Source organism: Botrytis sinoallii (genome assembly GCF_014898435.1).
Source record: "Botrytis sinoallii strain Bc 23 chromosome Unknown BSIN_021, whole genome shotgun sequence".
NCBI lineage: Eukaryota > Fungi > Ascomycota > Leotiomycetes > Helotiales > Sclerotiniaceae > Botrytis > Botrytis sinoallii.
Window position 1 is genome coordinate 514673 of NW_024066048.1, and position 136430 is coordinate 651102.

The 136430-nt window shown below is 38.7% G+C and overlaps 37 protein-coding genes across 37 annotated transcripts; 24 read left to right on the forward strand and 13 right to left on the reverse strand.

Annotated features, from left to right (window-relative positions):
- Positions 1 to 26772: 26772 nt before the first annotated feature.
- EAF02_009715 (uncharacterized protein) lies at positions 26773 to 27393 on the forward strand (the record flags this gene model as incomplete). Its single annotated transcript, XM_038905763.1, has 1 exon — positions 26773 to 27393. The coding sequence occupies one exon, from the start codon at positions 26773 to 26775 to the stop codon at positions 27391 to 27393; it is 621 nt and encodes a 206-aa protein (XP_038754503.1).
- A 1067-nt stretch (positions 27394 to 28460) lies between these two features.
- EAF02_009716 (uncharacterized protein) lies at positions 28461 to 28787 on the reverse strand (the record flags this gene model as incomplete). Its single annotated transcript, XM_038905764.1, has 1 exon — positions 28461 to 28787. One exon carries the CDS (start codon positions 28785 to 28787, stop codon positions 28461 to 28463), a length of 327 nt encoding a protein of 108 aa, XP_038754504.1.
- A 1151-nt stretch (positions 28788 to 29938) lies between these two features.
- EAF02_009717 (uncharacterized protein) lies at positions 29939 to 31950 on the forward strand (the record flags this gene model as incomplete). Its single annotated transcript, XM_038905765.1, has 3 exons — positions 29939 to 30155; positions 30225 to 31798; positions 31894 to 31950. The coding sequence occupies 3 exons, from the start codon at positions 29939 to 29941 to the stop codon at positions 31948 to 31950; spliced, it is 1848 nt and encodes a 615-aa protein (XP_038754505.1).
- A 796-nt stretch (positions 31951 to 32746) lies between these two features.
- Positions 32747 to 33622, reverse strand: EAF02_009718 (uncharacterized protein; the record flags this gene model as incomplete). The annotated part of the gene is made up of 1 exon (XM_038905766.1): positions 32747 to 33622. One exon carries the CDS (start codon positions 33620 to 33622, stop codon positions 32747 to 32749), a length of 876 nt encoding a protein of 291 aa, XP_038754506.1.
- Positions 33623 to 33917: 295 nt separating this feature from the next.
- Positions 33918 to 36825, reverse strand: EAF02_009719 (uncharacterized protein). The gene is made up of 3 exons (XM_038905767.1): positions 35717 to 36825; positions 34499 to 35643; positions 33918 to 34436 (listed from the first exon to the last, which is right to left on the reverse strand). The coding sequence occupies exons 1-3, from the start codon at positions 36510 to 36512 to the stop codon at positions 34122 to 34124; spliced, it is 2256 nt and encodes a 751-aa protein (XP_038754507.1). The 5' UTR covers positions 36513 to 36825; the 3' UTR covers positions 33918 to 34121.
- A 668-nt stretch (positions 36826 to 37493) lies between these two features.
- EAF02_009720 (uncharacterized protein) lies at positions 37494 to 38791 on the forward strand. Its single transcript, XM_038905768.1, has 2 exons — positions 37494 to 38432; positions 38493 to 38791. Exons 1-2 carry the CDS (start codon positions 37918 to 37920, stop codon positions 38545 to 38547), a joined length of 570 nt encoding a protein of 189 aa, XP_038754508.1. The 5' UTR covers positions 37494 to 37917; the 3' UTR covers positions 38548 to 38791.
- Positions 38792 to 40004: 1213 nt separating this feature from the next.
- Positions 40005 to 41817, reverse strand: EAF02_009721 (uncharacterized protein; the record flags this gene model as incomplete). The annotated part of the gene is made up of 4 exons (XM_038905769.1): positions 40005 to 40762; positions 40823 to 41307; positions 41380 to 41564; positions 41623 to 41817. 4 exons carry the CDS (start codon positions 41815 to 41817, stop codon positions 40005 to 40007), a joined length of 1623 nt encoding a protein of 540 aa, XP_038754509.1.
- A 2748-nt stretch (positions 41818 to 44565) lies between these two features.
- Positions 44566 to 46021, forward strand: EAF02_009722 (uncharacterized protein; the record flags this gene model as incomplete). The annotated part of the gene is made up of 5 exons (XM_038905770.1): positions 44566 to 44775; positions 44867 to 44971; positions 45038 to 45262; positions 45321 to 45463; positions 45517 to 46021. The coding sequence occupies 5 exons, from the start codon at positions 44566 to 44568 to the stop codon at positions 46019 to 46021; spliced, it is 1188 nt and encodes a 395-aa protein (XP_038754510.1).
- A 2347-nt stretch (positions 46022 to 48368) lies between these two features.
- Positions 48369 to 49097, forward strand: EAF02_009723 (uncharacterized protein; the record flags this gene model as incomplete). The annotated part of the gene is made up of 1 exon (XM_038905771.1): positions 48369 to 49097. The coding sequence occupies one exon, from the start codon at positions 48369 to 48371 to the stop codon at positions 49095 to 49097; it is 729 nt and encodes a 242-aa protein (XP_038754511.1).
- A 4735-nt stretch (positions 49098 to 53832) lies between these two features.
- On the reverse strand, positions 53833 to 55755 carry EAF02_009724 (uncharacterized protein). The gene is made up of 3 exons (XM_038905772.1): positions 55169 to 55755; positions 54084 to 55091; positions 53833 to 54026 (listed from the first exon to the last, which is right to left on the reverse strand). Exons 1-3 carry the CDS (start codon positions 55575 to 55577, stop codon positions 53851 to 53853), a joined length of 1593 nt encoding a protein of 530 aa, XP_038754512.1. The 5' UTR covers positions 55578 to 55755; the 3' UTR covers positions 53833 to 53850.
- A 495-nt stretch (positions 55756 to 56250) lies between these two features.
- Positions 56251 to 57615, forward strand: EAF02_009725 (uncharacterized protein; the record flags this gene model as incomplete). The annotated part of the gene is made up of 1 exon (XM_038905773.1): positions 56251 to 57615. The coding sequence occupies one exon, from the start codon at positions 56251 to 56253 to the stop codon at positions 57613 to 57615; it is 1365 nt and encodes a 454-aa protein (XP_038754513.1).
- Positions 57616 to 58980: 1365 nt separating this feature from the next.
- EAF02_009726 (uncharacterized protein) lies at positions 58981 to 59608 on the forward strand (the record flags this gene model as incomplete). Its single annotated transcript, XM_038905774.1, has 2 exons — positions 58981 to 59109; positions 59168 to 59608. 2 exons carry the CDS (start codon positions 58981 to 58983, stop codon positions 59606 to 59608), a joined length of 570 nt encoding a protein of 189 aa, XP_038754514.1.
- A 1124-nt stretch (positions 59609 to 60732) lies between these two features.
- EAF02_009727 (uncharacterized protein) lies at positions 60733 to 62463 on the reverse strand (the record flags this gene model as incomplete). The annotated part of the gene is made up of 3 exons (XM_038905775.1): positions 60733 to 61350; positions 61414 to 62055; positions 62110 to 62463. The coding sequence occupies 3 exons, from the start codon at positions 62461 to 62463 to the stop codon at positions 60733 to 60735; spliced, it is 1614 nt and encodes a 537-aa protein (XP_038754515.1).
- A 1306-nt stretch (positions 62464 to 63769) lies between these two features.
- EAF02_009728 (uncharacterized protein) lies at positions 63770 to 65017 on the forward strand (the record flags this gene model as incomplete). The annotated part of the gene is made up of 4 exons (XM_038905776.1): positions 63770 to 64165; positions 64221 to 64290; positions 64340 to 64563; positions 64611 to 65017. 4 exons carry the CDS (start codon positions 63770 to 63772, stop codon positions 64824 to 64826), a joined length of 906 nt encoding a protein of 301 aa, XP_038754516.1. The 3' UTR covers positions 64827 to 65017.
- Positions 65018 to 66039: 1022 nt separating this feature from the next.
- Positions 66040 to 67261, forward strand: EAF02_009729 (uncharacterized protein; the record flags this gene model as incomplete). Its single annotated transcript, XM_038905777.1, has 2 exons — positions 66040 to 66401; positions 66456 to 67261. The coding sequence occupies exons 1-2, from the start codon at positions 66377 to 66379 to the stop codon at positions 67259 to 67261; spliced, it is 831 nt and encodes a 276-aa protein (XP_038754517.1). The 5' UTR covers positions 66040 to 66376.
- A 381-nt stretch (positions 67262 to 67642) lies between these two features.
- On the forward strand, positions 67643 to 70402 carry EAF02_009730 (uncharacterized protein; the record flags this gene model as incomplete). Its single annotated transcript, XM_038905778.1, has 7 exons — positions 67643 to 68288; positions 68377 to 68582; positions 68659 to 68805; positions 68861 to 69189; positions 69238 to 69496; positions 69556 to 69905; positions 69952 to 70402. Exons 1-7 carry the CDS (start codon positions 67862 to 67864, stop codon positions 70400 to 70402), a joined length of 2169 nt encoding a protein of 722 aa, XP_038754518.1. The 5' UTR covers positions 67643 to 67861.
- Positions 70403 to 71125: 723 nt separating this feature from the next.
- Positions 71126 to 73891, reverse strand: EAF02_009731 (uncharacterized protein). Its single transcript, XM_038905779.1, has 3 exons — positions 73191 to 73891; positions 71906 to 73134; positions 71126 to 71848 (listed from the first exon to the last, which is right to left on the reverse strand). Exons 1-3 carry the CDS (start codon positions 73398 to 73400, stop codon positions 71215 to 71217), a joined length of 2073 nt encoding a protein of 690 aa, XP_038754519.1. The 5' UTR covers positions 73401 to 73891; the 3' UTR covers positions 71126 to 71214.
- Positions 73892 to 77625: 3734 nt separating this feature from the next.
- EAF02_009732 (uncharacterized protein) lies at positions 77626 to 79677 on the forward strand (the record flags this gene model as incomplete). The annotated part of the gene is made up of 3 exons (XM_038905780.1): positions 77626 to 77839; positions 77985 to 78445; positions 78505 to 79677. 3 exons carry the CDS (start codon positions 77626 to 77628, stop codon positions 79444 to 79446), a joined length of 1617 nt encoding a protein of 538 aa, XP_038754520.1. The 3' UTR covers positions 79447 to 79677.
- Positions 79678 to 81832: 2155 nt separating this feature from the next.
- EAF02_009733 (uncharacterized protein) lies at positions 81833 to 82877 on the forward strand (the record flags this gene model as incomplete). The annotated part of the gene is made up of 4 exons (XM_038905781.1): positions 81833 to 82092; positions 82146 to 82235; positions 82291 to 82334; positions 82357 to 82877. 4 exons carry the CDS (start codon positions 81833 to 81835, stop codon positions 82875 to 82877), a joined length of 915 nt encoding a protein of 304 aa, XP_038754521.1.
- Positions 82878 to 84176: 1299 nt separating this feature from the next.
- EAF02_009734 (uncharacterized protein) lies at positions 84177 to 84572 on the reverse strand (the record flags this gene model as incomplete). The annotated part of the gene is made up of 1 exon (XM_038905782.1): positions 84177 to 84572. One exon carries the CDS (start codon positions 84570 to 84572, stop codon positions 84177 to 84179), a length of 396 nt encoding a protein of 131 aa, XP_038754522.1.
- Positions 84573 to 85501: 929 nt separating this feature from the next.
- EAF02_009735 (uncharacterized protein) lies at positions 85502 to 85951 on the forward strand (the record flags this gene model as incomplete). Its single annotated transcript, XM_038905783.1, has 1 exon — positions 85502 to 85951. One exon carries the CDS (start codon positions 85502 to 85504, stop codon positions 85949 to 85951), a length of 450 nt encoding a protein of 149 aa, XP_038754523.1.
- Positions 85952 to 86469: 518 nt separating this feature from the next.
- EAF02_009736 (uncharacterized protein) lies at positions 86470 to 86949 on the forward strand (the record flags this gene model as incomplete). Its single annotated transcript, XM_038905784.1, has 1 exon — positions 86470 to 86949. One exon carries the CDS (start codon positions 86470 to 86472, stop codon positions 86947 to 86949), a length of 480 nt encoding a protein of 159 aa, XP_038754524.1.
- A 547-nt stretch (positions 86950 to 87496) lies between these two features.
- EAF02_009737 (uncharacterized protein) lies at positions 87497 to 88054 on the forward strand (the record flags this gene model as incomplete). Its single annotated transcript, XM_038905785.1, has 1 exon — positions 87497 to 88054. The coding sequence occupies one exon, from the start codon at positions 87497 to 87499 to the stop codon at positions 88052 to 88054; it is 558 nt and encodes a 185-aa protein (XP_038754525.1).
- A 498-nt stretch (positions 88055 to 88552) lies between these two features.
- On the forward strand, positions 88553 to 88981 carry EAF02_009738 (uncharacterized protein; the record flags this gene model as incomplete). The annotated part of the gene is made up of 1 exon (XM_038905786.1): positions 88553 to 88981. One exon carries the CDS (start codon positions 88553 to 88555, stop codon positions 88979 to 88981), a length of 429 nt encoding a protein of 142 aa, XP_038754526.1.
- A 482-nt stretch (positions 88982 to 89463) lies between these two features.
- Positions 89464 to 90928, reverse strand: EAF02_009739 (uncharacterized protein; the record flags this gene model as incomplete). The annotated part of the gene is made up of 6 exons (XM_038905787.1): positions 89464 to 89592; positions 89724 to 90071; positions 90204 to 90290; positions 90342 to 90446; positions 90504 to 90763; positions 90829 to 90928. 6 exons carry the CDS (start codon positions 90926 to 90928, stop codon positions 89464 to 89466), a joined length of 1029 nt encoding a protein of 342 aa, XP_038754527.1.
- Positions 90929 to 93280: 2352 nt separating this feature from the next.
- Positions 93281 to 93988, forward strand: EAF02_009740 (uncharacterized protein; the record flags this gene model as incomplete). Its single annotated transcript, XM_038905788.1, has 2 exons — positions 93281 to 93592; positions 93653 to 93988. 2 exons carry the CDS (start codon positions 93281 to 93283, stop codon positions 93986 to 93988), a joined length of 648 nt encoding a protein of 215 aa, XP_038754528.1.
- Positions 93989 to 95763: 1775 nt separating this feature from the next.
- EAF02_009741 (uncharacterized protein) lies at positions 95764 to 96477 on the forward strand (the record flags this gene model as incomplete). Its single annotated transcript, XM_038905789.1, has 2 exons — positions 95764 to 96124; positions 96173 to 96477. The coding sequence occupies 2 exons, from the start codon at positions 95764 to 95766 to the stop codon at positions 96475 to 96477; spliced, it is 666 nt and encodes a 221-aa protein (XP_038754529.1).
- Positions 96478 to 96932: 455 nt separating this feature from the next.
- EAF02_009742 (uncharacterized protein) lies at positions 96933 to 97358 on the forward strand (the record flags this gene model as incomplete). The annotated part of the gene is made up of 1 exon (XM_038905790.1): positions 96933 to 97358. The coding sequence occupies one exon, from the start codon at positions 96933 to 96935 to the stop codon at positions 97356 to 97358; it is 426 nt and encodes a 141-aa protein (XP_038754530.1).
- Positions 97359 to 99518: 2160 nt separating this feature from the next.
- On the forward strand, positions 99519 to 100395 carry EAF02_009743 (uncharacterized protein; the record flags this gene model as incomplete). The annotated part of the gene is made up of 2 exons (XM_038905791.1): positions 99519 to 99908; positions 99958 to 100395. The coding sequence occupies 2 exons, from the start codon at positions 99519 to 99521 to the stop codon at positions 100393 to 100395; spliced, it is 828 nt and encodes a 275-aa protein (XP_038754531.1).
- A 23-nt stretch (positions 100396 to 100418) lies between these two features.
- EAF02_009744 (uncharacterized protein) lies at positions 100419 to 101427 on the forward strand (the record flags this gene model as incomplete). Its single annotated transcript, XM_038905792.1, has 2 exons — positions 100419 to 100490; positions 100540 to 101427. The coding sequence occupies 2 exons, from the start codon at positions 100419 to 100421 to the stop codon at positions 101425 to 101427; spliced, it is 960 nt and encodes a 319-aa protein (XP_038754532.1).
- Positions 101428 to 101441: 14 nt separating this feature from the next.
- On the forward strand, positions 101442 to 101960 carry EAF02_009745 (uncharacterized protein; the record flags this gene model as incomplete). Its single annotated transcript, XM_038905793.1, has 1 exon — positions 101442 to 101960. The coding sequence occupies one exon, from the start codon at positions 101442 to 101444 to the stop codon at positions 101958 to 101960; it is 519 nt and encodes a 172-aa protein (XP_038754533.1).
- Positions 101961 to 104455: 2495 nt separating this feature from the next.
- Positions 104456 to 104846, forward strand: EAF02_009746 (uncharacterized protein; the record flags this gene model as incomplete). The annotated part of the gene is made up of 2 exons (XM_038905794.1): positions 104456 to 104563; positions 104637 to 104846. The coding sequence occupies 2 exons, from the start codon at positions 104456 to 104458 to the stop codon at positions 104844 to 104846; spliced, it is 318 nt and encodes a 105-aa protein (XP_038754534.1).
- An 805-nt stretch (positions 104847 to 105651) lies between these two features.
- On the reverse strand, positions 105652 to 106740 carry EAF02_009747 (uncharacterized protein; the record flags this gene model as incomplete). The annotated part of the gene is made up of 1 exon (XM_038905795.1): positions 105652 to 106740. One exon carries the CDS (start codon positions 106738 to 106740, stop codon positions 105652 to 105654), a length of 1089 nt encoding a protein of 362 aa, XP_038754535.1.
- A 939-nt stretch (positions 106741 to 107679) lies between these two features.
- EAF02_009748 (uncharacterized protein) lies at positions 107680 to 109320 on the forward strand. Its single transcript, XM_038905796.1, has 4 exons — positions 107680 to 107882; positions 108160 to 108351; positions 108744 to 108893; positions 108995 to 109320. The coding sequence occupies exons 1-4, from the start codon at positions 107804 to 107806 to the stop codon at positions 109081 to 109083; spliced, it is 510 nt and encodes a 169-aa protein (XP_038754536.1). The 5' UTR covers positions 107680 to 107803; the 3' UTR covers positions 109084 to 109320.
- Positions 109321 to 112065: 2745 nt separating this feature from the next.
- Positions 112066 to 113785, reverse strand: EAF02_009749 (uncharacterized protein; the record flags this gene model as incomplete). Its single annotated transcript, XM_038905797.1, has 3 exons — positions 112066 to 112841; positions 112910 to 113019; positions 113607 to 113785. The coding sequence occupies 3 exons, from the start codon at positions 113783 to 113785 to the stop codon at positions 112066 to 112068; spliced, it is 1065 nt and encodes a 354-aa protein (XP_038754537.1).
- A 1341-nt stretch (positions 113786 to 115126) lies between these two features.
- Positions 115127 to 116876, reverse strand: EAF02_009750 (uncharacterized protein; the record flags this gene model as incomplete). Its single annotated transcript, XM_038905798.1, has 3 exons — positions 115127 to 115751; positions 115804 to 116337; positions 116386 to 116876. 3 exons carry the CDS (start codon positions 116874 to 116876, stop codon positions 115127 to 115129), a joined length of 1650 nt encoding a protein of 549 aa, XP_038754538.1.
- A 26-nt stretch (positions 116877 to 116902) lies between these two features.
- Positions 116903 to 117835, reverse strand: EAF02_009751 (uncharacterized protein; the record flags this gene model as incomplete). Its single annotated transcript, XM_038905799.1, has 4 exons — positions 116903 to 116913; positions 117060 to 117113; positions 117438 to 117491; positions 117631 to 117835. 4 exons carry the CDS (start codon positions 117833 to 117835, stop codon positions 116903 to 116905), a joined length of 324 nt encoding a protein of 107 aa, XP_038754539.1.
- Positions 117836 to 136430: the final 18595 nt, after the last annotated feature.

Below are 136430 nucleotides of genomic sequence, written 5' to 3' on the forward strand. Positions count from 1 at the left end.
TATGGTATGAGCTTATGTGATATACTGATCCTATCGGAGAGGATTGAAAGGAATGCTTGCATTGGAGTGCAAGCGAGCTAGAGCCCGATCGGGCTAGCTCGCTATAAGAATTCTGTATATCTTCAACTCAGAAGATCCTATATTGTAGCTCTTTGAACTACATCTTAATCCTCAATCTGAACCTATTACCCAAATCAGTATAGCCTTGCCAGATTAGGGCAAAGTTATTAGAACCCTATCCAGCCCGCCTGCCCTGTGATACTATCACGGATTCAATATATAGCTATATGGATGCCTTAGGTATTTGTCCTTTATATAGTTGGCGCCTCTCCGTCTCCTTCTTTACTCCTTATAGAATATCATACATCTTACCTAGTACCTATCTCCTGCACCGTGATAATTCTAGTCTTTATTTGTTTTAATACTAGTAAATATATTTCTATTGAATTTATAATTATTTTATTTGATAATATTAATAGATTAATCAGAATAAATAATAATTCAGGGATATTCTTAGATCTGCTGCGAGGCCTGCGATCAGGTTCTATATTCTTGGTATTTTATAATCCGGCTGTATAGTTTCTGAGTTTGAGATTCAGATCCCTTTCTTTATAGCTTTCATCAATTGTAATACAATAAAAACAATAAGTATAATCTAATTCTAATGAATAAATCTTTATATACTTAATAATATCTTTTAATATCCCAGAAATATCCCAGAAATATCCCAACCTTTATTGTATTACAAAGTTTATTATACCTTTGTTCTATTGGGATAGTTTTGGGATTGATATAAGTATAATATCAATTTCCCTAGATCTTATATATATTGATATCTGATAATATATCTATAAATACTTTAAATAGGCTTCAATCGATTTCATTTATATCTAGATCAATACTAGTACAGTTTTCGAATATATATATCATATTTGACAGCTTTATCCCAAAACTCTAATGATAAATAAGCTTCTTTTAACATTATTTTCATATTAGTTTTTACAATGTGTATATTGCATTCAACTAGGCTATTTTGGTGAGACAATGCAATCACTATAACCTCTAATTGTATATTAATCTTTCATTCCCGAATAACTTAAAGAAGCTCTGGTGCATTATCGGTTTTGGTAGTAATTACAGCTATTCCTGTAGCAAGTTCAATCTCTTGCTTTTAGGCTTTTAGTAAGGATATTGTATCGCTTTTTTGTTTCAATAGAATAACCCAATTTACCCTTGTAGCACTATCTATAATAAGGAGAAAGTATCTGTATTTTCGAATAGTCTTTAGAAAAAGGCTAGCAATATCGAAATAGATCAATTCCAGTCTTTTAGATTTTTATATACTTAGTTAGCTTAGAATTCTATTAGTTATTTTTATAAAAGTATATATTTTATAAATATTAAGAATTGAAGAAATCTTGATTAATCTCTAGAATATAATGATTTTGTGTAGGTTCCTGATTTTATTAGGGCCAAATGATTGAAGTATTTATATCAAAAAAAGTATCTTTCTTTTTTTGTTATGGTTAATTCTTTGACTTTCTCTTTTGTTTTATTAATGATTTTTGCAAAGAGTACAAAGAATATAGAATCCTTGTATTCTGGTTTTATATACGAAATGATATATATCTTATTTTTTATTATAACTTTAATAATCTTATTATTCTTATTATTTTCTGATATAAAATATATCTTTTTGAAATTGAATATATTCTTGAGCTTTGTTTTACAAATTCTTTTAGCTGAAAGCAGATTGTCGGGATATCGATCATGTGATCTAAGAGGGCACTGTATTGCACTAGCGTATGTACTAGCGTATGCACTAGCGCTAGCACTTCTACTATATTAAATACTAGCTTCTTATAGTTAATAATGATCAAGACGAATAATATAATCAATCATATTGATAAGACTGAAGTACTTTACACTTTAATCAATACCAAGTTGATATCAATACTAATTAGTAATATCACAAATTAGGGCCTTGGATTCTATTAGAAAGCACTAGGTGTTTAGAAGTAGTATTCAGGATTAGTAGAAATTCTGAAGAGATTACAAAGAAAGATATTATTGTACTAAATACAGTACACTTTCTCTCCTTATTGTACTAAAGAATATACTCTGAATAATTGTATTAGAAAAACATATTCAAAAGAATTGACTGGTCAAATATAACAAATCGATTTTGTATTTATTACGCATTCACTTTTATACTATACATTGTACAAAGTAAACCCTTTATCTAAATATCTTTTATACACCCTCTCATACCTCTTATATCTACAATATACCTACAACCTTCGAAATACCTACAACCTACCTATTTATTTATTTATTTATTTATTTATTTATAGTGATTAGCGTCTATTATCTGACCTCCCAAGGGGTATTCTAGACGTACTAAGGAGCGGGCCTACGGGCCGCTAGCGTTCCAGCCGCTCATAGTAGTGTAATGTTAGCTAATCAGGGGCTTGTTGCCTCTGGTATTCCCCCGCTCAGTACCGCTCATGGCGATCCTGCGGCTGTTCTGTCTAAGGGTTTGTGGTCCTGTTTCAGAGGGCCTTGTTTCGTATGCCATCCGGGTGTCGGCGGATGATCAGGTCGATCGCTGTCGATCGGGAGAGCGCTCGGAGCGCTTATGGCTGTTCGGTGCGGGTCTTAGGTTGATTGGGGTGGAGAGCTCATCCTCGAGATATTGGAGCAGATTGGAATTCGCGTAGTTTCGCGTAGTTTGAGCATATCCTAGTATAGAATCTGGATCTAGCGAGAAGGTCAGTAAAGCTATATTGTGTTCGCAGGACGCGGTTGACATATGCTATCGCGTCCCATTCGGATCGAAGTCGATTTGGTGCAAGCGGCCAGTCGCTGCGCGTCCGATTATTGATTGAACATTGAAAGAAATGCAGTGTGCTTTTCTCAATCCCGCATGTACAGGTGTTCGTGCTATTTTCGTGATTGAATCTAATGTGATAGGCTGCAAAGTCACCGTGTCCGGTCCGCATCGCTATGAGTCTGTGTAGTACCCCGCGAGGGAGCTTGAGGCTTTCCGGTTCCGAGGTATCATATACCGGTTTCCATGCATTGTACGTTTCGGAGATCAGGCCCCTTTTTTCCTTCCACCATCTGCTCTCGGAGCGCCGACATTTGGCACGTAGGACAGAGCGGGAGCTGCTGACTGTGGGGAGGCAGGATGGGCCAGGGTCAAGCGGCCCAGCCGTGCCCTGATCAGCGAGGCGATCGGCTGCCTCGTTGCCCTCAATCTCAGTATGCCCAGGGGACCACTTGATTACAATATCGTAGTGTTGCATCGCTTGATGGCACTTGTGGTATGCCCATTGAGAGGAGGCAGCGGCGCTTCCTCGCATTCCCCAGATTACTGAGGTGCTATCAATACATAACCATATTCGTCCCTGGTAGGGGCGATCAATGATGCTCAGGAGGCGTTCTAGTCCCCGCCACGCGCCGATCGCTACAACCTACCTACAACCTTCGAAATACCTACAACCTTCGAAATACCTACAACCTTCGAAATACCCCTATACATATTTTATCATATCGAATAGCAACAACACCCCGATCACCTCTAAGGTTATCAGCAAGGAATTATATACAGAAAAGGAAAAGGAGCACTACAAAAAATGATTAAGCCTATTGAAGGAATAATAGATTAATAATGGAATTGTTGATTTTGACTTTAAGAAGTTTACTAAATACATTAAATTCAAGTATAAGCAATATGATTATGAGGATATTAATGATAACGAGTTAGTTGAGGTTTTTTATAATAACTTTAGTATATTCATAAATGGGCAATTCGCGAAGATCTATTAGTTGGATATACAAAAACTACGAATAGTATTATATGCCTGAGGGGTATGGATATCAAAATTAGGTATTAAAATATCTATAGCTTTATATAATCAATCATATAGGTTTATTACAAATGCATAAACAAAAAACCAAATTTAGGAAATTCTAAAAGATTGTAATCTTAAAGAATCTAAATTTAGATCCGGAATAATCAATAGATTTATTGATAACAACTTCGAATACAATGAAGATAATCGAAAAGATGATAAGAAGGGTGATGAAGGAGGAAATCCTGATAATAATGATAATGATGATAGTGATAGGAAGGATAATAGAGATTGATGTGATAGGGATAAGAAACCATCGATATATTCTAATATACAATCTCTTGTTAGTTTATCGAAATTTTATATCAATAAGGAGAAATATAATGGGGATAATAATAATTTCGATTTCAAACTCTTGATATTCTACAAAATCTCATGATATATAAAGATACCTATGGATATATAATACAAGGTATTTCTAATTATATTAAAGGACAACACATTCGAATTCTTTTATGCTAACTACAAAGCATTACTATCTATATTCAGAGAGCTTTGTATTTATATGCGGAGTAACTTTAAGGGAAAAGAGTATCAACGTAATATATTATCTAAATGGAATAGTATTACTTTCAAATCGATTAAAAAGGAGTATAAAACAAGTCACTTAGTAAATATCTTATTATTATAATCAAGTAGCTATATATATTACAGTATTGACTTAATCCCATTATATAGTAGATATTATATCTATACAATAAGCTTATATTGGTATATGAAAATATTGAGACATATAATCTAGCTTGTTTCGATCCCAAAAAGGAAGTGTTTGGTTTAATTAATCAATTGTGATAATCTATTAATATATAGGAGAGATTATATAAGGAAAAAGATATAATGTTATTTACTAACAAAAGATTCCATAATAATAATAACTGGAATAGTTCAGATAGTTCTAAAGGTTTTAAAAGTAGTAATTTCAGAAGTAACAGTTTCAAGGGCAATATTAATAGGTTTTGATAATAATCTAATTTTTTGAATCAATAAAATCGTTGCTGGATATACAAGAAAGAGGGATATCGATTAATAAAGTATTTTTAGGAGGAATAGGATAAAAACCAATATAAATATTGGAAAAAGATTAAGGATAGTAGTAATAATGTATTTAATAAGTACTACAACCAATAATTAATTAAATATGAGGGAAAAGCTATTGATGCAGAATCTGATTTAGAAACCGAAATGGGATAGTTCTTTGCAGATCTTGATATTAATAATGTTGAAGAAAAAGTATTTTTTATTAGTTCAGAATCTGTGAATAATTAAAAGATATTTAATCAGTTATTAGTCAATATGATATTGTATACATTAATTAGAGACTCTGTTGAAGCTATTCTATTGGCAGAAAGTGTGATAGATGTTTTTTATACAAGTTATACAAACAAGGAGTTCTTCGATATATATATCGATATAGCTTATGCAGGTAAATCTATAGTTGGGATTGGATAATATCATGTATGGCAACAGGTATGCCTAATGATGTATAATCCACAAATAGTGAGAGCAGCGAATATATGCTTTGGGAAGGGGACTGCGATATCAATAGATTCATTTCGTATTGATATACTATTTGAATGTATTGTTTTTTATATTGTGGATACCGATATTCCATTTTTATTAGGACTTGAGGACATAAACTGGCTTAAAGCATTCTACAACAATATTACCAATAAATTCATCAATCCAACTAATCAATATTCTGTTATTAAAAAATGTGGGCATACATTTTTAATATGGAAAGTAAATATGGATTAATTCATTCAAGAGTCTATTTACCAGAATAACTGCTATTTAACAACTACTAAGCTATAGCATTTATATTAACAATTCGATTATCCATCTGCATAACATTTTTATAGTATACTATAATGTGTAGACTATAACGAAAGTAATAATATTATAAAACATCTTACTAAATACTACAAGCATTATCAAATATATAGCAAATTACCTAAACATTTCAGATTTACTTTATTAGAGAATACTGAATTTAATTATACTATATATGTTGACATTATATATATTGTAAGCAAACCAATTCTATATATTATTGATAAGGCAATATACTATCAAATAATTCGGTTCCTTGAAAACATTTCAATTAAGTATACATTCGATACTCTTCGAAAGTACTGGATTGATGTATATATGGGATTATTAGATTACATTATTTATAATGTAGGAAAGAACTTTGTGAGTAAAAAGTTTATCTAGAATACAAAATCTATATCAATTACTATTAAAAGCATATTAGTTGAAATATACAACTTTATAGATATAGTGGAGAGATATTATTATTCTCTACGCTGTGTGTATAAGATCTTAATTAAAGAGCTTGAAGATAACAATTTGATGAAAGCAATAATTCTGTAAATAACAATGAAAACTGTAAATAATATAGCCGAACCAAATAGGCTTGTTCTTATACTACTAGTTTATGGGATATACTCTAGATTGAATAATATTAACCTATCAACCCTGATAATCATTCAACACACAAAAGCTACAAAGAAAGCTATAACAGAAGTATATCATATACAAGCTAAGAGATAGATTATAGAAGCACTCAAATTAAGGAATGGATTATTCATAATATCAGTTCTTATTCTATTACTTAATTCACAAGTTTTAATATGAAGAAAAGGAAAAAATAGCAATATATCAAATAAATGAACTGGATTACACACTCTGATTGAAACGAATAGGGAAATATATAAAGTGGAATTTACCAATAAACCGATTAAATTTCGATTTACATTTGTACAACCTTTTTATGAAAAGCCTGAAGAAATCGAATCGAATAATGATAATGATATGAATGGTAATAACAATAGTGATATTATAGTAGTTGATACATTACAAATAGAAACACTACGATTACAAACACTACCACCAGCAGTATAACCAGATATACAACTATGTCGTTGCATGAAAAGCAACTTAACTAATATAATCAATTTGACAGATATCGATATTAAGCTACTATTACTGTAACTAACTGTATTCTTGTAAGATGATATATCTATACAATATAAGAAATCACGATGTAAGGAAGTTGATAGATTAATGAAAAATGGAGTCTTTAAAATTATTTCAAAAGCTAATATACTATCTGAAATATGATTATTTAAATTATGATTTGTTAATAAAATAAAAGAAGAAGGTACTAATAAAGTATATGCAAAATCACAACTAATGATTTAGGTATACTAAGATATAGGCAACAGCGATTTATATAAGACTTCTTAAAGATCTATTGATCACTCAACGATCTAATACAAAAGAACTCGATATAAATCTAAGGAATTGATTAAAGAAACATCTTTTTTATACTTGAAAACTCTTTACTATAATACTAATCCTTATCTATCATATCTTTTGACTACAGCATTTATAAGAATCTAATTGAAGTTGATCAAGCAAGAGGACAACAACGGATACTAGCTATATTATAACAAATCATATTGAAGGAATCTTACAATACTATGATATTGTCAATATACAGTCATAAACAATCTATCGCACTGCCAAACGTGTCGGGTTGCGATTTAATTGCTTTAACAACGATGATAATGATTATATTAATAATTGAAGTAAGTAAAAATAATGATATACAATCTATTTATAAAGCAATAATCAATCAATTCTATAAGGAGAATGAAAAGCAATAAATAACCCTAAAGATTGCGAGTGTGATTGATGTGTATATTAAACTTTGAGCAAAATAAAATTGAGCTATATCAATACGTTAAGGTCTGTATGTATTGATGATATAATTAAGATTATAAGACAAGCTAGGCTTATATAGAGAATCCCTATATCAATTATAAAAACAATCTTAAAGAGAACTACTAAATCCTATATTGATATGCTTAAGACTGGAAAAGCGCCTTAGATATTGAAGAGCGCCAAGATGAGCATGCTCAAAACAACGGAGACGATATAGAAGTACGAACAATGGGAGCGAAACAGTTTGTATGATTTTTATAAAGATGAGAAATGGGCAATAGATAATCATTAATAATTCCTTTGAATTATAACTAAAGATTATAAAAACAATTTCTAGATTAAGATTTGAATTGATCCTCTTGCTTTATTATAATAGAACGGGGTAAACCTTAGAATATAAGATATTAAAGAAATATAAGAATCTTTTGTAAAACGAAAATTGTATATGGCTGATTATTGTATTTGATATAGATAATGCTCAAGCTGTAAAGATCTAATATAACTATATTATATTTTAGGTTTTTTATAATATACTAAATATATTTATAATACTTTCAGATACAATTATTCAAGAAAAGATTAAAATATAGGCAAAAGAGGAATTAATATAATATAGAGTCTCTAAATATAAAGTAAATCCTTTTACAGAAAAAGCCAATTGGATTATTAGTTTTAAGAAGATAGTAAAATCATTCCGGCTATTTAATATCAGTAAATACTTAAAGCCTCTTGATAGATTGTAATATTCTTAATCATAACAATATTCTAACAGGTGCTAGTTATATTATAATCTATATATATATTATTGCCTGACTCATTATTCTAGGTATAGCGAATTGATTACTAAATATATCAATAAAAAGATCTATAAGTAATATCAAAACAATATTCAATATACGGGATATCTAGGATCCTTTCGATCTGTGTATAGTAATTGCTTTATGGTATTACAATCAATTAATAGAAAACTAATCAGACTTATTTATTAACAAGTAAAAGAAATCAGAACTACTAGCTAAAAGGAGATTTAGGAAATATATAAGAAAAAGACATTTGCTCTAACACCAGTTAAACAATCTCAAGTGGTTATCTCTAGACCCTTTATACCAGGGGCTTGTATTATTATCTACAAAAACGAATAGCAATTGGTAAATCAATTATTCAAATAAGTTCGATTAGGGGAAAGCCCCTTCAATAGTTCGATTTACACTCCAGGCTGTAACCCTTCATACTATACTAACAAAGGATAAACTATAATATAGCAATTATAGCTGAAAAAGCCTTTTTATCTTTCAATTCTAAAATAAGTAAGAAAAGTAAGTCAAACGCCAACAAAGCCGCTATCACTCCTATATAAGTCATACAACCAATACAAACTCAACAGGGGAAAGGGGGTTTATAATCATATAAATGAATATAGGATGTGAATACTCTAATTATATTATCCTTTTACAGATCACTGGAAAAACTGATATGGATATTATCTGTATCCAAAAACCCCGATTATATAATAACTCGATAATCCAAAATCATACCGTATATAACCGATATCAGCCAATCGATATCTAAAGAGTAACTAATAGCTCTAAGTATAGGCTATAAGTAATTACCTATATACAAAAAGGAAACAATTTAAAGATCAGACAAATAAAACAAACTGGAAATAGAAACCTACTTTGGATTAATATTAACAGATACTCGATCCTTAATGCCTATCGCGTTCTGTTTGATCTACTAATAATAGAATATATATTCGGATTAAAGATCGCTTCAGGGACTAGTACGGTTATCGAAAGTGATTTCAATGCTAAATATAATCTATGGGAACCCGGAGTAGTAATTGCTAATCAAGGTGATATACTTATATAATAAGCTACCGAACAGGGAATAAAGTATATCAGGACTTCTAGTGCCCCTATATATGCAAGGGAACACATTCTAAACCTAACCTTTTCTAATCTGATTATTGTTATAATAATAATCGATAATGATTTACATAGCGATTCCGATTATGCTATTCAAATTACTATTATTTTAGATAAAGGAATCTCTGAATACAAGTAAGTATATATCCGGATATACAATTCAGATCTACTCTATCTAATAGGTATAATGACTAACTGCTTAGCGAACCTTCAGAATCCGGATCTTTGATTTATTTATGATATTGATAGATTGATCACCAGACTTACAAGTATACTAAGCATTTTTATAGTAACTATAAAGCAAAAAGGCTATAAACCCTATTGATTATCCTTGTAATGAATTGATGAATATAAGAAGGTATACTGAATATATATATAAATCAGGAGAATTGAAACTGCTAACGGAATGGCAATTGTTTAATAGAATCTATAGAGGGTTATACAAGTATCGAAACAAGCCTATTGGATTAAGTGCTTGAATAATATACAGAACAATTAGGAATTATATAAAGTCATGAATTAGTATAAGCTGACCCCAGAAGCAAGCCTCAAGGCCCCTTCTCTAGTAATCGAAGATCAGGAGATCATTAATATTAGGAAAAAAGCCGAAGCACTCTTTATAATGATATTCGATTGCTTTAAAGCATTAAACAATCTATAGTATAACCCTCTATAGGAATAGGATTATCAGATAACCTTATTATAAAAAAGAATAATTATTACAAAGGAAATGGAAAAATATATAATAAAAGTTAGGAGTATATTACCCAGAGTTGATTGAATAACTGTTCACTTCCTCAAAGCATACTGGCTTAGTACAAAGAGTGTAATATATAAGATTTTCGTAGTCTATCTTAGATTTAGCTATTACCTTAACAAATGGAAATTCACTGAAGTAATTATACTGTCTAAGATTAGTAAAAAGGATAGAATATCCTCGAGATTGTAAAGACTGATTACATTAATATTATATATTAAAAAAGAACTAGAAAGGTACATCGCTAGTCAAATTACATAGACAGCTATAAGATATAATATTATCAGCCCTTAGTATTACAAAACATTGCTGAAAAGAGTCAGTATTAATCTTATAACTATTTTTACTTATAATATTAAGCTTGCTTTAATAATTAATAAAGTGATTATACTAGTAATAATAGATATATAAGATGTTTATAATATATTCCTTAAAAGATAGCTTTTATAATATATAAAGAAATAGGATTAGTTTATAGTATTCTTGTAACTTATTAATTTATTCCTAACTGAGAGATATATGCATATAAGACTTAAGGGAATTATAATATAAGATTTCCCAATCATATACAATATCCCTCAGGGATTGCTATTCTTTTTTATTCTATATACTTTCTACCTTACTAAGCTTTTCAATCAAAATAGAGCATAGTGTTTCGGATATACTGATGATATAGCTATATATTATACATCTAAGGATCTATTTATAAATATATATATACTCTATCGAATTGTTTGATATATTCTATAATAGGAAGATCAGAATAAGATCTTTTTTGTTTTGGAAAAGTTTGAACTATTTTATATATCGAGGAAATATGAAATTGTAAATCCGGCTATAAGGATAAGTCGGGATCTAGTTATTACACCAACCCTTTTAGAGCTTACTAATAGAGTATAATCGACTTTATACTGGCTTGGCGTCTTTTTTGATTAGTGTCTAATGTTTCTATAGCATATTAAAACGTGTATTGTAAAAGCTATATGTATTGTATTCTATATCCGATTAATAGTTTATACAGTCTACAGATTATCTGTAGTCTGCTTGCGAAAAGCGATTATTATCTGTGTATTCCCTGTTGCCCTTTTCGGCTCCGAAGTATAGTTCGATAGGCTATACAAATAACATCTAAATACAAATTATATTCCGGTTAGTATTAGGATCAAGAAAACATATCGATCTAATCAGCAAAACGATTCACAATACGGTATAGGAAGTTTTATCTGTCTATAAGACAACCCTGATGATTGTATTCCTTGTAGAAACTAGTTTCCCAATTGGAATTGTTGTACTAGAATAAGCTAAACTGAGATTTGCGTTTCGGCTTTAGATAGTAGATATACAATATCTATTTGTAAACCGATTAAAATTGTATATTAGAAAGAAAGGATGAGGTACAGATACTCTAAAAGATCTTAATACAAAATTGCAAAGAATGGGACAAGCGATCCCTACTACTGAGTGCTCCAGACTTTTACAGCTTCACTTCTTTTCCGAGTGCTGCATCGATTCAACGAATAGTATGGACAAAGAGAATGCTACGAAAGCATTCAAAGAATAATAGGACTTAATCCTTCAAGAAGATTACTCTATATTTTCAAACAGATCTGAATAATATAATAAATATAATCACTATATGGAGTACGGCTTGCAATCTATTACAGCAAGCAATAGATCGATAGTGGCTATGGCTGTATACACGAATAGTTATATATTTTTGATACTAAAGCAATCAATGCATGATGGGGATTAGAATGCCTCCTGAATATTATTAATTATCCCTATTAGAGACGATATAGTTATATATTGATAGTATTTTAGTAATTTGGGAAATATGAGGAAGTATTGCTATTTTCTTTCAATGAATATACTATAAGTATTATCAAGCGATATAATATTACAATATTATAATCAAATAGTTCCCTAGGTATATTGAGATTGAGGGCAATAAGGCAGTCGATTATCTTGCTAATTAGAATATAATTGGATCACTTGATCCTAACTTATCCTGCCTTCCTATAATCAGCAACTCCCATTCTATTCTATATATTAAATATCGATATTTCAAAAGCAGATAATAGAAGAAAAAAAGGGATTTGATCTCTAAAACGTATAATACATGGAAACCAATATATAATATCTCGGAATTAGAAAGCTTTAAGCTTTCTTGTGGGGTATTATATAGACTTATAGTAATGTAGATTGGATATAATGATTTTGTAGTCTATCATATCAAATTCAATTATAAAAATAGTATAAATACCTGTATATATAGAATTGAGAAAAGCTTATTATATTTCTTTTAATATTTAATTAATAATCAGATACACAATAATTAACTGTTTATATTAAATCGATTTGATCTGAATAGAATACAATAACATATATTAATTGTATTCTATAAATATAATATAGCTTTATTAACCTTCTTACTAGATTTAAATTCTATATTAGAATATACTCAAACTACACGAAACTATACGAATTCTAATCTGTTCCAATATTTTGAGAATAAGTTTTTCACTCTAATCAATTTAAGATCTACATTGAATAGCTATAAGTGCTCCGAGCGCTTTCCTGATTGATAGTGATTGATCTGATTATTTGCCGATACCCGGATAGCATACAAAACAAGGCTTTCTGAAACAGGACTACAAACCCTTAGATAGAACAGTTGTAGAATCGCTATAAACAGTATTGAGTAAGGGAATATTAGAGGCAATAAGCTTCTGATTAGCTAATATTACACTATTATAAGCAGTTGGAATACTAGTAGCCCATAGGCTCGCTCTTTAGTATGTTTAGAATACTCCTTGGGAGGTTAGATATTAGACGTTAATCACTATAAATAAATAAAATAAATAAATAAGATATAGGCAAAACTACTGTTTTGATGTAATTATTAATTATTCAATGCGTTAACTAGTATATTATACTTATACTTACCACTATTTTGCAAGTGTCAAACAAATATATTCAAATCTATTTATAGAATATCATATTTATTTATTTATTTATTTATATTAATTAACATCTGTTTTGGACCTCCCTAAGGGTATTTAGACGTGCTAAGATAAGGAACTATTTGAGCGGCGTGATCGTCGCGACCGAATTTAGCAATTTAACTTCAATGCCAGGGGCTATTCGCTCCTCTGCGGGTGCGATCCGCTTCTGTTTTCCAGAAGGGAACGTCTGATCCGGGTTGTTGTTGAGGCAGAGCTTGGTTCCCGGGTGGATAGGCTCGTTGTGGGCTTCGATCCCTATGGTAGAGGAGAAGAAGCGAGAGTGGGTTGCTATTTGTTTAGCCGAGCAGCAGGGCTCTTGTGTTATATATTGGGTTTGCGGTTTTTAGGGTGTAGTGTATTCGAGTGATCAGTTGAGTGATGAGTTTATAAGGGATGAGCAGCAAGCTTTGTTGAAAAGATTGTTGCTTTCTAAGGGTCCTTTAGTAGTTAGGACAGATCTGAGTGTAGAACTCTGAGTCGGTGATCAGCTGAGTGAGCTTGCTAGGTGTGTGTAAGAGTTTCTTGATATATGTGATCGCCTGCTTGTTAGATTGCATTTCTACAGGGACAAGGGGCCAGTCTGAACGCTTTAGATTGTTTATAGTGCATTTAAAGAAGTGATATGGTTCCTTAGCGCTACCGCATGAGCAGTCCAGCTTGTTGTTTTGATGACCAAATCGCTGATGGTAAGCGGCGTAGTCGCCGTGGCCTGTTTTCATAGCTATCAATCGATGTAAGACTGCTCTTGGTAGAATTAGTTCCTTTGGCTCCTTTGTACTGTATCTAGGAGACCACTCCTTGTAGCCAGCGGAGAGAGAGGAGTTCATCTCTTCCCACCAGGTAGATTCTGCGTGTAGGCGCTTCTGACGGATATAGAATATCATATAGGCATATACTTAATCAATTATAACTTTAAATAGATCTATTTATATGAAAGTATTAGAAAAGGTTAGACTTGATTTTGGATATGTACTATATATTATAAAGCCCTTGTATAGTGTATCAGAAGCAGGAAATCACTAGTTTGGAATCTATCACAATTATTATAGGGATAGACTAAATATAATGTAATCTATATATAATCCTTATTTATTTTATTCTAATAACAGTATTGATATTATAGAATTACAAACCAATAATACTCTTATAATTGCAAACAAAAGATTTGTACAATTAGAACAAGAGCAATTAAAGAAAACCGGATTTATAGCTAAAAACAGAAAACAACTTATTGAAAATTATTTATTTAAGTTTAATAATGGTTTAATTATTTTTAAGGGTAATAGAATCTATTTGAATTAGGAGAAATAGTGTGATAATCTCCAAATGGTTATGCTAGAAAGTGTTAATATACGGGGAACAAGGGGAAAGATTTAATAGAATATCATTTTGAAGAATCAATATATCGCTCAATGTGTAAGAGGTGTGTATATCGTAATAGTATATCAACTAGAGGCATTATACCATCTTTCAATTGCTATTCAGGTAATAGATCTGAAGGAAGAAGATATTATTAAGCTCAATAAGGTTATCAAATAGCAGATGGATAATTTAAGAAAAGGATTAACCTTTATATTTTTCAATATAGATTCTATCAACTTAATTGTTTTTACCAACATATCCTTACTAACAATACTAATCTATTATTGCAAATCGGCTATATTATATACCTTATAGATAAGTACAGCAATGCTAATATTATCCATTGGATATCGGTTAAATATAAGAGAATCACTAGGAGTGTACTAGCTTTTGAGCTATATGTATTAGTTCTAGATTTTGATATCGGAACTGCTATTAAGGATACTATCAATGCTATTCTCAAACCTAAAAAGCGAATACTATTTATGCTTTATACAGATTCTAAGTCACTATATAATCTATTAACTAAGCTCAATATAAGTATAGAAAAACGACTCCTGATCGATATTATAGCTTTACAACAATACTACAAAAATAGAGAGATCACAGAGATTAAATGGATTAACGGGAAATCGAATCCTGTGGATGCTATGATTAAAAACGGTGTATATCAAGTTTTAAAAGATTTGATTGATATTAATAAAATAGTTATTAAAGTAACACATTGAATAGAAAGAGAATAGTGAAAAGGGAGCTAAAAGAGTAGAAATAGAATACTATATTTAAGATTAAATAATAAACTTAAGCTTAAAGCACATGATCCATTCAACTTAAAAATTGCCAGTGTCGGGATATCGATTATGTGATCTAAGAGGGCATTGTATTGCACTAGCGTATATACTAGCGTATGCACTAGCGCTAGCACTTCTACTATATTAAATACTAGCTTCCCATAGTTAATAATGATCAAAACGAATAATACAATCAATCATATTGATAAGACTGAAGTAGGGATACGATGACTCTCACCTGTACGTGATATATCCTATGAACCTTCGATTGTGTAATCGGAAAGCTAAGTAGAGTCAGCTGGAACCGGGTGATGGTTGTATACTAATTGAAGGTTGTATTGGGAGTAAAGATACACACAACTGATTACCAAAAGATAATCACAAAGATACTCGAAACAGAAGACTATTAGCAAAACAGAAATAAAAACCATTCAACAATAAAAAGAAAATAAGAGCAAGATTGATGCAAAACCATACCTTTACAAATTTGTATAAGAAACAAAACCAAAGTATATCGCAACAAAGCATCTGCAAAACGGAATTAGTTCTTGAAATAGCGGATAATGAAGTTTCTATAATATAGCTAAATCTGATTAAAACCTATATTAAAAACAGGGCTGATATTCTTAACTTGACGAATGAAAATCGATAGAACATTTCTGAAGTGCTAGCATGCAGAGTTTTCACAACCCAACAATACATACAATCTGCGGGTATACTGAATTAAATATTTACAAATAATAAAAAGAATAGTAGGAAATATACAAAGACTAGAATAGTGTCTATTGAAACCAACAGAAGCATATATAGAATAGGAGAAGAAACGTTTTTAGTACCTTATCTCCAAATACACAAAAACAACATAACAACAAAGAAGCTTCAATATAAAAAGAACACTTTTAGTAAACCACATTTAACAATACTCAATCAATATTACAGCGGTGGAGGATTTTAGATAGAGGCCAATCCTACAATATACATATACAACGCACTCCTAGCGCTCTACTTTCGACTACAAATTATACATTGAAAAAATAGATTTTATAAGTAAAGCTTTGGTTAATAGATTGGAAATACTATAGAAGGGCTGCCTAACTAGAAATCTGAAATAGTAAGTCTGTAAGATATAGTCAGCTTTGTTGTACAGGAAAGATTTGGTAAGGTAATACGAAATGGTTATTAGCTGCAAGGCATAACATATAATAACAGCAATAGTGATATTGTCTATATAACTCAAAAGAACGGATACATATATCGATTTATAATCGGATATTATAGGGTAGAAAGTATGATGGAGGTATTAGATAGGTTTAAGAAATAAACAGAAATGGAGGTGTGAAGGAATGGTTTTGATTTTGGCTGGAATTTCTGAAGGTAATCATATAATAGGTAATTTAACATAATCAGAAGATTTTATAAAAGTCTAATACTAATAACTTTATCACAAGTGAGCCGGAAAAACATCTATAGGTATAGCGAATCTACTTTATATTATAATATATTCTAGAAAGTAGTTATAATATAATTCATTTCTGCCTTGCAGAAGCTGGTCTTCCGGCTGGAATTGTTGCACTAGAGCAAGCCAGGTTGAGGTTCGCGTTTCGGCTTCAGATAGTGGATGTACGATACCTACTTGTAAACCGATTGAAGCTGTGTATTAGGAAAAGAGGATAAGGTATAGGTATACTGAAAGATCCTATTACTAGATTGCAGAGAATGGGATGAGCAATCCCTGTGACTGAGTACTCTAGACTTCTATGGCTGCATTTCTCCCCTGAGTGCTGTATTGATCTAATTAATGATATAAATAAAGAGGATATCGTGGAAATATTTAAAGATTAGTGGAATCTAATTTTCCAAGAAGATTATTCTGTATTCTCAGATGGATTCGAATAATACGATGAATGCGATTACTGTGTAGGATACAGTTTTGTGATTTATTGTGATAAGCAACAGGTCGACAGTGGCTACGGCCGCATACGCGAACAGTCACATATCTTTGATACCGAAGCGATTGGCGTATGGCAGGGATTGGAGTGTCTCCTGAATATTATCAAATGCCCTTATCAAGGCCAAATATGGCTATGTATTGATAGTACTTCAGTAATCTGGAGAATACGAGGGAGCGTTGCTGATTCCTTCCAATAGGCTTATCATAAATGCTATCAAGCAATGCAACACTATAATATCGCAATCAAGTGGTCCCCTAAGCATATTGAGATAGAGGGCAATAAGACAGCCAATCGTCTTGCCGATTAGGATACAACTGGACCACTTGATCCTGACTTATTATGCCTCCTCATTATCAGCAACTCTCGTTTTATTCTACATGCTAAATATCGGTATTCAAAGAGTAAGTAATAGAATACAAAAAGAGATCTGATTTTTGAAATATACAATATATAGAAACCGATATATAACATCTCGAAATCAGAAAGCCTTAAACTTCCTTGTAGAATACTATATAGATTTATAGCAATACGGACCGGATATAATGACTTTACAGTCTATTATATTAGATTCAATCACGAAAATAGTAAAAACATTTGTATATATAGAATCGAGAAAAGCCTATTACACTTTTTTCGATATCCAATCAATAATCAGATGCATGGCAATTGGCTGCTTATACCAAACCGATTACAATCCGAATAGGATACGATAGTATATGTCAACCGCGTCCTGCAATTATAATACAGCTTTACTGATCTTCTCACCAGATCCAGATTCTATATTAGAATATGCTCAAACCATATGTAATCATATAGATATCAATTTGCTTCAATATCCCGAGGATAAGCTTTCTACTTCAATCAATTTAAAACCCGCACTGATCAGTTATAAACGTTCTAAGCGTTCTTCTGATTGATAGCGATCGATCTGATTATTTGTTAACATTTGGATGATATACAAAACAAGGCCTTCTAGAATAGAACCATAAATCTTTAGATAGAATAGCTACAGGATTGTCATAAGCGGTATTGAGTGGGGGAATATTAGAGGCAATAAGCTTCTGATTAGCTAATATTATATTACTATAAGCGGCTGGAATACTAGCGGTCTATAGGCCCGCTTCTTAGTACGTTTAGAATACCCCTTGGGAGGTCAGATATTAGATGTTAATCACTATAAATAAAATAAATAAATAAATAAATAAGACTGAAGTACTTTACACTTTAATCAACACCAAGTTGATACCAACACAGATTAACCCCTAATTCTGGTATATATAGTATTTCAGCTAATGATATCCTTATTCCATCCTTACATATTATATTCATTGTTTTTTGTTTATCTGAATATATAGCTCCTTTATCAATCATTATCCTTTATTATAGAGTATAAATTAGACTTTTGAAGAGAGAATTTTAATTAGATATATATGAGGTGATGTCGATATCAGTATATCATTGTAATGAGGATATCTTACTAATACTTTTCTTGATAAAATAATAATACTCAGAGTCAGATTTATTATTAATAACACTTTCAGTAATATCAAAGCTTAATTCAATAATATAAGCTTTATACTCCCTATACTTTTTGTTTCTTTGTAATCGAGAAATGGATTATCTTCTCTTTTGTTTATATTTTAAATCGGATTTCAAAAGATATTTGGTGTGTTAAAGCTAAAAGCATTTTAGGATTGAGTAATTAGGTTTGTTGTAGAGTTTGTAAATAACAATAGGTATATCGGATTTTGAGCTTATGCTAGTCTTATACTAACAATAAGATGGAATATATTTCTTTTTTTTTGTAAAATGTGCTGAATCTTTAGAGTTCTGTATCTCGGCTTCTTTGACTTGTAAATGCTTGATTTTATTATTAATACTTAAAATAGAACTAATAATATGAATTATATTAATGATGATTTTATATTTATTAGGGAAAGATAAGATCAAGCTTTGAAAGAATGATTTATTTGTATATAAAGTATTAGTTGAAGTATCTATAAATAAAAGCTTTCTTTAAAGATCCTTAAGCTTATTCTATATATTTATAATAGTTATATCAAAGATATTATCGAAAAAGAAAGTCTTGATCTTAAGGAAATACTTGTCTATTACTATATTATCAATTCTGGAATATTTGATAACTAAATAATTCTAAAGTTTCTTTGCTATATCATATTCGTTTATTAAAGTCTTATTATTATTAGATAATAAGTAATAGATATAAAATAATATACTAGTATTGTTTTTAAGAAAGGTAGCCTTTTTATTGATATTAAATTGAATCTTTATCATAACATTACTATTACCACTAGAAACTTGAAGTTTTTCAAAATCCTTAATTAATCTATTAGTGTTTACAATCTATATATATTCCTGTAATGTTTTCTTATATATATAGAATCAGCCTTTTTCTTAAAATTGAATTCTTATTTGATAAATTTAGTATTTATAATTCTCTTAAATAAGGGGAAGGATGTGTTTGGAGTAATCCTTGGATTTAGTATCTTTGTTTATTTTGAGATTCTGTAAGTAGAAAACTTGTATCAATAATCTGAATGTATTTTGATAATAAAATAAAAGAGTGAAAGAGGAAGAGGAATTGTTTAGACTACGCTGTTTTAGTTTTGGATATATATTACGGGGCAGGCGGGCGGGATAGGGTTCTAATAACTTTGCCCTAATCTGATAAGGTTATATTGATTTGGATAATAGGTTCAGATTAAGGATTAAGATATAGCTCAAAGAGCTATAATACAGAATCTTTTGAATTAAAGATATACAGAATTTTCATAGCGAACTAGCCTGATTAGATTCTAGCTTGCTTATATTTCAATGTGAGTGCTTCTTTCGATTTTTTCTAATAGAATTAGTATATTATATAAACTCATATTGTGATATTACCCCCCTTTTAAGGGTCGAGTTTTATTAAAACGGTATATTATGATTTACAATTTACAAACAGATAGGGTCTAATTAAACAGGATTGGTTTTATTAGGGTATTTATAATAGAAGTTGCAGATCAGTTCTTATATGTCTTTCAGATAGCTTATAGGTTTTTCGATTGGTGTATTGTAGTCGATCTATTGAATAATATATTTTAGATAAGATTCTTTATAACCTTTTCTTTTTTAATAGAAATTTAGGATTTTGGTAATCTCAAAACACTTGAGGCCATTTATTTCTATAGGGGGTGGTGGCGGATTATATTATTTAGGAATAGGATTATTGTATATAGGATATAATAGATTAATATGGAAAACAGGGTAAATCTTTATTAAAATTGGAAGCTTCAATTTATAGGTATAAGGGTTTATTGAGTTTAGAATTTTAAAGAGTTCGAGATTTTTTTAATCGAGTTTTTTTTGTAAGCACAAAATCTTAATGTTTTTAGTATTTAGTCAGATCAGGTTATCAGGTAGATATTTACGGGCAGGGGAATAGTGGGCATCAGTATTCTTTAAGTATTAGGCTTGATTGGTAATTAGTTTGGTTGTAGGTATAAGGAGATGGCTTTTATTTTAGTAATAAATTCTTTAGTATCTTATATAACAAAATAGTTATTCTAGGACGATATGGATTCGAAGTCTAAGCAGGAGTGAAACCTGTAGTTCGAAAAAAACAGAATTATTCAAATACTTTCGAATCAGACATTATTAATAAAGAATTCAGCAAATAGAAACTACTTTGCCCAATTGTTTTACAGGTAGACTATATACGACCAGAGGTATTATTCCAATATTGCATTAGCCCTCTCGATTTGTTCATCAGTTTTAGGATGGTAAGCAATTGAAAGCTTAGCAGCTACACTCAAGCACTTACAAATATATTTCCAGAATTCAGAAACGAATTAAGCTTTATGATTAGATATAATAATCAAAGATAAATCATAGAGCTTCTAGATATTCTTCCGGAATAAGCGGGCAACCTCTTCAGAGTTACAGATACCATAGCAAAACAAGAAATATTTCATTTTCGTTAATTAGTCAACTACTACTATAATAGTATTGAAATCAATATTTTCAAATAAATATATAATGAAATCTATTGAAATATCTTACCAAGCTCTTTACAGAATCAGGAGTGAACAAAGAACTCCCTCCTGACCTTTACGATTCGAAATAATATAATAACAACTATGGCAATTATGAATCTATTGCGTAATATAATCATAGTATTCAGGCCAATAGTAGTTTCAGAATAGTAATTCAAAGATTCGGATATAATGCGGATGACCAGTGGCGGGCGATTTATGGTATAGGCAGAACAAATAGGTTTTCAGGGGATCATGGTTGGAAATGTATAGTTTCCTTTGGTAATATAGTAGATTGTTGTTTTCGATATACTCAGCAAGAGTGATTTTCGAATATTTCGGGAATCTCTTTTGTAGGGATTTCAAAATAGATTCGGGTATAGAATCAACTTGATAGCCTTTATAAAATAGGGTAAGCAAATTGGCAAAAAGGTTTAGAGGGTTTTTTAGATTCTTTAGTTATATTGCAGGGTTGGGTATAGATATAGCATGTGGGATTGCAGATTCTATAACTTTATTATTTTTTAGTAAAGTTATAGTATTATCGGAATCTAAGTAATTGGTAATATTAGTAAAATCGGAGTTTCTCTAGTTATAGATGGTTATAACGAAGTGTACTTTTTTGATAATTTTGGATTTGATTAGGGTAATAATAATAGAAAACAGATCGGATCTAGATTCTCTTATTTTAGGATAGTATAGCTTTAGTACAAAAAATATTTATTCTTCTTTTTAGAAAGATCTTCTAATTTCCTAGTCAGCATATTGGATTTGGCATTTAGTTTTTTAAAATAATAAATGATTTAAAAATTAAATCGAAATAGAAATTTGAATTAATAGACTTGATGATAATTCAATAACTTTATTATAATAAAGTATTCCAGATTCTTATAATCAGTGATTATTTGAATTGATAATACGGCACTTTTCAATTCGGAATATTATTCTTCAAAGTAATAAATAATAGTTAGCAGTTCTTTATCATAAATCTTATAATTATATTCAATTGTTAAGTGTTTTTTAGAGAAGAATATAATAGGTCTAAGTATTTTATTATTGTTATATTGGGAGAGTACTCCGGCAGATATATAATTAGAGATATTGGTTTCTATAATCACTTCCTTTTTCTAATTGAAGAAAGCTAGGATAGGTACTTCGGTAAACGCTCACTTCAATTGATTAAACGCTTCTTGACAGACAGGGCTTCACAGGAATGAAATATTCTTTCTGGTTAGATTTACCATCGGGTTAATGATCTTCGAAAAATCTCTAATAAATTATCAATAAAAGTTTGAAAATCTAATAAATATTTAAATATTGGTTATGCTAATAGATGTGAAGGACTGTCATAAAAGGATTCAATTCTACCTTAGAATCTAAAACTAAAGAAGGAAGAAAAGAATAAGAAGAGAACTGTAAGGGCTCCGGACTATATATACCAATGAGTCACGTGCTAGGCTAAGGTCCTAGAAGCTAAGTGACTGAGAAAGGAACCTGAAAGGGACTGAATCGTCACAATAGACGGTTTCCAATCCATAATTGTTCGGATTTTCTCTAGATTCATTCAAATATCATTGCTTCCTATAATAAGGCCTAAAACTTGATTTCAGATTTCAGAAATTCATACTTTTCGAATTTAGTAAACAAGCCAACTTCCCTTAGTGCTTATAGAACCTTCTGGATATAGCGGATATATTCCTCTTGAGTTTGGTTGTATATCAGAATATCGTTTAGGTAAGTAATGCAAAATACATTCAGATATTTTTGTAAAGAATTATTAATAAATTTTTGGAAAGTTATGGGAGCCTCTATTAGTCTGAATGGTATAATTAAGGATTCGAATAGTCCAAATCGGATACGGAATATAGTCAGGTATTTCTACCCTTTTTTTATTTTTATATTATTAAAGACAAAGATAATATTGATTTTATTAAAATATTTTATTTCTTTTAAATTATTTAGAGATTCTTTTATTAATAATAAAGGATATTGATTTTTAACCAATAAATTATTCAAAGCCACAATAATCTATACAAAACCAAAGGTTTTCATTAATCTTCTTGATAAATAAGATAAAGGAAATAATAAAAAAGAGTTTGATCAATGAATCCTTTTCTAAGATTCTCTTTTAACTATTCTTTCAGGATTTTTAATTCGGGATGGGATATAGAGTACAAGGTATCAAAAAAAGAAATAGCTTTTTCTTTGAAATAGATCTTATAGTTATACGGTTGATAAGAAAGTAGCTTCTCTATATTCTTTAGGAAAAAGATATTTTTCTAATTTTGGAATTTGGATAATAGATTTTTGAAATTAAATATTTTCTTTTTTTTATTTAGAATATTATTGATTTGTTTGATCGATATTTAGAATATTTCGTATTTCCAGTGGGTATAAGTCAAACAGGTTCTCAGAGAGATTGTGGCTATATTCTTATTCTTTAATTCTTCAGGGCAAGCAGACAAATATACAGATCAGGCTTTTGGAGGAATATTTGGCAAAGCTTTTATGCAGAACAGGTGGGATGAAGTATTACAAAATTTATAGTAAAACAAGCTATCAAACTAAAACAAGTTTGTTACGAAATTGATATGGGGGTTGTGTTTCTTAAGCTAAACTATCCCCAGTACAATAGAATAGTGGGCTAGCTTGGTTACAAACAAAACAATCTTCTTTTCAATATAATCATTGATTCTGAATTCTATTCGGATATAAAAGGTAATTTGATTATCAGACAGAGTATTTCCATTAAATCCTATAATTTCGAATGCCATAGACAATTAGTGTATTGATATTTTTTAAAAAAACATTTAACTTTGATTTATGAAGGCAATTCCTTTGTATTCACTATCGATCATAGCGTATATCAGGAAAGTGTCTTTTTCTAAAAACAAATGATGGATAAAATCATTAGATCTGTATGATTGTTTAATTCATCTTCCAAAAAAGACCATAAATAGCAGTAGTAGATAAACAAAGGGTATACAGAGGATTATTCTAATCGCGATTTAGATTAGGTGTATCCCATTTCCCAAACTGATTAAGCTGGTCGGCAAGCAGAAAGGAAAGCAAAATAGGGAATAGATAGGGACTTGGCCTTTTGGAGGATTGTTCGGTACAAGGCTGATTCTCGTAAAGCTGATTGTAGTAATGATAACTCGAAGTTGAACAGAACGAATATCGGGGTGCGGATAGTCTCATATCAGGTGGCTGGCAGAGCCACAACAATAGTATTCGCCGCATTCCTGCTGCAAGCCCAGGTTCCTAACAGTATATTCCTTTTTCCTAAGCTCAGATCTATTGGATCTCCAGGAGTAAACTTCGGGCTAGCAAGTTATAAAGGCAGAACAGCAATTATTCTTTGGGATAAAGTTTTGGAAGCGATAGGACAAATACGATGAACTTGTTGTTAGTATTAACGGAATCGGTTATTGAATTGTTATAAATAATTAGCATATTAACGAAATTCATAGGTCAAAGCAAAGTTATACAACAATATATCTTGTAATTTACAAGAGATTTCTTGAAATAGGAACAGGGTTAAAGCATCATCAGGCATCTCTCCTTCTAAAACAAGTCTTTAGAATTCCGCAAAAAAGATACTAAAATCGAGATGTTTTACTTCAATACATATAGTTTATTCTGTATATTTTATATTCGATTAAAATCCTTAAAAACATTTTCGAGATATTCGAGGAGTATAGTATAATTGGTGAACTAAGAAATCCCATAGAAGATCTTAAGTAATATAAGTTTGTATACCTTTCCAATAAGTTTTCCAATAGTATAAGTTAAATAAACAAAAATTGTTAGGAATCTATTATTATTCATATTCAATTTTCCATATATCTGTTAAATAAATCTGCATAAATCAGAGCGAATACTATCAAACTCTTTCGGATCAAGGATATACTTATTCAATTAAATAGTTGGAATAGATATAATAAGTTTGGGGATAGAGTTAGCAAAAGTTTTAAGGAATATGGTTTTCAAACGAGTAGATATAATAGATATAGATTCGGTAAGACAATCAAGTAGATAAGCATTTTGAATAGCAACCTGCTTGTACAGAACGGCTTGAATACATTTGCAAACTAGGAATTCGGAAATTTTGTATTTAAGCAATCTATTAATCTCCTTCAGCTCAGTATAATATACAAATACCGATTGGAGATATTGATATCAAACCTAAGGGTTCTTTGATACAAAAACACTAAATTCCGAGGAGTCCCCAGACCAGCCAGGTGGGTGCAGAGTAGTTATTGTAAAAGCAATATTTTAATAGATAAAAGCTACATAGTATTACAGGGCAGGCAGGCAAAATAGGGTTCTAATAACTTTGCCCTAATCTGGTAAGGTTATACTAATTCGAATAATAGGTTCAGATTGAGGATTAAGACATAGCTTAAAGAGCTACAATATAGGATCTTCTAAATTAAAGATATACGGAATTTTCATAGCGAACTAGCCCGATCGGGTCCTAGCTCGCTTGTGCTCCAATGCGAGCGCTCCTTTCGGTCCTCTCCGATAGGACCAGCATATCACGTGAGCTCACACCGTGACATGCTTTCCTGTTTAAATAATAATGCTTTTTCTGGAATATAGTTTCTTTTATATCAATATTCTATATTTCTAGTTATCGAAAATATAATACTAACAGTTCCACTTGGGTTATTATAGATTCCTAATCAAGGATTCTCTAGATGCAGAATCTTGTTTCGATAAGTCGATTCGAAAATATGAGGATGACTACCGGATGCCGGATACCGGGAATTCATCGGTCATGTACCCCACAAAGTCCAGAAGTCTTGATGTCAGTTGTAGGGCTAGTTCTGGCTAGTTACCTGGTAGTCAACTTTAAGTAGTAGGATGATTTTTCCTCTTTTCATCTCTTCCCTTTTCCTTTTCTTTTTCTTCTTTCCATCACTCAATCATCATTCCAACCAACTGTCTCAATTCTCATTTCATTTGTCCATTTATTCCATCTCCATCTTACATCTCATCCACTCCAGGGATCTCTGGTGCATAACAAGAGCATAGAAGCCATCATGTTTTCAAAACTACGATCCAAATTATCTCGTGTCTTAAGTCCGGATAAACAAGAAGGCACGATTTATCAAAAGGTCAACGATACCGAGAAGGAAGCCCAATCCAATCGCAATGACGAAACGAAGACAACACATACCAGTCTCCAAGAGAACGCAATAGATCCATCGACAGTCTAGAGAGACAACGTTGTCTCCTCAATCTAATGAGGCATAATGTCAACGATGCCGAGAAGGAAGCCCAACCCAATCGCAATGACGAAACGAAGACAAATACACAACAGTCTCCAAAAAAAACGCGACACATACGTCAACAGCCCAGAGAGAACACGTTGTCTCCTCAATCTACTGAGGCATGATCCGAGGAATGATAATCTTCCACCCTACTCCTCCACTCAATCATCACGTCCGAGTTTGGGACTTCCTAGTCAACAAAAACCATCCATCAAGGGAAAAGAAATTAAGAATGACAGGCCTCCTCCTTACGGATTACCCGAGAACATGAGTTCGGCATCCCGTTGCCAGTATGTCAGGGGTTTAATTGATAGAAGAAAAGCCGAAATCCAAACCTTGGAACAACAATTAGAGGAAGAAACTGGAAGAGCAAGACCTTCACCTACGGGTACAACTTTGCGGGTCGGAGAATCTTCGTCTATACATGTTACTTTGCAGAGAGAAGCGGCACAGGAAGAAACAGGGGAGGAAGGAATTCCGAGTACAGATTTATCTTCTCAGACAAAAGGAACAATGCAAGATATGGAATATTATATTCAATATTATATTCCAGACTGCAAGTACCGGGATGCACTTGCAAGAATTGAAAAACGAGACAAATTTGGCAAAAAAGGAACGCGAAAGATCGACTCTTCAACATGACTTGAGTGTAGGAGGAGATACCTTGATCTACTGGTGTGGCCAGCGAAAATAGATACTTGAAACTCGAAGTACATGAGAAATTATCTCTCTATTGTTCACACCCACCCGGTTTCGTCCATTTTCTATCAAGCAACTTGTTTCGGAGTATTGGCAGAAAGACCAAATTTCCAATCCCTTGGCCAATATTCTCGCCAAAAGACGGTGGTCAGTCAAACCTTACACCTGTATGACAATGTATGGACAATGGCGGGTTTGAAATTCGCTAGGAGATTGGAATGTTGAGTCACTACCTACCTCTTTGGACTTACTATCGAATGATGTCTCATTCCACTGTCAATACGCCTTGGCAATAGTTCTCCTAGATGGTTCTAGATCTTCACGATGTTCGTTAGATGCTCTTGCTTCCTTTGTCATTATTGTTTAGATGGTAGAGATGGCTCTCTAGGATATAGTTCCATGCGCTGGAGTTGCGTTATCTGCCATGATGATGTAGATGATAGAGGTTGCTCCTTTGTATGGAGTCAATGCAGCTCTACCCTATAGGATTTTTAAATTCATGGTGGAAGGGACTAGCAAGGAGAAAGCGCGGGTATCAGCGGCGGAGGAGGGTTTTTTGATGTTGTCGTGGAAGCCAGTGCGGTGGTGGGAGCGCAGCGGTATAGTGGGAGAGTTTGAAAGCTTTGGAACGGAATCAGAAGATTCATGAATTCGTCATACGTTTGGAAAGGAGAATGTACTAAACATTGAAGTGACATTTTTACACCGTCTCTAAGATCGGTGTAGATTAAATCGAAGGGGTTTAAAAAGAGTGACAACTCATATGTGATTTGATGCGAGAATTTGCTTTGCCGTGTAAAAATCAAAACATGGAAGCTGAATCTTCACATTTGACAATTGAATCAACGACATGGCGATTATTTTTGACCCTAAATTTTGAATTCATTTAGAACAATCTTTGAAAGATCTAGAATGTCCAATCGATTCGAAACAATCAAACCATTTGGACATTCCAAAAGATTGAATGAACAATCCCAATCCGTGAAGCAACTCAACACCTTATATCATCCTCAATACCCCAACACCAGCAAAACCCCCACAACCGCATGTACAGGCGCATACCCCCAATGATCGCCCTGTCCCCCTCCAGCCCTCCAACACACCCACCCATCCACAAACGCAACACCACTCCCCGCAACCACGATCCAGCCTAGTGTTTTGTAATTGCGATGGTAGGATGCGGCGTACATGGCGAGGCCCATGAAGATGTCGCGTGCGCCGTAGATGGTTAGGAGGGATTCGAGGAGGATGGTGTTGGAGGGGGTTTGTGGGAGGGAGGGGGATAGGGAGTGGTGGAGGGAGGGGTAGAATGTGAGGGCGTGGAGGGGGCGGAGCATGGCGTTGAGGCCGAAGAGGATGAAGATTGTTCCGAAGAGGGTGGGGAGGAGGTGGAGGAGGGGGTGAGGGTGAGGGAGAAGGTCATGGTGGGTGGTTGGGGAGAGGTGGTGGTTTGGGAGGTGGTGGTTTGAGAGGTGGTGGTTTGAGAGGTGGTGGTTTGAGAGGAGTTGAATTGGCTGTTCGGAGGTGTGGAAGTTCTGGATGGTATTTAGTTATCTGCGATGTTAATTCTGATCATGTTTAAACAATAAAGTTCAAACAATGAAGTTGTGCAGCAATATACAAAGCTTTCAATCGGGCGTAAGCGCCAAGATGCCGCATGAGACAAAGACATTTTCAACATTGAGCTGTGTTGTAGTCTGATTGGCAGCTCGAGAGATATCCTATACCTTTGACGGATATGAAGATATATTATCCTCAAGACGACGATTAGATTGTCGTTTGAACTTGCTAGGTAGATAGTACATCGTAGGTATTGTTGATTGATGGTGGTTGGTTCCAAGCCGGCCGAGCAATTCCATCACCCATGCAAAGCTTCTTTCTTATCTACTGGAGCGGAGATGACCCGAATGGATTAACCATCAGCGACACCACATTGATTATACAAACCACTCCCGAGGTCTCCGTTGTAATTTCATTCACCAATTCAATCCTTGGTCGTGGAAATGTATGGAAATGTATGATATATGACATATGGAAACTGAAGCTCTTAATACTTTGCTATCCTTCATCCAAGTATCGTAATGTCGTAGCTTACACCGCACCATCAATTGTCGACCTTCCATATCAAGATTGGAAAAGATGGAGAAATGTATCGCCACTCCATTTATCCATGGTACCTTACCTTCACACGATACTACAAAAGGAAGGTTGATCGTTGCCAAAACCTCGCTACACGAGCCGATATGCATTTTCAATTGATAAGGTGTGGGAGGACATGGGGACATGGGGTGAATGTTACTCGTTTTGCCTGTTCTGGATATGAGCTACTACCCTTGAGCTACTCTGGTGAATACAAAGCTAAAAGCTACCTAGGTAGATGGAGTATTCGATTGGGAATAAATATATGTATACCCCTCGTTCCCACCTCCTCTTCGAAAGTAGTTGGCTTTTTCTCTTCACCTCCATCAACTGCAATCAATTAGCAATCATGGTCACTTCAATTGCTACCTTCGCGGCATTTCTGGCTGTCGGATTGGTATCGAGCTCTCCCATCAAAGCTCGTACTCCATATGCGGTGAAGGAAACTCATTATCCACCACCTCAATGGCAAAGAGTGGGACCTGCTCGTTCAAACCACATGATCAATCTTCAAATTGGTTTGAAGCAAGGTCAATTCGATGAATTGGAACGTCATCTTTATGAAGGTATGAATCCTTTTTCGAAAGCCAAGGGAGTAAGCAATTGAGATTGAAAATTAACTAATAAATTCATAGTCTCTGATCCCGATCACCACCGTTATGGTCAACATCTTAGTGCTGATGAGGTGAATGATCTTGTTAAGCCTTCTGATGAAACTCACAATCTCGTTCATGAATGGCTTCAAGACAACAACATTGAACCGGCCTCTCTCGAATACAGTCCAGCGAAAGACTGGATTAAAGTGACCATCTCCATTGAGGATATTGAAACTCTCCTCGACACGGAATATTCAACATATCAACATGAAGATGGAGAATACATCGTTCGCACTCCGGAATGGTCTTTACCTCTTCATCTCCACGATCACATCGAGACAATTCAACCCACCAATTCTTTCTTCAAACCACACCCTGTAGCAAAGACCATGAAGAAAATCAGTGAAGCCGCAGAATATCAAGCATTAGCACCATCAAACTACAAACCTCCTACCGTTGGACAAACTGCGGCAGATGTATGCAACGTCTCCTCCGTAACCCCACTTTGTCTTCGAACTCTTTACGGTACCGTGGACTACAAGGTTCAAGCAGCTGGCAAAAACAAGATGGCTCTTACAAACTACCTCGGTGAATCTAACAATCGATCTGATACCAAACTCTTCCTTGAACAATACAGACCCGAAGCAGCATCAGCAGCGTACAGTTTTGATGTTCAAGTCATTAATGGGGGTAATAACGATCAAGGACAAGAAAATGCCACAGAACTCAAAGCTGGCAAAGATCTTGAGGGCAATTTGGATTCGGAAACTATGTTGGGAATTGGTTATCCAACTCCATTGATTGCTTACACAACCGGAGGTTCCCCTCCTTTTACCCCAGATGAGCAAACACCTACTGATACTAATGAACCTTACCTTGTGTGGTTACAATATGTGCTCAGTCAAAAGAATCTTCCAGGAGTTGTCAGCAACTCATATCAAGATACTGAACAAAGTGTTCCCTACTCTTACGCCGTTTCCGTCTGCAAAGGCTTTGCCCAATTGGGAGCTAGAGGTGTTTCCGTTCTTTTCGGATCTGGAGATAACGGTGTCGGAGCAGATGGTACATGTATTTCGAATGTGGACAACAGCACTACTTTCCTCGCTATGTTTCCTTCTACTTGTCCTTACGTTACATCAGTCGGTGGAACCAAATTCATCAACCCAGAAGTCGTAGCTACCGATGCCCGCAATGGATATGTCTCCGGCGGTGGATTTTCCCGCTACTTCCCTCGTCCTTCTTGGCAAGATGCGGCTGTAAAACCATATCTCGCCTCTCTGCCTAAGAATATCACAAGCTTCTTCAACGCGACCGGTCGTGCCTTCCCAGATATCGCTGCCCAAGGATACGCTTACATCACGGTTTGGAACGGTACTACTGTTCATCTCGATGGAACTTCGGCTGCTACTCCTACTGCTTCGGCAATTCTCGCTTTAATCAACGATGCGTTGATTGCAGCGGGAAAACCAACACTGGGATGGTTGAACCCATGGTTGTATAAAAAGGGATATAAAGCATTCACAGATGTCACAATTGGATCTGCAAGTGGATGCGGTACTAATGGATTCCCTGCAACAACTGGCTGGGACGCGGCGACCGGTTTCGGTACTCCTGTAAGTTTATGTCTTTTTTAATTTTCCTCTCCTTTTTCTCTTCCGTCGATTTGTTGTTAGAAATGTGAAATTATACTAATACAATACCATAATAGTATTTCCCCAAAATCAAAAAGCTCATCTTGGGCTCCGGCGCTCATGGATATAACTGACGCCGAGGTTTATGGCCGTATCGCGGGCTGAGTGCGGTTACTTGGGGACTTATGATTTATGTTGGGATTTGATTTGATTTGATAATATCGTATATATACTAGGTAGTATACGGATATAGCATTTATGATAATGAAAAATTGAAAATATCTGTAGGCTTGTGTGTGATTATGCTTGGGTAGATGTTGTATTTAGTCTAGATACCTGTTCAAACTTCAGGGAATAAGAAACTTCTACAAGTTAAATATAACGTGCGATTTTTATCTTTCAGCTTAGATTATTTGGGATATGGAGTTGGCATTTGAGATGGAGGTGGAAATTGGTTCGTGGGTTGATATATACGGGATCGAATGGAAGTGGGTAAGTAAGGATAGGTGTGATTGGATTGGTTGTGTTTATTGATCTTGTGTTTCGTTCTTGGATCCTGTTCTCGTGATATTTACCTACACACAGCTTCAAAACCTTCTCCTCCCCCTTTCTACTCTCCCCTTTCTACTCTCCCCCCCTCTCTCTCCCCCCTCCATCCCCCCCACAACAACATCCACCCACTCCCCCTCCCACCCCACCAAGCCCCTCCAATCCTCCGCCCCCAACTCCTCAAACCTCCTCGTGCGCACCCTCTCCCCCCCCGTCTCCACCCCCTCCACAAAAACCACCGGACTCCCCCTTCCCCACGGCCACCCCCACACGCCTCTCATCACCGGCGTATCAACCTCCACCCTTACCTCCCCATCAACCCCCCTCCCTCTCTACAAACCACCACCCCCACATCCACCCGATCCGGAATCCCGCCCTTCGTCAGCTTATTCTCGCGCAAATCCCAGTACGCTGCATCCCACGTGGAAGAACGAGGACGCGACCAGAGATTTCCCACGAGCGCGTAGCGATGCGTAAGCGCGAAAGAGGATTCGTGGGAGAGGGAGGTGGAGGGACCGAGGGATGTTGCGCCGAGGGGAACATGGAGGGAGATTTCCCCTGTGAGTTTGCGTGTTTGGTGGGTGGTGCTGGGGAGGCCGTAGATTTTGCGGGGGGCGAGCGCACGGATGGAGGGGGTCTGGGTGGGTGTTTGGGGGGGGAGGAGGAGGGGGGAGAGTAAGAGGAGAAATTAATCTTTACACTTGCGTTTTTGAAGCGGAATCCATGGTCGCCTGAGCGGAAGATAAATGTAAAGAGGATGAGGGTAGCGGGTTGGGAGTGGAATGTTCCGTGGCAGACGGTGGATACGGAACCGCGGACTCCGGCGTCGGAGAGGAATCCGATGTCTTTCTGGGTGATGATTGTGGAGCGGGGGGAGGGGAGTTCGTAGCGGATGGAGTAGGGAGTGTGGGATTTGGGTGAGGAGGCGGGCGCGTTGAGTCGGATTTTGTGGGGTGAGTTTGGTTCCTCGGTTGGGGCTTCTTCTAGGGGTGCGGAGTAGGATATTGATGATGCTTCTGGGATGTTGATTGGGATGATTGAGATTTCTTCTTCCGGCTCAATTATTTCCTCCTCTAATTCCAAAGGCGCGGAATACATTTCTCCAGATAAATCTGGGACATCGATCGGAATGAGCAATGCATCGTTTTCCCGCTCGCCAATCTCCTCTTCTGATAGTACGGAGAAAGGTACTTCAGCGGGTTGATAACTTTTCAAGAGATCTTGTGGAGAGAGATAGGTGGCATGTGACTTCTCCATATTTTTCAGCTGGGGAAAATGGTGAGTGGGGTGGGTGGGTTTATTGGGACGACTTGTCTTTGGGAATGAATCTTGAACTTTGAAGGGTGGAATGGATGGAATGATATATTGAGTCCTCGATAGATACTAAGTACCTATGTATGTATCATATATGATTCTGGTTACGAGAAGCTGATATGAAGGCTGGATGGCTGAAAAAGGGTTTGGAAGCAAATTATAGAAAGATTGACGTCATGGGACATAACGCTAATGCATGAATTAATTAATACAATAGGTATTATGAATTGAAGCTATTCCCACGTACACAAATTCCATCGCACGCAATAAAGACGACGTGTAATTGTTAAGTTTCATTTATTAATCGAGGTTTCTTATATTCATATAGAACCCCTTGAAAACAATGTACTACAAAGAGAGCGTAAGAAATATAAACAGCGAGCCGATTTTGTACACACCTCAACTGTTTTGCAAAAATTGGATCGAATTCAACGTCAGAATCTTAATCCTTGGATGCCCAATGTCCATGATCAAACGTTCCAAAATCCCAGAGGGGCGATCCTTCTGGATCCCTTGCTTTGAGCACCGGTGTCGATACTCCTACTGGAAATAGACAGGCCCCATAATGTGATGTATACTTCCCCTCTTCATCTCTCTCCGCCCACATGACCTCTGGAGAATTCTCTTTCTCTCTCACAAATGCAACGATTCCATGGGAAACTCGAAAGGAATGGAACCAATCATTATGCCAGTTGTGATATTCGATAAAGCCACCTCCCATATGATACATTTTCAGGCCGTAGAATCCGGCGACGACCTACGGGATAGTTAGTATCCGATGAAAAATATAAAGACAAAACAGGTTCTAAGATGACTCACACTATTAACCATTTTGATGGTTTCTGGGTCTCGTGTTCGTTTTAAAACGTACATCAGCCATTCAAGTGAACCGCGGTATCCCCAACATGGACTTATTAATGCGCATTGTACATGTACCTCAAAACTCTCAGTGTTTTCTGGAGTCCATGTTGGAAGTTCATCTACACAATCAAGATAGTTTTCCGAATCAAGAATAGCAGTTCTCTCAGCACCTGCGACATAATCAACTGGAGGATGGATTGGACGTGATGGTCCCATCCATGCATCCCACTCTGCATAAAAAAGGGCGTAAACTCGTTGACTAGCGTTCATCTCGCGATATGGCATAATAGCCAACGCGGTGGGTGTGTTTATTGGTAAGAAGCTCTTGATAGTGTGTTTTGTATCGAGCATAATCCTTAATAAGCCAACTGCTCGAGTGTTCTTAGGGTCCACCTTCACTCTTCCATTCTTTCGAAAATGTTCGATTTCACACTTCTCTACGATTTTTGCAGAGCCACAGCATGCACAGCTAATGTTTCCGAGCTTATGCGAGCCAAAACAATAATCCAGGATCCTATCGAGGAACCTCTTCCCAGGCACTTCGTCATAATCTAACGTTTCAAGTTGTGTGGTATCTTCAGGACGAACACCAAAAAATTTGATCAAGCAGGCTTCCACCGCGATTTCTAGCAATGGTGCCGGCCAATAGTTTGGTTTGTCGAGATCGACCCAGATCTGACGAGGACTTAATGTAGGTTGACTAAGCCGTAGCTCTTTGATATCTTGAACAACCTTTCTAAGGTTCAGCTTGTTGTTGATTAGCACTATAGACTCCATTCCTTCACCTAATTTCGAGGCTAGAAAAGTGCTATCTTGGGTATCATATCGTAGAATTTCGGTTTCCTTCCACCACCGGTTTTCTTCATTCTTCAACTGGATAGTGTTTGCCAAAGAATACCCATTTGCTACCAAACAAGCCTCCACAACTATTTCTTTCAATGGCATCAGTCCATTTGGGGTTTTATTCAGCTCTCCCCAGATCCAACGAGAGCTTGAATCAGGGTTTTGAGACCACAGGTCATGGATCTCTCTAAGAACTCCTCTATCTAAATCCTCGACTCTTTTTTTAAAGTTAGGATTGGACATGAGATACTCGTACCACACTGTAATCCCGGTTAGCAAGTCAAAATGTGCATCTTGAAGATCAGACCGTGTCTTCCATGAATGATGGCTTACTTTTAATAAATGCAGAAGCAGCTAGTTCCTTTTCCACTCGATCTCTTTCGCTCTGCCGCACCTGGCTCTCATGAGCCTTCATTTGAACTGTTTTCTCTAAAGGATAATCAAACCCCACTACCATCCAAGCCTCTACAACGACTTCTTCCAATGAATTCTGACTATCCAGCTCCTCGTTAAGACGTCGCCAAATTTGACGAGGGGTCAATTTAGGATTCCCTGAGCGTAGCCCGGCAATGCGTCGAAACAATAATTTGTGGTTTAAAGTCTCATATGTTCGTCCAGGATTCATATCTTTAAGTAGTTGGAGAACCATATTTCCGCGTGTTGTAACAAACCGTTCGATCTCCAACGGTGTAGGTCTGGAACCCAATTCTGTATCTTCAGCACCGGGTTGTATCTCTTTAGATTCAGACTGTATATCTTCTGATTCAGACTGTGTATCGTTGGAGTCAGACTGTATATCTTCGGACTCAGACTGTGTATTTTTTGTAACCGGCAGTATAGGTTTGGTGCTAGTGGATTTAGTCTTAAGTAATTCCATGAGAACTTTATTCTCGCCCTCTAGATATTCAGATTTGGCTTTCCTGGCCTTTATTTTGACAGTCTCTTCCTCAGGGTAATCGAAATACGCTACCAGACAAGTTTCCACCGTAATTTCTTCCAGTGGTTTCTGCCTGTCCAAATTTTTGGCTAGATGTTCCCAGATTTCGTGGGAATTTAATGAAGGTTGCTGGGAGCGTAGTTGTTCGATCTCTTTTCGGAGATCTTCGAGAGTTTCTACATTGATAGCCATGTTTCCGTTATAAGATGAATATTCGATCGGTCAATGTAACTAGGTGAATCAATAGTGAAGGTTGATTGCTTGTAGACGTGTTTTCGATGTGAAGATGTTGAATGAGAAGAGAGGTTTAAACACGAATTGAAGGTATCTATGAGTATGAAGACCATGAATGTGAAGGAAGGTCGATATGGGAAGGTCTCAACATGGTAGCCATAGTGATGTAATACGATTGCGTATCAGAGGAAAGTGCGATGAGACTTTGAAATTTCGGTACTTACTATTAAACTAGAATGGCCTGAAAAACAATCTGGGCTGCAAATCTGCTTGGATGAAACACATCTGTAGCCATATCTTGTACGCAGCACCTAGTATATTTCAAAAGCTCTCGAGATGACAGCCCGTTTAGATATGAGAGCGATCAGGTCTTGCATCCCATTGAAGTATTGGTACTTGGTCGAATGAAAGATTCGTGGGCGACTTCTCTATCAGGAGTGCGGATTTGCAAGAAAGGGAGGACCAGTCGACCAGGTCAAAAGTGATCAAGATAGGCCTCTGCCTTCAAGCTTCAACTATAATCATACCTCATGAGGAGCCCAACTCTACCATAAACTATATGCCATCCTCAGCTGAATTTTAAAATCATGAAGCAGCACAAGAGAATGGGAGACCTCAGAGGGATAAAGTATATATTTTATCACACTTGTGACGAGATGATATGATAAGTTGCTATTATTGCAAGAAAGACCTCACAGAAAGAATGAGCAGGTGTTAGCAAACAAAATCGAGAATTCTCAACTCAATAATAGTCGTTTGTGGTTGGATATACCTAGTATTCTTGAATGTTTGTGGTTGGGAGAAGGAACGGTTGCTTTGAATCCAAGACATGTGTGGCTGGCGGCTTGCAGAGCTAGCGGCCGTTGCAGAATCTTGGCCTCCGAGCTTCAATGAACATCAATTGTTTACCTTCGACCCTACAACAATCAACCTCAAGTCTGGCAACGACTTCATCAAGTCCGATGTATTTCCCTATCGAAAGAATAGGTACATATCCAAACTCACCTCCTCTGACCTTTCGCGCATTCATAAGATGGATGCATACCTCGGCATCGGCAGAATGGGTAAACAGATAAAACTGGTTACTTGTCTCACCACAAATCAGACCACCTGTTGCAGGTAAGTAGAGACGCAAAGAAACAGGTGAGGACTATAGAAGGTAGGAATTGGGAGGCAGATCTTTGTGCTCAAGATATAAGAACAAAGCTATATCATTTTCAAGAATGCTAAACCATAGTCAAATCTTCTTCCTGCATCTATCAAACCACAATTGAAGCATCAGCGACAACGACTATCATCACTGCAGTCAATCCAAACATCGAAAAGCCACATACCATCCTACAAACTACGAAGAAAGTATAAAATGATATTATTTGAAACAGATACCTCAGTTTTTGAACTGCTATGGGATCTCGCCCTGGCATTCTTTATTGTCCGCATCGCATTCATATATTTTATCCTCACATATCTATCGTCTCTCTTCTCATCGTTCATTTTTCTGAATCGAGTCATGCCATATAACCATCTCACGGCTCCAGCCAGAGAACTTATCGCCTTTCCAATATATATCCTTACAGTGGCGTTGTGGGCGAGGACTGTGATTGTATATTATGAAATACCGCGCGTGCCAGGATTTAGGATCGCGATTGGTCTGGTCGCTGGATTCTTTATGGTGATAGCGGAATTAGTGGGGGGTTTCGTGTTATGGGAAGAGGGATACAAAGAATGGATTTGGGAGACGAATTTACTTGGCGCGGGGCTAGGGATGTTATCATTGATACTATTCGAGGGGATGCCATGGGTATTGATGCTGCTTGAAAGGAGTGAGATGAACGAGACCACTCATGGGCATGAAGAAAAGCCAATTATAAGTGCTGTGTAAGTGACCTTTCTTCAACCTTTGGAACGAGTCCGTGGATATTGGCTAACCATCAATAGCCCAACGATTGGAAAGACGGAGAAAGTGAATATTGAAGATAAAAAGACGAATTGAGGTTGAGAGATATGGCTATACGCTGGAACGTCCTCATGGGAGCAAGATATCTCGAATTGGTTTACACTTAGTGAAGATAATCCCAAGTTGGGCCTGGATTACGTCTACGCAATCATTTACAGCATGCTTCAAAGCAAAACTGCTTATCGTCTTTGTGCGAGATAAAAAGTCCTAATTTCGGAGTCATGTACGAATGATATGGTGGATGATGTGGTGGATGATGTGGTGGATGATGTGGTGGAAGTATCCCATCAAATGTCAGCATTATTACGTCCCTGCTTCTTTGGGCGACGAAGTTTCCCCTATCAGGATCATCACTGTTGTCATGTCTGGTCACAAATCCGTCGTCAAATGACTCGGACATGATTGTATCGTTGCATGGGTTTATTCATTACGCCGCCTCGGAGAGTAAGAATCCCTTGAGGCTTGAGCTACCTCGGTTTCTGACTTGGGCCCCTGAGACGTCGATCTCACTTCTAATCGATCCTCCATTTCTCGTGTAATAGCAAACTGTGTCTGTTATCTACGTTGTGGATTATGCAGTATACGTTTTTTGCAGGACACAGTAAGGAGAAGATCTTCTATATAATGTCTCAGCTTTACGTGATGTCGGTGTGGCCGGAAAAGAGGGGCACCCCCACCAACATCATAGAATCTTCCACAACACCTGCTTTTCGATGCTATATTACGATATCAATTTGGTACATGATCTGATAAGATTGGAATTCTCGGTTAAGTCTCAACTTGCATATATTTCCATCCAAATTTCAAAGGAGGATATTAATTTGTTGATTAATTGTTTAATTATTTTTAAAAAAAAAAAAAAACAATTTTGTTTTGATTTTGGTGTCCCATATATTTCGTCCACATCGTCCACATCGTCCACACCGAGGTGATGTGCTTGCGAGAGGATGCTAAGTGTAGTGTCCATTGCTTCAAAATCCCTGCAACATCTCTTTCGATTTAAACATGACGGTCCACGGGTGTCGATGATCTTCAATTGAAAACTTAAGTTTGTTCGGCTCGAGTTCGGTCCCATAAGTTATGCTTCGAAATGATGATGATCATAATTCATTGAAGTGGATATCCCCGCATTGCACATCGATAATTTTTGTGTGCATTCTTGACGCGATAGGTTGTTCCTTGGAGCTTGATCATGGCTTCATTGATATCGGATATGTGAGTAGTATGTTAAAGACCGTATACTTCTTACTAAATACAGTGAATAATAGAGTCCTTCAATTGGATACTAACATAGATAGCATATCCCAGGTGCAATTTCCAATCTTTCAACACCAAATACCTGGGATTGGCCGAGAACACGCATATTTACTGTTTGAATTGTTTTAAACGTCTGAATGAAGATTTGTATATTTTTCTTTGCATCAAATGGATGCTTCTAATAAACTGGTGAACCTTTTAGTCCAATAACGCCGGATGAGTTTCATATGCATCATTTATTCCCGTCTCTTCATCGCAAGCACAGGTGCGGTATATACGTGCCTTGCCTTAAAATAATAATAAATCAACGCTACAGATAACGTGGCTACGAACATCACACTCGACCAATTCATATTTTGGGCGGTGACGGGTGTTTGGAGAGGCCAAAACGAGAAGAACGTAATGGGTGCTAAGAAACACAAAGAAGCAATGTTGATAGCCATGCCGTATTTGCCGAGAGACCATCGATGTGGAGGAAGGGGACCTTGTAAACGGCGCCAGACCAAACAGCTGATTGTGATGAAGTAAGAACATAAAATTGAAACACCGCCAAGAGAATTTATTGCGTTGAGGGCAACGGATGATCCAAGGTTGATGAGTGAGAGTAGGGATGAGACGGCGATTGAAACGCAGACACTGCGAAGTGGAATGTTCCAACCGGGCGACACTTGGGACAACCAAAGCGAACCTGGCAATCCTCCGTCTCGAGCAAATGACCAAATCTGGCGTGAGGCGGCAGCCACTTCACTAATACAGCAAGATAATAGGAGGATAACTACGACCATACACATAACGTTTGTGGCGGCGTAGCTCTGCGTTGCATTGAAAAATACTTGCATGAAAGGCTGGCCAGTCACAGTTTCAAGAACGGCGTCGAGATCCCCGAGGGTGAAGATTAAAGTCACTGCCATAAGGAATCCCATAGTAGCGTTGGGTCCTACTGACCACATGATGGCTCTCGGAACTACCCAGGATGCGTCTTGAATCTCTTCGGCTACACACATAGTATGTTAGTATTCTATCCAGACGATGTCTCTCAATGGTGAAAACTTACATAAATGCACAGAGCAGTCATAACCAATCAACACACTCATTGGACTGACCAGTCCGATCATGGCTGCCAATCCCTTGGAAGACCATCCGCCATCGTTGGTAAAGTTCAAAAGAACAGTATTTGGATCGCCACGAGGTCCCATGACCCATAACGGAATGATAATAACGAAGAAACCGATCAAGTGAAGAATCAAGACGATACCCTCAATCAATGGTAGACGTTCGGCTAAGGAAGTGTTGAACACAACGGAAAACGATACAACTCCGATGGCGAGCAAAGTCGCGTGGAATCGCTCGTAGACATAGTCGGCTTTATTGAGGGCAATGAGACCTTGAAGAATCCCACCGATCATAAAGCAGACACCCGCAAGATATACTTGCCATCCAATAGCAGAAAGCCAGCCCACGATGTAACTGAGTAGCCTCTGTATCCTGGGAGGAGCAAATTCTGAGACCCAATGGTATTGTCCACCTGCCGTTGGCGATCTATATTCTCGACACGTTAGTTACCAGAACGAGAATGAGCTGAATTCAGAGTTTAGGTATGATGGCACGCACATAGAAGCCATTTCAGCAATACTAGCATATACCAAAGACATGCCACAAGCAGCAACAATGAAACCCCAAAACAGATCGGCCGTCCCTCCATCAACCAAGACGAATGTGAAGAGGGGAAGTAAAAGTTCCCAAGACGCCATAGCTGTACTAGCAAATCCCAGCATCGTTATAAATTTAAAGTTTCGCTATATGGAATCCAGTCAGCCATTACTCATTCTACCCATTGATAATGGCGGAGCCTACACGTAGAACCTGCTTCTTTCCTAACACCGCCATGTCCTGTTGATCGGCTCTCGTTCCACGCCATTTCTTTGCGACCTGACCTGGAATCTCATCTTCGAAATCCTCCTTCTCAACATCTTGACTGTTCGAAGCAGCGCCACCTGATTCTCGACTTGCAAATATCACTTCTCCGTCCTTCTGAATCTCTGGGGTCATGATGACTAACAAGGAAAATTCAAGGGCGACTATGTTGACAATGAGATGGAAAGCTGGAACCCGCGCAGCTCAATTTCACGAGTCGAGAATACGCATGGAATGAAGGAATTGAAGTCGCAAAGATATGGTTCTAAGACAAGAGAACGAACTTTTGCACAATGGATATCAAGATAAGATCAATGCATGATGCAAGGTAGATGCAAACTACGATCAATCCAGCATTGCATTACCCACTCTATTTGTGCCCTGAAATTATTCCCAATTCAGTTCTTGCTAACGAGCCGTACCTGTGTATTATTACTTCATATAAAAACCAAGTCCAGACCTATAAAGCTATCGTTTCAAACTCTCCCCATGTTCTTTTCTCATCTTCATCCGAAATACGGATGTAGTCGAAAACTTAAATATATGAAGTCAGCGGACGATTTACAACCTTAACCCAATAACAACCAACCATCTAACGATATCTATCCAATAAATCATGCAAGTTCAACAGCCCATATTGATTTCTTCAAAGCATTTGTATCAGCTAATTCAAGGATTGGTGAATCCTTCTGTTTTCACACCAATTGGATGATACAGGTAACGCCACACCGTTCTGGGGCGGGCCATCCCACCGATTTAGAGGGATGTCCGTGTTTATTTGGGAAGGTGGGGATCCAGGGATATGAGGTTCCCACTGCCGCATGGAAGAAAGATTGACGGGCCCGTATGAGTGGAGAAGTGTAGGCGATTACCGTTTTTTGATACTCGTATGATTTAGGCGATACGGGCAGGAAATCTCGCATCTCAGGCTTCCTCTTTTGCTGTCTACAGTGTGAAGGAAGTTCTGTTTTCGATTAATCTTCGATACATTAAGCATGCGTGCAGCAAAAGTTTCGGTGGATGTCCTATTTTCAGAATTAGACCACCCAAGGTGTTGGAGATGGGGAAAGCCCTGGCACAATAACATAGCGATCTGCGCATTACACCTCGCTTAATTGTAAAGAACAATTGTCAGGATGAATGCGCAAATCTTATTCACTCATGAATTTTACCGGGAAGCTTCTGGTCAGTGGCCACCATAGGGAACGAAGCAAAAACGTTTATTTGAGCCTTTCAGGGGACTATTGCTTAGCAAAGCACTCTCATGGTTCTCCATATCGATCCATGCGCGATCGATATTCGAGAATTAGCTAACTACGAAGGTTGTCTGTTTTTATGCTTTAAGTGATTCGAATAGATATTGAGCTGTTCCTCTCCAAAATTCAATCTTTGAAGCTTTTACTTGCTTTTTATTAATTCTAATAGTTTTTTTAGTATTTAAGGTATTTGAAGTTTCTGATAGGCTTTAAATAGATTCTAGATAGAATTTCGAATCAAAATTCAATAAGAAATTAGTGATTTTAGATAAATTGTAAATAAAATGTGACTTTTATAATACTTTTATTATCTGGAGTTCATTATATAATTTATCAACCAGCGATGTGATTCTATTGGTCCAAGAACCAAAAATGGGGACATATTCAGGTGCATTTTATATTACTTATCCTTCCAACCTTTGTATTACGTGTATTCACACAAGATTTTGAATTGGTGTTTTCATACCGACCGAGGCAAAAAATAAACGATAACTTCTTCACACTCCGTGCGTATTTCTAATAAATGTCTCAATATTTTTTGGCCTTCATTTCAAAATATCGAATCGCAAGCGAAAGAATTAGGGTTACGGGATTACGGGATTGCGGAGTTACGGGATTCGCTTGTTTTAGGAATAATTCAATATTTCTATATGGTTACATCGCGTAAGTGGTATAAAACGTTATATCAAAACTATACATACCTATATGTTTTGAATTAAAAGACTCATCTAAAGGTAAATAAGTAGGTCGATTTTGTTTTAATAAAAGAAGACCCGAAAATTGTTGTTGATTTTTAACTCAGTAATATACTTCAATTGGAAGATTATGTAATCTTCATATCAGTTTGCTTCTCAATTTGAAATCCAAGGAAGTTTCTGAAGCCCTTTTAAGGGTGCTCAAAGTTATTCTGCATTCATGTAAAACTTGTACGACACCAAATTCTGCAACCCTACAAAGGATCGACCTCTACATCCACATCCACCATATACCCCAGCAAATACCGAATGACCCTAGTCCAGACAGAAAATCAGGCTCTGTCGCCCCACTCTTCAGGTGAAAATCCACAACGCCCACTTCCAAATTAGCAAATCATTCAGATTTGCGTCACGAAGACACCTTGCGACATGCGAGATTTGCGAGGATGGCCCTTCCAGAACCAATTTACTGGAATTTCGGAATGGGTTCCCCAAAAGCTTGACCATCACTCCCGACGCTGATTTCAGCTCATTCCTTCCGTGCCTTTCAAGCGAGCCGAGACTTCTCGTGCAGGTTTTCGACGGACTATTCTGGCTCTCTGGATGCCACCTTTCCGCTCCCGGAGGAGCCCACAAGGGGCGGTTCGTTGTCACCTGTTGTAGGGCGTGGCACGGAGGCACCATGTAACAATACTTTTACTTTCTTCCCGTGCTCAAGGTACAGTTTATGTCTATTCTACTGAATATAGTTACTTGAGAAATCCCAGGATAATGTTTCTTTCGCTGTATCCTTTGTGAACCATCGGCATCCGGCACTTTGATCTACAATGCTCGAGTCTGAATGTTTGAACCCCTCCACTTTGACATAATTATAACGTGGCGGATGTCCGGTATCTGATTCTGTTTGGACTAACGATACGAGAACCTGTGCTATGTCAATGCCGACGACTGGCTTGGTGGTGCCACCGGGTCAATCACCACCATTCGCTGTTGTGACGAGTACTGATCATTCGGCGTGGATCATCATCGCAACCGCATTGGGGCTTTCTTGCCTCTTGGTATTCAGTGGGATCAAGTCTTTCGCTAGGACTTCGATGGGAAAAGGCGTTAGTTATGATGAGATATGTCTTTTGGCTTCAACGGTTAGTTGCTTGAACTATCACTCACGATGGTCACTTCGCGCAGTTGATGACATCCTGAAAGCATCATGAATTTAGCTGACAAACAACGTAGCTGCTGGCAGCTATTCAATCATCGGTAGTGTTGGGAGCCTGCGCCAAAGGCTTAGGCAAATCCATCGAACTTGTATCAGTCAAGAATCAAGCCCAGATAGAGCAAGTAAGTTCAAGGCATCTACGCAGCGCGCATTGAATCCCGCAAAAGGCTAACTTTTTCACCTTTCAGATGTGGTATACGAGCTTGCTGTTGTTTGTCATATCCCTCGGATTATCCAAAACTTCAGTAGTCGTCTTATTGGGCAGTTTGACCCCAGATCAGAAACACAAGAAAATCTTCCGCAGTGTGATTGGCTTGACGGCTGCTTGGACAGTTGCGAGTCTGTTTGCGGTGGCTTTACAGTGCAATTTGGCTCATCCGTGGAAAACCATCGGACAGCGCTGTGATAACGTGGTAAGCATTATCTTGGAATCAAATTTGGCTCAAAGCATGATCTAATCCGAGATTGTAGTCTTTAAGATGGCAGGTCATATCTGCTTTTGATATCGTTTTCGAGCTCGCATATGTTGCATTATCATTTTACCTAGTATGGAGTCTTCGGACAAGCAAATCAAATAAAACTATTGTCGTTGTGGCATTTGGGTTTCGTCTTCCGTGCGTTTTTTGGGACTTCTTCAATACAGGAGCGCATGCTAACATCTTTTCAGTGTGATCATCGCCATTGCCTACCGACTAGCCAGATTTGATGTAAATGGATTGACCACGAACCCAATGTTTCTCGAGGATGAGTTTATTATATGGACACAGAGTGAAATGAACTATTCCGTCATTGCCGCCATTATACCAAGTCTTCGACCATTTGTCAAAAATCTTTCTACATATTACGGCCAGGAGCTGGGAGGAAGATCGGGATATACATTGGAGGATTCAGAGAACTATCAACTTTCCAACCTAGGCTCCGCCATGCGAAATGAAAGCCACCACAGAGAGAGCAGAATTCGAGCAGATGTGGATCCAGACGATTATAAATTTCGAGTTTGGGCAAACGAGCCAGAACTAGGTGCGAGGAAAGGCAAGAATCCGGGAGAGGGAGGCTCGAAATTATGGAATAAGGCCGGGGAAGAAGGAACAGATGGATTGAGTGTGGGGAGCAGTGATTCTCAGCGGATGATCATCAAGAAGGATACTACATGGACGGTACAGATGGATTGATCAATGATAGACATGGCCATGGATAAGGGTAATGGGAGGCCATCTGTATTGCAATGATATGGCGTCGTCAATGGAGTCAGGGATAGAAGCGTCGAATTCTAGACATTCTCGGGTGGTTGTTTGTATTACATCTTTTTGATGTATGGCTTTTGCCAGATATCTAGTTACGGTGATTTAAAATATCATTAGAAACCCATACATGGGTGACTTCCTGCTTTATTCTGAGCTTCATCTGTCTTTCAAGGGATACCTGATACCTGAATGTCCAAATTCGCCATTCTCGGTCATAGTTTAGAGGGGACATGGAGCAAATAGTCTTGGAGCCTTGATTTCCTGTACACCTGCTTCATAACATTATCTACAGTGTGACTACATATATGCTTTGTGGTAGAATAGTCCGCATTCTCAACCTTGATGGTTTCGATAGATGGATGAATAGACAAAGGTATGAAATTTCCAATCCGTGCTAAAAACAGAAGACTACTTAATGTTTCAGCATTTCCTGTTCCTGCATAAGATATGATCATGGCAAGTAAGGGTCGGGGAATTCCGTCATTCAGTATTGATGATCACATCCAATGGAATTATCTTGATTCTGGACCAGACAATTTCAGACATCTAATCCTAATAACATTTGATGCACAATTTAAAAAGAATTGGCTCTGACGGAGACACGAGATATTTCTGCTAATGACACATATTGGTCTCGAGCGTAGGGCACGGCTAAAGACATTTTCACATGTTTATATCACCCATTCCCACAAGGACAGACGCAAAACAATCCAGGAAAAAATTCCTCTCCACTATTAGATTTTCTCTGCCCCCCACTTTCATCCTTGTTAACGCGGCTCCTCAGAAACTTTATCCTCGCTAAGTCGGGTACCCTACTTTCGGGCTATCCCTGTTTTGGGCCACCCTTTCACACCAAAAATCACTTTTTAGATCTATTAATATCTTTATCAATATATAATATAATTTAATAAAAATTTATATATATATAACTTAGATTGTTTCAAGCTTATTCTAAAGTTTTTAGATTTTTAGGATTTTTTTATATTAAGATCTAGAATTTCAAAATATCGATTTTTAAATTTATATGAGAATTATATACAAATTTAAAACTTTTATAAAATCTTGAATAACTTTTTAATGAAAATTGCTAAAAATAAACTATAAGATCTTATTATAAATTTATAGTATATTTAATTTAATAGATTTAGAAAAAATAGAAAATTTCTTATAAATAAATATTTAAAAAGATATCTTCAAAATGATAGGGATTATTTATATTATTCTAAATTTGTTATATATTATATCTTTATATTTATTAACTTTTTTGAATTTTCTTTTTGAATTTCTATATAGATTTAATTTTAAAATTTTCAAAAAGATATATAGTTTTTTTTAATGATTATTGTTAAAAAGTTATTAAAGATTTTATAAAAGTTTTACATTTGTATATGATTTTTATACAAATTTAAAAATCGATATTTTGAAATTTTAGATTTCAATACAAAAAAGTCCTAAAAATCTAAATTATTTAAAATAAGCTTAAATCGATTTAAATTATATATATATAAATTTTCATTAATCTCTATTTATAAATAAAAAAGTTAAAAATTCCATTTTTGATATAAAAAGTGATTGAAAAGTGGTCCAAAAGGGAAGTGGTCAGAAAGTGGGATATCCGACTTAATTCGGACTCGGATCCTGGAAGAGATTAATCTTAAATCCCCTGGCCCGAGGATATATTAACTTTGATTGAAGAACCGAGTATCCACGGAGGACTTTCCCTAAGCGCGATGAAGACTTCTCCGATGTTTTCTATAGGACTTTAGGATTCGAAGACATTATATGGGATATCCCGTGATTATGTACGTTTTAACTCCTTTTCATCTATTTCCCCGCCACCAAGGAGTAATCAAATTGATTCAATTTCGAATCACATGGAAATGGGGGTTCTTCGCGTTGGAGCTGCTAGCAGCTGCAACCGATTCTTCTAGATGACATGCAACGGGATACTAATTCCTTCCCTGACACCCAATCTTCCAACAAATTGTTTTGTGGTTTCATCCAGAACTTGCGGAACTGGTTTTGTACCACTTGAGATGAGACACTTTAGCTAAACTCAAGCTTAGATCCTGTCATTTTTAACGCCTGATTTCGAGTTCTGTAGCACATTGAACTAGATCCTTATCGAAATTTACATCAAACCCTTGATTTTCTGCACGTCTTGCTAGAACGGTCCAGCCTTTGAACCCTGAGATTCTGAGAACAAGCACGCCACTCAGTACTATCCTTCACATATCGAAACGGCTACAATAACACCTTGACAAAATCTTAAACCATGGCAACTGTAGCGGCAGCGTCTCAAGCCGGCCATGACACCTTCGATGCACTCAACATCGAGTACGAAAAAGCTTATCGCGACAACCCCTTCAAGATTGCCGCCATTAAGAAAGCAATAACTTTATTAGATCCCGGATCGAAGGTTCTCGACGTGGGGTGCGGTACTGGGGTACCAGTATCAGAACTATTGGCTGGAGCTGGACTGGAAGTGGTTGGTTTCGATATCGCACCCAAGATGGTTGAATTTGCTCAAACGAGAGTCAAGGGTACCTTTTCCGTGTCGGATATGGTGCAATTTCGGGTTGAAGATACGTTTTCGGGAGTCTTTATGATATTTGCTCATCTGCAACTCTCGTATGCAGCCGTTCATGCGGCGGTGTACAAATACGTTAGTGCACTGAAGCCAGGGGGAATATTTGTTCTCGGCCAGATGCCGAGTGATTCGTACGTTAAGGACGAAGGTAACGCAGCATATGATGAAACGAGAACGTATGTGGAGGATTACGATGCGCCGTTTATGGGAGAACCACTTCCAACTTTCATGATGAGCGAGCAAGGACAAAGGAACTTTTTGACAAGTATGGGACTGGAGATCGTGAGTGAGACGATTGATCAATTTCAGCCGGATAATGAGAAATGCGAGCCGGAAATGCAGCAATATATCATTGCGAGAAGACCTGTGGATGGGGAGATTATGGAGCCACAGCCGCTTCCAAAGAAGAATTAGCCACTTTTTGCGACGTATAATTAAAATTTGTATACCAAACAAAAAGTGGATGTTGGAGACCAGAGATATTACAACCGTATGATCTAGGTGAACTTTTCGTCGGCAACCAATGAAACCTTTGAAGCAACACGTCAATCTAATCCACATAGCATGTTGTTTGGACGAGGGGATCTCCTGAATCCTGGAAACTTTTTTATGTATACTAAACTCTGTCTCTAGAAAGATGATGGTTTGAATTCAAGTTCATTTATCTCCAATCGGAGTCAGCTTGTAGGGAAATGTATAGTTTTGTGAACCATCTATAGTTTTTAAAAAGGACCTGTCTGCCACATACGACCATAGACTGAAGAGAATTGGGCATCCCGTCCGCTCTGCCATACACAAGCTTCAGATCGGTAGATTAGTAGTTGGGTGGGTGACCACCAGCGAATCCCTACTGTTGTATGTTTTTTGAATTCTCTTAAAACTTTCTGTTTTTGTCAGTCTTGCTTCTTGTCTTACAATTCGTTTTTGATGGAATGACTGCTCATCATCGAAAGAAATACTACTAACCCTTCTCTGATATAGTTCAGATGAAAATACCCCGGTGGTCATGTCGATTGAATTTCAAAGATTCTCTTGGGACCATCTTTTATGCCACATGTGTGTAATGGTACCCAGCCCCCGAGCGTCGAGCTTTTGCATGCAGGCCATGTGTATCCTAGCTGAAAAGTGGCAGTCTTGAAAGGCTCCTAGATCCACTGTTCGATCATAATCCTTAGTATCCTACCAATCTATCGATACCCTCGCAGGGCAACGAACAAATGAAAAAAACGAAGGGGAAAGCATGGGACAAATTGTGTGGTATTTGAATAGTACGACTGTTGCATGCGAGATATACTTTGGAAGACCATATGCTTCACTTGAGCTTTACGTCACTTGCTCCCTTTTGTCGGAACCCCAAGTTCAAGAGCCATACCCCAATATTTTCCCCTCTAATCTTTTCTACTGTGGGATCAGCATCAACCACTTCCCAGACTAGCCATTCCGCTCGTAGCCATTCAGTATCTCACGCCAATCTTGAAAACGTCCTCCAATTCCCTCCCATGCTTGGTCGATTCCTCTTGTTCTCTAGTTCTTCTTCCTTTGTCCCTCTTCACAAGATTTCGGCGACTTGATCAATCGCGTAATTCTCCCCTTAATGTCTTAATCTGTGCCTGTAGCTTCTGCAAACACGCCCTCATCATACCACTTCTTTTCCTGATCCGCTTCCATTTTGTGCGAGCCTTCTCGCAAGATTCCGACTTGAAACCTTCCGGCTAGTTATTTTCCACGTGAAGACGAGCATATCAATAGCTTTCGTATGTTCCACTTGGACGGCCATATGGTATCTATTCAAATAAGTTGAATTTGTTCATGCACTCGCGGAGGACGGCGGTTGCATGTCGATAAGGATATCGGTTCAATCAGTCCTGGTTGTCACCGTCTTCGCGCAATTCGGTGTGTTGGGTTGAAGGATCGCGATTGTTCGTGCATAAAGCAGTTCATATCCCGCCTCTGAAATCATTTCCGGGGAGTCTACTGACGAGCTCATCGACTGATTCATCCAGAAATTGCCGAAGGGAGTTGTTACATCGTAATGTGTTTGCATGTGTCTGCTAAGCCATATCAAAAATATCCGCAGGAACCTCCGTGGTAGATGTTCCTATGTACTGAGCAGTTATGTAACAGATGAAGACGCATGGATGTTAATAGAGCCCACTTCCTTTCCACTCACGCGTTGTCCCGAGGGCGGGGTTTCAAAGGGATTCTGCTCTTTAGAATCTTACATTGCATCATGAAGATGTTGACCGGCCCCAGGATTCACTAATGCCGCATAAATCCTAGGGATAATCGAAATGTGCTATGAGAAATTTTCTGGCGATCCATGGATATCGAAGATATCAAAATAGCTGGGCGGTCGTCGTTTCGAGCTTCACTTGTTGCGCCACATAGACTTGCACTAGCCACACTTCCAACCCCGCACAAAAAATTCGGGTTCTCTGTACAAACGCATTCATAGACAGTTTGTCGTGGTATTCTTATTACATGTTGACAATCCTGAATGTTTCAAAGTTTTAATATTGAGATGATTGTGGCAGTCAAGGGTCGCTCAATGTTTTGAGGCGCTGTAGACAGAACTTGAGTGGCAATCACGCAGGAAGAAGTCTTCCTCTCCATTCTGGAAAGAATCATCCGTATCTAGATAATGAGCTTTTCATTGAAAAGTAGCATAAATGTCAGATCTCCTGATATAGTTTTCCAGAAAGGTGTTGATACACTTACATGTCAAAGGACCAGCGACTTTGATACGAGTTTTCTAATAATTGAAGCCTAGTGGCGTACAAAATGAAGAGGCGGCGAAGAGATGATTAGAGGAATGATGGCTAATTGATTTTTCTGACTGGTTTCACTTGATGTTTGTTGATTTGATAGCGAGGGAACGATACGGTTAGGGTTTGAGTTTTAGATTCTTTGAACTCTTTTCAACCGTGGCAGAAGATTCTTGCAAGATCGATTGTGCTGAAATTAAGAATATCATTCTTTGTACAGATTCTTTACACGGTTCCTGATGAACTAGGTCAAGGTTTGAAAGCAAGCATTCAGAATTTCCCTGAACTGGAAAAGGATCAAGTCAAAAATCTCCCAATCTTCGGAAGTATCCGGAATGTTGAGAATGAACTTGGAAGCGTGGGATATGAACAAGCCGTTAATCACACTCATCAGTTGAATTGTGGTGGCATCAAATCTTGGACCAGGCATTCACCAGCAGAATTCTATTGCAATTCACATCTCATTGGATTCAGATGTGCAATGATCAGCTAAGATTGAGCTTTCTTGCAAAGCCAAAGGTGGCGAAGAATCTTGATAATGCGAACTTCAAAAGCACATCAGGACTGAAGGACTGAGATGGATTTAATGGCCACTGGTCAATCCATACTTAATTGTAGTTGATTGATTGGTCAGATCTCTGATATTCACCCCATTTTCGTTTTGAACCTGGTTTCATGCGGATATTGAAATGCTTCAAGTCAAGCGTGGTACGAATAACAACATCACAATATATCTACACTGGAAGTTGTGGGTATTGAAAAATTGCTACATGACTCATCTCTTTCAGCGTACACTTTTCAGGATTATATGAATTGGTTTCTGAAAGTTTTCTAATCACTTGTATCCTTTTCACGTTTGGTCGAAAGTCATTGCCTGAACATATAATTTTTTTGTGAAAATGAAAGATCAATCATTGTCACCGCCTTGAAGATATTTTACTGGCAACTGCGGCCAAGTGCTACGATAATAGTTCTGGAGCGCCATAAAGTTAAATTGAACAAGAAGAGGAAGAAGCCTCAAGATGTATTTTTAAATTCCTCCGAATAGTTCATGGAAACTTATCGAACTAATTTGGTAGTTGATGAACCGATGAACTCTTCATAGGTCAACAGCGGAGATGCAGTATTGGGGGGCAAAGTTCAAAGTTGCTATGAAGATGCCTCCCACCCATTGACATTCAAAGGCCACTAGTCTACAAGACTCTGCTCGCCATATTACCAAGATTTTCATGGGCCTATGCATGCCACGCAAATATTTGTGCATTTTTGACCCTCAATTAATTCAGTAAGTCGCGTAAATTATTATAAGATTTTATTTGTTTCGAATTCAGCTGCATTACTTGGACAAGATGCCTGCACAGATCATGATTTGTACCATCTCTTTGGTTTAAGTGTAACCTCTATTGGACCTCTACAAACAGTTATGTATGGGGTCTTCATTGTTTAGGGAACCTTTTAAAACTACATGACTTTAACTCAAACAACTCAGGATGAAATACTGGCTTGATAAATTGTTACTTCCTATTATTCTCGATCATTGCTTGCAGTTCCTTAGTCTCGACAATCCTCCCTCAAGTGCCTGGTGGGAGCCACACATAAATACAAGCAGCAATACTAGAAAATTTGGAAGAATGCATTAGCAGAGAAGATTGGTGGTGAAAGGATTATATATCTCAAACCTGAAAATTAGAAGCACAGATGCTATCAATAGAATTGTTATCTTAACATGTGTGTGGTTTAATGAGTGACCAGTGTCCTTTCCCCAGATTCTTTTTGTCAAAATACGGCACGTCAGAAATTCCCTTCATTGAAGCAATGGATTCCTTGGTGGGTAGCAGCCCAATGAAACATCAAATCCATTAAGCTTGGCTCAGTTGGAAAACAAGAATCGCGAGTTCATATATGAAGTGATAGCCTACATTCGATGGCTTTCCCGGCTGGAGTATGCCAGTCAGAAATTGTCAAACTTTGAAGTCAATAGAAACAATCTGAGGATTTGCAATACTGGTTTCATCTCGAAGTTCGACTTTTTTTTTGATATTAATAGCTTGCTCAAATCTTTGTCTGGCAACCTAGCTTTGAGTCGTGGATTAGCATGAGTAGATCTAGAGCGACTTCGTAAATTCCATTGCGATGCTTAATAGTACGCAAGTTTGTAGAGGTGTAAGATCGCATTTTTTTATGCATTCATGGATAACATAATGATTACCAGATTCGATTCAAACTTTGATTGCCATGGTCACGAAGTTCAGTGGTGTAGTTTGTTGGTAATATGGCAACGGCACAAGTGTCCTTGGCTCTTGGACACTGTGCTCATAGCAATAGTATAGAAGATTAATTAAAAATAATAAAACAATGGAACAATGGTATACACCCCGAACGTCCCAATTAAACCCCATAAATCAAACAATACTCAAAGGATCTGCCTTATGCAATCTAACCTGTACCCCGTTCATACTTCGATTTGTGACAGTATGGTGATATAGTACTGGGCCTGGTTTCTCTAAATTCTCAATTTGATCATACTTTTGAAGAAATCTTATAATAATATATGAGGTCTCAGTCAACGAAAATTGTTCTGCCGATACAAATTAGCTATCTATAGATTTGGCATCTCAAAGACGGGGAAACTTACGACCGATACATTTCCTTGGACCTCCGCCGAAGGGAATAAATTCCCATCCGGCCCTTCTCCCTTCCCATCTCTCAGGCCTGAACTTGTCAGCATCCTCACCCCAGATATCTTTCCTATATTGCATCGCGTATGTTGATACCAATACTCTTGACCCAGCTGGTAGAAACATAGGCTGTGTACCGTCAGGGCCTCCTCCGCGTGGTAAAATGGTATCTTGATTACAAGTGCGATCATTCAATGGAACGGGTGCACCAACCCTTAGCGACTCATCAATTACATATTGTAGATATTTACAAGATCGCAAAGATTGAAATGAGATTTCTGAACCGGATGGTCCAAAGTCAGAGAGAATGATGCTTCGGAGTTTGGAGTAGACATCTGGATTACGTGCAAGGAAATAAAATATCCAGCCGAGCAATGAGCCAGTTGTATCGCGTCCAGCGTTAAGTACCTGCAGCGTTTCGTGGCGAAGCTGGACTGGGTCCTGATTTACCTTCGCCAATTCATCCAACAGCGAAAATGGCTTTTTCTCCGAATCGGGTTCTGGCCTTTTCTTGTCTTGGGTTTGACGGAGGCATCCTTCCACAAATTTGTCGACCATTCGATGCACCTCGTCGCGGTGATAATCAAAGTTGCGGCCTTTGACAAATCCATTCCACCGACCAGCAATACCTTTCATGAACAATGTTTCTTTTCCTGCATCAAGATGACGTCCGAAAGTACGAAAATCCGTGTCTTCTGTGCTCTGTATGGGGTTTGGACTGGCTGTATTGCCCGCTTCTTGAGAATGTACAGATTTTCCATAGAGGAACTCAGTTGAGACGTCCAAAGTCAAATTGTAGAACAGAGGGGCTAGATCAACTTTTCCGGTCCAGCCATCTTGAGTGCTTTGAAGTTCATGCCGAGCAAATAGTGCCTGGACGTGTCGTTCTTCGAGATCGAGATCCGATACTCTATCTCTCGAAAATTGTGGTCGTACAAGTTGTCTGGAGTGTTTCCATGCATCGCCTGTGTTCCTGAAATTAGCGTTCGTGATACGTAAGAACTAACTGCATGTTCATGATCATCAAGTGAGAGCAACATACCCTGAGCAGTGAAGATAGCATCGCCAAGAAGGGGACTCCAAATCTCCCTCCTTTGTGGTCCAATATCCCATTTGTTTGCCTCAGTCTGTAGAATGAACTGCACCAAGCTTGGATCTCTTGTAATAATAATCTCAGTGTCCAAAACCATTCCCCTCACCGTCAAAGTATTCGGTGATATCTTATCCATAAGTTCCATGAACCAAATCGGGCTTCTCCCTTCGCGATTCGCTCTCGCCGCTGCAATCACACTCATGATTCCCAAGGGATCAGATCCAGACACTGTTGGAGGGGGCGCGCAGCCATGCCGTTCGGACTCTTGTAGACGTCTTCGCTGGGTGAGGAAGATGGAAATGCATTTCGAAAGAACGGCAAAAACGCCAATGTACAAAGAAAGAGAAAAGATATACATGAATTAATGAATTGATGATATTTTGATGATCTCAGGTGTTCGAGAATCTTATCAATTCAAATGGTACTTGTCAATGGAGCATAATAGAATGGTAAGTAAAGTCTTGTTGAGAGGAACTTCGATTGGAACAGGGATCAAAGGAAGAGTGAGTAGCTACATACATCAACTGGACATTGCGAAGATCTTCAAAAAACAAAATAGAGCGGGCTAATTGTGATATACCTTAGACTTTGCATAATACATGAGCGTTGCTATAACGCCTTTACAGTGGCATTATTGACAAATATAATATTTCGGAACTTGGATAAGCTTCATCGAAAGGCCTAGTCAGGGTACCGCTAGTGCGTGTAGATCATATCCTCGGTACAGCGGTCCACAATACTATAACCTGGTTTATTACTAGTACATCAATTATTGAAAAGAGGGTTGTGCTGAGCTAAGTAGGAACTATCAAGGAATATGGTTATACGTGTTTCTACAAGTGAGATGCTCGATGAATAGGTGTGCGTTGTCAATATTCGTTGTGCCAGTTCATCGTCGAATGCCCCGATTGTAGTTGTAATAAACCCAAGAATCACCCAGAGAATTCATGTTCAATTGAAATAAATTACATGTCATCTTATTGATCAAAAACTTGCTTCCACAATTTATATCTGTACTCTACATCGAAATCATGAACAAAGAACCATACCCACTCTCCCCACTCGACCACCTATCACCACACGTTCACGTCCCTAAGCTCCTCTATTTCTCCTCCAATTCAAAGTCCCAAGACATCATTCAAACTCTCAAAGATGGCCTTTCAAAAACTATATCAGCATTCCCTATTCTTGCCGCATCAGTTGGGCCATCCCGAGAACTGAATTGTCAAAAAGGCTCACTTGCCGTGCAAGCTCCTTATTTCAGCGTCAATGATATTCTTTCGGTGAAGGATCTCAGTTCCAAATATGACTTTGAAAGTATTCAAGCCAACAAATTTCCTACCGATGCAGTTGACGCAGATGTGTTACCAGATTTGGTAAGAAATAACGCTCAAGTATTTCTTGCACAAGCAAACATTATACGGGGTGGCATTATTTTGGTCTGCGCCGTGCATCATTGTGTTATGGATGAGGCGGGAATGTTTAACGTTTTGAAATTGTGGTCTACATTCTGTCATGGGGGAAATGGCCATGAATTGGTGACTGGGGAATGGATTGATAACTCTGCTCTGTTGCAAGGACAGGGGGCGGGTAGATTGGAGGATTATCCAGAATACAAATTGTTGCCAGAGGATTTATCTTCCACGCCATACGTTTCGGTTTCTTCAGATGTAGTGGGAACGGGTGTATTTTTCTTCTCAGACGATTCTTTGCGACGTCTGAAAGAGCTGGCTAATGAGGGCTCGAACGATTTATCTTGGGTTTCTACAAACGATGCTTTGGTTGCACTCATTTGGTCTAGGATAACTTCGGCACGTTCAGCTACTTCAAACTCCGTCGAACCATCTACTCCTTCACTGCTCGTCATGACGGTCAACGGACGCAACCGCATTCAACCTGCCATGTCTCCTACTTTCACTGGAAATGTTGTATTGATTGCCAAATCCAATAGCACTTTCTCTGATCTGATATCAATGTCCTCAAATACTACAGATATTGGAGCCATCGCACGCCTCATTCGCCAATCAGTGCGTGACGTTGATGAGGCGAGGGTTAAAGACGTAATCAAAGCAATCCAGAAAGTGTCGGATCTTAACCGACTAGAGCCAAGCGGCTTTGAATCTCACCAACGTAATGCTGGGTGCTCATCTTGGTCGGGACAACCATATTACGCCTTAGATTGGGGGAACAACCTCGGTGGTAAATGCAAAAGGTTTAGGTGGAGAAGTTTGAAGACTGATGGAGTCTTTGTCATTTTCCCGAGAATTCCCGAGGGGGAAGGAGAGAATGCTGGAGAGGGAGGTTTGGAGATTTGCATGGGCTTACGGAGAGAATGTTTGCTGGCATTGAGAGAGGACAAGGTTTTTGGCCAATTTGCAGAGTGGAGGTGCTCTTGAGGGTCAGGCTTTGGGCATATCATCGTCATTCTTTTTTTTATCAGGTTGTGATGTTCAGTAATCTAATTTGAAATGATGTACATCTTGAAATTATTGATTATAGAGTTGATGCTGGCGACTTCTACGAAGTACAGAATCCACCAACACGATAACTTACTTCGCGAAATGCACATTCACATCCCGTTGAAGTGGATATAAAATTATTCTCCCAACACAATATAACTTTCTAAAAACTTTTTCCTGGACTTAGACGAGCTACGGATAGTGTATCGCCTAATTGCGTTTATGATGTCCTATGGGGGCAATTCAGATGCAGATTGACAATCGACAGTAAGGATCCTTCGATGAGTTAGCTGACGATCACTTGGGTCCACTCAACTATCCAAAAATATGATATAAACTTTTTTAGCGGGGAAAAGAATCGAGAGATCCTCAATATCAGTCACTGTACCAGTATCATTGTCGTCTAAGAAAGGAAATTCAACATGCGGACGAGATGGTGGCGTTTAAAGTTCATCGACACCTCGGATTCCGACTTTCCGCAAGATAGTTCAGACAGGACGATTCTATCTAGACAACAACTGTTCTATAACGTGAACTACAGAGTATAGTAATCAAATTTGACTCAAGCAGAGTCACCAAGATTGCGATTTGCAGAATCTCTCTCGTTCTGGTACAGTATGTCTTATGTGTGGTCCTTTGCTATTGCATAGAACTTTCCGAATTGGTGGGTCTTTAGCGGTGACGACGAATCTCTGTCAGTGCTTTGGTGGGGCAGCTGAGGGAGCGCTAGCTTCGCTGTCCCTGACTTGACCAGATTTCGCTTGGCCTTATATCGCCAAGCTTAAAATGTCCGAATGAGATAGTCTCACGTGACCGCATTGAGATCATTACACTAAAGTAACTTTTGTGGCGTTCGAAGCGGTCGACAAGGAGTTCATTAATGTTAGTTTGGAAAGGTTCTTAAATGAAGGTGAGCTTAATGTTTGCTCCGTTATATCCACAATTGCTTGATCCTGATCTGCCGATCTCCCTTTCGCATCTAAGATCCGGCGGTAGGGAAAACCTTACTCGCTCAGCGGCCTTCTTGGGAATACCAGATCCCCTTTCGGGGTCTCTTGCTGTCTCAGAAATGGTAGATCGGCATGATCAGCAGATCTCGGGAATCCTGGTCGAATAATCGGTCAGTCGCCAGGATTGTGGTATATATCTTCATTCTCATTGCATTGGAAATCGAATAATCCATCAAACACTTCACATTCATTCATCAATCACACTCATTTAGCAAACTATCCACTCCTTCATTCAACCTACCACAATCAATCATCAAACCAATTTGTTTACTCAAAACCCCAAACCGAAAACATGCAATTCTCACGTATCTCTGCCCTTGCTCTCGTCGTTGTCCTTGCGGACTTCAGCATTGCTCTCCCCGTCGGCAAGGACTCATCGATTGTCGCTTTAGGCCAATTAGTCCCAGCGGATACCGCCAAAGTGAGTAAAATTTCAAATCGAATTATTGAGAAATTGTTTCTAACAGATTGATCGACAGATGATCCCTCGCCATGCAGGAAACCCCGGATACGAGGCTGCTCAAGCAGGAGAGGGTCCATTGGCCCCAGCCCACCCAACTGAGATCCAGCCAGCTCCAGTCCAACCAGTTGTGATTCACCCAACTCCAGTTCACCCAGCTGCAGTCCACCCAGCTCCAGTCCACCCAGGTACTGTTCAGCCCGGTGATGCCCAACCCGCCGATGTCCAAACCGCCGATGTCCAACCCGCCGATGTCCAAACCGCTGATGTCGACCCTGCCAACATTCAACAAACCGGATTTCACCCTACCATCAACCACGCGGAGCAAGTGCAAAACAACCATGGAAATTCTTTGATCGATGTCGACCCCCAGGTTCTTATTCCTATTGATCTCGACTGCGTAGGAATCGCTGTCTGCAACCCGGTTACAGTTAACAGAGAGGGAAGCACCAGTGCATAAGCTGGCACGGCTATACATTGATCGTGCTTCATTGGGGCGGGGGAGGATGATGCAAAGATCCTTGGAAATATGTAGCAGGAAATTGAGCGTGCATGTCTTTTGAGATGATAGTTGAAATTTGGGGAGAAAACTTTTTGGCGAGATGATTTTTGTGGAGATTTTTAATTCTAATATATATACTTTTTACCCTTCTAAATTTGCTTCTATCCATTGCCCTGAATTTTTGATTTGAAGAATTTCCAATGAGTTCAAGCATGTGAATTGCTTGTATTGCAAAGTGAAAAAATTCGAAGTCTTCGAATTTGCAGAAATAGGAACATTTTTCAAAATAGGCAGAATGTGCTAGGCACTCGACTTTGTCTTCTATTATTGAAGATGGGAAGAACCGTGCTCTCAATCCTTCAACAAAGCGTAGCTGTCGGACTGGTGGATCTATAACCCACTTTTCCCGCTCTCGTGCTTAGATGACGTGTGATGGCGTCCCACATAACGTGGAATGGAGGTACTATATTTAATATTCCCTGCTCATACGAAGAGGGCAGGCAGAATGGATGCAGCCCCTCTTTGACTCCTGCCCCTCTATAACTTCTGTCCGGCTTTGACTTCTATGTATGATTCATGTGTGCACACCCTCTAAAGTCTGTTCGACAGTATCGAGACTACTGTAAAAGTTGTTGTGTCTTCGCTGAGAGTGTGATGAGTTATGAGCACAAGACCCTCCATCTCTCCAATCTTTAATCTTCCCAACATATCAATATTAGATTGTTGACAGATGATACGCAGAATCATATTTGCTCATTAGATTTAGTACAATCAATCCGAGGTCAAGACAAGATATTTGCGTCGTTTTCAAAATTGAGATCAGAGACACTTCTACATATCTAAATTTCAGTTGAATCGGTTTAATTCTTGAGCGGGCATTCAGCACTTCAATTTATATAAGAAAATAAGTATTTGTAAGAATTATATTACAGAAAGGATACGGTACGTAAAATATGACCAGAACTCTTACATGCAAGAGTCTTTGTGAAAAAATCTATGTAAAAATTAAAATGATTCTGTACCATCTCCTAATTTTCCTTCATGCCGACTGACATTGACATCGTATCAGTTATAAAACAACTTTAGATGGCAGTAACCTTGACTTGAAGACCGTCTCTTGGTCTCAAAACCAATCTCCACATCTTCAAGTCTTCGGGATTCTCCACGCTCTCATCACGCTCAAACTTGTACATGCTCAATAAACAACATATCAAAACCTTCATCTCAGTCTCTGCAAATTTGCGTCCAATACAACCTCTGGGGCCTTGCAAGAAAGTCATGAAAGCATTGGCCGTGAAAGTAGAAGGCAATTTGTCCCAACGATCAGGATCAAAAACATTGGCTGTGGGACCCCAGTACATAGGAAGATGGTTAACAGTGTTTGCGAGAATATAGATGACCGTACCACCTGGAACTGTGTATGGGCCCAATTTATCGTCTTTGAGAGATTGTCGGACTGTCATTGGAATGGGTGGAATGAAGCGGAGAGATTCACGGCAGACATTGTCGAGGTATGGTAGAAGATCCGCATCAGTCTTTTCAACACTTCCTTCATAACGGGCTTTTTGATCGAATAGGAAAGGCATGTGCTCGCGGATCTCGGCTCTGAGTTTCTCTTGAATTTCCGAATGAGTTGAGAGAAGATGAATTGTCCATGCCAAACCTGTTGCTGTTGTGTCGTGGCCTGCTCCAAGGAAAGTCTGTGGACAATGTATATTAGTCTTCCGCAATACTACGAGGAGCTATTTGAGGTTTCAGCTTACCATGATTTGATCACGCATAGTCTCGAAAGATAAACCTTCTTCACCAGCTTCCTTCATCTTCAAGTTGTCCTTGGCAATCAATGCGATAATGTCCTTATGGTTAGTTCTCTGAGCAGCTTGTTCTTGCTTCTCGTCAATGATATCTGTTGCAGTCTTGAGAATGATCTTTCGCGAACTCTCCATATCACGGTTCATCTTGGCGGGAATGTACTTGGTAGATGGAATAAAGGCTTGAAGACCGTGCAAGATACGGGAGCCAATGTCGAAAGCAAAGACAAGTCGGTAGGCCTCACGAATTGGAGCTTCGGGATTTTCGAGCGAGTTGATATCAACACCAAAGCCAGCGGCACCAATGATGTCAAGAGTAGTGCGGTTCAACCATTCCAAAACCTCAAAAGGCTTACTTTTTACCGAGTCAGCGTCCATTTCTTCCTTCCACAGCTTGGTGAGAAGCAATGACTTCTGCCAGAATACTGGGTAGAGCGCTCGAATCGATTGGATAGAGAAACCGGGTGCTAAGGACTTTCGTTGATGGATGTGCTCATCTCCCTCAGCAAGTAGTACACCTTCCCCAAGAATTCTGACCATCCACAACTTCGCGCGCACTGGCTTTGGATAGTTGTATGGATTTCTGGTTGTCATCTACGAGTTCATGTTAAAGATTGTACGAAGTAAAGTTATACTGATCTATCATACCTGCTTGATTGCATCGTCATCTACGACTGATAGACGTTCAGCTCCAAAGGGAAAGAAGTATCTGATGATTGGGCCGTGGGTTTGATGCCATTCACGCTGTCGAACACCAATCTCAGTGCTGATAATGTCAAAGAATTGACCCCAGAGAGGGAAACCAGGGACGGTAGGAACATGTCGCAGCTCGGAAATATAGAATGGGAAAATGTAACTGAGGTAAAAGACATATGATGGTATGAAGACTCCAAAGACAATTTGAAGTGAGTATATAGTGCTCCACGAGGAGTTCTTTGATATCAGGAGTGCAATCAATGTCGCTGCCCCAGAAAGGGAGGCGAAAGATACTTCGATAGCCATATCGTTGCTCAAAGCAAAGTGTTACTGAGTTGAGAAGGAAACGACAAGACAAAGACCGGAATTATGACACTGATGAATGAATTGGAAATGCTAATGAAATTATTCACCGTCCATACTTGTGGATCGTAATCTTAACAACACTTGGTGTTTTTTTAGCCAGAATGCTCGAAAATGTTGATCTCATTGATCGTCATCACACATTTACGATCGAATCTATCTAAAATTCTCCACACATCTTGCAGAAGTGCATTCCCAAGAATGTATCAACTACTAATAACTTTCAATAGACGGTAAACGAAATATCCGGCTAACAGGTCGAACAATGCCAGCACGGTATGTAAACATCCTTGCTTGACACGCCAAAATTGCTGTCTTAACTAATTACTCGGCGTGATCGAATCTCGCAGAGTGTGGATCAGAGACTTCTCTGTGGAGATATGCAAGAAGCATTCTATTAATATGAGTTTATCGAAATGATTCTAATTGACTCAAAAAATAAACTTAAAATTTTCGAGAAAAGAATAACGTGAAACAGCCGTCCCGCTTGTGAGAAATGGATTAGTATCATCCCCACTGTTGTTGCTGATCTACAAGCACTAGTAGGCATTTTAACGTGAGCGGGAAGCAGACAACCAGAAGGGGTAATTGCGCGATCATCAAGATTCGAGATCGGTGAAAGGTACCCGCAAAAAGCTTATCTTTACTTAGACGTCCCCAACAAAGCTCCCTACGACACATCATTTATGGATCCTTACTAATAACCAATGCGGAGCTAGTCCGTGTACTTCGGAGAAATTCATCCATTCGATCATTTCTATGCACGCCAAGTGGTTGCAATAATTCGATGCTTGAAACGTCCGGAAGCTTAATTTGTTTCCCCAAATCTGTCGTTACACTTGCCGTCGCCCCTGATAGCGGTCATTCATCATAGTGACAAAGCTCCACTTCATGGCGAAAGTTAGCCAGGAAGTAGACTTTGCAGACCCATGGAACTGAAAGTAGTTTTCAAACTCTCAATCACTCAGCTCGAGTTTTTGGCTCAGATCATCAGTACTACAAATTCTAGCCTTGATTGTGATCGTCGTCACTAGTCCATAGAAGTTTTCAAAGTTTTCGATGTATGAGAAACGGCATTTCAACTAGGATTAGCACCTTCCTCCCTATCCTTCGAAAGAAGCAAAATTCTTTAAGATATAATCGTTAACCCCTAAAATAACAAAATTCTTTTTGACATCAGAATCCCATCTTGAATCTCATTCTTATCTCACACATTCTTTTTTCACGAGTTGCGACAGCATCAGCCAATATGTCAAGCAGTACACTTCTTTTGCCGCTGGATGGGGCCATCAAGTTCTCCCCATGGGAAGCCTTCGATAAACTCTGGACGTCGGTCGCAGGATATCCTGCTGAAGACTTTGAGTTCATTCCAGGAAAGACGCCAATGGCTACGTTGAAAGGAACTCTTGTTACAATAGCTCTTTACTACGTAATCATCTTCGGTGGCCAAGCATGGATGAAGAACCGTCCAGCATATAAACTGAATGGTTTGTTCATGGCACATAACTTGATGTTGACAGTCGTAAGCGGTTCGTTGCTTGTTCTGTTTGCGCAGCAGCTCATTCCAAGTCTGTGGAAAAATGGCTTGTTTGATGGTATCTGCGGTGGAACTGGATGGACCAAGCCATTGGTTACTCTCTACTACGTATGTTCATATTCCCAAGACTTGAAAAAAAGATCATACTAATGAAGACATACAGTTGAACTACATCACCAAATATGTGGAGTTGCTTGATACCGTTTTCTTGTTCCTCAAGAAGAAGCCTTTGAGTAAGTCATAACTCAACCTGAAACTTTTGCAGTGCTCATTATTTACTAGCGTTTCTTCACTGCTATCACCACCCCGCAACAGCTCTCTTGTGCTATACTCAACTTGTTGGACACACTCCAGTATCCTGGGTCCCAATCACTTTGAATCTTTCCGTTCACGTTGTGATGTATTGGTACTACTTCCAGAGTGCACGTGGAATCCGCATCACCTGGAAGGAATGGATCACCCGCATGCAAATCACCCAATTTGTCATTGATCTTTTCGCAGTTTACGTAAGTCTCAAAATCAGGAAACAAAATTCTTACTGACTTTTCTCCAGTTTGCCACATATAATTACTACGCTAGCGCCTACTACAAGCATCTCCCCCACGTCGGAACATGTGCTGGTGAGCCATTTGCTGCTTTCGCTGGATGTACCATTTTGAGCTCCTACCTCTTTCTCTTTATCTCTTTCTATCTTGCTACATACAAGAAGACTACAGTGAAGAGAACCGCCATCAAGGCCCAGGACATTAAGACTGTAGTAAAGTCATAAATACTGAAGTTTTGAACCACAAAGCCATCGACTGAGGAGCTTTTCTTCTTGGGCTTTTGGGGATCTTTTCAGAAGGCACGTTTCAGGAGGGGTTTAGGGGAATAAAGTCGAGAAGCAGCTCTAATGGGGATTAGACGGTGAAGTTTGTATTTGATAAGTTTTATTTTGTAGCATAATGTATATTCTCCCTGTGAGAGCTTCGAATGTAAGAATAGAAACAATTTTAATCTCTGGAATTTTGCATCATAGTCACATGTGAAATACAATCTTTTCTGTAATCCGATTAGATAATGCGGTAATATCATTGTCCAAGTTGACAATAACTAGTTCTTAGGCTAGCTTTAACACCCTCTACCTGGTTCCGGGAATATATATCCACATGCTCGAGCGGTTGATACAGGTCTTGGCAACAATCATTTGCACTGACTCTAAAGAACCGCCAGCTTTCGCAATCTTGTCAGCCCTAAATCAAAGCAACCATGCCGGTGGATCTCAGAGGAACGCCCTAGCCCAGAAAGGGTATATGAATCAAATAAAATGTCTTTTGATCCCCAAAGAGGTATGGCGGCCCAATGTCGGTTACACCGTAGTCAATTTAGTCTTTTTTATACCCGCTATCGAGCCAGTAATCGATTCAGACCTTTGATAGATTAACTTTTTCGGCAACGTCCAGGTTTTCTATGTAGATCTTTATACTATTAAAAACATAGTGGTTTCACGCGGGATCCCAAATGGGAAACGGAGGAGATCAGCACTAGTGCATTGGAGTTTAAGCTAATGCAAGAGCCGCAGGAAACTGGAATGATGCATCCTCACCCAGCCGTCTTCGATTAACTAGTGTGTATTGAGATCAACCTGGCAAGGTAGATCTTTGATTTTGGTAATAGACATTGCGAAGAAGATCTCTGCATGGAAGGCCATGGTGCCCAATTTTCACGAAGTTTTGGTGAACTTTAAAGATCACAAATCTCACAAATATTGGGTCTATCTGAGCGCCATCTACGACATGTATAAATAGAAGTTCAGGCTAGCTTCTTGCCATTTGCAGCCATGGCGGTGAAATCGAGCATTTCAGTAACAGAAAAACAGAAATGATTTCTTCTTTCTCTTTTCTATGATCTCATTTTCTTTACACATGTCAAATATTCTAGAATAATATTCTGCATCGCAGACATCTTCATCGTCAGCACCTCTTTCACTATCAGACTTCAAAATGAACAACTTTACAGTCAGTGGTACGCATACCACGCACCTGTACACCGGGTTTACAACTCAACCTTTCTTCCCAAGCAAAACTCTTCTCTGGACCATCGTTACGTACTCTTTACAAATTCTTCTGAGATGTTTAGATTATGTTTATACATCAATGACAGTTTGGAAGCTCGCCGTCATCTTACTAGCGATTGGAATTTCAAGACTCTGCCATTAATTTGGCATTTACGTATCGTCAACGCCTTTCGATTCTGTCTTCGCTCACAGCGACCAAAAGTAAAAATGTGGACCACATTCAAATTTTCCAGCCCTTGATCACTGAGTCACATGCTCCCTTGATGGAGATTGACTTGAATCTCCACAGTAAGTTGTGGATTCTATTGTTTTTCCATGTGCATAGTCACTGACTCCCCTTAGAAAGTAACAGTTCCTACTTTTCAGATGCCGATGTAGCTCGAACACACTTGTTTTGTACGCTATTCTCCGAAGCTATCGAACAGATGAGAGGTGGAACAGAGGCAGTCACAGGATCGAAGGGACCTGTTTTCGGCATTGCTTTGGGAGCAGTAAATTGCAATTTTAAGAAGGAACTCAAGCCTTACGAATCATATGAGATGTGGACAAGAATTCTATCGTGGGACGAAAAATGGATATGGACTGTCACACATTTTGTTCGAAAGGATGCATCAAAACCAAAGTCATATACCCTTTATCCACAACAGAAATCGGATGAAGAAGATGAAAAACGCAAGGAATTGGATCCAAGAGCTGGTGTCGTAGCATCCTCGCTTGGCAAATGTGTTTTCAAGCAAGGTCGCAAAACAATCAGTCCTGAATTTATGATGAAGGCTTCTGGACTACTTCCGGATGATCTTCAGAATAATGAAATGGATGCGCAATTGAATGAAGAAATCAAATCAGGCAACTTTGGAAAATGGACACATGCAAAGATCGAGGAAGAGAGATTGCGGGGAAAGAAAATTGCAGACACTTTGTCTGTAGAGAGCCAACAGGAGTTGGAGGCATCATTCACTGGTGAATCTGAGGCATTAGGAAGACATACTGATGGTACTGGCTTAGTTGGTGTTTTATCTACTCTTGCTCAATTGGCGGGGCTGAAGAAAAAACCAAATCTTATGAGCTACCAGCGCTCATGTGTTCTGGATATAAGGTTTTCATTGCTGTCTGTACATATTATAATTTTTAATCTGCCGCGTACATAAGACAACAATTGCAGCGCATTTGTCACATGGTGTTGAAATGACTTCATCTTCACACGTTGAATGAATTTTTGCCTATTGGAGCTCAGTCCATACGTACAAAAGAAGCTTTTGTCACAGCGTCGGCCCATCGAAGATTCGGGTCATGATTCAAATAACCTAGAATGTTTAGCTGGCTGAGATGTCACAGACCAATTTCTCCGGTAAAGATCTACATCGAAAAACCCAGTTCTCCTCCCGAATGGTGCCGGATATCTGTACTAGTTCGTAGCCCGCATATCTACAATAGTATATATTGTTGATCGGCAATCCCGTATCTGCAACTAATGGTTCACCTACGTAATCAACTATACCCAATATCTCACATCGTAATTTGGATTGTAGTGAACAAAGGAGTTGAAACAACTTTACATCGACATTAATATCAAAAAATACCACGAAGGCATCCCCTGGAGATGCAAATATGGTTCAGACGGTGAAGCGAGCTCTCCAATTGAAAATGCAGCACCAAATAAAGATTTAGTGGAAGAACTTGACTTTTCGCGTCAAATTTTCCATGTACAACCGTCATCTGAAACTACTCCGGATGACAGAGGAGACCAAATGGTTCTAAATGAGGCCAATGGACTCCCTCATCATTCAGATACTGATAAAAATCAACAAGCAGTAGATACAGGATCTGGTAGACAAGAAGGTTCTAAAGATAATGTGGAAGCGAACAAAGATGGAACTAACCTCAGCCCGCAGAAGGTACGTTTGAAGAAGCAGAATCACAGTTGGGGTCGCAACAAGGAAATACCGACAGAGAGGTTGAATTCTCAACGAAGTCCTCAACAGCCAGAAGAACATAAGCCAAGGGTCTCCCACGATTCATTTAAAAGCCTCAAAGAAAAGTCCGGCAATGCTTCGCGTCCCTCTACCATGGAGAGTACGAAAGCAGGCTCTGATTATGCAGGATTTGAATCTATCATGGAGTTGGAAAAACCGTCACTCGAGGAAAATACTCGGATATTACAACCCACCACATCTCGTGGGACACGAAAAATCTTCGGACATTGATCCGAACAAAGCACCCCGAAATAATGCCGCCCTCAATGAACTGTTCACAGATATCATAGCATCTGCAGCTCCATCACTTCGACATCTAGCATCTCAAAGCACGCTTGGTGAATCCGTGTCTAGCGCCAAGAGAAGTAGGACCTATGAGCGACCACATCGATTATCCACTCCTGTGGAAGAGCAGAGACACCCCGGAAAACCAGGATTGTGGAGTGATCAATTCATGAAGAACATAGATGAGATGGTGGATTGGGAAACCAAAGAGGTAAACGCAATATCGTTAGCCTCCACCAATAATCTGGATGCTTTCGGGACTCGCGCAAAAAAACGAAAAACACGAGAAAAACGAGGAAGCTGTTGCGCCACCAGAGCCACAGGAACTGGATGCAGAAATTGAGTATCCTGGAACTCTTGCTCTAACGATTCTCACGATCGGGCTTTGCTTGTCGGTGCTTTTGATTTCTTTGGATAGAACAATTATTACAACTGTATGCCTGACATTCCCATTTCCGCCGTTGCATGCATTACTAACATTACTTCTAGGCGATTCCCTATATTAGTGGAGAATTTCATTCATACGCGGACGTGGGGTGGTATGGAAGTGCATACCTACTTACGGCATGCGCGTTCCAACCGATGTATGGAAGGATCTTTACTATTTTCAGTATCAAATGGTCATATCTAGGCGCAAATGCGCTATTTGAGATAGGATCATTGATTTGTGGTGTAGCTCCGAATTCTCTCACATTGATTATAGGGCGCGCAATCGCTGGAGTTGGAAGTGCGGGTATTTTGACTGGTTCTTTTGTTGTGGTGGCTCATAGTGTTCCGATACAAAGACGTCCCGTCTTCACCGCGGCTGTGGGTTTGATGTGAGTATTGCAACTTGGCTACTCGTCCCTAGACTAATTCAATTGCAGGTTCGGATTAGGAGCTACAGTGGGACCATTAATGGGAGGGGTGTTCACAGACAAAGTATCATGGAGATGGTGTTTCTATTTCAATCTTCCGGTCGGCGGTGTAACCATCTTGGCCATGATCTTGTTCTTCAATCCGAAGATTAACACGGTCACAAAACGATCGTTCGGCTCACGAGTCCTGGATCTCGACATCCTCGGAAACATTCTTTTGCTCGGTGCATGCGTTATGCTTTTTATAGCTTTCCAACATACTGAAGAGGTAAGTTCCATTTTTGTGGTTTGGCGGTCTACAACTACTAGGTATTGACTATTCATTAGGGCAGTTCTTGGTCCAGCGCAATGGTTATTGGCCTTCTCGTCGGCTTCGGAGTGACCATGATTTTGTTAGGACTGTGGTTCTGGTACAGAGGCGACAAAGCTTTGGTCCCACTTGAAATACTCCAGCAACGAACCGTACTAGCAAGCTGCCTTTTCTCGTTCTTCCTCTATTCAGCCTTGATCATTCACGGCTATTATCTCCCTCAATGGTTTCAAGCGATCAAGAATACATCTGCCATTGCATCTGGTGTCGACATGATTCCATATATCCTCTGCAATGCTTTCTTCTCACTCGTAGCCGGTGTTCTCGTCTCCAAATCCGGATATTTCACACCACCCCGCTATCATCGGTACAGCAATCGCTACGATAGGCTGTGGATTCATCGGCACATTCAGAACTGATACCACATCGGCTGAGTGGATCGGCTACGAAATTCTCAGTGCGACGGGTTTCGGAATTGCAATCCAACAAGGATTTACCGCTGTCCAAACTGTCTTGCCATTGGAGAAAATCCCTATCGGCACCGCTGCGGTGGTTGCATCGCAGTCTTTTGGTGGCGCAGTTTTTGTTTCTGTTGGAAATACAATTCTTCAGAACCAATTGAAATCCTCATATGACAGTGGACAGCTACCAGGAATCGATATCCAGGCAGTTTTAGATGCTGGTGCCACTGGCTTCAGATCTGTAGTTGATGCGGATCAATTGCCTGCACTATTGGAAGTATACAATGGTGCTTTGCAGAAAGTTTTTATCGCAGCGATTCCTGTTACTGGATTGGCGTTTATTTCTTCTCTATTTCTGGAATGGAAGAGTGTTAAAACTCAGGAGTCCACTGAACAGGTTTAAATCTTTTGACTTTGCGATTGTGCGTTTGTTTGAGGTCAATGCGGTAATATAAATATCATCTATGTACATATACTTCCAGTCTAAATTGAATTATAATATCTTGGAGGGTACGATTAGATCATAGCAAATAATATAATTGATTATAACAGTAAGAGTGGGAGACTTTTAGTTGTTCTGGTGAGAAATAAATGGAATATATGATTGTTAAAGTAGGTATTGAAGTCAGAATAGTGTATGCCAACCGAATTAGACTCATCTGCTTCGTTTTTTTTTTCGTCTTTGAAAGAAGATCCATATCTACCTCGGTACCCCAACCTAGGTAGGTATATTTATTTCGAGGTCTTGTAGTCTCATACTTATGAATAAGACTAATTTGAATCATTACTTATAAAAACATTTCATAGAACAAGAGGGAATAATTTCAATCAGACTCTGTGAATATAAATGTAACGTATCATATACTTCCATTCCATTTCACTTAAATCACTTCAATGAGATAGATCATTTAACTTCTATACAATGACATAGTTTCATCTTATGAAATCATGTTTCAAACATATTATACAGTTGTGATATCACTTATTCACTTGAAGTTAGTGAGTGATTTAGTATATTATACTTATAATAGAGTTCAAGAATAAAGTTAGACTGAGATATGCTTTAAATCAGTCCAGATACATCTGAGAAGACCAAGCATTTTTATGGCCAAATTGTGAAGATGCTGTTTTTGCTATTATACCAAGATACTTCATAAGTTACAAGCTAGTTATTAAAAGCTCTGCGTCATACCAAAATCTCCCACCGTCCGGTTTTCAGCACTTGAAAACCGCACCTATCAGTCTTTCCCATTTGTTCCATACATCTCGTCCGCCTCTAAAGACATCATCCAACTCTCTATCCATCATATAGTCCTCAGTGTTCATCTCCATGGACAATTCCATCCATTTAGTTCCTGCATGTCCACTTGCGGAATTCTCACTGGAAACAATGTTGCTATTTGCGTCTCGCGAGACCAAGCCTTCAAGCTGGGGTAAAACCCCGATATTGGGAGAAGCAGAGCAAGACACGGCTGTGAATTTTGGTGTGTTCCGGCCAAGTTTAGCTTGTACTTTTCTATAGAGTAGGATGAGGACATCTTGACGAGGGTAACCATATGACTTGCGCGAGATCCGAGAAGTAGGGCTAGAGTGTATGAATTTGGGCGATCTAGAAGCGGTACAACTGGCACCAAGTCTGGGGCTAGATATTTCGGCATTAAAGACTTTGTCCACAAGAATTTTCAGTGATTGAGCATTTGAATCCAAAAAAGTGCACAAACTAAGGTGCATGAGGAGGATAAAGACAGCGTGGTGAGGCTGTATGAGACCAGGAAGAATGCACTTCAATGGTGTTATGGAGGTCGTATCGGATAGAGAAAGGTAGTTTTGCAGGAACGAACTTGCAGCCCTGTATTGGACATATTAGTGATAAAGAGTAGGACTGTCGAATTTGGTGATAACAAACCGGACAATATCACTTCGCCACCCAATGTCCTGCAACTGTTTTGCTTGACAGAAGTTCAAGCCGAGAAGGCAATATGCACTATCAATCAATAACTTCAGGTACGCCTGCGGTCCCAAGTTTTCTGCTTTTGCTCCCGGTAATAATTCCAGTAGATTTTCGATGCTTTCGACGAGATGAACCGCATCTCCCTGCGTTGGCATCTTCATGACCCATTCGCGCATACAACGCACCCACTGGCACTGGCCGTAAAAGGCGATCATCATCGGTGAAGCTGAATCTTGACTAGAGGCATGATTCAACACCATGGGTAACGAAACATCGTTTGTGTATCCATTTCTAGTTATCAGCGAAGGTGCGCCAGTCGTGATAGTCGACTGGAGATCTAAAAACAACAAATGCCACCAGATTCTCTTCTCAACTTCAGCTTGGACACCATTACTTTGATATGGTTTGTCGTATTGGAGTTGTAATGATTGAGCGAGTCTAATTGCGTGGGGTAAAAATCCATACCGGAATTGTGAGGACGATGTGCTAGCTTGAAATGTGTTTACAAGAAGGTAAGCCTGCAGAAGCTGGATCGCAGATGACCCTCGGCGTGTGCAATGATATGTTGGAAGATTAACTATATCTAATAGCTGTTCGTATAGATCGTGTAATGTTGTTGATTGTGAAATATTTATGGTAGAATTGGCAGCCCCACAATATAGGACAGCTAAGATGAGTAAGGTAGATTCAACCGAGGTCTTAGGAGAAAGGTTGGCCCAGAAACTTGTATACTCATCTATAAGAGTATCAATATGACATATTGGCACTGCAGATTGTAGTCCTATGAAGTTGTTCAAGAAATGATCACAAACTTCTCGCGCTGGAACTTTCGTCCGAAAACAGGAAACGAAATCTTCGCCGAGTGCCCCAAGGGGAATCGCTGTATTTTTGATGGGTTGATGGAATTGAGTATCGATATTATTCGCCAGCGTCTTTGGGGGAAATCGAGATGATGGTATTTGGGACGCTTTAGCCACCGATCGACTACTTGCTTTTGACTTGATACCGGATTTCCTTTCGGTGATTGGATTTGACATAACTGGCGATGGCGATTTCCTAGCCGGACTCCTTGATACATTCACCTCAATAAACTCAAATTCGGGTATTTCGCTGTTCAAGTATTTACAAAGTCGTCCCCCCTTCTTACATTGGTTGCAGGATGGCCTGTCGCGGCTACATTTTACCTAGAGTTGTCGAATCAGTACATTGTATAAGTATGGACCGAGAAGTAAAAACCAACTCTTCTGTCGCGGCATGTTGTACAAGCCGTAGTCCTGCGATATCGTCTAATACCACCAGACTCCACACTACTTGGACTTCCAGGAGGGCTTAGCGACATCTTTGGTGTATATGATCTGGGTTGAAAGTGGACAATAGAATTTGATGATTGGGTCCAGTGGGAAGTTCGAGGCAGTTCCATTTCAAGTAGTGTTGTTCCGAAGTTTATCATGTTTGAAGAAGTGTGGTTGGAATAGTCACAAACTTTAAATCGAGCAAGGTAATTAAGTTAAGACAGGCCAGAACTATAGAGACGTGAAAAAGCAATCTCCACTAAAGGCGAGTTGGGTAATAAACGTTTTGAATGTGGTTGTCTCCCTTCAAAAAGATTCAACCTGGTCGACGGTACAAGACCAGGTAGACCCGTATCAAAATCCTGCCGATGCCCATCTTTGCTTGAGCCTCCATAATTAATCTTGGATAATAAAACTCCTAGAACATGGTAGTCGACGCGGACGAACCCCAGAAATTGTATAGCCCCACTTAAGTCATGATAGTGGGAATATACTTACAATGATTGTATCAGACGGGCTCCAAATGAGTTTGAGGTAAGCTTATTAGCACCAATTTTAAGCTTAAGCTCAAGCTCACACTCAAAAGCATAGTAATATCTTGGCATCTTGGGCCTCTGCCCTTGCGTGTGAAGTAGGAATGGATCCTGTGCTTTTCATAAGCCTCAATAGATCGTGCCTCATAACTTCTCACACCTTCTGATCATCATATTGAAAATTAACCCCCACCTATTCAACATACAGAAATATTCCAGGCATGTTCCAGATAACACATGGCAGCATGGTAATGTGGCTATTGCGGAACAAGATTGGCAGGGGACTCAGGGAACACCTGATGGTCTGTGTTGGAACTTTCCATTCTTTTCTTTAAAGGATCCGGACATGATTTCGCATATTGCTGGCGCTTAAGACGACGGATACAAATGGCTGCGAACAAGGCAGATTGTATCTTGCGTTTATTTTGTGTTCATCCAACTACCCAGTGGGAAACTTGCACACTCAAAGATGTTACTTCGACCCTTTGAACGCATGGAAAAGGTCTATCTGGATGGGGGATCGCGCGTTCTGTTGGAATTAGGACGCCGAAGCGCTTCAATTTTGTGTAATATTTGCGGGTGATGATCTCTACAACCGCGCCATTGCTTATACAAAGTCGACAGTACTCAAATACTGCGACTACATTGCGATCGTGGTCTTCATAGGATCTACGGATTCATGCGTGCGCGATATGGTGCGTTAGAGAATATTTCGTGCGTTCAGGTTCCCTTTGGTAGCTCGGTATGTAGTTGAATGTCTGAAATTATGACATTCGGTAGAACTTCGGTTGTTAGGAATAGTCTTTCAGCTTCAAGGTATGGCGCGTCATACCAAGGTAGGAGGTAATGAAAGACACGTCGATTGTACCTTCCAAAAATGGTCAAAATCATCATCTTAGGAATTTACGTGAAGTTGTCATTCCTCACAGCCTTGCACAAGAGAAATGAGCTCTTTGTTTTTCGGGTGCCCAATCAATTTTTCAATATATCTTGATTTTATGCGGACATTGTCACATGATTAGGCACTTTGGCGGAGTGGTTAACGCGATGCCCTGCTACTGAGTGATCCAGAGTCAGGCATTTCCTTCGGGAGCGAGTGTTCGAATCACTCAGGTGTCGTTTTGGAGATTTATTCTACTGTATCCTTTTTTTTTTCTTTTCTTTTTTTCACATTTCTCTCCCACACTCTTTCCTCTCTTAACAAAATCTAAAATCTCGAATGTTACTATATTTTGGGCTATACTCCTTTTATCTGAGGCAACAAATCATGATAAGTGGGATATCCAAATAAAGTGCTTCCGATCTGCACATGGATCAAAAGGACCTGAGTTTGCGAATTGGAAATGAACAGCAGGATGGCATGTCAGCACTAGACACTTTTGCTACGGGTAACTTCCCCGGTGAAATACTCCATATGCGGAATTCTATTTTCACTTCCATTCCACATGGCCTTACAAGATGTTTTTAAAACCATCATCTCTAGAAGAGTGGGATATGTACCGAAAGATCTCAAGCAATTCTCAACGAATAAAAGCTTACAGATAAAGACAAGTCATACACTACGTCCGTATAGCTGCTCACCATGTATGCCACAGACGGTGTGGCCATGGCATCCTGCAAACGGTTCTCAACTCAACCTCTTTCAGGCGGGCCTTGCGAAATGATGAGATACACGCGTCGACCTTTCTTGGAGATCAGACGCGTGATCTATCTTTTTTCTTATCTTCATTCCGCGGATCAAATCCAACATTTCTTCAACCACATCCACTTTGAAAATGCTACGCGAGTTCCTTTGGGACTGCTCGTGCGAGATCTTGTGCATTGGCGCATGGGGCTTTAAGAGTATGATCATCACTTTCTCAAGCCTGGCGCCTATTTTCCACTCTTCATATTAATTTATGCAGCTCCTTCGGGCTCCATACAAGGCAGACAACATTTCTTTCTTTCTTTTCTTTCAATGCTTTCTACATGCTAGTAATTTAAGTTCGAGGCTGCAAGCGACGCAAGACATTTGATCCCCGACTAAGTTTGCAATGTTGCATTCATATGGTAAGATTATATTTAAATCCAGTTTGCAACCAAGTTTATTGAATACTTTTAATCTCATCTAAAGCGTGGGGGTCTACTAAATAACATAGAACCAAAAGAAATTCGTCTAGAAACTGCAATCTGCACTGGCAGGAAATCCGGCGTCTTCTCTCCTGTATCTCATCAAGGGGTCGCCCAAAAGGATTGCGTTAAGACTTCGACGTCTTGATCGACATGTTTCCAAGGCGATGTACATGTTCATCGTGGCAGGACAGCTCCCAACACGATTTCGCATTCGACAAATACGCGACTTTGATATGTGGAGTACTGCAATTCGATCCTGAATTCTCGCCCCCACTCCAAGAAAGAAACCCCAGATCGGTCTAGAATGGATAAAGATGTCTTATCTTCCAGGGTGAAGCGCTTCAAATTGCAATTCATCCTTACTCTTGCATTCTTGTGTCTTGTGGAGGGATCAGCCATGGAGTCAAGTGACCGGTGATCATTTCACCTTTTTTTCCCTAGTGGACGCAGCAAAAGCATTACGGCTAAAAAACAGTTGTTGATAGCATTACTGTAACTCCGAAATCCCTAGATGAGACTAGCAGGAGAGCATAAGTCTACAGAAGATCAATTCAACATGACACATACATCTTAATGAAATGATCCATATGTTCTTGGGTATGAACTGGATAGATCGTATCTGTTTTTTCAAATAGGGGTATCTGTTCAATGTGTGAGGTGCCTGAAATCGCATCCTCTGCAGTCTGCTAGCTTTTAGTGAAGGAAGATGCATTCATTAATAACACCCGAGAAGCATATTAGCTCTGGGTCATCCACTGGAGTGGCAAATATTCCGGTCTGATATGGCCACATTAGGCTTTCATCTCGTTGACAAGTTATCTGATTAGGTTTATGCGATTGAAGAGTTAGTCAGTGTGAATAATACTATGAATAGTAATACTGGGCGCGATAATGCTTTATCATCTTCAAGGATAAGATACAGTAGACATGGAGCCAGATGGAAGGTGATGGTCGATTATGTGCATCGCTTACAGCATGGAGTCGGCAGATGGCTAATGGCTTTTATAGGTTGGGATTGGGGTTTTTTTTTATAAAGCTGCTCAAGCGTAAATTACGTGCCGCAAGAGAATTACTTCGAGATTGTTGTGTATGTATCATACTCTTTCTTTTGGTTTTGTTCCTGCCAGGGTGCAAAAGAATACTTGGTACCAGTCATTGCTCAGCATTACACATTCGAATATTCCAATAACTTTCCTTTCTCTGAGAGTCATAGGATTATTGACGCCGTTATAAGATGAATAATGTACTATGTATGGACGGATGATGTTGAGATGTTACTCAATCACGAGTTTGAATCCTTGTCTGAAGTCACTTGTCCTTTTGATTTGCGGCGTGTCCAATTTGTCATACAATGTAACTATAAAATTCGCGATAATCCAATAATATGGGGGACCGTTGAGAGTTTTGTGTAGCATTTCGACGCATGTGACAAAATGTAACCACACCTTCCATTTCTGAAGATTTTCGCAAGAAGGACAAGTGCGGGGTAATCAATTTGACCTCGCTCTCACTTTTTCAACATTCAACTTCATTCCATCTATTCAATCGACATAACTTTCCGAATCTAGTTGGTTTCATCAAGCTGTCTGACTATTCGAAAGACAGTTATATAACGGAGAGTAGTAAACTGCCGGGGATTCATGTGGATCGTAAAACACAGAAATTGCATAGAATATTCTTGCTCGGACCGACGACATGTGTAGTGGGTTATAAGATCTTGAGGGGTCTCTCAATACTCATGAAAGAGGCTAATCTTAACGGGTTTGGACCACACGCTTCGTTGTGGTTGTTATTGCTGGTGCTCCATTGGTTCGTCCTCTATCGCCTGTATTTTCATCCTTTGGCGGCATATCCTGGTCCGACTTTGGCTTCCATTACCGACTGGTACAATGTTCATCATTGTCTTAAGGGCGACCGTCATTTGAATGAATATCGTCTCCATCAAATCTATGGTAAGCAATATACTACTTTCAATAATACGGACCGGGCTACAATAAGATTATTGCCTGAATCATTTTCAGATCTTGAAAACTCGCATCTAGTCCGCTAATCCGTACTGCTGGACACTCTGAAACTAACCATTAACGATATTCCCAGGACCGATTGTACGAATTGGACCGAATCGATTATCTTTCAATAGCACAAGCGCTCTTCAAGATATATATAGCTCTGTCTCCAACACGCAGAAGTCTGACTTTTATACAATATATCACTATTTTTTCAAAGTTCCATCTATCCTCACCACTATCGACAAGAAGATTCACGCACTAAAGAGACGTATTCTGGTTAAAGCTCTGAATCCGCAGGCGGTGCAAGAGCTACAGAATTTGATCTATCAAAACACTCAACGCTTCTCCGAATATCTTCGAGAAGGCAAAGATGGGCTGGTGTCAGTGGGCGAATGGACACACGCTCACGATATTTCAAAAGCTTTGACATACCTACAAGCAGACATTATGGGTGATGTAACTTTCAGTCGTAATTGGGGTATGTTAAATGATGAGGAAAATCATCATATGGTTGGTCTCATGTCTGATTCGGCTCTTGCAATGAACACGGTAAAATGACCCTTCGGCTACCGAAACCAGACAGATACTAATAATTTGGCGAACAACAGCTAGGGCATATGCGTACAATTGAGAAGCTCGGTTTATTCAAATTGATCCCACCATCTTTCATGCACGGTGCCAAGAAGCTTTTCGCTCTCAGCAAATCTCAGACAGATTGGCGGATAAATCACAGAGATGATTTAGCTAACAAAGATATCTTCTCTGCCATTCTTGCTACACAGGATCAAGAGGGTGGACAGACCTACACTCAAGAACAATTGATTTCTGAAGCCGGTATCTTGATAATAGCCGGTATGGATACCACTGCAACAGGGCTAACGGCAACCATCTTTTATCTTCTTCACTACCCACTCGTCTATGAACGATTGAAAAGGGAAATTAGAGAGAGATGGGCTAAGGTAAGTGAAATCAAAGTTGGGGGAAAACTGAACGACTACAAATATCTTACGGCGTGTATTGACGAGGCCATGCGACTTTCACCCGGTGTTGGGGCCAATATACCAAGGGAGGTAATGAAAGGCGGAGCTGTCATCGATGGTTGCGCCATTCCAGCTGGAGTTACAGTTGGGGTCTCCGCCTACAGTATTCATCACGAGGAAAGGTATTTCGAAGATCCGTTCGTTTATAGGCCTGAGCGTTGGCTTGATGGAGAGGGTGAAAATGAGTCATCAAAAGGAAATACCCGAGACTCCAAAGTCTTTGAACCGAAAGCATTCACCCCATTTGGCACCGGGAGAACAAGCTGCATAGGTAAATATCTAGCGTATCAGGAGATGGGAGTGGTATTGGCACGATTGATCTGGGAATTTGATATGAGATTGAGTGTTCAGGAGGGAGTAGGACTTGGGGAGGGTAAGAAGGGAATGGGTTGGGGCAGGGAGAGGAAGCAAGAGTTCCAGACTTGGGACAGATTTGTGAGTTGGCATGAAGGTCCAATGGTGGAGTTTAGATTGAGAAGCGGGGATGAGAGTAACAGGGATGGTCTGTGAAGTGTTAGGCCCATCAGATAGTCTTGATTGAGAATGGTGTAATCATCTCAACTGTTGGGACGGCGGAGTACTAGGGAAGCGGCCGAGTGATTTTATTGTCTCTTTTTTTTCGCGTTAAATTCGTATATGCAGGTCAAACCTTCAGAGTAGATCAAACTTAAACTTCTCGCCAGGCTTTACTACGTAGGAATTCTACGATATAGCACGAACACTTCTTCAGCTCCGTATTGACATCAATATTTAAATTTCCTAGTGTACTGGCCAATCCCAATATTCTGCAAGTAGATCATACAGTTTAAATGATTCTAGACTTTGGAAATGGGCCTGAGGAGAAGTGCTTGGATACCCATAATTATTCGAATGAAGATCTGTTGTCTGATCAGGGATTATTGCACCCATGTGATATAGTTGATAAATTGATGATCTTCCACGTGACGCGCTCTTACAGCGTTGCTCTTTCTTTATTTTATCTTATACGTCAAATCATCAACTTTGAAGAAATATTCCTAAAGAGCACATTGATTGGCGATTAATAGTACAATATAAAAGAAGCCTCTGTTTTGTTCTGATCACGAGACTCGCTGAATAGATGGAACAACGCGTTGTCAAAGCGGCACCTGAATTGATCAACACGCGCATCAAACTTTTAATACTAGACATGCTTGAAAAACCACAACTTTCCGAAAAGCCAGACGGATATTCAATAACTCTTAAGCCGAATCATACCTTTTTTTATTATCTATCATATCGTACTGGATCGAGTCAAGGGGCAATCTCATCTGAGGTCTCGAATGATGGACCGGAAACCCATTGTGAAATTTGGGGAGGCTAAATTATATGGCGATTTTGGTCATATTAGAGTACACAGCACAGCTCACGTATGACAAGCCCCGCCACTTGTCGTACGTATACTACTTAATTCCCAAAGGCCGTCTGAATATTTCGTATGTTCAATTGCCATTCTTATCATGAAGACGTGGTACAACCGTCTGAATTAACGGAGGCGGCAGCTTGTCGTTCCTATCTTACAAGTAGGAATAGTGTACTGGATCTACGCCATAAGTAGGCTGTTCAGCCCAAGTTTCGTCCCCCTCATGTGAATATTCGGAGTGGCGTGCGATATTTCCTAGTCTAAACTACATATCAAAATTGTCAGATTGCCGCTGTCAGCTCGTGGGAAGTGCCCAACTCCGAGCCCCGGTACAAATTGTATTGATGATTGTGTGCTTTCGGAAATTCTGTGGCATCGAATGAACTCCTCAGAATGATAAAAAGGAGAAATTCGAACCTTGATGCGAGCAAGAAAGAAACTGGATGTGAAAACGCTCCATGCTACATTACTCGATATTTTTAGTAAAATATTGGGAAGTTTGGCCAATGACAAGACTTGCGGACACATGAAAACTGAAGACAGCATTTCTCTGGAAACAATGATAAGAACTCTCGTGAGCTATTTCTTCGGCAAGAACACGAGCCTTGAGGAAACATTGAGGAACTTTGTATCGATCTCTGTCACCTTGATGATCCAATTTCCGACATAAATGATATGTGGTATCAGTCAATATTATTCCCTGCAGCGTGTATCCTGATTCGCTTTCCTTGAGAACAAATGGTCAATCGCCTACTTTCCCGGGTGACTCAAAAGCTAGGTTAAGGTCCGAGTTTTTCCCCGGACTTTAAACTTATCGTATCAAAGGCATAAGTTTATTTGTTCCCCAAACGTGCTTAAACTTGACTGGAAAGCAAATCGTACCACGTTTCAATCTACCATATCAACAAAAGTGAGACGATTCGCACATGCCATACTTTCCTTTGTAAAACGAAATTTTTAAGAGGCAGCACAACTCTCACGACTATCTCGTTATTTTGTTAATCACTAAAGGAAAATGAAAAGCCCACAGTTAACACAGCCGGACTAGGTGGCAATCAGATGTTTGATACAATCCAGAGGAATATGTCCTTCTTCGGATGTGTGGTAGAAGCAAGTTGCTGTACTAATATGGATCTCAGCGCTTGTACGTTGGATGTTCCCATACTAGCTATATTCTAGCTCAAAACATCTATTCTAGACTTGCCTCCCACTCAACAAACCCAAGGGCTTTGGTGTTCACTCACTAAGCCAGACCTAGATAGCTTATCCAAAAGTCCGTAAGAGCTCTATAGTTTGAGCTCTTCTTGTGCGCTGATCTTCAAAGTCTGGGGAACCAAGGGCAAAATCCTCAAAGATTGCGGGAAAACTTGGTACTTGTCAGAATATGTACATAATGCCCGACTTCCCACGTTCGCGAATTGTTTCTATATCGTCTCATTGTCTTTCCTACATCAATGAACAGTCATTAGCTTCTACTTTATCAGTTATTGTCTGTGATTTTGAACTACATGCAAAATGGCGACGGAGAAAGCCCAGGCAAACTCAAGTGGTGTCCCACAGGAAAAGGATTTCTCGCATAATAACAATCATCACGGAGATAGCAGCAATTCATATGAGATGAATGACATGTCAATTGGCTCGGAAGATGCATTAAAAAGAATCAAGACTGCTGGTAGCATCAGTATCAGCCCGGAATTGTTTGAAAAGATATATCTCTCTCCTCAAAACGCCGTGAAAGGTGACCTGAGAAAAACTTTTGGAAACCCTACTCCGGTGTAGGTTCATGCCTTACAGTCTTGAGATCTCTCCATGCTAACTGAGCATGTAGAGCGATAGTTGGGTTTCTAATTACCTTATCACCATTATCGTGTGATCTTATGGGCTGGCGTGGGGCGGGTAACAACGGTGCGGCAGGAATGTACGTGTTTCAATTCTCATTCAATGTGTCTCAATATTCACTAACAAGTCTTTAGTGGTTCCTATTTCTTCTTTGGTGGACTCCTCATGATTGTCGGCGGTTTTTCTCGAATTCGTTATAGGTAACACTTTCCCATTTGTGGTATTCATCTCTTTCGGTGCTTTCTGGCTTACGTTCGCCTCCACACTTCAACCTTTCTACTACGCATATGGGCTCTACGCTCCTCCCGGCGGTACTCCTGTCGATGGCCTGAAAACAGTTGGATTCAACGCCTCTTTCGGATTCTTTCTTGTTTTTATGGCGGTCCTGTGTCTCATATACCTGGTGTGTTCTCTGCGCACAAATGTCGTCTTTGTTATTATATTTTTTACATTGGTTGTTGCTTTCTCACTTTTGACTTCTGTATATTGGCACACGGCAAACAGTATTGGCAACAACGATGCGACTCAAATGGCGTTGGCAAATCGATTGCAGATTGCGGCTGGTGCGACTCTTTTCGTAACATCACTGGCGGGTTGGTGGATCTTTTTTGCTATCATGCTGGCGGCTCTAGACTTTCCGTTCCAAATCCCAGTGGGCGATCTGAGCACTTTGATCACGGGAGCCAGTGAGCGAGAAAAGTCAAAGGAACAAATGGCATAGAATAGTCTCAATACCATGTCTACACACATCAATGAGACCTGCCATGCAAAGGGAACAACGATAGCTGATGATAAGCTTGGGGAGAAGAAAGGCTATATGGAGTTTTGTGACTCTGTTAACTGATGTCGATACCAGGATCATGTTCTCAACACATTCACGATCCAAGTTTTTTTGTTATTGATAGGCAATAGAAAGTTTATATGTAAGCTAAGGACTAGGCCATGTATACTTAATTTTTATATGTTTTTTGCTTCAAGTTCTGTATGTGTTATCTAGCAGCTTAAGGAATTTTCCACGAATAAATGTAACACAGTACACAATACAACCTACAAGACGTATTTTGGAAATACGTATATAAATATTCTGTGTGCATGCAAACCTCCCCCCCCCCCCCCCCCCCCCCCCCCCCCCCCGGTTTTCTCTCCTAACGAAATGAAAGATTCGGGGATCAACACACCCACATTGCATCCCGCATTTTCCAAGTGACAGCGGTATTTGATAGTACCAATCCCAATTTCCGACGCACGACTTCGCTTATGCATAAAACGACCTATTCGCTCGGCCTTCTTCACTCTTATCTATTCTCAAACCACAAGCATCGGAAATTTTCAAACAAGTGGCGACGTGAAAATTCTCCTATCGGCGGGATTTTGGTGTAATGTAAGATCTTACTACAGCCGTAGCTGTGTACGCTTGAGACACGTGATATTTCAGTCGTATCTAGGTTTCAGTTCTGGGAAATTATGTGCGAGGGGGTGGCTGATGGGACTTTGGGATGCGGATTTTTTGTGATGGATTTGGAGGGGTTATGGTGCGTTTAATGTAGCTTGGGTTGGATTGACTGTTGATGTACAGGGGTGGGATTAGTATGGTGCTATGGTAGGAGTTGTGTAGGAGTTGTGCTTTTTTGGTATGGTGAAAGGAGCATTTTCTTTCAGCTTATTACATACGTCTACCACAAGCTGAGGGAGTATAATGATGTTTAGTTATCAATTTTTTGTGTCAGGCAGACATGAAAAGATTGCAAGTAAGTTTCTCTTCAATCAGGCACCGCATCACCTCTTCGAGTGAAGATTCTGGAGATTAGTTTCGCAAGTCAAGCATTGTTTTCTCTCTTTTTTTTAAAAAGTCTCGCATTTGCCATTCCATCATTTCAGCAGATCAGTGCTAGCATTCATCATGAACTAGAAATTGTCCCCTCTCCCATTTCGCTACAGAAACCGCCCAACCCAGTTATTCACTCTTCTCCTTGTCGAATGATCGACAGGATCAGTCCAACAGGTCACTTTAATCCACCCCCTAACATGGAAAGTGACAGATCCACATGTCCGTGCCTTGTCCGCAATGATTCTCCCCACCTTCTTTATTCTTGCCATATGTGAAGAGAGGCATGAGAAAAACAGCAGTCTGCCCAGTAAGAGTTATGGTTTCGGGTAAAGAAGATTTGATTTCGATTGGGCCTTTCGCTTCGGCTTGTGTCATTTTTGATTCAATGACGTTACAATCTTTTCCGGAGAGTATGAGATCTTTGGGCATTGCCATAGTGCCGGATTTGAGGCCGGGTGAGCCTGCCGACCATTTCATGTATAAGGTACATTTATTGCCACCGAGGCATTTATCGTTTCCTTTAATGCCATTGACAATGGATATGAGGATGGTGAGGATGGCGAAAAAGGTTGTGGTGAAGAGTTGCATGATTGTCGTATTAAAAATGAGGTTTTGAGGGAAGTAATCTAAGTAGCTAGTTAATAACTCCACCTTCTTTATTGTAGGTCTTACTTACCGAAGGTTGTATTGTTCAATGATATGTGCAGTAATACTCGAAATTCAGCTTGTAGAATTGTTGAAGATTCGAGATGTATGAGTTTTGTGGTTGCAAGATTTTGAATTGGTCGAGTTGGATATCAATCAGGTTTTGTTCAAGAGGCGGATCAAGTATGACTAGATAATTGCAACGAGTATGACGAATTTCCTTATTCGAAATGCAGTGATTCTCCGAAGTGTGAGTCCGAATGATTGACTGGATGCGATCCCTTGTCCTGACTCAATGGCAGTTCCATCGGCACCGCTCCAGAGTTGAGGGTCAAAACTAGCTCTATTGAATCGTAAAGGCACAGGATAATATAATCATTGGCTGTCAATTTCCAGTCTTGTTCTTATTACATATATCATATCTGATCTGGAACAAAATATCTTAAGAAACTGTTGCAACAGTTCTCAAGTCATCGCCCATCGATAATGATAATTCAAAGCCCAGTATGAGTATTTCTGGTTAACACCGATGACTGTACTTAATTGTAAGGAGTAACTGCTATAGTTTACTCATAATAATTGTCATACAATGAAATCTACACTCAAAGACCCTTGCCAATAACTGTTCGCTTAGAGTGGGACATCAATAACAAAAAGGGTTCCAAATCCCCAGCTTGACCATTTCAAAACGCAGAATAAACACAAAACATTTCATACATTCCAACATCTTAAAGAAAATCACAACCAACTTTCGAAACATCTTCACAGGAACAAGGCTTGGTAAGTAAAGCCTGTTAAACAATAAAGTGTAGTTACTAAAGACATACAGACTCCCCCAAAAGAAACAAACCTCTACATCAAATACTGAAATCATGCATTTCCTCGCGACTACACTTCTTACCGTCTCCCTCCTCGCCTCTCTCGTAGCAAGCGGACCCGTCAATCAACTTGATCCACGAGCTAAAGCTGAAAACTGCACGGCTCCAGTGAATTGCTGGAGCTTATACATGCGCTGGGATGTGGATCCTAAAGCCGACATGACGGATTTCGCGAAGACCCTTATGAGGCAACCCAAGGATCTCGAGATTGTCGACAAAGACTGCAATATTGTTAAAACTTCTATGGAACAACCCGACCCCAACGGAGCAATCACTGTTAAAATGGAGGGAAAAAATCCTAGTGATTTGATCATTACTGGGAGTGATAACTATTTTAGACCCGAATTCACGTATAATAATGGAGAATATGGTAGGGAGCATTGCGGATGGAAAACTGGACCTGATTGGTCTTCATACAATTGTTTATTTCTCTTTGACGACTGACCGGGGATGGACTTTTCTCAGTGTTTCAACATCCCCAAGAGATACTGAGAGAGCTGGATTTGATTGGTGGTAATATGGAATGGTTATAGATATGATGGGCATTGTATCTGCTGGACAGATAGAATAACAAATACGTGACTTTGAAAAACATCAAATATTGCGGATCAGAAATGGTGACTGTCTCCCATGTAGTGACTGATCATTGCTCAAGGGGAGTGATTTAGATAGATGAGCATGAATGAGAAATGACTCCCCTCTCTACCAATAGAGTCATTTAGTGAATCATGACTGTAGTGAGGTTCTAAAAGCAGTCATAATGATGACTCGAGCCCTTTGATACACTATGTCTGGCACTTAGCTTGACCATTTCAATATGGGGCTGAGCTCACTACTCTCGAGACCTTTCCTCGAAAAACATCAACACTATTGTACCACAAAGTTTTCGACAGATCACGGAACTCTACGTATCGTAGCGTATGAAATCGCAACACAAAGACAACTCCCAGATTCACATCATCATGCATTTCCCCATCATCACACTTTTCGCAATCATCCTCTTCTTTTGCCAAGCCAAAGGCGTACGTCCTCCAGATATAAGTCCCCTCTGCAACAGTAACGGATGCACCTGCAGTCTAGTAATGATGTGGCAAAACGCCTCGAAAGGACTCCCATATCCACCGGTCCGCGCCAGAGTATTCAACAAAAATTGCACCTTCATTTCAAAACCCAACATCACACAACACAGCATGGGGAAGTATCCCATTAATCTCACATCGCCAAAGCTACTTTCCAATTTCTCGATATTCGGAGAAGATGCAAACAAGCATCCGGAGTTCACATATGGAGTGAATACTGAGGGTGGTGAGCATTGCGGGTTTCAAACTATGAAATACGACGGAGTTTATTACAATGTACATAGTTGTACCTTTGCGTGCGAGGGACCGAAAGCGAAATGGTGGATTGCTCCATCTGACGCAAACCGCACTAAGGCTACATGATCGGAGTGACAGCAATATGAAATGTTAGATATTGATGGAGAGCTTTGTGGTGGATGCGTTGGACGGTACCAGAGAGAAGAATTGCCTGGAAATATATGAACTGTAAACATAACAATAACTTGAAATCTAGCGAATTGTTTACCCCGTCGAGTAGAAAGATTAAAACCGTGAAGTCGGAGTTTGTGAGTGCAATCATACTGAATCAAAAACAATTTCGAAATTACTCAACAAGACTCATGGAATTTTACAGGAACAGTCATAAACGCCTCCTATGACTGGCAGTCACTGACATGACTCAAACTTCTTGCAATACTTGCGTCCACGAATCATTTCAATCAAGTGAATCACTATTAAGGATAATTAACAGAGACTGATAATATCATTTAATAACCTCATCATAAATATCTTCGATACTTCCTTGTATCAACTACTTCGCAGAAACCTTTTCCAAAATTCAACAATCACCTGAATTCGAACAACATAATTTTCACACGCAGTTCCACACTTCTCAACACTGACTACCAATACAACATTCAAATCAACAAATATGAAGTATCTCGCTGTCGCATTTATCGTAGCCATCTCAGCATTAGTCTCTTATGCCGACCCACTCCCCGATCTTCTGAGAATAGTCGGTTCTCACTCGGGTCACAAGCCAGCACCAACAAGTACACCAACACCACAACTCTGCGCCCAAAAACAACTAGCTTTCGGCGACAAGACCTGCACTTACGTCTATCAGTTTAGCAGTGACGATAACGGTGACAATGCCAGTGCCAGATCCTTCATCATCGACACCAATTGTGTTATACTGCAATCGGGCGAAGCTCCAATTCAAGCGTCCACTTCAAATTGGAGTTATCAGTTTAGAACATGCAATATTGTCAAACTGAATGAAGTCATCAAGCAGAAGTGGGAACCTACAAATGCAGAGTATCTCATGCCTCTCTATCAGAGTGATGGGCAGATATCAAAAGGCCGCCAGCGTGGTCCATCAGAGAATGGCCACGGCGATAAGAGAGAGGCATGTACTTTGAAGTATAACGATCTCCCCGATAAAGGAGCAAGGTATGCATGGATTTGTCCATTTGAATGCCCCTGTTGAAGCGGAACGGGGATGGGTTAAGGGGAGGTCGGATGGAGTTATTGGGAGAACATATTTGTCAGATCTAGGGCTTGTGCAAAGCATGCAAGAGATATAATGGAAATTCAGATCGTTGCCTTACAATAACGTGCCACCTGTGCTAGCTAACCTGGATTCTTTAGAATAGAATTCACAAAGAACTTTTTTGGGTAAGATTGAGCACAACTAATTGTTCTACCTTGCAGTTTCCGTTTCTTTGATCTGTGTGACGGCCCTTGAGGCATTCCTGATTTCTTTTTGTAATGACTGGGCTAAAAATAGTCGTTAAGATTTCTTCATCAACCACTTCCTTTATGATGGAAGTCTTTGTGTAGTAAGAACATCAGTAAGAAGTTTTCATATAAGAATTAGTATGGTCTGCGTGCATAAGTTTGGATTCCTTTCTTCATACAAAACAAAAGAACAATTCTCAAACAATCAAATCAAGACCCAAAGAAGAAAACAAATCAAACAAAAGCTATGAAGCTTTCAACATACCTCCCAATTTTAGCAGGAACACTTGCCGTCGCCCTTCCAACAGAGGCTCTCACGAAGCGCGACAACAAATTTTGTGTTACTCAAGGCCCGGGTACGTGTACCTTCGGGTGGCAAGAATATACAAATTTCAATGGAGACTTTTCCTCTGAGGCCAGAATCTACGATCACAAATGCATTCAAAAAGGAGGTCTTATAAGCCCTAATATTGACCAATTTGTGACAGTTACATCTGCCAACCCTCCCATGACCGTTTCGATAAACGGCTGGGCTCAACCTCCGCAATTATTTACCCAAGCAATTCCAAAGTTCAATTATAAAGGTAAGACCTGGGGTGGAAAAGACGGATGTGCCTGCGGGACAGGAGAAGGAACCAGTTTCTGGGGATGTAGATGTGCGTTCGATTGCCCTTAGATTGGCATCAGGTGAAGAAGTATTGCATACAGATGCAACTTGGCTATCTGATGTTCAAAGAGAGGAGGAAATATAATTAATAATAAAAAATCTGTTCCGTGAACAAAATTAAAACAAAATGAATATTCTTATCTGTCACAGAAACCCCCGCATCACGTGTAACACATGTAAGCTATTGATATATTCGTAGAATCAAACAAGACCGAATTTTACTTCATGTTATAGAATTGTACATCTATACAATATATTATTTGAAGATTTGCAGATTCATAAATCTCCTCTGCTTGGTTATAAGTAATACGCTGGCTCCGCGAAGGGTTGAAGGCGCTGCCAGAAACATCGGATGATAGATACGATGGAATATAAGGACCTTATAAGATAGACATAACAAGATTGGATCAAAAGGGAGATAGGGGGATATTATATTACGTATATCCGCATCGCCCTTAGTACGAGGTGTACCTTCCCGTTTGGTCTCACGATCAAGACTTATCCAAACTCGAGTATACAAACTCCTCAAACTCAGCCAGGATATCGATAGCCTTTTCATCTCCGGTAGGTAAAAGTTGAGAAAGGTATAGATCGGCGACATCATTGTTAAGGTCGATCCACTATAACGAAACAGTGAGCCGGAGTTCACATTCACCAGGAAAAGGACCTACGCAGTAGCAATTCGCATGACCCGACCAGGTAAGCGAATCTACTCCACGTCGTTTAGGCACTGCATCTGTATTTATCAAACTCCAATCCTAAAGTTAAGAGGGACGTCATCTGGGACGGTATTCCAGATAGCATTGCGGGTGGACGACGAGTACTCCTCTGGTTTATCGAGGCCCCCGATATTCTCCAGATGAGGCTGGAACATCTCCTTAGCAGTCTCGGGTCGTAGTAGCTTCGCTATCAGGACGCTCTGGTAGATCTTGAGCAGATCCTCCACAGTTGCAAATGAGCCGCCTCCTCCAAAATCGTGCAAGGTATTCTCCGCATAAACAGGCTTCGGCTGCTCTTTCAGGCTTTGGCTGTCTCGCTCCCAGTTTCTGGCCTTTCGAGCTTGCAGATCTTCTCGCAGTTCGGGATGGAAGATGGCATCCTCAACATAAACGAGGTCAAAGATATAGCGTTACATAAACCCGCCAAGCTTCATGGAGGTGGCTCGCTCGATCTTTACAGTTCGCGATGCGAATTAGTTAAAGCCTGACATATTAGAAATTTCCAAACTTACAGCGAGGCCAGCCCAGTAAAGGCCAGGGGAGTAAACCCATCGCTCACCGGGTTCGAACACAAGAAATCGGTGGGGAAACTTCTGTGCCTATAACTTTCGGTAAGCTGTTATCTCAACGATTGGAAGGAGTCAGCTCACGATAGATCGATTGGCTAAAGTTGGTGTTTCTTCAACTCTTGGTAGCGAATCAGAAGCGGATTCATGAACACATAAGCAATGCCGCTGGAGTGAGTCAATAGGTGCCTAATTACCATCTTATGCCAGTAAAATTTGCCAGCCTTAGTTAAACAGGAGCATCACTTGCCGAAGGGTAACAGGCTTTGTGGAGGGCTTGAAGATAGCTTCATTCTTTTCATTAAAGCCCGTCAAGATCTGCGGATCTTTGAACTCTGGTAACACTTTTGCTATATCACCATCTAAGTCTAACTGTCCCTTCTCGACGCACTGCATTACAGCAATGGTAGTGATGAACTTGATGACAGAGGCGAGCCAATGCACAGAATTGGTGCCGTGAGGTTTGTCAACTTCATCTCCAAAAGCCTTAGCATAATGGAAGGAGCCTAGGTCACGTAGGATTAGCAAGAGCATACACAGAAATAAAAAAAGGATATTGCTGTAAACACACCATCCCTGTTGATGGCCCCGAGTGTAAACTTTGGAAGGGGCTGGCTATCTTTCTCAGACCGCTGCCGAAGAGAGTGGACGCGTTTATCGAAAAAGGCCATTGTGGCAAGACTGATTCTCGGCTTTATGAAGAACTGGATTATTTTGTGCTGTGCCATCAATATGTTCTATAGATTGTTGTCCCACGTTTTGTATGTCGTGGAACGACTTCTTCCGCAAGTTCTCAGTCTCGTTAGATGAAATGTACCTCGATGATGGAAACACTTATGAGTCATCGAAGCCCTTGAGAGTGGCTTCAAATAGTTCAAGGTTCGGCAGAAAGACGGTGAAACAAAGTTTGGCTCTGTAGATACACTACGAAGGACGCCTCTGTTGATATCGCTTTGTCAAGATGCTATCGGTAAGATTACCCTCTTCTTTAACAAGCTCATTAAGAAATCTGAGGGCAAAAAGATGTAAGGCTATCTTCGTGTTATCCTTTCTTGTCTTGCCGCAATGTGAACTATTTTCGTTTGAACTAACTTTAGGGGTAGCTAGTTTAATGTCAGCATGACCCTAATCCGGGAAGAGAAAGCTTGTGATCAAGAAAAACACGAGAAGTTCGCGGTATCATGTGCCAGACTACATACTTTCAGGGTTATATCTGGACTTTGTCAAGACGGTTAAGTATTCAGCTCTTCCATTCCCCATAATTCCCCTTTATGCCAAGTCGCCAAATTGCCGGCGCATGTTTCAAAGCAATATCTAGTAAGTCGGTTCAACACGAAGTTCATAGTGTCTGAGGGGCAAACCAAGGAACGACCCGCGAGTTCATGTGACAGAGATTATATCGGTCTTTATCTCGCACCACACACATATTCTTGTCGACAGGAGGAGAGAACCAAATAAAAACCAGTAGGCAGCCTCACAGAGAGACTATACAGTAAAAATAGGCCTTCTCCAGGAGCGATATCAGCTGACATAGACAGTTACGAATGGGAAACGAATCTTTCTGATGTGACGTCAGTAGGCTTTGTTTGCGATCCTCGGTCTTCATCAACAAGTCGGCATTCCCAGCATTGATACAGACTCAATGCTACCCACTTCCGCCCGTTCCTGATCGACTAGTCTTACATGTGAGTGGTCTTTGGGGAGGGGGAAAGGGGGGAGAAGGGGGCACTGAAGTAAAGTCTCTCTATAAGGATATGCTATAACTCTTATAATTTCTGGTCCCAAAATCAGGTGTATCCTTATTGGACCAGTGAGATTTTCAGGACTCGGCTATCACATCATAGATTTATTGGCATTCGAGTTAACCTTAAAGTAGAAAATATTGTAACTAATTGAATGATCACCGCCGAGTAAATATGACTGCTAGTCGCATAACTATGGAGTGACAGAGGTGATAAGTTCTTAGTGACTAGGTAGTCTCTAAGATACTCATTAATATTGGGGTTTAAAGACGCCTGCTTGTTTTGCTGACATAAGATGAACGGCATGTTGGGAAGATGGAAGATTTTGCCCAATTACGCCCCGTGATCACGTGTCTTTGTACTTGACATCGTTTTGTTGCGCATCTAAAAAAGATTTTTTAGATTTTCTGAAAAGCAAAAGAGTTGGGGTCACGTGAATAGAGATACGTGCATTGCTTACGTTTGCTGGACGTATACGTACCTACCGACGCCAATTGTATTCTTCACCTGCTGTCACTTCATTGAAGCCCAAGACTCTGTTCGGCTCTCAACTTCTTTCTCGTAGGTAATCCGCGTCAGGTATTCCTCACTTCACGCGATGTAATTTCTGTGGGGCGGAGTTCATTGAGCACACTGATAATGTCCTCGTAGATACGCGTGAAGATCTCCACAGGGGAAAAGATGTACCTGCTTCGAAAGGCAAGTGCCTCTTCACACCTCTTTCCTTCTTTGGTCGTTCCAATATGCAGTGCATAATCATTGAGTGTGTGGCATGTGGTATGGATTCGCATCCGTCTCCACTGATACTGGCCATGAAAGTGGAGGGGCTGATTGGGTTTTCAAGACGCTAAACACAATGTCATGCTCGCTGTAATGGCATGGAAAGAAAGTGATACCGTGCCGACTGATATTATCGCTACAAAATACGTGAATGACACGAACCCCGATGGTGTTGTATTGCGACAAAGGCCTCTGTGTGCGTATCCAAGTAAGGCTGTATATGGTGGCACAGGTGATGTCAATGCGCCAGAAAACTGGAGTTGTAAGGCTGCATGATCCAGGGGATGGTACTTTCCTCGAGATGATTGATCGCAAGCTTGCAACTCGTGCACCGATGCGGAAAGAAATACTGACAATACTCGGTTTCTCATCGAACATTTTGTTCTCACCCATTGTTTTTTCTTTTTGTCAATTGGATCATTCCTCTGGATTATTCAAAAACAGGCTTATCATACGTCACATATCAATCTATTCCTAGTTCTATAGTTAAACATTACTACCATGCCTTATTGTCCGCTAAACGTTTCGGAACTCCCACTCAAAACTTTAGAGCCATCGCCTCATGTTGTTGACGTCAAGAAGTATGTGGGAAGTCGGCCAGACGTATATTTATCTCGAAAGACCATGGCGCCACTCGATGCGGTCGTCACTTTTCTTTGGTTAAAAGACCCTCGATATCTGCAACAATTTCTCAATCGCCGATGCTCATTATTTGTATGCCAAATTAAGAGGAATCATCCCGATGACGAGAAAGCCGCGTGGGAAATATCGATTGTGCGACAAAAGATGTCGGATTCCTTGCACACGGTAGAAGTAAGTTGGGCGAGACGACTTCATTGAGACATTAGTCATTTTGATAATTTGTGATTTCAGTTAAGAGCCGTCATATCCATAAGGATGGAGGATGAAGAATTGTTAGTTAGAACCGTCGAACTACACTACATCACAGACGGACATATCCTACGGTTCGAACATCACGATGAAAACTCATCCAGTTTATGGCAATTTCCCGGCATGTATGCTACTAGGCGGACTATCACAGCTACTCCAGCAAACTTGAGCCAATTAGAAACAGCGCTACTATTTTTCACGATGGTCCTCATAGAATTAGAGTGCGAAGTATTAGTCGATCCCCATATAGGTCTAAAAGATAAAGCCCCAGAGTATCATTTCGTTTCGATGGGAAATGGAAAAACCCCAAGGATTTGATCATTTGTCCACGATTACGTAGTAGGAGATGTCCTACTCTGATAGAGTATTATCAGTGGGAATATAATAGAAGTATAGAGGCGACGAAGAAAACTCTCAAAATCTTCGATGTATAATTGCTACCTCTATGGCGTCGTTGCATTTGCCAAGCGCCGGCTACTAGAGTTGCTATAGATTTGATGGAGACCGACATTGTGAAAATGAAGATGAAAGACTCCTCCCTGCATGGTTTAACAAGTTTGAGGTGATTATCAGGGAAAAAATTGGAGAATTTGTCGTTGTGGTTGCTCGTCTGCTTCGGATTGCGAAGAAAGGGGGTACAGGACATGCTGTCAAGCCCATCCTTGTGTGCACATTTCGTATGTTAGATACTCTTCTGGATACAGACTTCATAAACTTGGAATGCCGAATTTTGAGTTACGATTAGACCTTCGAAATGTTATCAGCGGGGTAAATAATATTATTTCTGCTTATGCTTCTCTTCAAACTGGGGAGGTTCTACAAATAAATCCAAAAATGAGTAGATACCGAGAATAAATTTGGGATGATTATTGCGACTCATAAATTTACTTTACACAAGTGTTAGATATTTCAAATTTCAATGCTCTTCAATCATCATAACCGCTCTGCTCTCACCTTCTCTACCAAACATTATTACCTTGAGATCCCTGATCAGCACTTCCAGGTATTCATGAGCACACAAATTCTATCAACATAGATTAACACATACAAAGCTACCGCAACTAGCTTAGTGAGCCTCAACTCACGCCTTCATAATCATTGGCACTCTCAACCCGTTATCTCATCCTCATGATCAGCGATATTGAATCATTTTATTGTCAAATTTTTCGAAAGTCATTTTACTCAAATTTTAATAATTATGGAGCTAAGACTCCCAAGTTAAATGTAAAGTGTATAGATAAAGATCTAAAATTTATCAGGTCGGAAAAAAAATGATCCAGCCATGAAGAGGGGACGCAATTTGGTATGTGTTTATCAGAAACTAGCCACTAGTTGTGGTACGATCTCAAGCAAGCGATATCTTTATTCGTGGATTTATGTTATTCTGAGAAATCAGTCTACTAGTGGAATTTTCCTTGGGGAACTGGAAGATATTCTTCAGATTTCAAGCAAGATGGGGTATTTGGTTGCCGTCTATCTTTACTCCATCTGTTCTGAATTTTTCTTCATCTATCTCTAACATAAACACTAATCTTGCCCTAACTTTCATCACCATTTCAAATCTTATGAATGTCGCTTTTTGATACTTGCCATGGAATTGGATATTAAGTCATCATTCTCCGAGCTCACTTGAGCATTGAGTTGTGTTTCTTCCAAATATTTATGAGGAGCCAATTACCACTGTGCCAAACGAGTTGAGCAGCCGAAGGATGATTGTTCCTTTCTCAAGTGATTATTTCACAATAAGTTCTGTCTACCCTGTATCAGCTCTCTCTACTTTCTCAAGCATGCATGAATTATCAGTGAATATCCAGACAACCTCGAATCCAAGGCCTCTGTGTCAACATGCGAGTCAGATATTTGGAGTCATGTTTTCGAATCATTGCTAGATCCATGGATCATGATTCATTCCAAATTTTGCGTCGGAATAGTCAAAAATGTTGTTTTTGGAACACTCAAATGATAATGCCGACAATTTTAACACAGTCATGGATGCTGGGAAATTTTCACTCAAGGGTTCAGAATGCCCAACTCTTGGTATGATGCTTTTTTCTTCTGTCAACATCAATCTTCACTGTCAACCTTAATATAACATGTCATCAAAGCCAAATCAAATAAGGAAGAAACCAGTCTTGAAACATTCACTTCTTGTTCCTGAGAAAAAGACTGACAATCGATACGAGCCTATGCAAATCAAAGGGTTGCAAGATGTTGAGGATTACAACGCTTTCAAAGAACGTCGATATCAAGAGTACAGAAGAACAGGTGGAACTGCAAGCAAGGAACAATTTGAACGCAGTAGAAAGCAACGTTCTCGTGTTAAACCGCCTGTTCCTTTATTTGGGCAACCTCCCCCTCAGGAGCCGAAGATAAACAAGCAAACTTCCGCTTATGGGTCATCGATGAATTCGCCAGCCGGAGCACAAACCTCACAGAAGACGTTTATCACAGGCAGTATGTACTTCCCAATTTCTCTCATTTATTCGTACTGATATCAACTAGTATCCCCTCATCCCGCTTTTACTCAGCCCGGATCATTCCACTCTGGTTCTCAAGATAATACCTGGGGAAAAGCGGAGAGTGACTTGCTGATTTCGCAAATTGCTTCGTGGGATGACAATGGAGAGCCCTGGAAATTTTCAGAGGAGGAAGATCATAACTCAATTGAAGGCGCTGATATAATAGATGGTCATGAAAAATGGCAAAGAGACATAGAGAAAAACGGCTCTAGTGTCAAACCGGGCACGAAAAATGTAGAATGGAGTTATTCTTCAAGAGGATGGGAAGAGACTAGGAATAGAAGATAACCGAAAGCTGTTAAATTAGAAAAAGTCAAGCCAAATGAAGGAAATGAGGATATGGCTTCCAGGCTACTAGTAATTGCTCCTGATTACTTAGTCTTTGGTCGATATACGATGTGCTTGGTAGATTCGAGAACTAGTCAAATGGAACGCGTGACTTTGTAAGATAATGTGTCATTGTATGAATAATCGTGAATGTCATATCTACAAAAAATATATTCATATGACAATACCCAGAATTTTAATGCAGTCATGGGTGCTGGGAAAGTTTTACTTAAGCGTTCCAAATCCCCCAGCTCTTGCATTTTATTCTTCTTCCTTTCATTATCAACATCCACAAATCAATACCATAACTTTCTAAGAACATCAAAACAATACACTATGTCAAACCAAAATAACAGCAACGATGAGAACAAAGCTCAGGACGAAAATTTTCTACCATTCGTCTCCCAGGTGAAGATATGCAACAATCCTTTAGAAGGATTGCAGGCGAAGCTCGGGAGTTGGGGCAACATCCTGATAGATGTCTTGCACATGCACCACGTAACGTTTGGGGAAAATCAGCAAAGCACTTTCATGTGCCCAGTGATCCTCAAGCAGATGGTAGCACGAGTGGCTTTGATCTTACCTTCAATCCACGATATGGAAATGGCACAAGTGGTATTTCACTCACATTTATCTCATGGAACATTACTGATATCAAGTTAGTTGGTGGTCAGAACACCTCTTCCGCTCGGCAAGCATCTAGTGGCTCTGGTGCTGGAACATCCAGTGGTAATGCATCACGTCAGTCAAACCCAGGAGCTCAACGTGATAATTCTAGCTGGAACAACGCCAGTACGCATGGCCAGAACACCCGAACAGGTACATGGAATGGTCGTAATTAACCCGGCGGAGTAAATTTCTCGAGGAATGGTACGGGTGGGTGTCATTATGGCGAGAGATTGGGACTGGTTTTGGCGGAAATGGAGATGGAGATGGAGCAAAGGAACTGGAAGGATGGAAATAAAAATATGGTATCGTATCCGGGGGGTGGTAATCGGTTTGGCCACATACAACTTGTTGATATGTGATGGATTTAGTAGATTCGACAATTAGTTGAATTGAATGCGTGACTTTACAAAATAGTGTGTTGTTATATGATTAATTGTGCACTTCATATCTACAAATGACTCCTCTATTAATTTGAGAAGGTCTGAGTCTCTCGCTTCAACTTACCACGCCACAAAATCTCAACTCCAGCAGCCCTCCTCCCACCCTCTTTACTTCTTGGCACTCTAGCTTCGCCCCCCTACTCCCTCACCCCCTCCCTTGACTTATCTCCCCCATCTAGCATCATTACCAAGCTGTGTGTTCCTCAAGCAAATCCCATAGCCCCCGCTAATAACACCAAAGTTCCCAACTCCACAAAAACAACCTTCACCCATTCACCCATTCACCCCCAAAACTCCAAAATACACCCGCTGCCGCCAATCGCGAAACAATTCCGAACTTATATACCGCCGAATTATCTTTAAAAGCAGCTATAAGCTCGTAGAGATTTATTAAGATGAGGAGAAAGGCTGTTGATGTTAGGGAGGATTGTTTGAAAAGGGGCGGAGGGCGGGGTATGAAATTGAAAACCAAGAGACAAGGAATAAGTGAAGAAATCTTAAAAATTAATCGTACAGCCTCAGGACTATTGATACTGAACTCTTTCATAGTGTTTGAGGGATCGATCATATCAATAATACGAGTGGCGATTGTGACGGTGGTTATGATGGTTAAGACCCATCCCGTGGTGAAAGTTTCATTTTGAGAGGAGATGAGTGAGTGATTGACAAGAAGGCACTGGGTTTTCTTTGCGGTACTTTCAAAGAAAGGAGCGAAAGAAAAATGTTGTGGGTGACAGATGAGATTTATCTATTACCTCGCCAAAGGTGCAGAAAAAACCGTTGAGTGAGATATCGGGGATGTTAGTATTGATTTGTGCAATATATTAGGTAGACACTTGTATTGGTTGAACTGGGAGATCATTATAGAAATCACTTGTTTGATTCAGTATTTCCTTGTTATATCGTGAGATGCGTAACCATTTCTTTGTACATGTAGTCACGGAACATGCAGCCACGGAACATATAGTCACGGAACATGTAGTCACGGAACATGTAGTCACGGAACCTACGAAGAACGCGAAACAACCTCACCTATCTAGGATACCAACTGATATCGATTGTTCAAAGTTGATATCAAAAACAGCACTAACCTCAAAATGGAAATTGGAATAACCAAAGCTACTCAAGATCCCCATTGCTCAATCACCCTTAGACTATAGAATCCATAAGTTTCAAGCGGAAACATCGGAGTTGGACATGTGTGCTGAGTGTTAGGGGATGTTGATGGCATACAATTACACCATGATCATGATATTGTCTGTCTTGGGCCTGATCTTAACCAGATCTTCGGAAGCTCTAACCGCGTCAAATTCAAACCACATCAAGTTAGCAATCCATCCTCGATACCTCACGGGATGTGATGACTAATCAACTCTATTTGCATTACAGCCAAGAAATTTCGCATTCCTTTCCTCTGACAGGTTATCAACAGAAATACCTAAGTGAAGACAAGATTGTGAGTCTAACTTTCAGATCATATATACTCGATCTGTCAATCTTTGAGGCAATCATATAGTGTTGTTTGATATAATAAATTAACTATATTGACGTTCAATAATTTTTGGAGTTAAGCTCTTCATGATGCCTATCTGCTCTTCTTTCTTCTCTCTTTCTTTACAAGTTCTTTTGTCTTGTGTCTTTCAGTTGATTTCCTTTGTCAAAAGTTTTGAGCAATTTGTTCCTTTGACAGAACTGTGCAAAGACTCAATCATCCACATGAAACACAGGATGGATACACTCAATATCCGGTCACTTATCAAAATACTAGATAGCACTTCTCGATATCGAACTTGCTCAAAGTCATGTCAAACCGACGTGGTGGGAAATCATCTTCCTCTTCTCGTAGACCTGTAGCTTCTAAACGGGAGCCTGACACGGTACTCAAAGAGAAATATGGCCCTTTCCCGGGACAGCCAAACGATAGGACACAGCGGATTAACGCCAATCGTGCCGCACATTACAAGAGACGGAGTTGGGAAAGTCGATGCGAGTACATTACGAAGAGAACAGCAACAGAGGAATGCGTCTTATAACTTCACAGCAAAGCAATTGCTTGATTTGGATGCGAATATAACATCGACAAGATCTTTGAAAGCAAGCGATTTGAACATTCCATTACTCCCCTGCTTTGTAAGAGACCGATGGAAAACAAATGACGAGCCGCATGCTCTTGGTCAATTAGGACCCGGGAAGTGGTTTGCCAAAAATGATGTTGTGTGGGAATTATTACAACCAACTCTTCAACTTGCCTCAATGTTGTTAATAAACATTCAGAATGACTTGGTAAATTTACTTAAACCCGATTTCGAATTATCTAATAAATGATATATAGTATGATACTTTATTGTGTGGCACACGAATCCCAATCGATCCTGAAAGAATTCCTGAAAATCTACCAGAGCACGCCACACCAAAATTCGTAAAGGCGCTTTTTTCTACCAAGCCGAGAGGATTAAATCCAGATAATCCAGCTCTCCAGAAGAGCAAGAAGATGCTCTTACATGCACTGTCAAGTTTTGTTTTCTTTAAATTCATAGACGTTTCCGAGACGATTTCTTTCAATGGCTGTACCAAGTGTGGATTGCAGAGAATTCCAGATGGTCCACCACTTCTTCACTGTCATATTATTTTAAATCACACCAACCTCGAGCCTTTACTACGACCTGACATCACAGCTTCTGAAAAGCTGGCATATCAATGGAGAGTGGCCGTCACACTCACTCATGAATGGCAAGCGATACCTCCTCTATACTTTGATTACATATTCTAATGCCCGTCTTTAGTTTTCATGCAATGTTCAATATAAGCGACTTTATTCGGGCAAGAAAACATAAAACTCTGTCAACTTGGAACTTGGGCTCGGAGGTAAGTCACTGGGACATCTCAAGGATTCCCTCATTGCTAATTAGCCAAGCCATATTATGAGAATCACTCGATTCAAGAGTGCGGCTTTTTGATGGAGCAGGTTGCTCTCGGTGGTGTTACTCGTGGGGAGCGGAATCCAAAGGGCTCTTTGTACCCTACAATCGCTCTTTTCTGGACCGAGTGGCCAACGGTTTATTGGGCGAGCTATACGTCTAACTTTATGTTAAAAACACCCGCTCTCAATCCTCGATACAATTTTTACCCGATACCAGTAACTCATTTTGAAGACGTTCACCAGATGACTTTCTGGCTTCATACTGTCAGGGCATTTGGCACTAAGATGCTTGGCCTTAGATCCAATAAGGTGAGGATGCAGGTTACTCAACTTCCGCATTTCCCTGAAACCTATGTACTATGTGCGGATGATGGCGAAGTTGAACACTTTGAGTGGAAAGCTAGGCATTTAACTTTAAAATCAAAGCAGGATATGAGTCCAGATGAAAGACGAGCTTGCAAAGCTGGGGATGATTTAATTAAAAGAGCAGAATTGAATGAAGAGTTTTTCATCGAAAGCTCAGAACAATCCAAACAAGTGAAGGCTATTGTCGATTTCAATAAAAGTCTGAAGGACAGACTTAAAGCTATTACTTCGGAAAACTATTCTATTCCAGAACAGGAAATAAGACAGCTAGATCCGTTGGAGATCATCAAGACATCCATGCAGACTCAATATAATATGCTTATGGGTGCTACAATGGCTCATCGTGCAGCGGTTAACACTTATTTTCAAATGGCGATTTCTGGAGATGCTCCCATCGAGATTAAAGATCATTTATTGCTGTTCAACCAAGGATTTAGAGGATTTGCCAGACAGATCGCTCACGAATACTGGACGGATGAGTTATCTCAAGATTATGAAGATATAGATGAAAGCTAGAATTTTTGCGACAAATGTTATATTCGCCTGCCGATGCAAGAAACGAAAAATATGCAATGGAATATGAGGAATTTGGAGAGATTACAATCATCATGAACGCCTACGACCAATTCCATACTGAACCTGAGTTTATGAAACAGGTGATTTCTCAAGGGGTGGAAGTCTTGGAAACTCGATGGAAAAGTTCCCGGTATTGCAGGACTTGCGCGAATATTATAAAGTTGGCTACAAGTATATTAACTGGAGAGACTGCAGACGCATTCGATACGATTAATAAGATCGAAGCTAAGATACAAACACTGATATTTCTGTTGAATGGGGAAGACAACAAGCGTTGCGAATCGTGGACATCGACACTGGATGATATGATTAAGAGGATGAGAAAGATTTCATCAGACTTGTTTGGTAAGGTTATGGCCACAAAGGATATTGAGGTGGATGAATATGATCCTATGGATGAGGATGATATATCAACGGATAATGATATGGACGATACTGATGAAGTGGATCTCATTCCCGGTCAGCCTGCTTGATATTATGTCATCTACAGAGAGATCAAAGGATTCTGTACATGAGATGCTTTCTAGACTCCAAATATCTCATAAAATTTTCGACAGCTCGATATGTAGATAATTGAAAATTAGCGGTGATATATCTCAGGATGCAGAGTTATATCATGCTCAAGGTGCACTCTTAGTAATTCAGATATTAAAGTGAATAACTACCTCAATCATGTAACGCTGCGGCTAACGAACACGTCAATGATACCTAGGAGATGTGATAGATTGAATTTTAAAGTCAATCTAATCCATATCTATTTCCGAATTTTAAGTTGACTTGACTGGGATAATGACAACTCTTTTCTATTCCTCAGCTCAATGATAATCAGAATGCTCAAGATACAAACCAAAACACCTTTGCTTTCTCCTTTGTCATTTTTTAATTATCTCATAATAACTGAATCATACGCCCATGATGACTGCCGTCTCAATAATTCTGATGCGAGCACTCAACGCCGGGAAAAATCAATTTGGGGGGGTTTTTTCAACTCACAATCTAGCTACAAGTATCTCCCTGGATAAATCATAGGACAATCGGATCAACACCCATCATACTTCACAAATTATCATATTCACTTGTAGATAAATCCCAAATCCCCAATAACCATGTCACCATCTCACTCTATTTTTTCCATCCATTCGACATAAATCTTAAAGTGATGATATCACATTAACACTTTACCGACCCACCTCGGTAATTTTACCAAATTGGTTTAGCTTAGACGGAGCGAGTGATTTATAAGTTAGTCTGAAGTTGGATGATGGATGTTTTGTTTACATGTCAGAGAGTGTTTTTATACAGAGGTGTGTTAAATACGATATGTTGTGGATTGAGTGTATAATCGTTTTTCTTTGTGGTTTGTGATGGTTTATTTATTTATTCGTCTATTTATTTATACATAGTGTACGGCTGTGATATCTGAGGTATGAGTATGGATTGACTAAGCTGTTTGGAATTGTAGAGTTTTTGTGAGTTGGTTATGAGCAGGATGGTTCGAGGATGGGTGTTTGGATAATGATACAGTTAGGTAAATAGGTTATGGGGGTGCGGGAATATATGTTGGTATGGTGCTCTGGGATGGAATAAAAGGTTCTTTTTTAAGAAAGATGAGTTGGGGAATATGAGAAAGGGGTAGATGGAGGATGAGAGAGGTTATTGGCGGCCTGTGAGATTGTGAGAGTATGGAAAGCCATGGAAGGGATACTGGTAAAAAGTTTCAAATGACATGATATTTGCGAGAGTCAAGAAGCCGTCGTGGTGGGGAGGGGGTAATTTGGTAGATGTTAATGGGGGAGTTCAAAAGGAGGTTTCAAAGATAAAGAAGATCTATTGAGGATGAAGGTAATCTTACAATGACAGGACGGGGTAATTTTTAACGGTAAAAGATATTTTCCCAACAAGGAAGTTGTAGTAATAATGAAGCTGGCAAGTTGAATTTCAAAGGAACTCAAAATAGGTATCTAGAGAAAAATAAACGAAAATCCTATCCATAAAGAGACAACAAGTTGAATACAAATGAAATCCAACCATCACACAGACTATCCCCACGAGAATCCATCCTCGCAGTATCAATATCATCATGGGATATTCCCGATCTCCATAATCAAAAAGCGGTAATCACCAAGTCGAGTAGAAAACCAGCTGGACAGACCATTCTCCTCCACATACACATACACATCAAGAACGAGAAATGAAAGATCGAGAAACCCCGATCCAGACCCTCCCCAAAATACAAAAAAGAACAAATGACATCCCAAATCTCCTGATCCCTTCCATATTTCCCCACATGTCTCAAAAATTCCACACCGATCAATCAATCAATCAATCAATCCAGAAAAAGCGATATGATCAACTTACCCGAGCCGTTGGTACCCTTTATTTTCCCCATACATTTGAAATGTAAATGCAACCCCTCTCCCAAAATCAAGGATATCGAATCTTTCATATTCTAGAATCCCATCATGCACATTTCTGCGCGCTCAATTTTCATATAGATCGTGTCCACATTCCGTAGCATTCCTCGCCTGCGCGAAATAGAAACACTTCCTCATCTGACCCGAAAGAAAAATATCACTCTCGGTTTTCGCCGCGGAATGTGGGACAAACATGTGTTGTATCTGCGTCTGGCTGGGTCGGTCTGGGTCTGGTGTTTTTGGGAGATGCAATGCGAAAGTTGGGTGGTTGTGTCGATGGGATGGTAGGAGTGGAATGTGTAGGATTTTGGGGCAAGGGAGAATGAACCGATGAGAAGAGTTTTGATGAGAAAGAAGGAAAAGGACAGAAAAGAAGATACATATATATATATATATATGTATCCCTCCTTCCTTCGCATCATTTAAACAAAAATCACATCATTCAGATAGAATTAGATTAATTCTCATACAAGATCATATATACTATTCAATAGTATCCAACTCCCCAACTCCCCAAACCAAAGTTCCAATCCCAAAAAAGAATATCAATAAAAATGCACTTCTCAACCCAAGCCCTCCTCACCACCACCCTCCTCAGCACCCTCGTTCTCTCCATCCCCCAAGGACCACCTATGAACGGCGGCGGCGGCGTCCAAGGAAATGTAAGATCTTACTTATCCCCCTCTCCTCCTTCCTTTCCACCCCCTCCTCTCTCCCTCCTTCTAACCCCCCCAGTGCAACTTCTTCTGCTGCGAACGCAACCTCGGCACCGGCGGCACCCTCTGCAAAAACAACACCGCAATCCCGCATCCATATTCCGACGATTGCTCCACGATGCCGATTGGAAATAAGCCGAATGGTGATGGGAAGGCGACGCCGGTCTGCTGTGCGAATCCTAATTGTGTGGGGCAGCCCGGGTGGTGGACGCCCATTACGAATGTTTAGGTTTGGGAGGGGGGTGGAGGTAAGGGGGGGAGAGGGGGGGAATTGAGATTGAGATGGAGATTTATATTGGAGGTGGGAAAGCAAGGCCAGGGAAAGAAACAGTAGCGATGTTCTTCTGGAATCCAATCACAATGTCGCATGTAATGAATACACGAAGTGTGCGAGGGAATTACGAGATCATCAACCCTCCACATCTTACCATGCCATCGTATCACAGGGCATACCACCGGGCCGGGATAACACAAACAATTCAACGATTTATCTCAAGGGATGTTCAAACATTTTTATTCTATCGTTTGTTTATTTATTTTTTGTTTTTTGTTTCGATTTGAAAGTCTCATTATCAATGTTGTTGTGTTGATGTTATTTTATTCAAGCGAAAGTTTCGTTATTTTGACTTGTTGTAGCGAATTAGTTGGTTAGTTCGTTAGTTAGTTAGTTTAGGAAATATAGTATAGTATACAGAGTGATACAATACAATAAAATACAATTAGTACAATCATTCATGCTATTTGGGATTACTAGGGGAAAAGGGACGTATGATGTGATGGGATGTGTGTTTATGTAAATTTTTGAATGTGGATGATCCAGAGGCCAGAGATTTTGAAGAGATGATACATCAGACTTATACTGTAAATATTCCAGAACTAGAAGTAGTGATATTTCACAGAACACATACTATTCCTCCTCTCATATGTGATTCCAATCGCTCAATCAATAACTCATAAACAAAGTACTGCAACAGTTCCCGAAACCAAAGTCTTCCAAATAATCGCAAAAGCCCACGCTTGATCAACCACCTCCCTCAAAGTTTACCCTTTCTCCCATCCTCTGATAACTTCAAAATATACTTCATATTCTCCTTCTGCACACTCTCCCACAACCCAGTCTTTCCTCCTGATTCCTTTCTCAAATTTTCCTCCTGTCTCCTAAAGAAATCCTCCGCGCTTCTCATTCTTCCCGGGTGAATCTCATCCAACAACTTATAATCTCTCTCCAACACTTCATCTCTAAACTGCATCCACCAACCCGTGAAATTTCTTCTAAAACTCATTGTTGCCTTATCCTTTGGATCCGCATTAAATCCCGCTGGCGTGTCAGCCAGTGCTCCCCATCTTTGAAAATACGCATCGAATTCGGTATCGATATATTGCGCCGGATGACCCGTGACCTTCTCAAACGCCGTGGCCATCTCAGAGTATGGGATATTGGCAATGGCGACAAGGAGATCCATACCATTACTACGCTCTGGATGATCGAATAACCATCGAACATAGGGTCCGCAATCTTCCAAACTCACGTGAGGTACTGCGCCATCTCCCAATGGAACTCTCCATGTTACAATACCATTCTCTACACTAGGTGTCATGACTGTAAGTTCCGAAATGGCCATTTCGATATACGGACCCGTGGTAAACAATGCGGCTCCCATTCCGTTGGGGTTACTTTGATTTTGCCACAAGATCCATTCACCGATTCTTCCTTTCCCATCATAATGACCAACATGATATTTTTCCTGCCATCCACCTTTCTTCAAGCCATAGTCAAGATTTCCATAGACGAAGAATTTAATGCCCTCCTGAATAGCAATTTCATAAGAACGAATGGCCCAAAACATTTCGGTTTTTTCTCCCGTGTTGAATCCATCAATGTTAACAAATGCTCCATCGCAACCTTTGTAACCGGCACGCAGAATCTCTTCATCGGCAAAGGTACCTTCGAAGAGTTCTACATTTCCAAAAGCGAGAAGTTGTTGAGCTCGAGTGGATGTGGTGTCGCGGGTAAGAACTCGCACTTGATACTTTTTATCGGCAACGAGAGATTTGATGACAGGAATGCCTTGAGCACCTGTACCACCAATGATGAAGATTTTTGAAGTTTGATGAGATGACATTGTGTTTGAGGATTGAGTTGTGTAGAAGGTTTGCTTGAGGGGAGAGCAGAAGAGAAGTGTGATATTTTTGAGTATTGATTTTGATATATTCAGTGCCAGCTGTGACTTTATAGATAAGTCCAGATAACCTTACTGTTGTATTGAAATATAACTAACTAGGTATTGATCTGATTGATGCTTTCCATGAAGTCAAAAAATGTTTACTAAACATCTTGGTCAACATGATTACTCATTTTGCATATGGTTGGTTCAGTAATCATTAATTGAGGTTATTCAAAGACGGAGGATAATGACGCCAAATAAAAAGAATAGTAATCAAATAACTCATTATCAAAATGATTGAATATCAACTTAGACATATATAACTGATTGACCAGAACCACAGTATTTCTCAAGAAAACCCTCCGTACAGTATCGCTCGAAAAACCCTCCGTACAATAAACATAAAACATAGATGTCACTGAAAGATTGTAAGAGCTCTAGGCTCCGAGCCATGTCCACTCCATTCAGAGGTTTCCTCGTCTTATCGCTACGTCGAATTTTGCGACGGTTAGACTAAGAGTGTGTCCGCTCCATCTTTCGCGCATGATGCCAGAGTAGAGGAATATCGAGAGAATGGCGGGGCAATACCTCATATAAGATCTGTATGATTGAAATACAAATGGAATGAAATCTGTATGTAACATATATGAAATCTGTATGAAAGGGGACGGATCCATTGACTATTAGAATTGACATTCAATCGAAATCATTCACTCATCTCTGGTGAAATGGAAGAAAAGAAGTTTCACACAAATCTCACCAAAATCCAATCTTTCACCGAATGACCCTCATTTCCACTACTAATCAAATCACGTGATTATACCGCACCCCGCGTGATGATTTCCCCAATAATTCTCGAGCTGTTAAAACACTCAACGAGATCGAATATCAAATTGATAATTCTCAATCCTTCAAACTTCCAAAAGAACAACACATTGGATTCTAGACTCTTTTTGAAGAAAAGCTACATACTTACACATTTGCACTTCTATTCTATCAACAACTCTACACGCAACTCAAAATGGCATCTTCAATTGTCGACCGCAAATTGGATCTTCTCTATTTGATCTATTTCTGCTTGCACATCCCGGTTTTGTTCTGTAAGTTATGATTCTTCTTTTCTGGAAAGTACGAGGTAGTTTTGAAGGATTGTACCTTGGAGATATCTTTTCATCTACTATTTCTTCCCCAATCCTTCAATTCTTAAACTAGTATTCGAATATAGAAGAGTCTTCTCATCATCTTCCTCCTCTGCTCTTCTTTCCTCCTCTCCTCTCTTTCCCTTTTCCCCCTTCAATCTACCACCTCCCCTCTACCACCTCCCCTCAGGTCTCCCATTCTCAAACCTACAAACTAACCTCTCCTCTTGCCCTCTAGTAATGGATCTCCAATCTCTCTACCCCGCCTCCCTCACCCCAGCATTCTTGACCGCCATCAAAAACTCCCACATCGCCAATTACAACGATTTATTCTTCGTTTCACCACCCATCTATTTCAATCTATTTGTTTGGTTGGAATGTTTGATTCATTTACCAGTTAGTTTTTGGGCTATTGGAGGATTGTTGAGAGGTATGTTTTTTGTTTTCTATTTTTGTGTGTGCTTTGCATTGGGTGGTTGTGATGGCTGGGTTTGGTGAGATAGTAGGAAAAGAGAAATTTGGGATGCTCAAGACAAACCTGCTACTATGTGGTATTGCTGTCTATTTACATAAGTGTGTAACAAAGATATTTGTGCGTCATCAGAGTAATTAGGCCAATTTTTCTTCTGCTGTTTTAAATGTTCAAAATTTGGACATTCGAATGTCTAGTTTCTTTCCTCTTATCTTCTATCCACAACCGACATACCAACATTGTCTTCCCTTCCTTTTCTCCTCTCTTTTTCCTTTCCATTTTCCTACGTCTACTCTCCTCTTCTTCCCCGCTCCGAACCCGCTCTCACAACACTAACCCTCTCCCTCTAGATTCTCCCCGCATCCCTCTAATCCTTCTTCCATACGCCCTCGAAACTTTCCTCACCACCCTCGTCTGCATGCATGAATACGCTTACTGGCCCATTCCACGCTATCAAAAGGTTGATTTGACTAAACTTTATGGTCCTTATATTCTGTTGTGTAAGTATCCTCTTCTTCTATAAACATGGAATAGATGAGATCCGACCCCCCCCCCCCTCCCTTCAACAAATAATAATAGAATAAAAATTAACTCTATACAGCAATCGTAATGGCCATCGATATGTTCGTCCGTCTTTGGCGTATCGTTTCCGCTTCCACCGCCGCAAAGAAAGGAAAGAAGAACATCTAAACATCTTTTCTTCTCGGGGTCTCAACCATCAATCTTGCAGCCAACCAACCTTCCAGCAATTCAACAAAAGTAACTTCATTTCCCATTTCACCGAAAACAGCGCATGATACCCCAAAAGAACAGTTTTTCAAAGCGAATTGGTTATGAAGATTTTTAGTCTAGGATCAACTACCCTCAACCAGGTTAGGTTGAATCAGTTTATTTCAGATCAGATTACATAGTATTCTAGAATTCTGAATATAAGAATATACATACATACACAGACGTGCATCAGATCAAATTGTATGATCATAACATATTGATCGTCATCGATAGATTGATTTTGTGAGCTCAATACACATGTGAAGTTCATTATGAGTAATCGAATCAACCCATTCATTCTATCCCATCATCCTTCCAAATCCCGAATCCCATTCAACCTCATCCCAAATGATCCAGTCCAATTCAACCTGCAGTTGCCCTTCATTCCTATTTAGCTGTTTACCTCCTCCCCCGCGCTCATTCTAACTTTCTAATTTCAACCCCTCGGATCTCTATACATATAGACCCGTGGGCTCCTCAAACCTTCCGATTTCCTCTTCTTGACCCCTCATTTCTCCCATCTAATCTTCATTTACATCTCTACATCACCTCTCAACATCATATCTCCAAAACACCCCTCCACCAGATCCTCCTCTCCACTAAACCCCTAATATCAAAAATCACAACATCACCACGTTTACATCACTCAATCACTCAATACTTAGGTAACCCAAACAAAGCTAAAGCCCATCCTCACTCATAAATCCTCATCTTAAATACTTCAAGTCCACTAAATCCCTCAAGTCCCTCAAATCCCATTAAATCCTTTCCCTCCACCCCCCCACCCCCCTCTCCCTTTCAAAAAGACCCTCTCATTATTAAATTTTCTTTCTACTCTCTTTCTACTCTACCACTCAAACTAATATCCACCTAGAACATAAAACAGAGGATCTTATTGCTCGTATCACTAGTGTTATATGGATATATATATAGTAGTAAGCTATCAGGAAACAATCCCTGATACTGTGCCTTTTGGACAGATTGCGTGTGTGGCGTAGTGGTAAAGCTTACAACTCCTATTGTGTCCGCTTACGTAACAACTAGTGTATCTCTGGATCTGAGTTTATTTTATAGATTTCTTTTAGATGCGATTATAATCTCCCTTCTTACTCCCTTCGTTTCTTTTCAATAACAGATTAGATAAATAATAACAATCATAGAATTACAAAATAATTTTCATTTTAAGATCAAATTGTAAAATTACGCTCCAAGACTCATTACTAGAACGAATACAATATTAGGACTAACTTTACAGATTATCTACTTCTCAAAACCGATTACTGATTTATTTTATTTTAATATGATTTTTATTTATATTATTCTGCTTAAGATTAGTATATATTATAAATATGTATATATAGAACTTAAACTATCATCTACTATATTATATTTTATTATTATACTTATATTTCAATCTTGTTTCATCTAAATTCTTTTTAATTATACTCATTTATACTCTATATCACCTATTATTTATATTGCATCTCATATATTATTCATATCACATTCTACTCATATTCATTCCGCTCTCAGCCCTCTATCCTATTCTATATAACTCAAATCCCACCCAAATCCTATCTATCTCCCATCTATCACTCACTATATTCATACTCCCTCTCCTTCTTTTTTACCAGATCAACTCTTCCTAATCCCAATTCAAATACTATTCAATCTCTCAATTCGAATAATACCTATATTATAATTTTATCTTATATCTTATATATTATACTATATATTTCATTATATATCTTATTTATAGTTATATCTATATCTATACCTATACCTATACCTATACCTATCCTCATATTCACATCCCCCTTCCCCCTTATATCAAATTAGCTCTTTTAATACCAACTAAAATATCAATCCAAATACCAACTCAGAACCCCAGCCCTCCTCTCATTGCTAAAGTCCAATTCTCAAACCCCTATCCTATCCTATCCCACCCAACCACTCTCACCCCCTCTCACCACCAAATCACCCAGACCCCCTCTCACCACCCCAATAAACCAAAAAAAAAACTCAACAACCAATCCATCATCTATTCTATTTCCCTCCATACTCCACTCTACTCCATAACCTTCTCATTTTATAACTTCTAATCCAATTTATTCCATTATCATATACACACTCTCCCCCTCTCTCTTTCTCAACACTCTATTCCACTCTACTCCATCTTCTAAACCCAACCCCTCGAGCACAGCGAGCCACAATGGTTTGGGGGCTTGCCCCCATCAACGATCGCATATTATAACTCTGTATAAAAAAGTAAGATCTGTTGATATCTATCTAGATATTTAAATCTAATATTTAGGAATAGAGATAAAGATAAAGATAAAAAATAAAAAATAAAAATAAAAATAAAAATAAAATAAAATAAAAATAAAAATAAAATAAAATAAAAAATAAAAATAAAAATAAAAATAAAAATAAAAATAAAAATAAAAATAAAAATAAAATAAAAATAAAAATAAAATAAAAATAAAAATAAAATAAAAATAAAAATAAAATAAAATAAAACTAAAAATAAAAGTAGAAAAAGGTTTAGAGTTAGAATTAGATTTATAGTTAAAATAGATTAAGATATATAGAAAGATAATAGTAGAATATTACAGAATAATAGTATTATAGTATACTAATCAAACAAACACTCTTATTCCTAATTAAAAAAGGAAAAGAAATAATTTATTAATTTCCCTTCCTTTTTCTTCCCTTCCCTTTCCTTTCCAATCCCCATTAAAACTCTTCTCTCATTCGGACTCCTACTTCCTCATACATACATCAACAATCAAGTCTATAACCCACAACTTCTATTCTCAGATAAATCACAACATAGTGTGAAACAAATAAACTCCACCCAATCCATCCCATCAAGCGCTCTCTCCATCCCTTCCCTTCCCCCTAACCCCCCTCCCCAAACCCCAAATTCCTAATCTCTCTTCCCATCCCCCCTCCCACTCCCACCCCCACAAACCCCCATCCATTCCCCACCGCTCCACCACCACCTCCTCCAAACCCACCCCCCTTAACCCCATACCCCAACGGCGTCGCACCTCCCAAACCCTTACTATTCGCGCCTCCCAACCCCCCCACCCTCGCCAACCTTCCACTCCACCCCCTCATCCTCCTCGGAACCTCCCACCCTACCATCCAAGCCCCCATCACCGTAGCTCCTGCTCCAAACGCTACAATGACATATCCGATCGTCATCCAATTCACATGACCCCCTAGCCCATTCCATTCTACCTTTCCATTTTCTCTCGGGAGTAATGGGGTTGGAAACCAACGAATACTTAATTTGAGAGGTAACTCATCTCCAATGATAAGTTTTTTAGTAAGAGCGGCTGGACCCGTGATGTGACTTAAAGGACTCGTACTATATGCTACTCCACTATCGACTACACCCGAATCATGTTTTTGAAGATGATGTTTTGGGACGCTATGAAGAAGTACATTTAGGTGAGTGGAGATATGAAGGTGGGAGAGTTGTAATGTTCCTGAGAGAGCGAAGGTGAGAGGAATATATTCTTGTTTATAATTTGGATAGCTGTTCATGTGATGAACAGTGGGTGCGGGTCGAGAAGGAATTCGACAGGAGAGAGGTGCATCGGAATGAATATAAAATTCGAGAAGATGAAAGAAAGGATCTGTTATCAAAGGAATTGTACAATTGAGTTCTGTATTTGAGGAATTAGTCAGTATGTGATCCATGTTCTAATAAAACGAAATGAGAATTAAAATATACCTTCTTCAACTCCATATTTTAGTTCCAATGGTCTTCCCGTTTCATTACATATCGGAAATGGTATGTATTTCAAAGAATTATCTTCTAGTTGAACATGTTCTCCTGTATCGCTAATTGAGAAGTTAGCTTTTATTTCTTAAATTCTCATCCTCAATCTTTTGCTTTCTCTTCATGCAAAATTCCTCAAAAAGCTCTTGAGATCCATATATTTGAATCTACTCATAATCCATTCGGTATTTCGACCGTAGTCTTCGGCACACACATAATTCGTATTCGCGCACATTTCGGAGCCGCATCCTCACCCTCGCATATCCATCAATACCTTCCTCTCCTCTCTCCACTCTCTAAATCTCTCATCTGCTCTTCCTATTTTCTCATATCCTCTGCTTCTCTTCATGGGGGCAAGCCCCCAAACCCCCAAGCTCGCTGCGCTCGAATGTCGATCATATATCCTACTTTCCTTCTCTTTTTCTCCTTTCCCCTTTCCATCTCTCCAATACCCATTCTAATATAACATTCTGCAAATCGCGTGCGTTCGTATCGCTGCAACTGTATGTGTGCCGAAGACTTCCCTCCTCTTCCCTTTTCTTTACCACTCAAATTTCCAATCCTCCTCGCACAAACCCTCCACCTTCCCCTTCTTTCCTCCCTCTCCCCAAGAACCCAAATCATACAAAAGAAGAAAAACAAAACTTACACATCCCTCTCCATACACTCGACCTCAATCCCCGCCCCAAAATGATAACTCGGCAAAGGCAACCTCTCCTCATCCTTCTCCACCCCTTCCAATCCTTTATCTCCCCTCTCCGTCTCCAGCGCAAAACACACCCCCTCCCAAATCCCCATCCCAATCGCCAACCAATTAACCACGCGCATATTTATTATTCTTTCTCGTTATTTCCTTTCCTCCTCTCGTTTCGTCTTTCTTTCTTTCTTTCTTTCGTTCGTTTTTTCGATGTTTCTTCCCTCTTCCCTTTTCCTTATCTCTCCCTTTATAAAAACTTTGCAATCCCGCAATCTCGCAATCCAGTAACCTCGTCGCCTCAACTAATCCCGTATCTCAACCCGTATTCTTTGCTCTTTGCTCTTTGCTCTTTGCGCTTTGCGTTTCCCTTCCAATTCCAATCTCAAGTCCACTCTCAAGTCCACTCTCAATCCCAATCCCTTCAATCTCAACTCCCCCCGTTCAATATTAAATCGAATTCCTTACTCGTCGCCCGTTCTTATTCTCGTCGCCCGTTCTTATTCTTGTCGCCCGTTCTTATTCTCGTCGCCCGTTCTTATTCTCGTAGCTCGTTCTTATTCTTATTCTCGTTCTCGTTCTTATCCTTATTCTCGTTCTCGTACCCGTCGCGATCCCAATCCCAATCGCAATCCCTTCCTTTCCCTCAATTCCCTTCCCTCAAATCCCAAATCCCTTCAAATACCCTCTCACGTCCTCAGAATTCCCTATCCTTTCCTTCCCTCCTCTTCCCAATCAAATCAAATCAACTCAAAGTCAACCCAAATTCAACCCAACCCAAATCAAATTCAACCCAACCCAACTCAAACCCCACAAATACAAACACAAACACAAAAACAATTCCTCTTCAACCACTCAACCAATCAACCAATCAATCACTATCGCACCAGAAAGTCCCAATCGCTATTATCATAAAAATTGATTAATTCCCTCGAAATCACAACCGGCCGCAATGACGATGACAATGACAATGGCGATGATCTAATCTGATCTGAACCAAATTGAACGAAATGATCAGAACTGAACACTTTGCATCATCAAAAAAGTTAAGCTCTCCAATTAATCCGCATCCTCCATTACTGATTAGGCATGGGTTGTCATGCAGGAGGTAAAATAAAGTTTACGCTAGCGGCCGCTGTCATCTTTGAGATTCAACTCAACCCACCTTTTTCCAGGATGGGATGAGAAGAATGTTCATTCATTTATTACCAAAGTCACCGGGAAATTTAATACTTCAAAAATGATTGATATTCATATTCATTCATTTCATAACCGTATCATATCTTTAACTAATCAACCATCATTCATTCATTCATATTCATTCAAATATCCAGATGCAAATTCATCTCCTCATCCTATTTTTTATTTCCCCCCATTTTACTATATCGAGAAAATCCTTTGCCTTTCCATCTTTATTTCACGATTACCACATCATGATTATCCCATAGCCTTTCCCCATCACTTCCGGTTCTCATTTAGATGTTAGACTTCTTCTTGAAAGCAGCAATCAATCCTCCAGTACTGCTATCATGCTCTCCAACGTTACCACTAACATCCAACTCGGCTTGAATCTTCTTAGCCAAGCTCTTACCCAACTCAACACCCCATTGATCGAAACTGTTGATGTTCCAGACAGCTCCCTCAGTGAATGTAAGATGTTCGTAGTAAACAATCAAAGCACCAAGAGTACCTGGGGTAATCTTTTGGGCGAGGATTGATGTGGTTGGTCTGTTACCCAAGAATGTCTTGTGCTTGTATAATTCAGCTGGGGTGTTCTCAGCCTTGAGTTCATCTTCTCCTTTTCCAATCATGAGAGCTTCAGCTTGAGCGAAGAAGTTTGATGCCAACATCTTTTGGTGCTTGTTGTTATCGATTGGGTTATGTGATTCAGCGGCCATGATGAAGTCGGTTGGGATCAACTTAGTACCTTGGTGTACAAGTTGGAAGAAAGAGTGTTGAGCGTTTGTAGCTGGTTCACCAAAGAGAATTGGACCAGTTGTGTACTTGACAATCTTTCCATCACGAGAGACAGCCTTACCGTTAGATTCCATAGAAAGTTGTTGAAGGTAAGCTGGGAATCTGTGGAGGTATTGATCGAAACTGTGTTTCAATTAGCCATATGCAAGAGGAGCTTAGATGGATAAAAACTTACGGAGAAACCAAATGAGTTTGAGCACCAAAGAAATCAGAATACCAAACACTCAAGAGACCAGCAATAACCGGAATGTTCTCCTCGAGTGGAGTGTTCTTGAAGTGCATATCCATAGCATGTGCTCCAGATAACAACTCGTGGAAATTCTTGAATCCAATGTGAATAGCAACACTCAAACCAATTGCACTCCAAACACTGTATCTACCTCCGACCCAACTTTCGAAACCAAACATGTTCTTAGCATCAATACCAAACTTGGTAACTTCGGCTTCGTTGGTAGAGAGAGCAACAAAGTGTTTAGCAATGTCACCCTTTCCATCAGTCTTCTTCAAGAACCATTCCTTTGCGGAGTTGGCATTGGTGACAGTCTCTGCAGTAGTAAAAGTCTTGGAAGCAACCAAGAAAAGAGTAGTTTCTGGATCAGAATCTCTCAATGCCTCAGCCATGTGTGTACCATCAATGTTAGAAACGAAGTGAAGGGTTTGTTCTCTAGCACCATAGTACTTGAGAGCTTCAGTAACCATAACTGGACCACTATAATCGAATTAGCTATGGACGCACTGGGTATGCCACCAAACTTACAGATCAGAACCACCAATACCAATGTTGATAATGGTAGTCAAAGGCTTTCCAGTGTAACCCTTCCACTCTCCACTTCTAATTTGTTCCGAGAATTCTTCCATGTGCTTCAATTCCTTGTTGACACCTGGCATAACATCCTTTCCATCCACGTTGATTGGATCACTGGTCACATTTCTCAATGCAACGTGAAGAACAGCACGATCTTCAGTGAAGTTGATCTTCTCACCCGCAAACATCTCATCGCGCAATTTCTCCAATCCAGCTTCTTTTGCAACAGCCACCAATGCCTTGATTGTATCTTCATTGATCAAATTCTTGGAGAAATCAAAGAGAATCTCCGAGTTGTCGGCAGTGTTCTTGAAGGTTTTGGAAAATTTCTCGAATCGTTGAGGGTCGTTTTTGAATTCATCCTTGAGGACAAAGTTACGGCCGACATTGTCATGATGAGATTGGAGAGCACTCCATGCTTTGAGTTCGGTTGCTTGAGGCATTTTATTTGAGTTGTTGATTATCAGGTTTAGGGGGGAACTATGGAGAATAAAGTTAGAATGGAGGTAAGAATTTTAGATGATGATGAATGATGAGTGATGGGTATTGACAATCTTCAAAAAGTTCTTGTAGATATATCTCCAAATGACGAGTTCAACAGCAAGAGAGAAAAGAGAAACGCATACCTTTATATTCCCTCTTTAGCAATAAATTCTCCGAAAGGTCTGCAAATAGAATGGCTTTGATATCTTGTCAGTTGAGAGCTTCTTAAGATAGATTGGATAATCCAGAAGAAATGGAGATGGAGATGGAAGAATATGTATTTAGTTTAGAATAGGAGTAGACGGAAGGAATAATATCAACGGAATCTCTCTCTCTCTCTGTCTTTCGACTCTGGAAACTTCGGGTCGGTCGAATGTTGTGTAGGTGGGGTGAGGTGGGTGAGGTGGGTGAGGTGGGTGGGGTGGGTGGGGTGGGGTTAAAGCAGTGACACAACACCATTCAATCATTCATCCAGATTGAATGAATTCTTGGGAGGTTGAGAGGAGAGAATATCAACATACCTCTCTTCACTTGATAGAGATTCAATGTGTACAGTACAGATATTAGATATGTGTCTGTTTGTATATATGTTTGTATATAAGTGAGTATGTACTCGTAAGTATATAAATATGAGATCCCAAAAAAGAGGGAAAAAAGGAGGGTTCATGCAAGCTCTTCTTCTATACGGACTCGGAACAACAAGCAGCAACAAACAAATCAAATCCAATAAATGGCTTATGACGTCCATGTCCATGTCATGTGCATACCAATCCACCCTAGGAAATCCATATCCATAATCCATAATCATTCCCCCCAACCACTCAATTACGACCAATAGCCAAGTCGAGACACTCACGCTAATGGTTGGATAAATAAGAAGTGAGAAGGAGATGCAGCGGAGTGAGAGACCTGAGTACATTTTGATTGATTGATTGATTGATTGATTGATCTGTTTCATCCATTTACTCCTCAGGGCAATCTATCATCTAACTTTTACAATCAATCTACTCTGTATAAAATCAGATAGCTACTCATCCCATCACATCCCCTCCCCTCCCCTCCCCTCCCCTCCCTCCCTTCATCCTCTCTTTTCCTCCCTCCTCTCCTCTCTCTCCCCATCCCCAAACAACCTCACAACCAACCTCCAGTAAAACCAATCCCTCCTAAATCCTTCGCTTCGTACCCTTCGTACCCTTCACACCCATTAAACAAAATCCCAACTCCTGTCCACTCCAGTTCACTCCAGTCTAGACCTCTCTCTCTCGGTGAATCCCAAAAAAAGCATAGAACATCAATCCCAAACCCAAAAAATAAAATCCGAAAGAGATCGGATACCGAGGCCGATTTGAATCATTTGGCCAAAACCCCAAAAATAGAGTTCTGCCTGAGCTAAAAACGTATTTAAAATTTAGTAGTGTATATCTATATATATATAAAAATATTCAATTCAATACACAACCCTAAAGGAATTTATGAAATAAAAAGAAAAGTAATTAAATTATTAATTAGAATCCAAGAAATCGATTGATATATTTCTTTTTGAATTATCTCAAAAATTGAAATTTATTAGAAGATTGGGTGGAAGAGGCCTCTAGATTGACTATTTAGTTGTGCATGTAAGCATATTGATCTCCACATAGTATTATATGAGGGGATCAATATGCCTGTCTATGGTTCATCTAATCTAGCCCGTTTAGGGAGCCGTATTACTAATCACTACACATGCTTAGCACCGGTAACTTCTATTCCTTTTAACACTCCCCCATAAGAATTACCACCTTTGATCTCCCTAATCTTCCATACCTCTATTATCTCAATCCTAGCATGTTTTTGAACCTTTCGAATACTACTCTTGCTAAGGGTTTAATCATCCTATCTGCTATTATATCCAATATATTGATGTAACTAATTACTACCTTTTCTTTTTCAATAAGATCCCTAATGAAGTGATAGCATATATCGATATGCTTTGATTGTTCATATAAATACGGGTTTTTGGTTAAAGCAATTGCTCCTTGGTTATTATTTAACAATTGAATAGTATCTCCATATGCAGATACATATTCAGCCTTTCCAAAATCTTTAAACACTTGAGCTAATTATCTTCCTTGCTTGATGAATATTGCTATTAATATATATTCGAACTCAATACTTAATATCACTACTGAATTCTGCTTCTTATTAGCTTACAATATTGATTCGCTATAGAATATAGCAACTCCCCCAGAAATATTTTTCCGATTATACTGATCATTTGCCCAATCTACATCAGTGAAGATTTTTATAGTATCTACTAATAGATTGTATTCCTTTACAATTTGATATTATACTCCCTCGGGCCGTATTTGAGTTCTAAGTAATCATAGCTTTCAGATATCGCATTAGGTTCTTTACTCCTATTCCATAGCATTTCGCTAGCTTTGCCATATACTGTAACAATCGGCCTAACACAAAGGAGATATCTGGTCTTGTATACACCATTGGATAAATAAGACTACCTATGACTTATTGATATTCAATAACATCAATCAGTTTGTTGTCTTCTGTAGCAGGTCGTAGGTATGAATAATCAATAGCAGGTATCTTCTTAGTATAGTATTAAATATATAAGATTCCGAATTTTGTGAGCATAGCTTTCAGATATTCTTCTTAATCCAATATGAGAGATCTGTTTGCTTGATCTCTTATAACCCTAATGCCTAGAATCTTGCTAATCTCCCCCAGATTCTTGATATTGAAGTGTAATGAGAATATTATAGAAAATTAATTGAATTAATCTTTTGAGATCGAGAAAGCAATTATATCATCAATATACACTAGCAAATTAAGTTAACAAGTAGTGTATATATAGAAACACAGATTAGCAAGATTTTGAGTAAAGCCTCAATTGATTAATTGAGATTTTAAAAGTTAACTCCAATCTTGTCCAGCTTGTTTAAAGCTATACAAGCTTCTCAATATATATAAGACACATCCATCTGATACCTTGAGTCTCTAAGGTAATACAAGGTATATCTCTTTTTGAAATGGGATTTTGTAAAAGTATTCTTTATATCGAAATACTAGCATTCCGAATTCTCTTTCGCAATGATTACTAAGAATAAGCAAAGTGTATCGAGTTGTACTGTAGGAGCAAAGGTTTTGTTGTAGTCTTTTCCGAGAATTTGACTAAAACCTCTTGCTACTAATCGTGCCTTGAACCTCTCAATCTCATTGTCCTTCATCTTTATTGTAAATACCCATTTTGTTGAAACAAGATTCTCTCCTTTCGATAGAATATACTCTTCCCAAATACTATTTGCAATCAATGAATTAATTTCTTCTTTAATAGCTTATTTTCATTTTTCTTTATATTTGGAGTCCGAGACTGCTTAATGATATATAATAGAAATAGGGATTTCTAGAATCTGTTCTGCAGAAAAGGCTATATTCTCATCTGTAAGGTTTCCTAAGATTACTTGCAGGTTTTCGAATAGTTTTGTCTTAATACTCGTATCGATCCTTAGTGTAAACGATATAAAGATCATAGCATATTCGATAGCATTTCTATCTGGGTCTGCTATAAGCATTGCTATCATTGCTCTGATTAGTTTCTGAATATACTTATCTAATCCATTATCATCTCGCTTGCGTTTTCGAAAAGAGTATCTTTTAGAAATATTTATATTTATAAATGTAATCGGGGTTTCGATTGAGGATTGAGTTGTAGATACAATATCTGATATCTCTATCTCCATTATTCCTGAAGGTAGTATTGAGTCCTCAAATAAATTGATCTTGATGATATTCCCTTTACTATCTTTATTGAATTCCTGGATATTGTCTATCTTAAATACACTAAGGATTATTATCTTTAGAGTCTCGGAGATAGCAGTATCTTATAATGAATCAAATGGATATTCTGGTTTCTTTTACACTTTGTAAGATTTACCTCTAGATCTCCTATCAGGAACAATATTCTCTATACCTTAAAAACCTGATACTGAGTTTTTTATTCTCAAGTCTAGATCTCCTCCCTTTTTGAATTTGTTTATAATCACTCGGTTTGCTTGTACAGTATAGTCTAGTTCTAGTAAGTATATTCTAACATGTTTATTGGTTGTAACCGAGTATTTCACAAAGATATCTTCTCGAGCTGTATCTCATAACTTGTTATATCATTAATCCTTTAGGATTATCTTTGGATTGATATATGTATAGTACTTGCTTTCCCATATTCTATAATAACTGATATCCGGGGTTGATCCTGTGAACACTTTGATTAGACTGATCACACTGTTGTTGATGATTGGTTCAATATTTATTTTATTCTTACAGTATATATCATATTTAATAGCTTTATCCCAGAATTCCAGTGGTAATCCGGACTCCTTTAGTATAGCTCTTATATCGGCTTCAGTAATACTAATATTTCTCTCGGTAACTCCATTCTGATAAGATAATGCTATAATTGTTAATTCTGATCGGATCCCAGAATTCCATTTTTTAACAGCTTAGATTAGCTCTGATGCATTATCAGTCCGAGCAATTATTATCTTGTCACCAATACTGAATTTCAATTCGGTTTTTTATTTCTTCAATCTTGGTATGGCTTTATCTTTTGTTTTTAGAATCAAAATCTAATTTACTTTTGTCCAGCTATCTATAATCAATAGGAAATAGTGATTTCCTTGTAATAATCTTGGGAATAGGCTAATGATATCAAAATGAATGAGCTCTAGTCTTTTTGTTTTGTAGAAACTGAGTTGTTTTGGAATTAGATTCTTCATCTTGATGAGCATACAAACTTTGTATACAGGGATTTTGGATAGGACTTTGATCGGCTTTCCTAATATAATAACTTTATGAAGATTCCATATTTTCTTTAAACCAAGATAATTAAATTGTTTATATTATAATAAATAAATTTCTAGATCCTTTTTAATCTTATCTGAGGAAGTATCTAGAGTAATCTTATTTGGCTTAATATTACTAATAATCTCTATATTCGATAGAGTGATATCTTCGTATCCTTTTGCAATATCCGAGATCATATAAATTCCTTTATCCATTTTTGCTTTGATAATATTTATTCCATTTTTTCGAAAGTATATACAATCTGAATTAAACCTGTTCTTGAATCCAGCTTCACAGATCTTCTTGCCAAAAAGGAGATTAATTCCTAATCCCGATATATACAACATTTTTGAGAATAAAACCATACCCCCATTTTCCAGCTCTATTACAGTAGTACCTATCCGATCACAGTATATAACTCCCCCACTGACTTTTATTGTCTTTCTCTTTATTTTCTTAATATTTCTAAAAAGAGAAAGTTAATCAGATATGTATAAGGAAATACTAGTATCTGTATATCAATAAGAAGGGGTGATCTTACAGACAAGCTCTTTAAATACACAACACTCTTCGTTATCAGATTCTTCTTCGCTTTCTGATAAATCGAGATCAATTAGAAGGCTCTCGCTATCTGCAAAGTAAGCTTGGTTATTTTTTTTAGAGAATAACACTTTGGTTGTCTTTTTAAATGTTACTCTCCATTGTTGGGTTTTGTAGTATTTGTGGATCAGAGTTTGTGTGAATGAAAGATCTTTATAATCACATAAAAAGTATCCTTCTTGTTTATACAAATAACAAGCAGAAGATTTTATATCATCATTTTATTTTTGCTTTCCAAATAAGCTTGATTCTTTATATTCTCTTTATTAATCCGGAATTATATACTTTTTATTAGTGATGTAAGCTTGTTCTGTCTCTTTGATATTGAGTTCTTTAATTATAAAATACTTGATCTTATTTCTGACTACTAGTATACTTTGAACATTTATAGCATCAATTGTTATTTGATAATCAATTGATAGACTTCTTGTAAAACTAAAAAAAAGCTTGATCTTTATATAAATCTTTGAATACAGGATTAGCTGCATCAAGTTTATATCGATATTCCTTAAGCTTATCCTAGGCTTCAATAATAATCATCTTTAATTGATTTAAGGATTTAAAGATAAATATCTGGATTATCATTAGGTACGAGTTTATTATAATATTATTTATTCTTGAGTATTGGATTTCAGGTAATTTCATAATGTATATACTGTATTGTATTTATTGACTAATGCTTTATCATTATCGCTAAGCGATTTGCATATATATAAAAGTGTACTAGCTTCATCCTTTAAATATACAGTTTTCTTCTCAATATTGAGTCTGATATGTATTATTATAATACCTTCAGTGATCGAGCAGACCTCAATACCATCGATCTCCATTCTAAGTTCTCTGATTCTGTATAATCTTGAAGTGTGAATTCAATTATATAAAACTAATCCTTTCCTTTCAATTATATTTTCATTTGCTGGAATCATTTCTCGTAAATCTCTTGGATAAAAGTTGAGATATACTTAGCTTGCTTCTTGATATTGTTTATTTTGATATTTGTGCAGAGAATTTGTAAAGTTTTTCCTTTTCCTTCCCTTTTTCTGTATAGACAATGCTATATAGATTTATAATTGTAAATATATAAGTATAGATAGCATCGCATACTCTTCAACTCTACAAGTTAGTAATAATAATCGATCGTAATACCGCGTACTAATCATAAAGTAATGCCGTGCATTTTTTCAACTCCGTAAGCTGGATATAAGGTAGTGCCGCGCACTTCTTCAACTCCGCGAACTGAATATAATATTGATCATATCAATTCTATCCAGAGGCCATGCTAACCGGGTCTCATAACCTATTAGAAGATTGGATGGAAGAGGCCTCTAGATTGACTATTTAGTTGTGCGTATAAGCATATTGATCTCCACATAGTATTATATGAGGGGATCAATATGCCTGTCTATGGTTCGTCTAATCTAGCCCGTTAGGTAGCCGTATTACTAATCACTACACGTGCTTAGCACCGGTAACTTCTATTCCTTTTAACAAAATTTATATTTAATATAATAGTATTCGAAGAATAAAAGATTTGATATTGAAATTTTATTACTACTAAAATATATTAAAATATTATTATATTGAATATAAATTTCAATTTTTGAAATAAATCAAAAAAAATGTATCAATCGATTTCTAGAATTCTAATTAATATTTGTTGTCACGGTGTGAGATCACGTGACATATTGGTCCCCTCGGAGGGGACCGAATTGAGCGCTCGCGCCGGAGCGCAAGTGAGCTAGGGCCCGATCGGGCTAGCTCGCTTAGCAAAATCCTGTATATCTTCAACTTGGAAGATCCTGTATCATAGCTCTTTGAGCTACGTCTTAATCCTCAATCTGAACCTATCACCCGAATCAGTATAACCTTGCCAGATTAGGGCAAAGTTATTAGAACCCTATCCTGCCCGCCTGCCCCGTGATACTATGTAGCTCCTACCCATTAAAATATCGCTTTCGCGATGACTGCTCCGCATCCGCCTGGTCGGCCTGGGGACTCCTCAGAATTTGGCGCTTCCGTATCGAAGGACCCCCAGGTTTGATACCAATACCTCCAATCGGCATTTGCGTATTATGCCGAGCTGGAGGAGACCAACAGATCGCTCGAATGCGAAATTTCCGAATCCCTAGTTCGCGAACGTATTCAAGCTGCTCTGCACGAGCAGGTTGTTATTCAAAACGCCTGTTTACTCGATCGCCTTACCGAATCCACGCCTACTATACCTGCTCGTTTGGAAATCGTATCCCTTGAAACTCCCGTTGACTCTATCCCCGAACCCATTGTACCTGCTCCGACCACTCGATTGAGTGAGCGCATCCCCGATCCAAAAGAGTTTGATAGCATTCCGCTTCGATCTGTACAGATTGTTTAATAGATATACAGAAAATTGAATGCGAATAATGATAGATTCCCGACAACTTCTGTCTGTTTGATTTATTACTGCTGGAAGACTTACTGAAACAGTATACGAGCTTATATTATTTAAGATCTCCCATGGGATTCCTCAGTTCACTGATTATACCACACTCCTCGAATATCTCGAAACTGTCTTTGGGGATTTTGATCGAATACAAAACGTATAGAATAAACTATATATACTGAAACAAAAACACCTCGATTTTAGCACCTTCTTTGCAGAATTCCAGAGACTTGCTCTAAAAGAAGAAATACCTGATAACACTCTAACCCCACTCCTATTTCAAGGAATCTCTCACGAACTACAAGACATACTGTTGTATAACCCACTCCGACCCGTGAATTTCGTCAATACACTAACCACCTACAACAATTCGATAACCGATTCCGTCAACACCAACAACAAGTCTATTGTATTCATTCTATTGCTTCCGAAACTTCACCCCAAAGAATAATCGCTGTTCCACCTCTACAACTCGTTAGCCCGAAGTCTACTCCTGGAGATCCAATGAACCTAAGCTTAGAAAAAAAGGAATACACTACTAGGAACCTGGGTTCGCAACAGGAACGCGGCGAATACTATCACACAGCCTCTGCCAGTCATTTGATACGAGACTGCCCACACCCCGATACCCGTCCTGTTCAATTCCGAATTACCACTACTACAACCAGCCCTACAAAAACTAGCCCTATACCGAATAGTCCTCCAAGGGGCCGAATCCCTATCCGTTCCCCACCTCGCTCTTCTTCTCGTTTGCCAACCAGCTCAATCAATTTGGAAAACAGGATATGCCTGACCTAAACCGTAATCAGAACAATCCTCCGCATACCCTCCACTTATCTGCTACTACTACTCATGGCCTTCCTTTGAAAAATGAATTAAACAATCGTGCGGATCTGATGATTCTACCCATCACCCTACTCTTGAAAAAAGATATTCTCCCGATATACACTATAATCAATAGCGGATGCGAAGGAATTGCCTTTGTAATCGAAATTGGATATCTTTCCAGAAAATACCAATTATACCAACTATCTACAGTGTTCGAAGTCATAAGATTCGACGGAAACACCCTGCCCGACAATCGAGTTATCTCTTATATTCGAGTAGGACTCAGAATCAACAATTATATCGAAAAGAAGATCGTTTTATATATAACCGAGCTAGCTCACTATCCTATTATACTAGAAATAGCTTGGCTTAAAAAACACAATCACCCATATCAACTTTGCGATAAACTCGTTCCAGTTTGATAGTTTGTTTTGCTATGAATTTTGTAACATTCCGTTCTATCTGTTCTGTATAAAAGCTTTACCAGATATTCCTCCAAAAGCCCAACTTGTACACCTACCTGCCTGCCCGAAGAATTAAAGAATAAAAATATAACCACAATCTCCCTAAAAGCCTGTTCGGCTTACACCCACCAGAAATATAAAATGTTTCAGATATCAATCAAACAAATCGATAATATTCTAAATAAAAAGAAAAAGGTATTCGATCTTAAAGACCTATTATCCGAGTTCCGAAATTGAAAAGATATCTTCTCCCCAAAGAATACAGAGAAGCTACCCCCCTTATCAACCATACAATCATGAGATTCGTTTCAAAGAAAAGCTGTTTCTCCTTTCGATTACCTTATACTTCATATCCAACCCCCGAATTAGAAGCCCTGAAAGAATGGCTGGAAGAGAATCTTAGAAAAGGGTTTATCCGGCCAAGCTTTTCCCCCACTGCTTTTCCTATCTTGTTTGTCAAGAAGACCGATAGAGACCTCCGGTTTTGTGTAGATTACCACACTTTGAACAATTTGTTGGTCAAGAAATCAATACCCTTTACTATTAACAAAAGAATCTCTAAACAATCTAAAAGGAATGAAATATTTCAATAAAATCAATATCATTTTTACCTTCAATAATATAAAAATAAAAGAAGGGCAGGAATACCTAATTACATTCCGTATCCGATTCGGACTGTTCGAATCCTTAGTTATACCGTTTGGGCTGATAAAAACTCCCACAACCTTCCAAAAGTTTATCAATAATTCCCTATAAGAATACCTAAATATATTTTGCATTGCTTACCTAGACGATATTCTGATATATAGTTGAACTCGAGAGGAATATGTCTGTTATATCCAGAAGGTTCTGTAAGTATTAAAGGAAACCGGCTTGTTTGCTAATTCGAAAAGTGTGAATTCCTGAAATCCGAAATCAAGTTTCTAGGCCTTATTGTAGGAAACAATAGTATCCGAATGGACCCAGAGAAAATCCGAACAATTGTGGATTGGAAACCGTCTGTTAGTGTAATCGATGTCCAAGCATTCATTAGATTTTCGAACTTTTATTGATGGTTTATTAAAGATTTTTCGAAGATTATTAACCCGATAATAAACCTGACCAGAAAGAATGTTCCGTTTCTGTAAAGCCCTGTCTGTCAAGAAGCATTCGATCGATTGAAGCGAGTGTTTATCGAAGTACTTGTTTCTGGTTTCCTTTGATTAGGAAAAGGAAGTAATCGTAGAAACCAATATCTTCGATTACGTATTCGCTGGAATACTCTTCTAATACAACGATGATGGAGTATTTAGACTTGTTGTATTTTTTCTAAAAACACTTGGTAGCTAAATACAATTATGAGATTTACAATAAAGAACTGCTAGTTATTATTTGTTGTTTTGAAGAATGGCATTCTGAATTGGAAGACGCCGTATTACTAATTCAAGTAATCACCAATCATAGAAATCTGGAATACTTCATTACAACAAAACTATTGAACCGCCGTCAAACCCACTGGTCCGAATTTCTGTCTCGATTTAATTTCCGAATCACTTATTGCTCTGGAAAGCTAGGTGCTAAATCCGATGCGCTGATCAGGAGGTCAAAAGATCTTCCTAAGGAGGGGGATGAATGCTTTTTACACCAAAGCTGTATTATCCTGAAACGAGAAAACCTGGATCCCGACCTGTTTTTCGTTACTATTACCCTAATCGAACCCAAGATTGTCAAGAAAGTATACTTCGCTATAACCATCTATAGCCAGAAAAACCCGACCCTACCAACACTACCGATCACTTGGATTTCGATGATACCGTAACTTTGCCAGAAAATGGTAAAGTTATAAAGCCTGCAATCCCACATACCATATCTATACCCAATCCTGTGATACGATTAGAGGATCCAGAAAACCCTTTAAACCTTTCTGTCGATCTACTTACCCTGTTTCACAAAGGCTACCAAGCCGACCCTGTACCCGAATCTGTTCTGAAATCTCTATGAAAGGGATTCCCGAAATACCTGAAAATCACTCTTACCGAGTATACCAAAAACAACAACCTGCTATACTACCGAAAAAAACTATACGTTCCCGACCACGACCTCCTGAAAACCTATCTGCTTTGCTTGTACCACAAATCGCTCGCTGTTGGTTACTTGTATTGTACCCGAACCTTCGAATTACTATCCCGAAACTATTACTGGTCTGGATATTACAATTATATTACGCAGTGGGTTCGTAATTGTTATAGTTGTTATCGCGCTGCTCCGAATCGTAGAGGCCAAAAGGGAGTTCTCCGCCTGCTCCCAATCCTGTAAAGAGCTTGGTAAGATATCTCAATAGATTTCATTACGCATCTACTCGAAAGTATCGGTTTCGATACTATTATGGTAGTAGTTGACCGATTAACGAAAATGAAATATTTCTTGCCCTACTATAGTACCTGCAACTCCGAAGAGGTCGCCCACCTGTTCCAGAAAAATATCTGAAAGCTCCATAGCTTATCTCTGACCATTATATCTAATCGTGGAGCTTAATTCGTTTCTGAATTCTGGAAATATATTTGTAAGCGCTTGGGTGTAGCCGCCAAGCTTTCAATTGCTTACCATCCTGAAACTGATAGACAAATCGAGAGGGTTAATGCAATACTGGAATAATACCTCCGGTTGTATATAGCCTACCTGCAAGACGACTGGGTAGAGTAGCTTCCACTTACCGAATTTTCTATCAACAATGCTTGGTCCGAAAGCACCCAAATGATCCCGTTCTTCTCGAACTACAGGTTTCACCCCTGTCTAGACTTCGAGCCTGTATTATCCTAGAATAACTGTTCTGTTGTATGAGATGCCGAAGAATTTGTTACTAAAATGGAAGCTATCTTCTTATATCTATAAACCGAACTAATTGTTAGTCAAGCTTGATATTCGAAGAATACCGATGCCCGCTGTTCTCCTACCTGTAAATACCTGTTCGGTGATCTGGTCTGGCTGAATGTCAGAAACATCAAGACCCTGTACCTACAGAAGAAGCTCGATTAGAAGAACCTCGGGTCCTTCAAAATCCTGAACCCGATAGGCCCTTATGCCTATAAACTGGAGCTTCCGGCCTCGATGAAGATTCACCCTGTTTTCCATGTCAATCTGCTATATCCTGCACACGATGATCCTGTTCCTGGGCAGCGTAATCCGCCATCACCCCCTGTAGAAGTAGACAGCCTCGAGCGTTTTGAGGTTGCCGAAATCCTGAACTCCTGTTGGGAAAGAAGAGGTTGTGGAGGACCTCGCCTGAAATATACTGTCCGTTGGGTCGGCTACGATACGCTGACCGAGGAACCTGCGAGTTATCTGGAAGATGTACAAGAACTGATTTGCAATTTCTATCGAAGATATCTTGATAAATCAGGACCCGTTTGATCGAATACTGCTCGTCTCCGGAAAATCGAATCATGATATCTTCGCCTCAATGGAGCTCGGCTTTTAGGAGGGGGGTAATGTTATGGTGTGAGATTACGTGACATATTGGTTCTCTCGGAGGGGACCGAATTGAGTGCTCGCGCTGGAGCGCAAGTGAGCTAGGGCCCGATCGGGCTAGCTCGCTTAGCAAAATCCTGTATATCTTCAACTTGGAAGATCCTGTATCATAGCTCTTTGAGCTACGTCTTAATCCTCAATCTGAACCTATCACCCGAATCAGTATAACCTTGCCAGATTAGGGCAAAGTTATTAGAACCCTATCCCGCCCGCCTGCCCCGTGATATTTGTTTACTTTTCTTTTTATTTTATCAATTCCTTTAGAATTATATACTAAATCGATTTTTTTTATTTTAAATTATAGAATTTAACTAAATGTTACGGAGGTACCCGCATCGCAACATAAATTATAAGATTAACCTAAGGCCTTAGTATTGGATTCTACGAAAACAATACTATAGGAATAGTAAAATTAAAGAATAATTAAAAATAGTAATAACCAAATAAGTAATTAGTGATTAAAAGATAGATATCTATCTTTTGTTAATATCTATTCTATAATAAGTATAATATAAACAACGATTACAGATTGTCTAATAAGTGTGACGACAACAGGTTCACGACATGATAGTAAATGAATCAATTATCGATACTAGAGAATAACAAACTACTGTACAAAGGGTGAACCTGTAAGAGGCTTTTATAGGTCCGGAGGGGACCAGGAGGGGACCAAGAGGGGACCAAAAGCGAAGCGAGATTTGACCTGCTAGGTAGGGCAAATGAATGACTAATTTAAGCCTAAGGCCAGATTGTTATATCATTTCCTTTTTGAGAAACAGTTTGCCCTCAAATCTGTTTTTATCCTTTTTTTTGCTTTTTTATTTTTGAAGATCTAGGCTTTTTTTTCATTATCATTATTTCCTTTGTTTTCCTTATTGCCTTTTGTTTCCTTGAAGGTGTAGTCAGCAGCTCATTCTCCTCTTCCTTGTTGTTGTCGTTCTTCTCGTTATCAGAGATATTGATTAGAGTGTTGTATACTTGTTGCAGGGGGTTTATTATAGTTATACAAATCATTTGATTATGGTGCGGGATATTGTTTATTATCTTTAAGGTATACTATCTATTTTCCCTTTTTTCTTTTTTATTGAATTAGAAGTTAGTTATTTAATATAGTTTGTTGTTTTGTTATTTGTTATAAATACCCTTAGGCAGTATATATATACTATATTTTCGTAATAAGGAAAGTTTACAAAAAGAATGGAGAGAGGTATAATAAGGAACTTTTTTCAAAAGGGCTTGTATTCTTTTAATATTGATAGTGATAGATTTTGGGAAGCGAATATTATTTTGCTAGTGATTTTCGATTTTTCCAAATCGTTTGATAATTATTATATTTAATATATAGCAAGTAGTAAGACCATTTGAAATGGCTTTTAGGAATCGGGCAAAGATTGTAGTTCTGATTATATTATCCTTTTATCTAGTATTACTTTGAACAAGCTAATCTAAGTGTTTGTTTTTTTGTTTATAAGGTTATTTAATTGCTTGGTGGTAAGCTTAATATCTTTCTATAAACATTTGCTGTAAGTGGTTATAGCTGTGAAAACTGTATATTTGGTTTATAAGTTCTCCTTTGTTATATTCAGATATTTATAAAGTTCTTTCTTTAACTTATAGATCTATAATCTAGTAATAAAGCTATCTAAACTGATATCAAGCTTTGCAATTTGTGTTTTGCTGAATTCGATTATTTTGGTTTACTGAAGCTTTGGGAGGTTTGGATATAAGTTGATATACATAAAAATGTCAATGAAATAAATAGAGTTATTAGAGGTAAGAGTAAGGATAGATGAGTTTGCAGATAGTGAAATAGATATTGTAGCTTGTAACTACCGGTCTAGCAGATTTTGTTCTTTGTAATCTAATATTAAATGTGAACTAGAGGGTGAAGAGAATTGTAATAGTATTGCCTAAGCTCGCTGCTCGAGGGAATGTGTTAGAAAGCTAAAGATGTTTTGCAGAGCTTGAAATATTGCTAATATTTTTATTTCCGAATTGAATCAAAGAATTGATTTGATTTAAATAAAATTGATTTACAGAAATAAAATGAAAAGCAAAATAAAAATATAGAAAATTCAATAAAAAGTAAATATAAAGTAAACAAATTCTCGTGGTGATGGAAAAAGGCCTATATATTAGGTTATTCTTCTCGAGATAAACTGGCTAGGTAAGACTGTTTCTTATCTATATCTATAGAGTTTCTATTTGACAGGTTATTGTAGTTGTTAATGCTATTTTCCTAGTTCTTTATTTACTTTAATAAGTTCTTAGGAAGATCTGTGGCATGCGGGTATTGTGTATGGGATCTTCTAACTTTGTGGGTGTATATATTACATCTCTGTAGTAATACTATACAGGATCATTATTATAGCCTATCCACCTTACCTTGTAACAAACCTCTTTTCGAACAATCTTTAAGGCTAATATATCTTGAACCTCGAATTCAGTGTTTGTAGCAATTACAATTGGGGGTGGCGGGTCGACTTTTTGACTAGGTATAGAATTATCTAATGCTTTTCGAAATTTATTTGAAGAGAAGACTTTATGTACTTTTATGCTGTCTGACAGGTTAAGATGATAAGAGTGATTCTTTTTGGAAAGAATAGTATAAGGATTAGTTATTTACAGGTCGAGTTTTTAGCTAGGTTTTTTAGTGGTAAAGTTTTTTATAGTGATGAAGACTTTATTGCTAATCTCGAAATTGACAATCTATCTATACTTATCGGTATCTTTTCTTTTCTTATTCTAAAATCTGAGGATAATTTCTTTAGTAACTTCCTAGGCTTTATATATTCTGAAGGCAAAGTTCTACACTTCCTTTTGAGAAAGTTTCTCTTGGATAATAAAAGTAATAGGGGACTTATTCTAATTGAAAGAGATGATAGGTCTGTATCCGTTTTGAAGCTCAAATAGGAATATTCTTAGACTTTTATATAGAAGAATGAATTGTGTATAATCTATAATATATAAGAGCTCAAATCAGTTATCCTGGTAGTAATTGATATAAGGATATAGGCATTAATCTAAATATTAGTTTATAATCTTTATTTAACCATTTGTTTGAGGATGGTATACTATAAAGAGTTTCAACTTTACTCCTAAGATTCGAATGAATTCCTTTCAAAAGAGAGATATAAATTGGGAGCCTCTATCAGAGATTATAATCTTTGAGACACCTTTTTATCAATAGATATTGTTTAGATATATCATTGCCATATCTCTGGCGTTGATAATCTTATAGCATGATATAGAGATGGACTGTTTCGATAATCTATCTATTACCACAAAGATATTGTTGTAACCAAACTTATTAATAAGGAATATTTTGAAATCCATAAATATGTCTATCCAGGGTCTTGAGGATATAGACAATAGCTATAGGAATCCTGATATCTTATCTCTAGGAGTATAGAAGTTGTGACAAGTGGTATAATTATCGATATACTGGTTAATGAATTTCGATATATCTTTCCAGAAATATCTTTTCTGTAAGATTAGCTTAGTCTTAGTTTTTTCAGGGTATACTGAAGAGATTTGAATGTGAATTTCTTTTATAAGGCTGATATATAAATAGTCTACATCAGGAACAACAAAACAGTCTTTATATAAAACGAGATTGTTTTTTATAAAATATCCTTTCTTCAAGTATATTATCAAATTATATTCTATCTATAAAGAAGAATGGTTTCGGTTAACTATCAGAATTCTATCTATCAAATCCATATCCTTGGCATTGAGAGCTAATAATTCTATTACCTCCTCCCTCTTTGTATTGAGTTTGTCGATAATCCTTTTATCGAGAACTATATCTAGTAGGAGAGTTTGAATGCATTGTTCCGAATATTTAAGCTCTTGATTTGCAGTATCCTGTTCTCTATAATTTAAGATATCTATAGTAATATTACTAATTCCTGATTGATATACAATTTCAAATCAGAAATTCAATAGGGTTTCAGTCTATCCAGTTTGTTTTTGATTCAAGATTCTTTTTGTTATAAAATACTCTAATGCCTTATGATTGATATAGATTTTGATATAATAAAGCAAAGCGATATATTCAGTATGTTATATCTTAAATGTTTTTATAATAACAAGTATTTCTTTATCAAAGATAATATAGTTCATTTCTACTAAAAACATAGTTTTGGTGAAGAAAGCTATTGGATACCATTAATTATCTTCTTGAAACTGGGAGAGGACTTTATTGATCATTTCATTAGAGATATTAGTTTCGATTATGATCTGCTTCTCCACACAATAATATTTCAGAACAAGGGTATCCATCAGGTATCTTTTCAATTCCTCGAAGCTAGTATTGTAGTTAGTATTCTATAAAAACTTGATATCTTTCTTAATCAACTAAATAAAAGGTTTGGTAATCCTATCAAAATCTTAAATGAACCAATAATAGAAATTACAGAATCCGAGGAAGGATTGCACTCCTCGAACATTGGTTGATAGCTTCCATTCCTTAATAACCTCAACCTTTTTAGGATCGATTTCTACACTGTTAATACTGATAATAAAACCTAGGTATTTGGTTCTAATAACTCCAAATTCATATTTATTTATATCAGCTTGAAGGCTAGCTTTCCGTAAACAATCTAGGATTTAAATAACATATCACTTATACTTCTCTTTATTCTCTAAGTAAATAAGGATATCATTTAAGTAGGCGGTACAGATAATATCGAGGAGATCGAATAAGATATTATTTATATATCTTTGATAAATGATTGGATTATTGGTTAAATCGAAAGATAAGACTTTATACTTATATATACTATATCATATACGAAATGTAATAAGATCTTCTAAATCAAAATGTATTCAGATTCAATAAAAAGCTTGACGAATATCGAGTTTGATGAAGATCTTAGTTTTAGAAATACAAGCTAATGTTTTGTTAATGAGTGGTAAAGAATATTTATCTCTTTTGATAATAGTATTGAGATATCGGTAATCTATACAAAATCGTAGTTCTCTATTAGGCTTAGCTACGAATAGGATTGGCATTGCGAATAGGAAGGAACTGGCTTCTATAAAATCTTTTTTTAAGTTATCCATAATATATTCCTTAACAATTAAAAGTTCTTTAATCGATATATTATAAATTGAACTCGTTTTTAAGATTATATCTTTTGGTATTTCAATATAGTAATTGTAAGAAGTGTGTTTAGACAGCTCATTAAATATAGTTTTGAAAAAAACATCAATCCAGTCATGGTAAATAACGGGGATCCGAGAACGGAGTTCTTCGACTTCAGCAGATTCTATATTTCCTATACAATCTTTAAGAATACTATCGACTTTATATATATTGGTCCCAAAAACTGTATTGTTGCAGTGATGAGTATATATCTTAAAGGCTTCAATAGTGATAATAGTAATATCCATTGAATTATATAGAGAAGATTCAAAAGAATTGGAATTGATAAGAATATGGTTGAGAATAGCAGTCTTGATACCTGCGAAGGGGATCAAAGTGTTAGTTTTGGTATCCTCAAAAGAAATCGAAATTTCTTTATTCTTATATTGTTCAATCAATCTTTTTATTTTCTTAAGGTTATCTTTAATATCCCAATTGTACTGATTAGTGAACTTGGCTTGAAGTATAAAAGAAAGGTCAATAAAATTGATATCGAAGAATTGATCTCTTCGATCAATATCTATTTAATACTTTTCATAACTATAGGTTTTAAGGATTTCCAGAGAATTGCAGGGGATATTGATTTTATCAGAGAAATTGAATATAATTAGTAGGTTAGTAGGCTATATAAAAATATGATTATAGGATTGAGGAGTAATATTGTAAGATTGAAGCTATTCATTACCTAAGATTATATCTCTTTTCATATCAATTAGTAAGAATAGTGCTTGAAAAAAGGTTCTATTATTTAGTTGTAAAGTTAGACGTATAGTTTGAGTAATAGAGGCCCCTAGCTGTTTGTTATAACCTTGAACGTCAATATGGCAGTCCAAGGTAAGTATGGGGGTACTCATACATTTGGAAATTTGTTGTGCAAATCGAGCGTTGATAAGAAGGTAAGTGCTAGTACTGATATCCATTAGGGTGTAGCAGCAGATTTGGAAGTTGTGAGTTTGTAGATAGTAGGTGACAGTAAAGCTGTTATTTCCTATAAGATTTTTAAGATTAATATTCTTTGTATATTGAAATCCTTAGGTGGAGACTTTTCCAAGGACTAATCTTTTTCCAATTTGTATAAGTCAGAATCAGAGATTTATTTCAAATCTGATTGGTTATTCTAGATAGGAAGGCTTTTTTCTACTTTGTTAATCTCATTAATCTTTATTGGGTATTTATGATCTTTATTCCAATTAGAAGTGCTATACATAAAGTATTTTCCTAGGGCTTTAAGGGGGTGAGATTTCCGATTAAGTAAAACTCTAGGAATTATAGAACTCTTTTTAATGGATCTGATAAAAGTGGTTTTCTTTCAGTTTAGTATTTTATTAGATCGTAAAGAATTTGAAAGTAATTTCTTTGAGTGTCGGGATGTCTGTTTTGATATTGTTGAGTTCCTTAGGTAGCTAGTTTGTATTCTTGTATCTATATTGGTTAGGTGAGAAATGTATTTTTGAAATTCAGGATAACTATTTATAATAATAATGATTACATTTTTTAATAATAGGAATATCTTCGCAGTTAGTTCTCTACGAAGGTTTTCTTCAGGCTGATCTGATTCTGCCGTCAGTTCTAGGAACTGAGTATAGAATTGATGGAATGTAGAGAGTCCCATTCTCAAGTTCCTAAATTCCTTAATTGCTAGTTTTAAGCGGTTGGATATTAGGTATATGTCTTCAAGATAGTTTAGAGTATCTTTGGAGGTTCGGAAATC

Coding starts and splice junctions, on each gene's coding strand:
- EAF02_009719 (XM_038905767.1), bottom strand. CDS start 36,512: ATGGCTATCAATGTAGAAACTCTCGAAGATCTCCGAAAAGAGATCGAA. Junction 35,644..35,716: donor TGCTTCTGCATTTATTAAAA/GTAAGCCATCAT, acceptor CCGGGATTACAG/TGTGGTACGAGTATCTCATG. Junction 34,437..34,498: donor CCATCAAAATGGTTAATAGT/GTGAGTCATCTT, acceptor ACTATCCCGTAG/GTCGTCGCCGGATTCTACGG.
- EAF02_009720 (XM_038905768.1), top strand. CDS start 37,918: ATGATATTATTTGAAACAGATACCTCAGTTTTTGAACTGCTATGGGAT. Junction 38,433..38,492: donor AAGCCAATTATAAGTGCTGT/GTAAGTGACCTT, acceptor AACCATCAATAG/CCCAACGATTGGAAAGACGG.
- EAF02_009724 (XM_038905772.1), bottom strand. CDS start 55,577: ATGTATATCTTTTCTCTTTCTTTGTACATTGGCGTTTTTGCCGTTCTT. Junction 55,092..55,168: donor TGCTATCTTCACTGCTCAGG/GTATGTTGCTCT, acceptor TCAGGAACACAG/GCGATGCATGGAAACACTCC. Junction 54,027..54,083: donor TCCAAGGAAATGTATCGGTC/GTAAGTTTCCCC, acceptor TTGTATCGGCAG/AACAATTTTCGTTGACTGAG.
- EAF02_009731 (XM_038905779.1), bottom strand. CDS start 73,400: ATGATAAACTTCGGAACAACACTACTTGAAATGGAACTGCCTCGAACT. Junction 73,135..73,190: donor CAACATGCCGCGACAGAAGA/GTTGGTTTTTAC, acceptor CGACAACTCTAG/GTAAAATGTAGCCGCGACAG. Junction 71,849..71,905: donor TGGCGAAGTGATATTGTCCG/GTTTGTTATCAC, acceptor TGTCCAATACAG/GGCTGCAAGTTCGTTCCTGC.
- EAF02_009748 (XM_038905796.1), top strand. CDS start 107,804: ATGGCATCTTCAATTGTCGACCGCAAATTGGATCTTCTCTATTTGATC. Junction 107,883..108,159: donor GCACATCCCGGTTTTGTTCT/GTAAGTTATGAT, acceptor CTTGCCCTCTAG/TAATGGATCTCCAATCTCTC. Junction 108,894..108,994: donor TGGTCCTTATATTCTGTTGT/GTAAGTATCCTC, acceptor AACTCTATACAG/CAATCGTAATGGCCATCGAT.